Genomic DNA, 144,179 nt, shown 5'->3' on the forward strand with positions numbered 1-144,179 from the left:
GAGTCCGCCTGCCGATGCAGGGGACATGTGTTCGTGCCCCGGTCCGGGAAGATCCCACATGCCACGGAGCAGCTGGGCCCGTGAGCCATGGCCGCTGAGCCTGTGCATCCGGAGAACTACAGATGGATCATGTAGTTTCTGAGAGCACAGGCAGAATAGTTACATTGCAAAGGTGGACGAGGGCATTGTAAGCCCTATGTTGGGTGCCATAAATCTATTACCAACCAGGGTTCTTGGCCTTCCTTAATCAATAGAAATTGATAAGAGGCCAGACAAGAAGTTCAGGCAAGGCTTTACTGGGGCCCCTGCTGCAGCGGGGGTGGGCACGAAAATAAGCAGTAGGTTCCCTTGCTGGCTCCCTGGGGGGCGGGGGAGGGCGCAAGCTGGTTCCGTATATGGGGTGAGGCTAGGGGTGTGTCCAGGGGTTGGGCTGGAGGGGTGACTTAGGTGGTCTGCCCACCCCTTTGATGGTGTTGTGTGTAGAGGACATGTGCAGTACCCTGCTTTTGCTCCCAACACCCTGTTTTTGCTCTTGGCTCTTCAGAAGTGGCAGTGGGTTTTTTGGGTTTTTTTTGGTCTTTTTCTATCTTGTCCATAATTTGCCACAGCTGCACATGCACGTAGCTATTTTTAGTCCCTTATAGTTTCTTTGTATTTTGTTGCTTGATGAGACATTTGTCCAGGTGCAAGCACTGTAGCAAAGGGTCCCAGGTCCCAGCCTGTCTCACTATCATACTTAATATTTTAAAGGCCTGGTTAAACAATGCAACACGCTTACTTAATTAACTTAAATTCAGTCCTTACAATAAGCAGACCCTAACAATAGTAAAGGCTCTTTGGTTGCAGGAAACAGAACCCCCTCAAAAGAGTTCAGATTAAAAGGATGTTTATCATAAAGAGAATATTCTCATGGAAAGCCAACAGCAGGAAATATAGCCAGGCCTTACCGGAAGTAGAAATTTGGCTGGCAGCCAGTCTCTTAAACGCTATCCTTTTGGGGAATACTATCTTCTTCTCACAGAAACCCAGCTCTCTTTGCAAGGTCCTAATTTTTGCTTGTCAGTAATTTTAGCTTGCGCCAGAATCTAGCTGGTTATTTTCCTGACCTTATCTCTACTCTCCATGAATTTACAACTCCAATCTCCATATAATATGTTGATTCAGTCTCTGTTGCTCTATCCAAAGTTCTTTAGAAAGAGAACATGATTATTTCAGCTTGGATCACTGTTCATCCATTGTTGATGAAATTAACAAGGCTAGAAAACTAGCTGTATTATACAAAGGCTGCCCTTATTGGGGTTAAAGAGGGTGTACATGGAAAGAGAGGAACTTCATTTCCAGTTATACCTGAAGTGTATTTCTTGCAACACTTACTTGTGATATGACAGTATTAAATTACATACTCACTTCTTTAGGCTATTAAGTCATATGGGTACATTGCAATACTCTCTATCAGACTAGGTATTTTTACATATTTTTAGGTATTATATATGTCCAAACATATGAAGAAAGCATACCTGAATCAATAATCTAAACTTAGTGAAAGATAAAATAGCCAAAATTTGACATCTGGAAGCTACTGCATCATTTGTTACACAGGAGTAATGCTATTTGATCTAATTAAGATAAACAAATTGAAAACCCATGAATATATTTTTTTGTAATTTGAAATCAAAACATATAAGGTATATTTCATGTAACAACAGTTAAAATATTTTTTTCCAATTTCAGGTTTTTAGTTATCTTTGATATAATGGATATTAGACTAATTATTAAGCAAACACTATTAATTCCTTCAAAGTAGTTTCTTTAAATTATTGGCCAAGGTAAAATGATGTCATAAATACAAAGACTTAAAATGAAAAATTATCTTTCTCTGAACTCATCACATCTCATTCTCTGCCTTGTTCACTTTGTGATAGCCACACAGGCATCCTCGATTTGGAAATCTTTCAGAAATCTGAAACTCAAGACACTCATCCCATCTTTGGGCCTCTTCACGGACTATGCCCTAACTCTGAAATTCTCTACCTCCAGAATCCATCTCCATCAGTATTTGCTCTAATTTCACCTTCTAATGAGGCCTGTATTCACTATGCTATTTAAAATTGTCATTGTAATCCTCACCACACTGACATGTCTTTCTGCCTTACTTTTCTCCATAGTATGTATCATTATCTGAAATAACTACCTATTTACCTGTCAATGGAGGACAACTAAAATATGCCCTCCACTGACAGGTAATTTTGTCTGTTTTGTTCTCTGATATAAGTCCAGTGCCTAAATCAGCGTCTATCACATAGTAGGCATACACTAAATATTGGTTGCATGGACGAATGGCTCAGAGGAAAAAAACAAAAAAGCAAAAATGATCTGAATATAACAAAGCAAATGGCCTTTTCAGGTGAGAATATATTCACATTCACCCTCATCAAATAACTTGGGGCCCCCAGAGACTACGAAGTCTAGGCCTTGAGGTACACCATCATGTGGTAAATAGGATATGCAGACTGAAATTAACAAAATAAAAATTATTTTAAATAATATATATTTACATGATAAGTTAAATGTAAAACTCTTCAGTTTTATTGGGATTATAAATATACTTCTAAGAAAAATTGACAGAAACTCCTCTGTTGTGGTTTGTAGAACCATACTGATCTCTATTGGAGATTAGAGCTGTCACTTTTATGATTTGAACTTTTTTGGTCTATAAACTCTATTTGGAAAAAACTTGAAGTCTACTTTAGAATGTAGGTGGAGGAGTCTTACTTATTACTCCAGTCTTCTTTCTTCTCTTTAAATCATAAGTGATGTTCTTATAGCCAGTGGAATAGATTGAGAAAGAAATATATGCATAGAAAATACATTTAAAAAATTTGTCTTGCTACATTAAAAAAAAAAAAAAAAGGAGTCCAAAAGTAAAGTTGGTCGTAGTCTTTCTTTCTTGTCTTTTCTGTTTTTTTTTTTTTTTTGAGCTTTAGTCATATCTAGTCCACGTCTGCCTCTGAAGTGTTCTTTGGACATTTTGGCGAGCAAGGAGAAGTTTTCATCATTTGCTTTTTAAATGTGTTGGCAGTACAGGTTTTCCATATTTTGAAATAAATCAAACTTGTAGAGACAGTTAACAAAGGAACACAGATCTAGGCTGTTGTGCACATATTATTTCTCTCTCCCTGTCACATGTGGATTCGTAAAATATACAGTCTCCAACATTTGGCTGGATGAAAACAATACCTCTCTTGGCTTTTCTTTAATCTGCTGATACACACACAAAGGCACTTTGGCAGCCCTCTTTATGTTTTCATTTTTTTTCCTTGCACAGAGCAATAAACAGTGTGCCAGCATCGCAAACCACAGCCTCCAGGGCAATGAAGGCAGATTCAAACAGTTGAATGGGAGGATGAACAAACTGTTCTGCCCCAGAACTGGCTCTAACTAATGAGTGATTTTAAAAATAAATAGCTTCGGGGCTTCCCTGGTGGCGCAGTGGTTGAGGGCCCGCCTGACGATGCAGGGGACACGGGTTCGTGCCCTGGTCCAGGAAGATCCCACATGCCGCAGAGCGGCTGGGCCCGTGAGCCATGGCCGCTGAGCCTGCGTGTCCGGAGCCTGTGCTCCGCAATGGGAGAGGCCACAACAGTAAGAGGCCCAAGTACCGCAAAAACAAAACAAACAAAAAATAATAAATAGCTTCTTTCCCATTTTAAAAATTTTATTATTTTTGAAAGGAAATGGATGAGCCGTGTATTTTATATAATAAAATACAAACTTCCAGTACTATAGCTTAATAAATTTATAAATGCCTCTCTCAATCCTCCCACCACTATGACCTCTTGTGATGACACAGGCATATTACCTCTGGGTTATAAAAACAGAGCATACCTCTTCTCATAGCTGTATGTTCCCAACTTGACTGATTCAGTTAGCAAGAGCCTGAGCCTGCAATTTTCTGGTAGACTCAGATGCTAATAACATATGGATTAGAATGATTCTCCATGACTCTATAATGTTGCTACTTCTATCTCATGTCTTTTTCACTGAGAAGAAGTTGCAGTTCTGTTAAGAACTTCATGGGGAAAGAAAAAGACAGAAAATTTCACTATTTCAAAATGCTTATTAAGATGAAAATGTTTATTGGATACCATGTGGGGAAGTCACCCTTTGGAGTATCTGCCAGATAATAATGATCCCCCTTTTGGGAGGGCTTGTTCTTAAAAGCCCTCATAAATCCCTACAAATTCTCACAAGTCTGGGAGCCAGGCAACCATGTTAGTACTACCAGGAGTAGTAGGACATCATCCCCAAAGTGGGCCAGATTCCTTCTTTTAGGAATTTGCCATTGGGACTGACAGCCAAGGAATCACTCTCCATACGGTTGGGACGGCAAAATGTAGGGATTGCCTATGAAAGATCAAGAGAAACGCTTGGTACTTTCCAGTAACTTCATCTAATCTTTCTTGAAGTCTTGTGGCATTCTTATCCTGGAATTTCAGTGGCACCCCTGAATTATTATAGCAGCTCTCGTTCATTCCCACTTTTCTTGAAGCTTATGTAAATTCTAGTAGTTTTCATTTGCTTGGGAAAAAATAATTATAAATTATAATATTGGATTATGAGGAGAGCAGTCAACATATTGTTTGTGAAATTCTTGTTTGCTCCAACAGAGCCTGTCAAGGTGGACAATGCTAATTTAATGGGACAAGACAGTGTGGCTCTAAAAAACAAAGCACAACAAAAAAGTTGTTATTATGGGCATGTAGCTCTAGAGAGTAAAGCCTGAAATATATGATATTAAAGTAGACTTTATAAGTGCCCTTCTTTCCTGAGGGTGGATTACTCAGACCCTTTTCTGCATTCAAAGTAGAATAGAACAAAGATTCTGCTCAGTGGATCTCCTGAACTAAAGTACACTTGGTTCCATGGCTGTCCACTGTATTTCCATAATAATCCAGCCTTAAAGTGGCCAGAGATTACAAAGAGAGAAATTAGAGTGTAATTTTTTCATTCATTCAACAAATATGTATTGGATTCCTACCAGGTGACCAGCAAAATACTAGTACTCAGAATTCAGAGGCCGTCTGAGACAACCATGTTTTTGCTCTCTTGGAGGGAGATAGGTAACGTTCCTGCTCTCATGGAAAAGGAGAGAGAAAGGAGAGGGAGGGGACTTCCTGGTTTATAGACTACATAAATCCAAGAAGACAGTTATGGCTTCAGATTGACTGGTTGTAGGAACTGAAAGAACATTATCACTTCTCTCCATCTCTCTGGCTCTGTGTTTTCCTGATTCTCAATAGGCTTATTCCACGTGACAGTCAAAATAGTCACCATCACCTTTAGATCCTACTAACAGCTAGTGATCTAGTTAGGTCTTCCAAGAAAAAGACACCTAAATATAATTGAATATGCAAGGATTTTGTTAGGAAAAATGCCTGTGAGAGAAAATGAGGAGGGAACTGGGGAAGACAGGGTAAGCTGTCAGGCCACAGTGTAACTCTGAGCCAAAAGGAAAGAGAGAGGGACGGATGGTTAGGCAGAAGGGTTCTAGGTTGCTGTGTAATCTACAGAGGGTTCAGGGAAGGGCCACCGGGTTGTTTTCAAGTCAAAGTTGGTTGTAGGAGAAGTCAGTGTCTCCAGGGAATGAGCCTGCCTTCATATGCACATCACAAGCTACCTTTGGCTGAGAGCAGCAGTAGAGAGCACAGCCTTGATGCACGTGTGATGGATTTGGATTTCACAGTGAAGCAGTAAGGGCACATAGCTAATTAAGCTTCCTGTTCAGGAGGTCTGTAAGGTTTATTTCCATGGAGGTTGAATGATCCCAGAGATAAGAACACAACCTTCTCTCCTACAGGATCAAAATTAGTACTCCCAAATCTCCCCTGCTGTTTGCATAATCACATCATTATTTCAGAGCCCATGATTCATGGGATGGGGTCAGATGGGGCCCCAGTACTGGGTCCCATGATTTCACAACCCTCTGTGAATCCATGTAGAGGTGAGGTGGTTTCTAAAAAGGTGGAAAATGCTAATTTAATGGGACTGCTAGAAAAATTAGCATATATCCACTAGTATGTGTGAGTGCATATATGTATATAAATGTGTGTAATGCACCAAGATGTTAGCATTTTGACATGCATTTGTTTTAAGAAAAAAATACATTAAGAGTAAGCACTTTGTTTTCTAAAGATAAATCCATTAAAAAGAATCAGTGATTAGTTTCATATTAAAGTTGAAACCGTGGATTCTATTATTGAGTATATAATATATATTTGCATAAATTGTATCAATCTGTAATTATACATAGTATACATTAAATTAGAAGATAATAATTGACCTTATCTTTTGGGATGAGCTGGTAGCAGAAGACAGTTTTCCACAAGTCTCTTGCATTTCTGCGCATCTTGTGAACAAGTGGCACTCACAGCTTTTGCTCCAGACTAGCTTTTCAAGGATGTTTAAATAGCTAAAGCCTTAGAAAATAAAAACAGTGTCTCCCTCAACAGCAAAGGCCAGGTTTGTTTATCGTCCAGTGTAGTAAAGATAACGTCTCCCACTGCAGCAAAAGTTGGGCAGGTTTGCTTGCAACCCTTATAAATGACTAGTCACTAAGCATAGCATTTCTTAGCTGTGACACAAGCTTTCTTCACATACAGCATCCAAATAGGGCCCTCTGCACTGTCCCCAGGGGACTTGCTGGGCAAGGGGAACTGACACAAGAAGCTCATGCAGCTTTTTAAAAAAATTTTATTCTTGTTATTGAAGTATAGTTGATTTACAATGTTGTGTCAATTTCTGCTGTACAGCAAAGTGATTCAGTTACACATATATACATATTTCTTTTTTATATATCCTTTTCTATTATGGTGTATCATAGGATACTGAATATAGTTCTCTGTGCTGTACAGTAGGACCTTGTCGTTTATCCATTCCATAATATTATGCTTCTTGATGTGCCATGAGTAATAAAATCCCTGTGTCTCTGACGTCTTATGTCAGCATCCATGAGACTGTGGCAGACTAACTTGTTAGCTTGCAAATAGGTTAAAATCTCAGACTCTTTATAGTTCTTAATAGATGCAAGTAAGTAGATGAGATTTCAAGTACATAAACTATTTACAAAGACAGCATTATCAGTGTCATTCAGGACGTTATAACTGAAAGGAACCTATAGATCATCTAGCTCCCAATTCAGTGTTCCTACTTTACCAGTAAAGGACCACACCCTAGGGAAGTAAGTGAAATTGTTCAAAGTAACAAATAGATAAGAATTAGGAACTGATTCAGGTTCAAGTTTGCTTTACTCAACCCTCATGAGGTTAAAACACTGTCATTTAATATGCAAAGGTTATTTAAAAGCAATGAATAAAAAGTGGGTATAAATATCTTAGAACATGAGGTATTGAAATATTTTTATATAATCATTCATTTTGGAGGATTAGTATTCTTTCAGGCTTCCTTGCACATATGCATGAATACTCACACAAAATGTTTTTTGATATAAGAATCTTCCTTAATTGGTGATCTGGGCTACAGACAACCAAATCTGAAAGACATTAGACTGTAACAAAATATGGTGGGATGAAGGATTAGCAGGGACTTCTTTCATGTATTAGACACATGGTGTTTAAATTTCTTTCCCTTCCTGATCATAATCTCATAAATTTGTAGATCATTATATTTACTAATACATTCTAATTTTAAATTCTAAATTATGGTCCTTTTTAATGGATGTATTACCTTGTATCTCTGTTTACTAAGGCAAGCACTGGCATTTCATTTGTCCTGGTTTCTCCTTGAGTCAACAAGTACCAGAGCATTTTCTAATTATGTCCAATAAATGTGGAACTAATTGCTTAAAACTGCTGAGACTGCAGCTTATTTGCTATTGAAATCCTGGTTGCACATATATATGTATTTGCTGATTTTGCTTCTATTCTTAATTACCGCATTTTGTAATTTACTAAATTTTTGCCTTACAGAAACTTGCAAATAAGTTCAGGGCAAGTTACCAAATTAACGTAAGTAGGAACAAGTTTATCAGTCTAATGTCTGAGGAAAGGCAACTGGGCTTTAAGATGATCCAGTGTACTAAATATTTATTTGAAAGAAGTAGACAAAACAATACCAAGAAGTTATTTACTGTTGCCAAGGCAAAGGTCTGAGAGAGAAAACAGTTTAGACCAAATATCTGAGCTTTTTTTTTTTAGTGTTATTTTTATTTTATTTAAAAACATTTTAGAGATAAAGTTCACATAACTAAATTCATCACTTAAAAATAAGTTTTTTTGTATGTTCAGATTTTGTGTAACCATGACCTGGTCTAGAACATTTCTATCACCCCAAAAAAGAAATTTTGCACCCATTAGCTATCAGTCCTAATTCCTTCCTCTTCCCACTCCCTGGCAACCACTAAGTTGCTTTTCTGTCTCTATGGATTTGCCTATTGGGAACATTTTGTGTAAATGGAACCATACAACATGTAGTCTTTTGTGTCTGGCTTCTTTCTCTTAGCATGTTTTTAAGGTTCATCCATGTTGTAGCATGAATCAGTACATCATTCCTTTCCATGGCTGAGTAATATTTCATTGTATGCATACACAACTCATCAGTCCATAGACGTTTGGGTGGTCTCCACTTTTTGGCTATTGTGAACATTGCTATTAGCATTCACGTACATTTTTTGTATGGACATATGTTTTCACTTTTCTTGGGTATGCAATGTCTAAGAGTGGAATTGCTGGGACTTATGGTAACTATGTTTAACTTTTTGAGGAGCTCTGGCTACACCATTTTACATTCCCATCGGTAAAATTTCTCCACATTCTCACCAACACTTACTTTTGCTAAAAAAAAATTTTAACTGAAGTATAGTAGATTTACAATGTTGGGTTAGCTTCTGGTGTACAGCAAAGTGATTCAGATATATATATGTATTCAGATAGATATATTCTTTTACATATTCTTTCCCATTATAGTTTAAGATATTGAGTATAGTTCCCTGTGCTATACAGTAGGACCTTGTTTATTTAATATAGTAGTTTGTATCTGCTAATCCCAAACTCCTAATTTATCCCTCCCCTCCTTCCCCTTTGGTAACCATGTTTGTTTTCTATGTCTATAAGTCTGTTTCTGCTTTGTAAATAATTTCATTTGTATTGTATTTTAGATTCCACATATAAGTGATATCTTATGATGTTTTCCTCTGTCTGACTTACTTCACTTATGATAATCTCTAAGTCCTTCCATGTTGATGCAAATGGCATTATTGCATTCTTTTTATTGCTGAGTAGTATCCCATTATGTATATGTACCACATCTTCTTTATCCATTCATCTATCGATGGATACTTAGGTTGCTTCCATGCCTTGGCTATTGTAAATAGTGCTGCAGTGAACACTGGGGTGCATGTATCTTTTTGAATTATGGCTTTCTCCAGATATATGCCCAAGAATGGTATTGCTGGATCATATGGTAGTTCTATTTTTAGTTTTTTATGGAACCTCCATACTGTTCTCCATAGTGGCTGTATCAATTTACATTCCCACCAACAGTGTAGGAGGGTTCCCTTCTCTCCACACCCTCTCCAGCATTTATTATTTGTAAACTTTTTAACGATGGCCATTCTGACCTTTGTGAGGTGATACTTCACTGTGGTTTTCATTTGCATTTCTCTAATAGTGATGTTGAGCATCTTTTCATGGGCCTGTTGGTCATCTGTATGTCTTCTTTGGAGAAATGTCTTTTAGGTCTTCTGCCCCATTTTTTGATTGCGTTGTTTGTTTTAGTGATTAAATTTATTTATTTATTTACAGCTGCATTGGGTCTTTGTTGCTGCTCACGGGCTTTCTCTAGTTATGGCAGCTGCATTGGGTCTTTGTTGCTGCTCCCGGGCTTTCTCTAGTTACAGCCTGTGGGCTTCTCATTGCAGTGGTTTCTCTTGTTGCAGAGCACAGGCTCTAGGCACTAGAGCTTCGGTAGGCTTCAGGCTTCGGTAGTTGCAGCACATGGGCTCAGCAGTTATGGCACATGGACCCTAGAGCATGTGGGCTTCAGCAGTTGCGGCATGTGTGCTCAGTAGTTGTGGTGCGTGGGCTTCAGTAGTTGTGGCACACGGGCTTAGCTGCTCCGCGGCATGTAGGATCTTCCTGGACCAGGATCGAACCTGTGTCCCCTGCATTGGCAGGCAGATTCTTAACCACTGTGCCACCAGGGAAGTCCCTGTTTGGTTTTTTTTTACGTTGAGCTGTATGAGCTCTTTGTATAGATTGGAAATTAGTCCCTTGTCAGTCACATCATTTGCAATTATTTCCTCCCAGTCCGTCAGTTGTCTTTTTTATGTTTTCCTTTGCTGTGCAAAAAGCTTATGTTTGATTAGGTCCCATTTGTTTATTTTTGATTTCTATTGCCTTCGGATACTGACCTAAGAAAACATTGCTACAATTTATGTCAGAGAATGTTTTGCCAATGTTGTCATCTAGTGTCAAGTCTTATATTTGAGTCTTTAAACCATTTTGACTTTACTTTTGTGTAGGAGTGAGGGAGTATTTTAACTTCGATTGACATACAGCTGTCCAGCTTTCCCAAACACTGATTGCTGAAGAGACAATCTTTTCTCCATTATATATTCTTGCCCACTTTGTCTTAGATTAGGTGACCATAGGTGTGTGATTTTATTTCTGGGCTCTCTAATCTTTCCATTGATCCATATGTCTGTTTCTGTGCCAACATCATGCTCTTTTGATTACTGTAGCTTTGTAGTATGTCTGAAGTTTGGAGGGTTATGCATCCAGCTTTGTTCTTTTTCCTCAGGATTGCTTTGGCAATCCTGGGTCTTTTATGGGTCCATACAATGGAATTTTAGGGTTATTTTACAAATTTTAGGGTTATTCTAGTTTTGTGAAAAATGTCATGGGTAATTTGATAAGGATCACATTAAGTTTGTAGATTGCTTTGGGTAGCATGGCCGTTTTAACATTAATTCTTCCAATCCAAGAGCATGAGATATTCTTGCCATTTCTTTAAATGACCTAAAATTTCCTTTATCAGTGTTTTATAGTTCTCAGCATATATGTCTTTCACCTCCTTGGTCAGGTTTGTTCTAAAGTTTTTTATTTTCTTGATGCAATTTTGAGATTTAAAAAAAAATTTTCCCTGACATTTCATCATTAGTGTAAAAAAAAGGCAACAGATTTCTGTATGTTATTCTTGTATCCAGCTACTTTGCTGAATTTATCAGTTTTAGTAGTTTTTGTGTGGAGTGTAGAATTTTCTACATAGTGTATCATTTCATCTGCATATAATGACAATTTTACCTCTTCCCTTCCTATTTGGATACCTTTCATTTCTTTTCCTTGTCTGATTGCTATAGCTAGGACTTCCAATACTATGCTGAAAAGTGGTGAGACTGGGCATCCTTGTCTTGTTCCAGATTTTAGTGGGATGGCTTTCAGCTTTTCACTGTGTGTATTATGCTGGCTGTGGGTTTGTCATAAATACGTTTTATGATGTTGAGATATGTTCCCTCTCTACCCACTTTGATAAGTTTTTAACATGAATGGATGTTGAATTTTATCGAACGCTTTTCTTACATCTATTGATATCATCACATGGTTTTTATCTTTTCTTTTGTTGATGTTTTCTTTTGTATCACATTGATTGACTTGTGTATGTTGAACCATTCCTTACGACCCTGGGATGAATCCAACTTGACTGTGGTTTAAGATTTTTTTTTTTTTTTTTTTGCGGTACGTAAGCCACTCACTGTTGTGGCCTCTCCCGTTGCGGAGCACAGGCTCTGGATGCGCAGGCCCAGCGGCCACGACTCGTGCCCAGCTGCTCCGTGGCATGTGGGATCTTCCCTTATCAGGGCATGAACCCATATCCCCTGCATTGGCAGGTGGACACTCAACCACTGCACCACCAGGGAAGCCCTATAGTGTCCTTTCTTTATCTTTCTTTGTAGCCTTTGTTTTAAAGTCTATTTTGTCTGATATGATTCTTGCTACCACTGCTTTCATTTCCATTTGCATGAAGTATCTTTTTCCATCCCCTCTCTTTCAGTTTGTGTGTGTCCTTTGACGGCAGCATATTGTATGCTCTTCTTTTATCATCTAATCTGCCACACTGTCTTTTGCTTGGAGCATTTACTCTATTGACATTTAAGGTAGTTATTTATAGACATGAATTTATTGCCATTTTAAACCTAGTTTTCCAGTTGATTTTGTATTTCTTCTTTCTTCCTTTTTGTTTTTCCTTTTGTGGTTTGATGGCTTTTTTTTATATTATGCCTGAGTTCTCTCCTTTTTGGTTTTTGTGAATCTACTGTATGTTTTTGATCTGTGGTTACCCAGCTTTTCACGTATGCTAACCCATTACTATATCTACTTGCTTTAGACTTGTAATCATATAGGATCAAACACATTCTAAAAAATACCCCAAAAAACTACATTGTCTTACTCCCCTTCCCCATATTTTACGATTTTTCTGTCCTCTTTACATTTTTGTTTATCCTTTTGCTATTCATTGTATTTTCACTTTCACAAGTTTTGATTTTTAAAAAAATCTATGTACTGTCTTAAGTAATTTACAATTGTGATTTCTTTCCTGTAGATTTTTGCTTCTTTTCTATTTAGAGAAGACCTTTCAATATTTCTTTCAGGATAAGTTTAGTATTGCTTTATTTTTTAAAATTTGTCTGAGAAATTCTTTCTCTCTCCTATTCTAAATTATAATCTTGCTGAGTAGAGTATCCTAGATGGCAGGTTTTTCCTTTTCAGGACTTTGAATGTATCTTGAGACTCCCTTCTGACTTGCAATGTTTCTGTAGAGAAACTAGCTGATAGCCTTAAGGTGGTTCCCTTTTAACTAGCTCTTTTTCTCTTGCTGCCTTTAGAATCTTCTTTAACTTTTGCCATTTTAATTATATGTCTTGGTGTAGGTCTGTTTGGGTTCATCTTGTTTGAGACCCTCTGTGCTTCCTGTACCTGGATCTCTCTTTAACTGTGAGAGGTTTTCAGCTAATTTCTTCAAATACATTTTCCATTCCTGTTTCTCTTCCTTCTCCTTCTGGCATGCCAATTATGTGTAGATTGGCCGACTTTATATTATCCCATAGACCTCATATATTGCTTTCATTTTTTTTCATTTGCTGTTCTGATTGATTTCCATTATTATATCTTCTAGATCACGTATTAATTCTTCTGCATTATTTAGTTTGCTATTAATTGCCTTTAGCTCAGCTTTCATCTTGGCAAATGAGTTTTCTAATTTTAATGGGCTCCTCTTTATAGTTTCTAGTTCTAGTGCATTTCTATTGATAGCCTTTAATTTCTTCAGTATTTTTATTACCTCCTTTTTAAATTCAGGATCTGGTAGACTGGAGAGGTCTGTTTCATTATTATTTCTTTCAGGGGCTTTCTCTTGTTCTTTTATTGGGACTGGCTCCTCTGCTTCTTCATTTTACTTATATTTCTCTGTGAATTTAGGAGAAACTTACTTATGTACTGTGAAGGGTTGTTTTTATGTGGGAGCATCCCTGTGTAGCCTGTATGAGTCTAATATTTTTGGAGGGCTGTTTTCAGTATGGATGCCTGCCACATTTTTCCTCAGTATGTGCTGGCCGTTATCCCCTTGATAGAGGGTGTGATTGGTGGTGTGGTGACCAGAGCCCTGAAAGTTTCAAACTTCTGTTTATTCCTAGTGATTAATGATTAATAGGAACTGAAGAGAGGATAAGGGGTCTAGTCTAGGCTAGAGGATTTTAATGAGCAAATTCCAAGATAAAAAGGAAAAACCTAGATTAATGTAGCATGTGAGAAGTGTTTTGAAGTATATATGGAAGATACCATCATCAGAGGTTTCTGTATCAGATAAAAGCAACTGTCATTGTCACTTTATTCTAGGCAAGGCAAATGACCAGCTCTGCCTTTTCAAAGCTACTGACATTGTGAAAAACCATGAATAAATCTAGTTTCAAGTTCAGCATATGCTCTTCTTCAAAGATGCAAATTATTTTAAAATACAACATTGATTAACAGAAGCAGCAACTGAAGCAAAATACAATAAATATGTGGGAATTTATTTTGCTAAGCCACAAAGTATTTTTCCATGAATAGCATCAATTTAACAGCTTCCTTAGTATTTACCAGAAGGGATTTAGAATTGTTTCACTAAACATTAATTTTTCACATTAAGTCAGACATTATAATTATGTATTTAAATTTAAAAATTTAAAGGAAGTATTTATATGACATTTTCTGGGTATGGTACTACATTAAACTCTTGAGAATATGGTATAGCTTGTTTTAAATCTTTCTTTTCAAATCATCCTTCCTTTAAACCAGTGCTGTCCAAAACAAAGATAATGTGGGCCCCTCAGATGCAATTTTTAATCTTTAAAAAAAAAATGAAAAAAGCTGATTTAATTGTAACATTTTATTTACCCCACTGTACCAAAATATTATAATCTCACCAATATACAAAATTGAGATATTTTACATGTTTTGTACATCTTCAAATCTGATGTGTATTTTATACTGATACCTCATCTCTATTTGGACTAGCTACATTTTGAGGGCTAAATACCCACATGAACCTAATGATAAGGAAAGATACTGGCCTGCACATTTCCACTGTCTGGCACATGTGCTTGTAGACAAACATTGTGAATGACTGCCACTCTCCAAATTCTATATTCCATCATTGCAGATTGGATCTACTACTTTGGGAACCCATACATTAACAAACATTAAACAATGTAAGACCAGTACTATGTCTGATACTAGATAAATGGCAATGAAAATGGCTGCCATGGATCACAACTAACAGTGAGTAGACAATCTTCTTTTTCTCTGTAGCACTTACCACAATTAGTAATTTTCTGTATTTCTTACTTATATTGTGTATGTGCATCTGTTTTTCCTATGACATTCCATGAGGGAAGGAATTATTTCTACCTTGTTTGCCATTATACCCCTGGACCTCAGTAGAATGTGTTTTACACACAGATCATCAAATACCTGTTACCTGAACGAACACAACCTTGCACTGATTTTCAGGCTCAACCAGCTTGTCATTTCATTCTTCACTGTTTTCCAATAGTTAAGACATATTCCACATTTTCTCAGTGAAAGCAGTGAATAGCTGTTTTCTCTTCATAATAATTTCTAGTAGCTTAACTCAAATATTAAAAGTAGGGAAGTTCCCCACTAGTCAGAATCACATTTTTCCTGTCTTCAGCAGACTCTCCTCCTCTCCAACACACAACAAAAGCAGAATGGTTGAGGCACAGATGAACGAGTGTCAGAAAACAGCCTCTCCATCAACCTCTTAGACTGAGAGAGAAAGGAAAACAACATACATGCACCTAGAAGAAAAGAATAGTGAATATTGTTTCCTACCACACAGTCAGTAGTGGCAAGGTTCTTAAGAGCTCTGGAAACTTCAGAAACTCCTTTGGCAAACCATTCTAAGTTAAACAGTAGAAATACTGTAGTAGCCATGATAAAAGAAATCCTAAAACTGGTAATTTAAACAAAGCAAAATAGCATGTCATGTAATATCATGACTAAATGTGAAACCTGTAACAACAAAAAACCCCTAAAGCCCAAGCTCAAAACTCATTCTGTATGATATGAAATAACACTATATTTTAAAAGTCCTTTTGCAGACTGTAGAAATCATTTTATTTAGAATGTATACACTGGAAGAATGAAGGAGTTGAGATTGAGGGCAGCTTACCTTTCTATTCTGTCTATAGTAAAATAGCACTTTAATAACACTGGCATTTCCCAAATTTATCTGTTTTGTAATTTTAGCACCAAAAACTCAACTCCTCATCAAATGTTCCCTGTTTTGCAAAGTTCTGGAATACAAAACATTTCATAGTTCAAACTTTAGTCATCTCTTTTGTGTAAATCAATTTTTAAAAAACCAAATCATGTTTAAAATGCACTAAAGAAAATTACTTTTCCCTTTTCTTTTTTGGTGCATGTTCCAAAAGTGGTGCAAATTCAGCCTCCTCACTGTGCTTTCTTTTCTTTTTTTTCTTTTTATGGTCACTTTGGTAACCACTGGAGTCACTGCCTTGGAAAACAGGGTCCTGGTGCTTTTTCTTCTTCTTTGGCTCTTCCTTCCAGAGGCCATTCACATTGTTACTAATCTGCAGATCTGTCTCTTCCTTCATGGTAACATCTGCAAAATCTGCTAGCTCTGTGATACCACTTTCCACTTCATATGGCTCTGGGTCTTTCTTCTTTTTCTTTTTCTTCTTTTGAGGTTTTTCAGTAGCTTCTTCAGTGCCAGTTTCTGTTACTTCTTCAGAAACTGCAGAGCACTTGGTTTGTAAACTATAAATTAGTTTAAAAAATTTATAGAACATTAAGCAAAAATGAAAGAACAAAATAAGATCAAGAATATTCCCCACATGCTAAGATTTTTCTAAATGATGACAGTAGTACAAGATACCATACCTAGGACACAAATTTCAAATATTCTATCCTGTTATCTCCCAGCACAGTGACATGTCTTAGAAATGTTAAATTTTTTGTTTCCCAAGTACTTTTCCTAGACCGTTTCATATAAAAATGACATAAACTTTTGTCAAAAACATGGCTTCTAAACATCACCATACCCAGCCTTACCAGCCAAACCAGTGACATTTGATAGAAAAAAAAGAAAAAAGAAAAAAACTTCTCCTATCTATCAAAGTATTGGAGTTCCCCATCTACTACCTCAATCCTTGTTTCAAGTAATAGTTCATTGTTCTTCTTAACCTATGCTGAAGCAGTATGACTTCAAAGTTGTGAATATTTTATAAAAACAAGGATCAATGAAGTAGCCCTCTCTCTATAGAACTGCTGTCCCATAGAGTAGCACTAGCCACCTATCTATTTAAATTTAAGAAATTTCAATAAGATAACTTAAAAAATTCACTTCCTCAGTCACACTAGTCACATTGCAGATGCTCAAGAGTGAGGCTTGAGCAACAAGCTATATTGCACAAATATAGCACATTTCTGTCATCACAGAAAGTTCTTTTGGACAGCTGCTCTAAAACTTTAACCCCATACTCTTGTTACTTATCAAGGCCAAATCTAGAAAAAGTTGCTAACACAGGATGCGAAGAGTTCCCCCCCCCCACCCCATTAAACTTGGCTCCCATGAACCCAGGCTCAGGATCAAAGTAATTCTTACAAGAATTCCAAACAAGAAAAATACAGAAATTAAATGATCTACCTGGTATAATGACAATAATAAAATCATTATTTTTGTTTCAACTGTGTAAAAACAAAAGGGTAATAGTTATGCAATATGATTAAGCTTCTAGTAGTCTCAAGTTCAGGGATCAACTTTTAAAAAGATTACCAACAAACTAGACAATAAAAAATTGAATTAATAAAATACAGACCAGTTAGATGCAGAGCTTCAGAATATTCAATGCACTGTCAGAGCACTTATGATTCATATTTACATTGACTTTATGGTTTGAAAGTACAAATATTCCAGTAAAAAAAATTAACTTTTTAAAAGCAGGATTTATGTTCCCTAAATTCAGAATTAATAGAAACGATTAAGTATCAAAATGATAATAATGTGATTAGGAACTGACCTAGTGATATTCAGTTTTCCCCGAATGCAGAATACTCCAGCAGCATCTGAGTCTAAACGAAATACTTCAAATTCTAGTTCATCACCCATGTTTATCTCCAGAGTCTGCCACTGCTCGGCTGGCATCTGCTCAGGTTTAGGAATGGAGGCATTGAAGCACCCGTGTACTAAACAGCCAATGTGGCTGGAAGACACTTTATTAACTGTACCCTGGGAAGAAGGAAAAAATATTACATCAAGAAGAGAGCCAAAGAGTTAAAAGGTGAAACAAACTTTACAGTCTTCAAAGTGATCTTCAAATAGAAAATGTCAAAATAATGGTATAATTCAATATCGAAAAGTTGATCCTCATTTAAAACTTACCACATATTACACTAAAATACCACTTTAGGAACACTGTAGAGTTTTTAGAAAGCTCACCTTGAGCATGGCTATTTTAACTAAACCATAACATTACTAGAAGCTTTAAAACTAAATAATAATAAAATAACAATACTATATGATTTTAAGGTTAAAATGAAAATTTCCAAGAAACTTAGTTTTCTATTCCCCTAGGAATCAACATCTATTAAGTATATGAATGAAAACCCGAAGCATTTTTTAAAAAATCACATATTTTGAATTATAAAACTGTAAGAAATATTAACACATATGCAGTGTTGTTTAATGGCAGTACCTCCTTCCACATGTGACAGAATAAAACTTACTTGTCTCCTTATAAGGAGTCTGGAGTCCAGAATGGTACCTTCTGGATGGTCTGAAGGATCTGTGCTACATCTATACATTAGAATATTATTCAGTAATAAAGAGAAGCTACCAAGCCAAGAAAAAGACATGGAGGAACCTTAAACACATTTGTATGTGAAAGAAGCCAATCTGAAAAGGTTACATACTCTGTGATTCCGCTCTATGACATTCCGGAAAAGGCAAAACTATAGAGACAGTGTAAAAAAAAAAAAAAGTAGTTGCCATGGTTTCCGAGGGAGGGAGCAATGAATAGGTAGAGCAGAGAGGATTTTTAGAGTGACCAGTTATTCCATAGGATACTGTAATGTTGGATACGTGTCATTATACCTTTGTCAAAACTCAAAGAATGTACAATACAAAGAGTGAACTCTACTGTAAACTATAGACTTTAATAATGTATCAATATTGGCTCAATAATTGTAACAAATGTACCACATCTGTATGTATGTCAGTAATAACTGAAATAGTATGTTTATGTGAGGTTTTTTTTTGGGGGGAGGGGTGTGGAAGGAGGTGATGTATATGAGAATGCTATACTTTACATTCAATTTTTCTAAAACTGTTACAAAGTTTTCAATTAAAAAATACTCAATGAGCAAAGAAGTCTTTTCAATGTATGGGTTGAGAACACTGAATATGGGCAAGAGAATGGAGCTCAAGGACCTATGAAGTCCTACACACAAGAAAACAAGATTGATCACAGACCTACACAGAAAAGCTAAAACTACAAAAATTCTAGAATCTTATAGAAGAATATCCTTGCAACTGAGGGGTAGCCAAGTTTCTTAGATAGGCTCTAGAAAGTATAATATGATAAATTAGACTGCATCAAAATTAAAAGCTTCTGCTTGTCAAATGGTACCATTAAAAGTTAATAAATAAGACACAGACTGGGAAAGAATACTCACAATACAGTTACCTGAAAAGGATGTGTACCAAAACTATGAAAAGAATATAAAACCCCAGTTAAAAAGGGATAAAGTACTTGAACAGGCCCTTCTTACCGAAACATATGAAAAAGAGCTCATGAGGGAAATACAAATTAAAACCGTAAGGAAAAACTACCATATGCCCACCAGTAAAATCAAAAGACAACACCAATTGTCGGCAAGAATGCAGAGCAACTGGAAGTATTGAAGGGGATATGAGTTCTCCATAAAGTTAAACACACGTTTACCCTGACCTAGCAATACTGCTTCAAGTTTCTACTTAGGAGAAATGAAAATACATGTTTACAATAGCTCTGTTCATAACAGGTCCAGACTGGAAACAACTCAAATGTCCATCAATGAGGATGGATAATCAAATTGATAATCAAAGTACATATATACTCATATAACTGAATACCATGAACGATTAGAAGACAAAATCCACCAATATACCCGACAGCATGGACATTACTCAAAAACATGACCAAAAGAGGCCAGACTGTGAGTGTATAACGAAAAATTCTGCTAATAAGGAATTACAGAACAAGTGAAACTAATTTATGATAATGAAATCAGAATAGTGTTTGTATCTAGGATAAAGGGGATTGACCAGGACAGGGCAGGAGAGTCACTTCTAAGGAGAGAAAAGGTATATGCACTTGTCAGAATTCACTGAGCTGCACAGGATGATCTATTGCATTTTACTGTATGTAAATTAAACCTGATACATTATATTGTATGTAAACTATATCTCATATTATTAAATGGAAAAAAATGGTCAAATGTATTTGAGGACTGGATCTTATTGTAGGGGACACAGTAAAAGGGATAATTTAACTTCATTTCACTTTCTGTACAATTAGAATGTTATTTCCATGCACATATTTACATTTATGATAACTTACAAAAAGCAGATGACAGTTTAATTTGGGAATTTTAAAGTAGAAATCTACCACCAACTTTAATAGTATGGAGGTTATAGGATCCCAGTTTGGAGGGCAAGGGTACTATTTCTAGCAGTTCAAATGACATTGAAAAACATTTTTAAATTAGAAAGGCCTTGTAATTTTGTTATAGTGAAATCTGACCTACATTTTAATTAACAGTATCAAGGGCCAGTTAACAGTTCTCATGGACTAAACAATTCCTATAGACATTTAGTTAAAGGAAAAAATACATATATATACAAGTTCATATGAACACAGAGAACTGCTGGTGGGAAAGGAGCAAGTGATGTGGATAAATGTACACATTTTAGTAGATTTCACATCAACTTCTGCATTTTCACCTTCTCTTAAAAAACAAAAAACTGAAAGACCTTCCCCACAGGGCCTTCATTTCCACAGCACAGTATGGATGCCCTGACCCCTATCATTCATTTACATTACCTGCCTGGTCCCACAGCTATTTGGATTTGCAACTCCAGTTCTATATATTGCTATACCATCTGAATCCTATATAAACAAACTATACTTGTATATATTTGAGAAGTTATAAAATAATAATAAAAAAATTTTAACCCTTTAAAATCATTCTGATGGTATACAGAGAATAAATTGGATGGGGCATATACTCTGTACATGCACATCAGTTTTAGTATCATGGAGTTTAAAAACTTGCCTAGACTGCCACTGAACAGAAAAAAGAATGAAAATAAATGACATTGTTTAAGACACCTCTAGGACAATATCAAGTGCAGTAAGATTCACATGATAGGGGACACAGAAGGTTAAGAGAGAAAGGGCCTGAGAAAATATCTGAAGAGATAATAGCTGAAAACTGCCCTAACCTGGGAAAGGAAAGAGGCACTCAAGTCCAGGAAATGCAGAGTCCCATACAGGATGAACTCAAAGAACAGGCGAAGACACACTGAAAAGCAATAGATAACCTACAAGGTAACTCCCATAAGGTTACCTGCTAATATTTCAGCAGAAACTCCACAAGCCAGAAGAGAGTAGCAAGGTTATTTAAAGTGATGAAAGGGAAAAACCTACAACCAAGAATAAATACCCAGCAAGGGTCTCATAAGATTTGATGGAGAAATTAAAACCTTCACAGATAAGCAACAGCTAAAAGAATTAAGCACCACAACACGAGATTTACACAATAAATGTTAAAGGAACTTCTCTAGGCAAAAAAGAAAATGCCACAACTAGAAACAAGGAAATTATGAAATGCAAAAACTCACCAGTAAAAGCAAACATAGTAAAGGTAGGAAATCACCCACATGCAAAGCTAGTAGGAAGGGGAAAACATTAAAGTGGTAAAAATCACCTACATCCACAATAAGCAATTAAGGGAAACACAAAACAATTAGATGTAAAATACGGTATCAAAAATAGTAATCATGAGGGGAGAAGAGTACAAATGTAGGGCACTTAAAATGCATTTGAAATTAAGAGGTTAACACCTTAAAAGCAATCACATATATATACGTATGTGTTTTATATATATATGTATGTTATATACATATATGTGTTTTATATATATATATATAGAGAGAGAGAGAGAGAGAGAGAGAGAGAGAGAGAGAGAGGGAGAGAGACTGCTCTACAAAAACCTCATGGTAACCACAAACCAAAAATCTATAATAGATATACACAAACAGAAGACAAAAGGAATCCAAACATAACACTAAAGCTAATCACCCACTCACAAGAGAATAAAATTTAAAAAGGGGAAAAAAAGACAGACCTACAAAAACAAGTCTAAAACAATTTTTAAAAACGGCTATAACAACATACATATTGGTAATTACCTTAAATGTAAATGGACTAAATGCTCCAACCAAAGTTCACAGACTGGCTGGAGGAGATCAAGATGGCAGAGGAGTATGATATGCAGCTCACCTTCTCCCACAAAAATAATAAAAATACATCTACTAGTGGAACGATTCATATAGAACATCTACTAAATGCCAAAAGAAGACCTCAGACTTCCGATCACAAGAAAACCTCCCTACAGCCACGTAGGATAAAAGGAAAATGAAAAAGAAGGAATCGCAATGGGTCCTGCACCCCAAAGAAGGAGCTGTGAAGGAGGAAAGGTTCCCACACCCTGGGAAGTCTCTTCACCAACAAGGAGATCAGAATGTATGGAGGGATAGCTTCATAGCCCAAGAGGAGAGAGCAGCAACTGGTGTGTGGAAGGCAAAATGGAGAATAACATGAACATGGAGAAGACCGGCACTGCCACACTGCATTCCCCAGCCTGAGACACTCCTCTGTTGGTGTGGGAGGGGGCTGGGTGCTGAAGCTCAGGCTTCAGAGGTCAGACCCAGGGAAAGGACTAGGCCCACCACGAGTTTCTTTCCCTGTGAGTGCTCCCAGACAACAGGACACCGCTATAGGAGCTCCAGCGGTGTGCTGAGTCACTGCCACCACAGCAGGCTCCTGAGGCTGGCATGGACTGCTGCTAAAAGACCCACAAGCAGGCGCCAGGCCCTGCCCTGTCCCAGTCCAGGAGTGCATGGAGAGCAGCACCCATACGAGACCCTTCAAGCGGGCGTGAAGCTCTACCCCTGCTGTCCCGGGAGTGCACAGATAGCACCAGCCCATACGAGACTCATGAACAGGCATCAAGCACAGCCCACAGTGTCCCAGGAGGGTGTGGAGAGTAGTCGCCCATAGAACACCCATGAGCAGGTGCTAGGCCCTGCCCCTGCTGTCCCAGGAGGGCATGACAACAGCCATCCATACGAGACCCACGACCAGGCAACATGCCCTGCCCCTGGTGTCCCAGGAGTGGAGAGCGGGCACCCACAAAAGACCTTTCACCAGGCGCCATGTGCTGCCCCTACTGTCCGGGGAGCATGTAAGGAAGGCTGTACCTACACACCCCATATCAAGGGGATAATGGCAAGCACACACTGAGGAAAGAGACAGCAAGCATCCAAACTAAAAGCAGCCTCTCAATTCCAGAAAACACGGCAGAGTAGAAGGACTTGAGCTAACCTCCTCTTGCGGAAACACCAAAATCACAACTGCTGAACAATCATTGATAAAGAAGACTGGAACCCACCAAGAGAGATATTTTACATTCAAAGACAAAAAAGAAAACAGTGAGACGGCAGGAGGGGCATTTTCGCAACATAATCAAATCCCATACCCACCAGATGGGCAACCCACAAACTGGAAAATTAATTATATTGCAGAGGTTCTCCCACAAGAGTGAGCCCCATGTCAGGCTCCCCAGCCAGAGGGTCTGGCATCAGGAGAAGGAATCCCTAAAAGCACTTGGCTTTGAAAGCCAGCGGGGCTTGAGTGTAGGAGCTCCACAGGACTGGGGGAAACACAGACTCCACTCATGGAGGGCGCACACAAGGCTTCACGTACACTGGGACCCAGCATAATGCAGTAACTCCATAGGAGCCGGGGCCGGACTACCTATGGGTCTTGGAGGATTTCTGCGGGGGGAGGTGGGGGTCAGCTGTGTCTCATGGCAGGGGCAAGAACACTGGTGGCAGAGGTCCCAGAGAATACTGATCAGTGTGAGCTCCCCTAAAGGTTGCCATTTTGACATCAAGACCTGGCCCTACCCAACAGCCTGCAGGCTCCAGTGATGAAAAGCCTCAGGCCAAACAACCAGCAGGATAGGAAAACAGCCCCACCCATCAGCAGACAAGGTACTTAAAGCCACACTGAGCTCACAGCCACCTATAAACACACCCCTTGACATGGCCCTGCCCACCAGAGGGACAAGACCCAGCTCCACCCACCAGGGGGCAAGCACCGGTACCTTCCACCAAGAAGCCCACACAAGCCTCAGGACCAGCATCACCAACAAGAGGGCAGACACCTGAAGCAAGAGGAGCTACGATCCTCCAGCCAGCAGAAAGGAGACCACAAACGCAGAAAGTTAGACAAAATGAGATGGCAAAGAAATATGTTCCAGATGAAGGAACAAGATAAAAACCTACAAGAACTAAATGAAGTGGAGATAGGCAACTTACCTGAAAAATAATTTAAAGTAATGAGAATAAAGATAATCTAAGATCTTGGGGGAAAAATTGGCAGCACAGACCAAGAAGTTGCATGAGGTGTTTTTAAAGAACAAACAGATGAACAATACAATAACTGGAATGAAAAATACAGTAAAAGAATTAATAGCAGAATAACTGAGGCAGAAGAACAAATAAGTTAGCTCAAAGACAGAATGGTGGAAATCACTGCCATGGAACAGACTAAAGAAAAAAGAATGAAAAGAAATGAAGACAGTCTCAGAGACCTCTGAGGCAACATTAAATGCACCACCATTCGCATTATATGGAGAAGGAGAAGAGAGAGAAAGGGCCTGAGAAAATATCTGAAGAGATTATAGCTGAAAACTTCTCTAACGTGAGGAAGGAAACACTCAAGTCCAGGAAGCACAGAGTCCCATACAGGATAAACCCAAGGAGGAACACACCAAAACGCATATTAACCAGACTGACAAAAATTAAAGAAAAAATATTAAAACAAGGGAAAAGTAACAAATAACATATAAGGGAACCCCCATAAGTTTATCAGCTGATTTTTCAACAGAAACTCTGCAGACCAGAAGGGAGAGGCACAATACATTTTAACTAACGAAAAGGAAAAGTTTAAAACAAGGAATACTCTACCCAGCAAGGCTCTTGTTCACATTTGACAGAGAAATCAAGTACTATAGACAAGCAAAAACTAAGAGATTTCAGTACCACCAAACCAGCGTTACAACAAATCCTGAAGGAGCTTCTCTAGGTGGAAAAGAAAAGGCCACAACTAGAATCAAGAAAATTACGAATGGGGAAGCTCACCAGTAAAGGCAAACATAAAGTAAAGGCAGGAAATCGTCCACACACAAACCAGCAATCGTGAGAAGAGGAAAGTACAAATGCAGGATATTGGAACTGCTTTTGAAATTAAAAGATCAGCAACTTCAAACAATCTTGTACATATACAGACTTCTATATCAAAACCTCCTGGGAACCACAAACCAATAATCTATAATAGATACATAAAAAAAGCAATCCAAACACGTCATTAAAGATAGACATCAAATCACCAGAGTAGAGAACAAAAGAGGAAGGGAAGAAAAAAGACCTTAAAAAACAAATCCAAAACAATTAACAAAATGGCAATAAAAACATTCATATCGATAATTCCCTTAGATGTAAATAAACGCTCCCGACAAAAGACACAGACTTGCTCAATGGATACAAAAACAAGACCCGTATATATGCTGTCTACAAGAGATCCACTTCACATCTAGGGACACATACAGACTGAATGTGAGGGGATGGAGAAAGGTATTCCACGCAAATGGAAATCAAAAGAAAGCTGGAGGAGCAATACTTATATCAAAAAAAATAAACTTTAAAATAAAGAATGTTACAAGAGACAAAGAAAGAAACTACATAACGATCAAGGGAACAATCAAAGAAGATATAACAATTGTAAACATACATGCACTCAACATAGGAGCACCTCAATATATAAGGCAGGGCTTCCCTGGTGGCGCAGTGGTTGACAGTCCACCTGCCGATGCAAGGGACACGGGTTCGTGCCCTGGTCCAGGAAGATCCCACATGCCGCGGAGCGGCTAGGCCTGTGAGCCATGGCCACTGGGCCTGCGCGTCCACAGCCTGTGCTTCGCAATGAGAGGGGCCGCAACAGTGAGAGGCCCGGGTACCGGAAACAACAACAACAAAAAATATATACGGCAAAATGCTAACAGGCATAAAAGGAGAAACCAGCATTAACACAATAACAGTGGGGGACTTTATCATCCATTTTCATCAATGGGCAGATCATTCAGACAGAAAATCAATACGGAAACACAGGCCTTAAATGACACAAAGATGGACTTAATTGATATTTTTAGAACATTCCATCTGAAAGCACCAAAATACACTTTCTTCTCAAGTGCACATGGAACATTCTCCAGGATAGATCAAATCTGGGGCCACAATAAACGCCTTGGTCAATTTCAGAAAACTGAAATCATATCAAGCATCTTTTCTGACCAAAACGCTATGTGATTAAAAATCAACCACAGGAAATAAACTGTAAAAAACACAAACACATGGATGCTAAACAATATATTACTAAACCAATGGAACACTGAGGAAATCAAAGAGGAAATCAAAAAACACCTAAAGACAAATGACAACAAGAACACGATGGTCCAAAACCTTTGGGACGCAGCAAAAGCAGTTCTAAGAGGGAAGTTTACAGCATACAATCTTACCTCAGGAAACAAGAACAATCCCAAATAAACAACTTAACCTTACACCTAAAACAATGAAAGAAAGAATAACAAACAAAACCCAAAGTTACTAGAAGGAAAGAAATCAAAAGATCAGAGCAGAAATAAATGAAATAAACAAAAACAAACAATTGAAAAGATCAATGAAACTAAAAGTTATTTCTTTGAAAAGATAAAGAAAATTGATAAAAGTTTAGCCAGATTCATCAAGAAAAAAAAGCAGAGTACTCAAATCAGTAAAGTTAGAAATGAAAGAGAAGTTGCAACTGACACCACAGAAATACAAAGGATAATAAGAGACTACAACAAAACAACTATATACCAATAAAATGGACAACCTAGAAGAAATGGAGAAATTCTTAGAAAGATACAACTGAACCAGGAAGAAAAGAAAGTATGAACAGACTAATCAGAAGTACTGAAATTGAAACAGTGATTTAAAAACTTCCCCCAAACAAAAGTCCAGGACCAGATGGCTTCACAGGTGAATTCTATCAAACACTTAAAGAACAGTTAACACCCATCCTTCTGAAACTATTCTAAAAAATTGCAAAGGAAGTAACACTCCCAAGCTCATTCTATAAGGCCACCATCACCCTGATACCAAAGCCAGACAAAGATACCAAAAAAGAAAAATTACAGGCCAATATCACTGATGAACATAGATGCAAAAATACTCAACAAAATACTAGCAAACAAAATCCAAAAATACATTAAAATGATCATACACCATGATCAAGTGGGATTTATCCCAGGGACACAAGGATTCTTCAAAATACGAAATCAATCAATGTGATACAACACATTAACAAAGTGAAGAGTAAAAACCGTATGATCATCTCAATAGAAGGAGAAAAAGATTTTGATAAAATTTAACATCTATTTACAATAAAAACGCTCCAGAGAGTGGGCATAGAGGAAACATACGTCAACACAGTAAAGGCCATATATGACAAACCGACAGCTAATATCAAGCTCAGTGGTGAAAAGCTGAAAGTATTCCGTCTAAGTTCAGGAACAAGGCAAAGATGAGCACTTTCAGCACTTTCATTCAACACAGTTTTGGAAGTCTTAGCACAGCAATTATAGAAGAAAAAGAAATAAATGGAATCCAAATTGGAAAGGAAGAAGTAAAACTGTCACTGTTTGCGGATCATGATACTATACATAGAAAATCCTAAAGACGCCACCAAAAACCAAGTAGAGATCAATGAATTTGGTAAAGTTGCAGGATTCAAAATTAATAGTTAGTCCCCTACATATGAACGAGTTCCATTCTGAGAGCACATTATAAGTCCAATTTGTTTGTAAGTCCAACGAAGTTAGCCTAGGTACCCAACTAACATAATCGGCTGTACAGTACTGTACTGTAATAGGTATATAATACTTTTCACACAAATACTACATAAAAAACACAAAAAGATAAAACATTGTTAATCTTACAGTACAATACCTTAAAAAGTACAGTAGTACAGTACAACAGCTGGCATACCAGGGCTGGCATCAAGTGAAGAGGCAAGAAGAGTTACTGACTTGAGGATGGAGAGGAGGTGGGAGATGGCAGAGCTGAAGGATAGTCAGCAGTAGGAGACAGAAGGCAGGCTGTGATTTCACTCACACCTGATGTTGATGGAAGGCACTTTCCATCTTTGAAAGTTTGCAACTTGAAGGTTCATGTGTAGGGGACTTACTGTATATAGAAATCAGTTGTATTTCTACACGCTAAAAACAAACTATCAGAAAGAGAAATTAAGGAAACAATCCCATTAACCATCATGTCAAAAATAATTGTCAAAAATAATTAAACACCTGCAAATAAACCTACCAAAGGGGGCAAAAGACCTGCACTCCAAAAACTGAAAAGAAATTGAAGACAACATAAACAGATGGAAAGATATACCGTGTTCTTGGATTGGAAAAATCAGTATTGTTAAGATAACCATACTACCCAAGGCAATCTACAGATTCAATGCAATCACTATCAAATTACCAATGGCAGTTTCAGAGAACTAAAACAAATAATTTTAAAATTTGTATGGAAACACAAAAACCCCCAAATGGCCAAAACAATCTTCAGCAAGAATACGGGACCTGGAGCAATTAAGCTCCCTGACTTCAGACTATACTACAAAGCTACAGTCATCAAAACAGCATGGTACTGGCACAAAAATGGACACACAGATGAGTGGAACAGGATAGAAAGCCCAGAAATAAACCCATGCACTTAATAGTCAATTAATCTACGACAAAGGAGGCAAGAATGTTCAATGGAGAAAAGACAATCTCTTCAATAAGCAGTGCTGGGAAAACTGGACAGCTACATGTAAAAGAATGAAATTAGCACATTTTCTAATGCCACATACAAAAATAAACTAAAAATGGATTAAAAACCTAAATGTAAGACCAGATACTCAAACTCCTGGAGTAAAACATAGGCAGAACACTCTTTGACATAAATCACAGCAATATTTTTTTGAATCCATCTCCTAGAGTAATGGAAATAAAAGCAAAAATAAAAAAATGGGATCTAATTAAATTTAAAATATTTTGCACAGCAAAGGAAACCGTAAACAAAATGAAAAGACAACCTATGGACCGGGAGAAAATATTTGCAAACAATGTGACTGACAAGGGATTAATTTCCAATATATACAAAGAACTCATAGAGCTCAGCATCAAAAAAAACAAACAACCCAATCAAAAAATGGGCAGAAGACCTAAACAGACATTTTTCCAAAGAAGACATACAGATGAAAAGATGCTCAACATCACTAATTACCAGAGAAATGCACATCAGAACCACAATGAGGTATCACCTCACCTTTCAGAACAGCCATCATCAAAAAGTCTACAAACAATAAATACTGGAGAGGGTGTGGAGAAAATGGAACCCTCCTACACTGTTGGTGGGAATGTAAACTGATGCAGCCACTATGGAGAACAGTATGGAGGTTCCTTAAAAAATTAAAAATAGGGCTTCCCTGGTGGCTCAGTGGTTGAGAGTCCGCCTGCCGATGCAGGGGACACGGGTTCGTGCCCCAGTCTGGGAAGATCCCACATGCCACAGAGCGGCTAGGCCTGTGAGCCATGGCCGCTAAGGCTGCACGTCCACGTCCAGAGTCTGTGCTCCGCAATGGGAGAGGCCACAACGGTGAGAGGCCCGTGTACCGCAAAAAAAAAAAAAATTTTAAATAGAGTCACCATATGATCCAGCAATTGCACTCCTGGGCATATATCCAGAAAAGACAAAAACTAATTCTAAAAGATACACGCTTCCAATGTTCACAGCTGCACTATTTACAATAGCCAAGACATGGAAGGAACCTAAGTGTCCATGGACAGAAGAATGGATAAAGAAGATGTGGTACACATACACACATACACACACACACACACACACACACACACACACACACACACACACACACACACGATGGAATATTACTCAGCCATAAAAAGGATGAAATAATGCTATTTGCAGCAACATGGATGGACCTAGAGATTATCATACTAAGTGAAATAAGTGAGAGAAGAACAAGTATCATATGATACCAATTATACGTGGAATTTTAAAAAATGATACAAATAAACTTATTTACAGAACAGAAGTAGATTCACAAACATAAAGGACAAACTTATGGTTACCAAAGTGGAAGGGGAAGGAGGATAAATTAGGAGGTTGGGTTACCAAATACACACTATTATATATAAAATAGATAAACAACAAGAACCTACTGTATAGCACAGGGAACTATATTCAATGTCTTGTAATAATCTATAATGGAAAAGAGTCTGAAAAAGAATATATATATGTATATATGAATATATATCACTTGAATCACTTTGCTGTACACTTGAAACTAACAGAACATTGTAAATCAACTATACTTCAATAAAAATTAAAAAAACTTACCTAGATTAAACTGATGGAAAATAATTTTTATTGTTTCCTTAAAAATGATTTTGTTACCTACAAAAGCAATCCTTGTGAATTCCAAGGTGTACAGTCTCTTAAAATTTTCCTAATTACATAATTAAATAACTATATATAGAAAGATAGAAAAAAAAAGATACATACCATAAGTTTTTGCCCTGGTTCAGGGCAGAAAATAACAAAATCTGCTTCAATGTTAAGATGAATGTGTCCCTGATCATCATAAATATCTCCTAATTCACCCACTACTTTGATGTTATCATAAGCAACGGGTACACCTAAAAGGCTGTAAAAAAAAAAAAAAAGATAGAAAAGAAAAATGATATTTATCCCCTTTTAATTGATTAGATATTCTGAGTCCAGAGTATACATCTCCTAATATAATCAATCACCCATGACAAAAGCACAATAGTATATGATTAGTCTGCAACAACTTTAGAAGTTCAATTTCGTCAAAGGGTTCCAAAATAATGGCTAAGTTAAAAATAATTATTCAAGATAGGTAGCCAGAAACAAAATGTCCAAGTATGCAAGAGCAATAAGTTGACACTTCTTCCCTATTTCCTATTCATCTGAATTGTAGTCATGCTAGAATGAGAGAAAAAATGGTACTTAGCAAGAAAAATGTCTATTTCTGTGAATATTACTGAATCGAGGCAATTTTGGTATTATCCACCATTACCGAATTTCTGTACTAGATGGCATATAGCAAGAGAAGTATTAAGGTCAAAGCTGAAGCCCCTGAGTATTAAAGCCAATGACTTAATGGAGAAAAATCCCCAAACTGCAACTGTTGCTAGTATAACAAAATGATAACAAATACAACTATTTCATTTTTTGACAACTGATTCTCACACTTTAATCTGTATGTTCGGGGCTTCCCTGGTGGCGCAGTGATTGAGAATCTGCATGCCAATGCAGGGGACACGGTGAACCCTGGTCTGGGAAGATCCCACATGCCGCGGAGCAACTAGGCCCGTGAGCCACAACTGCTGAGCCTGCGCGTCTGGAGCCTGTGCTCTGCAACGAGACCGCGACAGTGAGAACCCGCACACCGCGATGAAGAGTGGCCCCCGCTCACTGCAACTAGAGAAAGCCCACGCACAGAAACGAAGACCCAACACAGCCTAAATAAATAAATTAATAAATAAACTGCATGTTGATTAAACATACAGGATTAGGGGACAACTACTATTTCCAAATGTCATTTCCAAGTTCTTAAAAAATTACAGCTACTGGGGATTCCCTGGTGGCGCAGTGGTTGAGAGTCCGCCTGCCGATGTAGGGGACACGGGTTCGTGCCCTGGTCCGGGAAGATCTCACATGCCACGAAGCGGCTGGGCCCATGAGCCATGGCCGCTGAGCCTGCGCGTCTGGAGCCTGTGCTCCACAACAGGAGAGACCACAGCAGTAAGAGGCACACGTACCGACAAAAAAAAAAAAAAAAAATTACAGCTACTAAGGAGTCTGAGCTGGTGACTTCACTGCCACAGCCACTACCTACATGTTTCTGAAAACCTTCCTGACTCCCCCAGGCAAGGCTTAAATCATGCTGCCTCTACTCCTATAGGACTCTGAGCACTGTTCTTATTTACCTAATCTCTTTGTTTACATGTTTGGATTCCAGACAGGAGTCTACGGCCTTTGAGAGCAGAGAACATTTTTGGTGAACTCAAACTTCTAGAATGGTTCACAGAGAATAAAAGAAAGAATTTATACCTAGTAGCAGTTGTTTAAAACAGCCAGGAGTCACTGGAACGGAACTTAATTAAATACCAAATTAGGAAATCCATAAACTCAGAGACTTACTCCAGAAAGCACCCTTTTGAATTACTAATTTCTGCATGTGGCTTTCCTAAGCAGGAACTATACCATCACAAAGAGAATATTAGGGGCCCAGAAAACAGAGAGAAAGGAGGGGTTTAAAAAAAAAGTAACTGCCACATGAGAAAGAAAAACAAAATTAACACTTTGTTTCCCCTAATCAACAATTAAAGAGTTTCAAGTGGGGGAAAACTGTTGTCCCCTAAGGGGCATTTGGGAGTTTGTAGTACTAATCATAGTTGTCACACTGCAAAGGCCAGGGATGGGAAACATTCTGCCACGTACAAAACAGTCCTACACAATGAAAATTGTCCCTAGCGCTACATGAGTTAAGTGAGTGGACAAACCTCATTTTATAAACATTTATAAACAGTCGGTCATAGTACCTAAAAATATATGCATATATGCGTGTGTGTGTGTATGAACATAAAATCTTTGCATGGTTTCAATATAAGTTAAAATTTCCAGGAATATAATATATAAATTCAAGAGTAGCTTGTTTTGCATGGAACTTTACTGAGAAAATACACATTATTTCAGGATAGCATTTTACCACTATAGACACTGTATGTTATGTGAGCTGTCAACCCAAGATCCCTGCACCAATCTACATTTGCAACTGATACATTCACAATGATTCAAGGTTAAGGAGGCTTTATTCTGTCCAGATAGTCATGCTTGAGCATTATCACACTGAAATAAATTTTACTGTATTGTATTAGAGCACTACATGAATGTTTTTTCAATTCTGTAGGTAGATTATACTATCTTTAAGTTTCATTTCAGTACACTAAAGTGTGTTTCCAATGACAGTAAAGGTAGTACTGCAAAATATTCCTTATAAGAGGGCATACTGAGCTCTGCAGGTTTCAGAACTGCTGACTAGGGAATGTGACCATAGAGCCTAAACCCAAAAGAATTTGTGTAAATCCAGCAAACCTTTTCAGAAGCAACTCACTGCATAATATTTACTAGAAATCATCAGACAGAGACAGACACCTCAACATTATACCTTTCCGTCTTTTACCTTTGCTTTTCTGAAACCATCCTAAGTAGGTTTCAGGGCCGAGTGATAGCCTCACTTGAGATACTTAGAAAACAATTAAGTCAAGTTTAAGGGATGATTAGACTGCATGCACACTTAAGACTTTTCTGGAACTACTGGGAGGTAACATATTTGCCACCTTCAAATAACTCAAGAGCTGTCATATACAAAAGGGATAAGAAAATGACCTCTCAAAGATATAACTTAGAAATTATAATGTGATTTTGGAAACCTACTCATTTTCTCTAAGCAGACTTTTCAAAACTGAAATGGTATTATCTTTAAAAAATTCTGTCACTGGGAAAAAAAAGGTGGACAGTGTGTCATGTAGAGGATGCTGTTGAGATAACTAACGTGAGAGCCATTCTCAATTCTCCCCTTTTCCTTACTTCTTAAACAAAGAGAAGCATGTCCTCCTGATTGTATAGGATGGCCCCAAAGTCTGGAAACATAAACTATATATGATAAATGATGGATCAATATTACAATTCTTGATATATTCAATGTTTTGTCCCTCATTATTAATGCACAGTTTAATGTATGGTGCCCCTTTTGCACAGAATAAACTAGAGTTTTTAGCACACCCCAAAAATAATGGGGGGTAGGGTGGGGAGTTCAGATCTGTTCAGAGTGCAACTTAGGCCACATGGTCACACTGTCCAATTCAGTTACAGAAATTATCATTATCCAGTCAGTTCCTCATCTCTCTGGTGTCATGGTTCCTATTCCTCTAGCCTGTCAAAGTGGAGGCATTAATTAGTTACAGATCAAACATCTGTCTATGTTTCCAGATTTTATGACCACCTTACATATCCTTAAATCTCCCAAATGCATCCTCTCTAATCAATTTTCTCTTGGACAAGTATAACAAGCTCTTAATTTTTCTTCATATTTATTGTCTCATCCTCCTTAAACCATCACATAATGCTATCAAGTGGTTTCTTAAACTGCAAATCTGCTTATGTCCCAGACATCACAGGTACCACTGTCTCAAGAGTGTGCCAAGTTTCAGAGTTGGAGGTTATTGAGAGGACAAAGTGGTAACCCTGCTTCCTGCTTAAGCAAACAGAACAAACAAACAAAAAACACCTGGCAAAGGCAGGTGGGGAAGAGCAAAATGGCCATCCTTTCTGAATTATCCTCCACCCCATCTTTGAGCCACTGCCCTCCTCTCCAGCTGTACCCAATGTCTTTCCCCTGATAGAAACTTTACTTCAGTTATAAAGTACTTACAATTATCTGGGCAAAGTATTCTACTTCACAACTGCTATCCATTTGTTTATGCCACTCTTTTTGCCCAGAATGCTGATATCTCAAAAGTACCCTCCTCCTACCAAGTTGTTCTCAAAGGTCCTAAGATCCAATTCACCACTTCTTCTTACTATAACTTAATTTAGATTTCTGTCAAATTTTAACATTTCATTGATTTATCTGGCTTACATCTGTATCTTTACTAGTGCTTAAAGCTTCTTGAAACAGGGATCTTGTTTTTTTTTATATCCCAAGTCTCAGTCTCTAGTATACAAAATAGACACACAAGTGTGTGCTGGTGCTTGGAGGAAGCTGCAAATTCTAGATGCTTAACCTGTGTAGTGTTCAGGATCCCTTGAGAAAGTAGTGAAAACCTTGGATGCTTTACCCAAGAAAACTGACATAGGAAAACTGCAATTTCCATGGGTTCATTAAATTCCTGAAGGGTAATAACGAATCCCCAGGGAATCCACTCACTCTAGTTTTATAACCCTTATTTTCCAGCCAAGTGGTCTAGAGGAATATTAAGGTATATCTGCCCCCTCCCCCTGACCCTCCACCCTTGTAATTCTAAGCGTTTTCAAGTTATTTTCGAATATCTTACTTTAAATGCAGCAAAAGGGTTTTTTTCACCTTTAAGAGCAACAGGCTTTCCTTTTCCCACTCTTAAAAAGGAAACAAAGTAATAGTATTTCTCTCATCCCTGATCAGGTCCAAGAGAAGAGAAACCAGGGAGAGTACCAGGGCCAAAACAATAAAAACCGCCCTTCGTGGTTTATAAATAAACGATTGAACGAAGTGTTAATGCTTCATGTATAATTTTCTATAAAGTGAGAGAGAATCTTTTGAAGTACTGCATTCCAAACTTTCATTATCAAATGAGAAAACATACAAAACTAACCGGTCTCCAAACCCCTGGTCTATTCTTACCTCTTCCTCTCGTGGAGCGAGCTTCTTCACCCCTTCCGCCGACACAATTCATGTCACCTTAACGTTTTCTTTCTTGCCTATGAAAGGGACTCTGTACAGATCTTGACCAGGGAGGCACTAGCCTCTCGAGGTGGACTGCCACTCCAGAATGCCTCGGGGTAAGCTCGCTGAGGCCGGTGAGACCTCCCATTCGCCCCTTTTCTGCTGCGCCATTAAGACGTCCACCCGCTGCCCCCTCCCGTGCCCCAAAGAAGGAGCAGTAAGCAACGTTATGATGTTGTCCGCTCTGGGAAAGAAAAGTGTAAGAGACTGGTACCTCTCGGAATAGCGCAGGAGCTCGGCATCGAGCTGTTCTCGGATACCGGTGCGTTTCCTGTTAAGGTAGCGCGGCGACAGTGCGATGTGTCTTCGGTGCGGCCCCGCCACCAGGCAGGAGTAGCGGCTATTCACGAGCGCACAGGCGGCCGCGTAGGTAGGCAATTCTAGGCAAGGCAAGACGCCGGCCGGTCCCACCACCGGCCCTTCTGAGGCCGCCTTCGGCCGCGGAGACGCTGAGCAACCCGCAGCCATGCGGCTAGTCAGGTTTCCCACGGCGCGCACTTGCTTACGCAGTCAATAACCGCCTCTCTCCGGACGCCGGGTTTCTACGTCATCCACCAGCTACCACGCCCCTAGGAAATTTCCTCTCCTGGCGCTGAAGTACTCAATTCTGACCAGCAGGGGGCAACCGCTTTTTCGCACTTGGACGCCTGTGGAGCTAGGAGCCTGTGGTTAAGCATTGAGCATGCTCAAAGGCCAACCATCACCCCGTCGCTCAAGAGACCGCAAACCCGTATTTTCGCTACGTCCTCATTGGATTTAGAATGTAGATTTATTCGGGGTTCACACTTTGATCATATCCAGTAGTACGGTGGTTTGGTAGGTTTACAAGCTTGGACGGTACAACAAATAAATTTTAAAATATTTATGGAATATATTTTGTGCAGAGAACCCAATCCTAAAAAACAGCCCAGATGCCTCAGACGCAACACTTCTGAAAACGAAACCATCATCCCTCTCCAGCCCGGCTTCTCTTCTCATTCTGTATCACTAATTCAGGAAGTCATACCACCACTTTCCAAATGGCTCGGTCTGTCATCCCAAGGGCCTCTCTTGTACCCCCAAACGTCACACCAGCCCCAAGGCCTGTGGGACACAAAGCCGAAACATCACTCTGTTCATACATTTCTTTCCGGCCTTGCATCCGAAACTTCAGGATTGCCTGGGGAAGCTTAGTTTTATGGTGAAGATACTCTGGAGCAGCCAGGTCTCCATGAGCTTGCCCTGTTTAAAGCCTCACACAGGCACCCCATTTCCCTCAGGACGACACAGACTCCTTAATCCGGCTCTTAAATTACCAAACCATTTTATAATTTGCGCCCAGAATTTTCATTTACCACTCCTCACTTTACACTAGCTGCTAGCCCCAGCATGTTCAGTGAGCCACTCAGCCCACCTTCTGCCCCTCCCCACTCCCTCTCCCCTCCCCTCCCCCCACCCCCCAAATCTTCCTCTCCCTTTCTCTTCAGTCTTATGCTATTCCTTCTATCTGGGAATAGGGCAGCTTCTCTCACATGGGAAAATTCTACTCCTGTGTCAAATTTTAGCTCAGATATATACCCTTTTCCTCTGAGTAGTTTACTACCACCCTACTTCTCTTCCCCACCTAATGATAAGGTAGTTCCCCCATCTTTGTAAATTACCACCATCAAACACTGGTTTTATATTAATTTTATGTTAATTGCCTGTTTGTCTCCCCTCCCCCCCTTCCTTACCTAAACTCCAAGGTCACTAAGGCTGGGACCATGATATCAGTCTAGTTCACCACTGCAACCCCCATATGACTCAAAAATAAAATAAAGATGAAATAAAATTCACATTTTATGACAAGACAAGAAAAATTTAAATGTAAGAATTTTCTCTGCTGATTTGGGCCTCCTCCCTCCCCGTTAGTGTGTATTGTGCATTTGCAGACCTCCTTAGGAGATAACCTTCCTTCTTCATCCTGTAAGGGGTCATGATGATCACTACTCACTTTGTTAAGTGCCTATCTGGACTGTATAATCTGCTGATGCCTCATGTGATGTATAACGCTTTGTCTCAAAAATGTGTATAAGTGTGCTTTGCCATCTAACGGGCAGAACAGTTCTCAAAGCTTTCTGAAAAGCCATCTCCTAGGTTATAAACCTCAGGCTGGCTCGAATAAAATTTTCCATTTCTTGCTTAGATCAACAATTGATTAAATTTTTTGTCAACACAATGCATCTTAAATGAATGAATACAATAACAGGTGATAAAGAGCTTTGAGTCTAAGTTAGGAAGTAGTATCTAGACATAAACATGTAACATGTATTAGACTGCATAAGTGCCAAGAGAAATGTATATCAATTAGTGGTATGAGTACTAACACCCTCCCACGTCCCCTAGGTACTGTGAAAAAACTCTCTCTATACCTGTTTTCCACTTGTAAAATAGGGATAATAATACTTGCCCTGCCTACTACAGAGATGATAAAAGGTTCAAATAAGTAAAAAGCATCTTCTTTAGTATTCTTTAATTGACTTCAAATTTAGCAAGAGAATTGGAAGAAACCGCTCCCAAAGCCCAATGGTGAACATGTTAAGTCCATAAATGGGAAACGTAACAGACTTTACCTTGATTTTGTTGCAAAGCCCTGCAGCGGTCCTGTGCTGGACCCCTTTGTTCAGTGTTCTCAAACTTGGCTGAACATCAAAATCCCCTGAGGAGCTTTAACTTCTCCTGATGCCTAGAGGGCACTCCAGACCAATTAAATCAAAACCTCTCCTTGGAGTCAAGATGCATCTAGGCTGTCTGCAGATGATAAAACATGAATGAAAACAATTAGTCCAAACACAATTTAGTAAAAAACAAGCTGGACATCAGGACAATTCAGTCAAAACAAAACTTACCTGAAATCAATTACTCCAGTAATGATTATACACAAATTTAAAATATGAAGTAGTTTTGTAAGGTAACTCTTTGGATGTTCAAAGGCAATTTGCTTGTTTGATTTTGAGAATTGTTTTCTACTTTTTAATCTTTTAAATCTGGTTTGATTGTTAGCCACTATTCACACTCTGCATGATTTCAAAGAGTGAAAGGGTGATTCAGCCTGCATGTAAATGTTCAACATTATGGAGTGACTTTCCCAAATTAACCTATTCCACCTACCACTCCAGGGAAGAAAACAGAAGTACAATGAGATCCCTCCTACCTATCTCCCATCCCACACACATACACAAAGTTTATTTCATTGTGACCTATATTCAGTCTGCACCATTTCCTTTTTCTCTAAAATTTGATCAAAGTGTAATAGGAAGTCAGGCAACGATGGTCCCTGTCTCATGAAAAGCCCTGTCAAGCCAAAGGCAAGTCTGTGCTAGGAAAATCCCCCTTTTTTCAAGAAGAGAAGAGGTTAGAGATGACTTTGACCTCATGTCCACTGACCCCAAAGAAAGAGAGAAAAGTGTTCCTTTAACTTGCTATACTTTTTTTTTAACCACTGATCCTTCCCTCCCCAACATGCACACACATACACTGTATTATGTTAGTCTGTTTCTATTTCTTTCAATCAAAGAATCCCTGGAGCAATATAAATACACAATAATTGGTGGTTTGGCCAAAATAAATTACAAAGTAATTTGAGCTGTATGCTTTGATTTTGCCAGGAAATATGCACACTTATGTGATTAGAAAAGAATATGGATATATAAATGCCATGTATTAATATTAGTTATCTCTTGAGGGTGGGTTGGTTTGTGGCTTTTTTCCCTTTGAGCGAATTTTCATATTATATTGAGTGTGCATTGTTTTATACTAAAAATAAAAAATCAGAAAATCAGCAAAAGGATTCCCGTTATTGAAGATTTTACAATTTCCTACTGACAAATTTGCAATTTCATTTGTCAGTAGGAAAAATTAAAATAGCTTCAATACAAACTAGCTGTTTGAAATAAATGTGTTCAGTTTGGGAAAGAGTTGTATCTTAGTTGTTCAATAAATTGTGAAATACAGTGCTTTTGGGGAAAATACATGTATAAAATTTACCTGATGGGTTTTGGAAATGATGAAACAAAACACAAAAATCTGAACACAATATATACCAACCATGCAGACTACTTGTAATTCACAAATGTGTCAGCAGATGGCAAACATGAGCTTTATATTTATAAAGTTTTGCTTTAGCACAAACTACTGTAGGAATGGCAAAAACCAAGGCAACTATTTATTGACAGCTGTTTTTTTTTTTTTGGTTTTTTTTTTTTTTTTACCTATAATCCTTCAATAAAGGACATAGGATCAAGTTTTGACTCTGAAAGCCCTTCCTACTGGCTTCTTAGATTGTTGAACTAACAGATGTACACCGTGCTTGCACTGAAGAAAAAGAAATAAGCACACTGCATTACATTTTATTGGATGTAATAGACTTTATATTTTGCAAGCTATAGCTATTGCTGAAAATACATAGAAATGAAATTATTCAAATGTATCTGTCTATAAGTTAAGACCTGACTGCTTTAATGAGGTTATATTTTATTGGTGGTCCTCAAAGTCAGGTCCCTGGACCAGCAACAGCTGCATCACCTGGGAAGTAGTTAGAAGTGCAGATTCTTAGGCCCCACCCAGGCTTACTAAATCACACCTCTGGGATGGAGCCCAACAATACATTTTACCAAGTGCTCTAGGTGATTATGACACCCGCTGAAGTCTGAGAACCAGGGGCTGTAAAGAGGCTTGAAATACAGAAGAGAGGCTCTGAATTTATTATTTCTGTTCAGGTATAACTGATGTAAATAGTGATAATCAACAATGTAGTTAATTACTTCTTTCATATGGTTTAGTGTTCAAACACAATAAAGTCTTTAAAATAAGGAACATAAAATAGTACCCAATTTACATTGACTCAGAAGGGTAGAAGCCATTACCTAATTTCCATGCATTTCTTATACTGAAAGAAGAACTTCAGTTTACGTTCCCCTTTGCATTATACTGAAAGGGATAACATTATGGTAAATTTTGCATTACAACCTATCTATTGAAACAAATTCAAACTAAGTCAAAATAGGATTATTTCCAAGGAGTAGAGAACAATCTTCATGAAAGAAAACAGTCCTTTACAAAATATGTGTTATTCTTATTGTATTAACACACGTATATGTTCTGTTTTCTCTAAGGCATAGTCAGATCCTCCTGCAATTCTTCTGTCACTGAAATAAGAGGCACAGCCATTTTAAATTAACAACAAATACACCCGGACACACTTCCATTTGTAAAAAAGAGAAAGTGTACAAAAATTGTTTATCTAATGTGATAATTTTATCTTAAACACTGCTATGTTTCAATTATCTTACTATTTTAATATTTTTATTAATTCAAAATTTCTCAAAGGATACATAAATTGACAGTTCCCATGAAGAGTCAGTGTTTACTCAACTTCTTCAGTATAGAGGCAACCTTTTTTCTCATCTTTAATATATAAATACAGTTTTCACACAGTTTTAATAAATAGACTATTGGTAAATCACATTAGGTGCTTATGAGGGTAATAACAAGGGCAAAAATCTTAAGTATTCATTGTATTTTCACTCCCTAGATAGGTAATTATTTGTGTCTGACTTCTGTGGTAACCAGATATAATAGTGTTGAAACATCCTGATCTTTATGCTTAGATTTTATCTCCTGGCCATAGTTCAGATGTTCTATTACCTAGGAATGTGTGCGTTAGAGTTCTCTCTCTTTCTCTCTCTACATGTATATATACGTGTGTGTGTGTGTATTTGTTTAAACCTGAACTTTAAAATATGGACTTAGATAAAATCATAAAATCATATCCATGGTTTAGCTTCACCCACCTGAGGTTGCACGTATCTACCTAGGTATCTATCAGTCATTACCAGGAAGGCAACTTCACAGTCCTTTTGGATGAAAGATTCTAGGTGAAAAGGATTGGCTTAAATAATAAATTTCATTTGGGGTGTGTGTTTGTGTATGTGGGTGTACACGTGTAGCTGTATGCACTGGTGATGGTTGGAAAGAGGTTAAGAAGGTATCAGAAGGGTTGGGTTACTTTCTGAGGATTTGGTGCCATCTTTATATAACTCCCTGTCCTTTGATGAAAACTAGGGCCAGTATTTTTCCTAAGGCCCTATATTCTTCTCAAGTAGATATCTCTGCAACAGAGTTTCAACACCCCTCTTTCAAGGTTTTCAAATCCGAGGAATCTGGCCAATAAAATTAAACATGGTGCTTGCAGGGGTGTCTATGGAAATTCTCATCTACTTCCATCTGTCTTTAGCTCACTGCAGAACAAAAAGAGAACACTGTTTCCTTTTCTGTTTTTTGAATATTACTTTAAAGCTGTAGTTTAATAAACCACTTGCTGGCTGCAGAGTTCGTGTAGGTGTGAACTCGCAGATCTTTGACATTAAATATATTCCAAAGAACGTGGTATGGAAAGTTTGAGAGTGGAAAGCAGATAAACATGGAGTTTAGACATGGTGCATTTTGACCTAGAATTTACTCTCAAGTAATTACACAGAATGCATACTAATAGATCATATTCTCCGCTTCCTCTTATGGCTACAAGATGCTCTTAATACTTTTATGCTTCGGAAATGATTGCAGTAATGAATTTATCTTTATCCAGTGGCAAAATGGACTTTCTCACTTGTGAAAGAATGCAACAGTGTGCAGAATTTACAAGGGAAGACACTACATAAAAGGCACATTGATCAGTCAAATAAAACTCTGGAACTCCGAAATTCACACTGAAATGGGTATTTCTGGGTGAGGAGGACCAATGACTAAATGAAAGCAACTCTATCCCCTTGTGTCTCACTTTCCCATGACATTTCTTAGTGTGATTCCTGCTGTCATGCACCGTACCAGCTTTAGAATGATACTTACTGACAGTGTTATCTCTGCTTGAATAAAACCTCTTCATCTGATGTTTTTTGGTGCAGGTGAGTAGGCTAAACTAGAGATTTAAAAGAAGAAAAAGACAGATACTACAAGAAATGAACAGTTCTAACATATAAAAGCAGAATTTTGTTCATTAAAAAATTAGTTTTCTTTATAGCTTACTGGTCCAATCCCCTTATGAAGCCCAAAGACACATGTACCCCAATGTTCACTGAAGCACTATTTACAATAGCCAGGACATGGAAGCAACCTAAATGTCCATCGACAGATGAATGGATAGAGAAGATGTAGTACATATGTACAGTGGAATATTACTCAGCCATAAAAAGAATGAAATTGGGTCATTTGTAGAGACGTGGATGGACCTAGAATCTGTCATACAGAGTGAGGTCAGAAAGAGAAAAATAAATATTCTATATTAACGCATATATGTGGAATCTAGAAAAATAGTACAGATGAACCTATTTGCAGGGCAGGAATAGAGACACAGATGCAGAGAACGGACATGTGGACACGGGGGTGGAGGTGGACGGGGGATAGGATGAATTGGGAGATTGGGACTGACATATGTGCACCGCCATGTGTAAAACAGATAGCTGGTGGGAACTTGCTGTATAGCGCAGGGAGCTCAGCTTGGTGCTCTGTGGTGACCTCGATGGATGGGATGGGGGTGGGGTGGGAGGGAGGTCCAAGAGGGAGGGGATATACATATAACTCTGCTGTACAGTAGAAACTAACACAACATTGTAAAGCAATTATACCCCAATTTAAAAGAAAAAAAAAAAGGAAAAATGATCTTGCCTTGGTTTCTGGCTTACAGCTCCCTGGCTGTCTCCAATGACCACCTAGATTTTTCAGCCTTTTTACATTCAAGAGCTCAAGCTTTCCCTTTAGTCACCTGAGATCCTTCCTTTGAATTCCTGTTTTCGATTTGAGCACATGCCTGTTTGCCAGGCAACTAATGCTGCTGAAGTCCTGTTTGCTTAGAGTGAAGCACATGGCTGTGGCAGTCAAAGACGGACAACCAGAGAGATAAAGTCTCAGGTTCAAGTTCGGGGCCAGAAACCAAAATCAAGGTAGCACCACAGAGCAGATTTTGGATCTGAAATCAGAAGAAGCAGAACAAATCAAGGGGAGTGCTTCATATGCAGTGGAGTTGTGGTTTGTGTTTTAGACCTAATTGTATATAGGTTGCATGATTTGGTTGAATGACTTTAAAAGTCACGGTTACAGCCAGAAATGACCTCACCTTTCGGGTGAAATACTGATGTCTTGCCACCTTTTCTTTATTTCAAATAAAATAAATGCTATTAATGTGACAGAGGAATAGTCACATTTATAGACAATGTACATTATAATAGCACTTAATAAATGGTTGTCTTTTACCTGCTACACCACCATAGGTTTTGCTGACAGATGGAAATAGGCTGATATTGCCTCTCTATCATGACTTGAAAACTTGATATTCTTTCCTGCAATTTGTTTTATTATAAAGGACACAGAGCCTTTATTGTATTTTGCTTAGATATTGATGTAAAAGTATTAATACACTTAGAAGACAGAAAAGACAGATATGTCCAAATCTTGAAAGACTCTGCGGATAGTAATGGGGCAGTGGACATCTAGCAGCATAGGGCCCTTCAAGTCCGTTTATGTGAATAAGGTTGAGTGTTACCTCTTTCCTTGCTGATTCAGAGTAAGGGACAGAGTGAAGGACAGTGTTGGCTTGTATAGCCACCCGCAAAGGGCTGTGGCTTTCTTGCCTGGGCAGTAAGCTTGGAGGGCCCAAGGGATTTCTTCTAGCCTCAGCCCCAGAGGTTGTGGAATGACGTTTGAGGTCCCCTGCCTTAGTGAGTAGGTAGGGACCAATATCCTGATTGATTAATAACAAGGAGCGATCACTGTAGTCAATAAAAGACAATGCAAATTTGACAAGATTTTAGGTTTTTCTGTGAAGCTCCTAGAGTCTCTCTAGCAATTTTCAGTAACACAGTACATTTTGGCTTTGGGGGTAAGGCTTGCGATGCCTTGTGTGGCTAAAGAAGCACAGCCTTTGGATGTTAAGGCAGGAAAAGCTTTGAAATCAGTAGTCTTTAGCTAATGTGAAGGAAAGTGAAGATGCTCCTAGATCTGCCTATAGTTAATTGATGTAGATAATACTGAACTGTTAAAATAGTGAAATAAATTTTTTTAGATCTAGAATTTGACTTTTCACCATATATTTCTTGGGAAATACATTCCTAGTAAAAGATTTTGTATTCAGTAGATAATTTTCCTGACACGACGAAGAGTTTTAAAAAATCCTTTTGTATAACTTTACTAGGCATCCACATTCCAGCAATTTCTGAATTGGTGTCCTCTGCTGTGAGTAACTGATGACGTGTGATTTATGGACTTGGAATAATTGCACTTCTTGGCTGTCATATACTTTGAGTAAGAAATATTACATATGTTTCCAGAAAAATGATTTAAGGGAGAAAAGAGTGAAGTGATGCCAAGTTCTGAAACTTTACTTGGAAACGGTGTTCTAACCAAATGGTACTTAAGATGCTCTAAGTTTCTGAAATGTATTTGCTAAATAATTTTTGAAAATGTAGTTCTAAACATGCCACTTTCAAGCTAAGTCAATGAAGAAAGTAGAGGGCAGCATACTGTTCTCACCTTCTCAAGCCCAAGAAATGCAGAATTTTCCATTGACACATGGTGATAAGCTGAATAAATTTCTTCGAAAATAGGAGTTATACATCTCACTTTATCTGTCAAACATAAAATATTTAATAATTTAGTGGAATCTTTGCATGAACAGATTTTGTTTTTAAACATGAAATCTCTAATGCAACTTAACTTTACTACGTGTCTGACCTACACTGTATTTTTGCTAGTTTCATTCAGTCCTTGGATTTAACTGGTTCATCAACTTCAAATTCCATGGAGTGTTTACCAACTCTTTTCACACATTCTGTTCTAATGATAATTGGCTGACTGTGGAAGAAGTTTTATAAGTACTGAGGGTGACGAACCATTCTCTTCGATGTGCTTTTGACTAGCATTGTCCAATAGGACTTTCTGAGATGATGAAAAATATTCTATACCTGTGGCCCACATGTGGCTGTTCAGCACTTGGACCGTGACTAGCTCAACTGAGAAACTGAATATTTGATTTTGTTTTAATTAATTTATGTTTAAATTTAAATAATCACATGTGGATAGGATTGTGACGACTGTATCAGATAATATAGTTAGACCTTAGAACAGTGAACTTATGACCCTGAGCAATTCACATTTACACTTGTGGGCAGCCCTAACATTGGTTGCTCTGGATCATGTTCAAGGGTTTTCCTCAGTGGTTCTAAATTCGGGGGCAAAACTTCCCTACCAAAGATATAAGTGCAAATTTGTTGGATAGTTTTTTATTGTCACAACTGAAATGTCCTCCTGGCATTTAGTGGGTGGGGGCCAGAGATGCTTAATGGCCTGAAATGCATAGTACAGTCTGCACAATGAATTACCGTCCACCCTAAATGCCAGTAGCAACCAATCTGACAAATCCAAATAGGTCAGCAGAGTTCTCTAAATATTTCAAGTAAAGATTTCATTTGTGAGATCTCCTATCTCTAGTTAATTCTGTCTCCTATGATCTCTAACCTATTTCCTCCTGCCTCTTTAGGGATCTCACCTTCTTTTATCATGCTCATTTTATCCTGTGTCTTCAACCACTTCCTGTCTACATTAGAGCGTACTTTAATCTTTCCCATTTGCTCAAACAGGAAAGAGTAAATGCCCTTTCTTAATCCCATGTCCTCTCCTCATTCACAGCATCCTGTCCCCTGCCAATCTCAGAACTGCACATCTATTCATCAAGTTATTGGGGAAATTATTTTTTGTATCGTGATGGAAAGAAAGCTCACACCATATGTAGTTTCAAAACACACCATTTATTATATAGACATATCAATAGAGTCATCATACTATGTCCCACTTCTAAGCAGTTCATATTATATATATGTATGTGTAGAGACACACACACATATGTTGAAAATTTTTCAGGCAGAGTCCACTTTTATTGTTTTATACTTATAATTACTGCACCTTCCTGTAGCTAGTCTCTACAGCACACCACCACATTAGTTTCACATATTTTTTTCTAATTTAGTATCACATTACTTTTTCCCAAGTGTGGACTCATGCTAAAACTGTAATGTGGTCACTTAAAATATTCTAGTTCATAGTTCAATGTTTTATGAAAATTAAATTTTTAAGTACTTGAACAATGTCTTCCTAACTTCCCCTACTTATCTCAAAAAGAATCACTACATATCCCAAATAAATCACTCTAAATAACTGAGTCCTGAAACTACTGAGTTAAAATAATTACATTAAAGATACATCTATACTTGGTTAAATACACTGTAGACTACTGGAATAACTGTGATGATGGCATCTCTTCTTAACTCTATGTCTAAGCAGTGATATGCCTACTTTTGTCCTTTAATGGGTGATTTTATATAACATTTCAAAAGAAATTAAAACATCTTACCGATGTATTATAACTGTATTGTACAAACATGTCTACAAAGAAATGCCACCTAAAATTAGAGTCAGTGGTTATTCTTTCAGTACAAAACTACATCCTTGCATAAAATCAGGAGAACCATATACACACAAAATACCTGCATTATATAGTATAGATTTTCAGTGACAAAGATCATGCCTATTTATGGCATCAAATAAACAGAAGTGAAGTTGATTTATTATTTGAGGCTGCATTTGTGGGCCACTTCTGTAAATCTGCTGGCTAGTGAAGTTATTCATACGAGTTGGGAGACTTAAAAAACACCACCAGACAACCACAGTCCCGTCATTTCTTTTGAACATATACAACCAGATTTTTTATAAGCTGATTTAAATAGGGTAGGTGATGATCAAGTTGTTATAAAACTAAAAGACCTTCAGATTTCCATTAACTGGCATTATTTTCATTTTGTTAGCACAACTAAAACCTATATTTTGCTTCTAAATTATAACATGTTCTCATACTGGATATTAAAGGTGCTAATTTACCTATCGTTCAGTAAGTAACTCATAAAAAATGACCTGAAAACTGATTAGCTTTGCGGAATAATAAAAGTGTACAATACAATGAGTTATATATTTGAAAATATATACTTTCTTTATCTGTTGCCACAAGTTATATTCTCACAAATATTTTCAAAGACCAAGCTATTTTCTCGCCTGTATGTAGTGTCACAGATTACTATTTTAACATTCCGTTATGGAAGAGAGGGTTGAATTTAGCTGTGTAAATATAAGCCTATCTTTTAATTTCCTTCTACAGAGAACTCTTTCAGGTTCTTTGGATTTAGGCATTCTTAAAAAATGGTCTGTATTTTTCCATGTGAATTGTAAAACAAAACCAAAAAACCTAAATTAAATTCTAACAAAGCTAATTGTACCTGCATCTTTTGGGAATACATCATCTGTCCTTTTATATAATTTAATTGAGCTGTAAAGTGTTTGAAATATAAATAACATGAATAATTGCAAGTCATTCTGTCTATATTTATAAAAGTGAAAGTATCTGAATTAAAATTGTTATGCTTATAAATCAATATTAATAATTGTTCTTACATAAATATCATAATAGTAAAATGGCCAAATAATTAAGCAATCTATCTTGATACTCCACTATTCAGATCACTTAACTCCATAATATCAGCCACAATGATATTTACATACAGCAGACATAATAAAGAAATAAAACTGAAAAAATTTAGTAGAAATTAAATGTGACTTTGTGGGCATAGAAAAGCCTTGAACAATTGCTCTCCCATTTCTGTGGGAATAGAATCTTGACAATATCCCCACACCACCACAATTTCCTTTCTACTACTTATTTACATTCATGAATGCTATAAATATGTCCTATATATATTTTCTATATTTACAGTATATATACACACACATACACACACACATACTTTATTTTATTCTTAGGCTCATTCATGAACATGCCCATCAATTTACACAGTATAATCAAAACATATTCATTTATAACTTTTCACTCTGTGGAAAAATGCAAAAATATCATACAGATTAATATTGTCTCTCTAAAAAAACCTCTTTTTTATGTTTTAGGGTGTTTTTTTTTTTGTAATTTACAAATAAATTATGAAATATAGTTCATTCACAAATTGAAAATAATTACAATGATTTTATAACAAGGCATTGCTGAGGTTTTAAATTGTGGCATTCTTTGAAGCCATCGTCTTTCAGAACAAAGACATCAATAAATTATTATTTCTTGATATTTGCACTTTTTAATTACTTATATGAAATATGTCATTACAAATCTAACACTCATGCTAGTCAAATAGTGTTTGTGTAGAATATGAATCTTTCTATTTTATCTATTCCTTTTTTTTTTCTTCCTGAAAAGTCTTTTTTAGAACAATCTGGAAAGTTGGTTGAAATTACTGTACTAGAACATTTCTGGAAAGTTTTTCACCAGTAAAAAAAAAGCTGAAGAAGTAAAGTGAGGCAAAACTGAGGAAGAATAATTTTAGTAAGTACTCAGGAGAGATAACAGCAAATGCAAGAACTGTTTTAACTTATCTCCTAGTCCTTTGGTATTTCTTTGCCTCGTGAAAATCTTAAAAAATGTTCAGTTCTTTAAAATATTGATTATACTCTTCCATTAAATATCAGCTGTGGTCCTCCATTGCTCATGTTGTCTGTCATTTCCTGTTAGGAAAATAACATGAATTAATTAAAATTCACTTTCAGAGTAAGGCATTAATTTGATTAATGGGTTTACAAAACAGAAATTTCAAGCCATTGAAAAACTTGCTGACTTTTGGGGAAGGACAAGGATTAGTGCTGTTGCTGAATTTGAGGAAATGAAATTTCATGGAATTTTGGAACCCATGAAACACTGAAGTGACAGTCTGTTAGACCAAAGTCTTCTACCCACAGCAACAGTTCAATCTCTCCCCAGCCCCCTTAGTCTCCCCTCTCGGCCCTCAACTCTGTTTTGGAAAGACCTCACCTAGAAAGAAGATGGTTAAATACTTAACTTTTTCAATGTATAGGTTCCTCTGTTGAGCATGTCAACAAAATGCCAACAGATTCTAGGGGTTACCTTTGCTCTATAGAAAAATGTGTGGGCTTTTCGTGAAGAACTGAAAAATGTCCACCAGGGGATTGCCTATCTGTAACTGAAGATCACTAATAATTCATAGTAGGACAGATTGCTTTTCACAACACTTCACTCATACAGTAAAAAACAAACTGTAAAAGCTGAAACTAACACACCATTGTAAAGCAATTATACTCCAATAAAGATGTTAAAAAAAAAAAACCACACACAAAATAAATTTAAAAAATAAAAATTAGAAAAAAAGCTCTTAACATGTTTTTTAAGAGATCAATTACTAAGTAGTTAATAAGGAAAACTACATGGGAAGGCAACAGAAATTTCGATATCAAGAATGAACTTACATAAAAAGTTTCACTTGCAATTTTAGAAAATATGTTAATTTAAGAAAAATTCAGATGCTTTGAATTCATACGTTTTGTTAAACGTTAAACTCTTCCCTACACAATAAAAGGTAATGAGGACATGTGAGGCCCATTCACATTTATAATGGTTAGTGCACCATATTATAAATAATATTTAGGCAAAACTATCTAAAAATAGATGAAAACATCTTTCCCCACTTGAACAAGCCTATTTGCAAAAGAGCTGTAAAGAGAACTCCAATTGAAATAAATTATTTTCTCAATGATCTTAAGCCTATCAGGTATATCTACTTTCTGTTTGGGTGAATTAAAAGTAAAAAGTAATGTGTTTGCTTCTGTAAAGTTTAGAAATTCTTCCAAATCTTTATTTCAGAAATGAAAAGATATCACATGCCTCATTTTTAGTATCTTCTCTTTGAAAACTCAATATAGGAGATGGAGTAAAATACAGATGCTTACTTCTTGGATTTGGTGGTTTTGAAAGTTGCTTAGGAGAATCAGTGAGGGACTGGAAGGTAGGAATTGGTCTGATTTTGGAACTTTGCTTTTGAAAACTTTGGTGTCTTTTAGAACACGGGGTAGAGCTACCGTCAAGAAAATGCTGAGGAAGAAGACAATATGCAAAGAAGACTCTTCCTCTTCTCACATCAAGACCCATCTCTCCATGCCAAGTGCCTTGCCCCTTCCAGGCCATAAGGGTAGTGTTGTATGTGGGTATCCACTATGCCTACCCTAATAAGGTGCTGAGGAATTACCTAAGGCCTAAAATCTCATACCAGTTTAGGGTAAAAGCTCTGAGAAAAAGTGGAGAAGTTCTTTGGGCGCCAATAGCCAGCCTCTGAGGTCTGGCAATGGTTCACTATAACTGAGAGGCTGTCTCTGCTAGATATATACTGTGAAATTAGGTCCGATAATACATTGGGGTTATTCGGCTGAGGGTAAGTTTATTGATAAGATACCTGATTTGAGGTTCATTTAAAAACTCACTACTGGTGGCAAGAAAAATAGAAATGATCTCTCCAAAATGATCTTTAATAAAATTTACTCATCCATCTATTTCTATTCCTTCTAGTAGGACAAAAACAATTTTCTAAGGAATTTATAGAAGATTCATAGATGCCTTTACTTCTCCTAAAATAACTCTGCATTCAAAAAGTAGCTTAAAAATAATCATAAAAAATTAAGGTATAAACTTTTATTGTGGGATTAAGAAAAAAATCCAGTTTTTAAAAACCTTACCAAAAGAAAGAATTTTCTTAACTAAAGTCACCCTAATATGGACACAGAAAAATCACTGGTAGGAAAAAACAGTGAAAATTAGTTTTTAAGTGGTCAAGTATCTTCAGTTTATTTGCAGATAGGCATGTCCAATTTAGCAAAAGATTATACTTTAAATTTGGGCAGGACCAACTGTGACTGTTTGCAAGTGGATATACTTTCTGCAATTGGGCCATAATATCTGTGTGACTCCCTGTATTTCTTATTATATTTTTTAACCAAAGCAAGAATGGTGACTATTTATTTTCAGAAGTATAAAATATGGGAAATAAATTTGAAATGTATCATATCAGATAGGTTTATAAGAAGAAAGCTTTTATACAGAATTTTTACTGTATTAGTGTCAAACTTAAGTTATCTACTCATGCAGCTTTAGCATGAGAGCAATACAAAGTTTGCCTTTATCAGACACATGTATTATTAAAAACAAAACTCTGGTCTGTGAATGATGATATCGAGTCAGAATCATGATGTAGCAGAGAATAAAGGAGTCACAAATCATCCAAGCAGAAATGTGTTTGGATGCTCACAGGCAGGCTGAATATTTTAAATACTCAACCAACTTTCAAGCTGCAAGACTTTGCCATGTTGGTTTATATCAGGTCCTCAAAGTAGTTCTCACAAAAGCAATACTTTGAGGAACAATATCACAGCATCAGTCCAGACTGATCTGCTGACATCATGGCTTCCTAGAAGAGGCAGTGCTTCCTGCAGTGACATTACAACATGGTAACTCCCTAGAAATCAGCGTACCTTGTAGGTAACTCTGGTGTCGGGGGCACCACCGGGCAGCTGGGCAAGTCGGTTATTTCAATAGCCCTCAATCTCTAATATAAATATAACAATCATACAATAAATATTGCACAAGCATAGACACAGAAACCTAAATCACACTAATATAAAAATAGAGCACAAAACAGCCATTATCCAAATATATAATGATAACCTATTTTTAACAATCCATTTCTTTAAATTACCAGTCCTGCTATTTGGACTATTAATTCTTTTTTGAAGGATACATGTAGATCTGTTTAAAATTGCTTTCTGGGAACAATTTAAGAGCATCTACTCTCCTTATTTGAGTGTATAAATTGTATATGAAAGGGAAACACATGAACTACAGAATATTTTTTCTCAAAATCACATTATAAAGAAGTATGCAATTGTAACTCGTGCTACTCTTTCTCTATTCTGTTGTTACGCAATTTTATTTCCATGATATCAAGTAAAATGTGATGTGGCCATTATCTTAGTGAGTTTATTTTACAAATGTTTTATCTTTTCCTTAACAGATCCAGTAGCAGGAGCTGAATCAAGAAATATGGGCAAAATGTAGAAGAAACACAGACAGCTCACTATATCATTTGTCCTTTGATGCAATAAATGTAACTTCTTGTTTGAATGGGTATCATGAAACAATTATGCAAGGAACATTATTTAAAATACAGGCAAAGCTACCCAAATATGCATGAAGCTTAGATGAGAATTAAATGAAGCTTTATGTGTATTGTAATATCTGCACTGATAGGCAGGCTTTTTGTTGCCTTATTAAAAGGCCCCTTTATGCGTGAAAATCTAATTTACATAATCAAATGCATCTACTTACAAGCACAAGGGGTGAGTTAGAAAGGAGAAGCCATCGGATTTCTAAAACTGATATTATTGAGTTGAGAGTGTTTTTAGTTTATGTTTTTCCTAAGTACAATACGTTAAAAATCTATATTTATAAGACATTCAATATTTTATTAGTTCTATTTTAGGAGCTGTGTTTTTATATAGATAGAGAAAATTATGTCAAAAATAAGTGTGCCCAGAATTACAGGGAAAAAATAATTTTAAATTCCTATTCTTAGTCCAATAGGGCCAAATATTTATAAAATCCAATTCCTCAAATTCTCATCTAAAGCTGCAAGTTGATTCACCTAGATTTGACTGCAGTCTTCATGTGACAGCAATGAGAGGTAGAGGTACAAAACTCACTTTCTCAGCCATTTCATGAGAGTGATGCAGAGAATGCTCCCTCTCTGAGAACATCCTCCTCTGTTCATAGCTGGCTAGTCGACAAGTGAGCCACGAAGAGAGGGTGCAGCCCCCGATCCCAATGCACGCAAGAGACATGGACGCGAGATGCAGGGGATAGAGGGAAGAGGTCTTCTTTGTCACTGCCCGAAGGAACTGAAAATTCAAGATGCCCCCAATGAGTCCACAGATGCAGCAGGCAGAAAAGAGGATCATCTGATACGAAAAAGAGAGGGGGAGTTAAAGCTGACTGGAACACACTGCACCGACCTGCTGCACGTCAAGGATGGCTGAGTTACAATAAAGAGAAGGTGCTTTTGGTGCTTCTTAGAGGACAGGGGCTCTCTTTTCACCAAGATTCCCTGCACTCTGACTCAATGGAGAGGGAGTAGACCACAGTGTTTCAGGAATTAATAGTTGACTATATAAAGGCCAGGGATACATCTTATGAAAACTCTGAAGTAAGCAAAATTTATCTTCTAGGTAGATTCAGATTTAAATAATATTTAATATCTATTGTGTGCTACTATGCATTTCAATTAACCTACCAAGCTATCCTCTGAGAGGTGATATACATTTGGAAAATGAATGATGAGCAGTTAACACTCAAATTTAAGAATGAATCCAGATTTTTTGACTCAAATTACGGTTTCTCTGTTAATTCCCACCCCCGCCCCCCAATATTTAAATGTCTTCTCCCTGAAATGTCATTAGTTCCAATGAGCTTCAAACCTCCCCGTATTTCTCTAGCTGTGTGAGCTTAGGGAATTTAGTTAACTCCTTTTTATTTTCATTTATAAGAATTTTATTGTTTTAGTATCTATTTTCCCAAGAGATAGTTTAGGGACCCTCTATGAACTGGTGCTTTATGTTACAAATCTTTTGTTACTCTGTGACACCACACAATAGATAGTCCAAAATCACTGTTTGGTTGACTGCTATGGAGAAACGCAGGATGTAGCTTTGCTTTTGATCCTACTCTTCCCTTGATCTGGGTCTCTGTTAATAGAGCTAGGGTTTTTTTTTGTTTTTTTTTTTTTGAGCTAGGGGTTTTTATTCAACCTAAATATCATAGGATCTCTGGCAGAACCAAGCACAACACAATGCCTTTTGTGCAGTAAGTGTTTAATAAATTTAATTTAATATTCCAATAGCTTTAATAATTTTAGTCTGTATTTGTATCTAGTCTAAATTCTCCCATGAGCTTTGATGATACTTTATAGTGTGATACTAATTTAATTATTCAACCCTATTTCCATTTTTCTCTGGAACACTGTCTCTACTCTAATCACCTCCCTTGTCCCTCAGTATAGCTTGTTCATTCCAATTTCAATAATATTTTCATTTCCTGGAAATTATTTTGCTTCTTTCTTGGTTCCCTAGATGGAAGACTGACACAAATCTAGTCCTAACTTCCTCAGAAAGCATTCCTGGACTTGACTGATCTCCTTTGGCGTAAGTCCACAGGGCAAAACAGCTATATAACTTACTTTAGCATTTAATTTTACTTTATTAGGTATTATTTTCTGTTGACAGTTAGTTGACTTTAGCAAACACTTAATGAGCACCTAGCATCTGTTAGGCCATGAGTGAGGCAGCAGTTGTCATTACAAAAAAAAGAACAGCTCATAGTTATTCCCCTTGAGAACACCGCAGCCTTGTGTGAGAGAAGATCCAACGTTCCAACATATTATGGCAAATATTAAGAAAGAAGGATGAAAGGTAGCCCTTGGAGTACGGAGCAGGGGAATGTAGCCCAACCAGGGGTTTCAGATAAGGCCTCCTTGACAACAGTTCATCTAGGCTAAGTGCATGTAGTTCCCAGCAAAGGGTAAGGCCATGGATGTATGAAATAGAACAATGGGCAGAATGAACTACAGGTAGTTTGTTTTCTTTCTCTAACTTAATTCAGCATTCCTGATTGTGTCTGTCTTTCTGTACTTATCACCAAAACTGAAAACCCAGTGATGGATGAGTATAATCTTCTAATGGTTGATGAAATATAGCATTGAATGTCAATTACCAAATCAACGAATCACCCCAAGTGGGAAATTGTAGCTCCCAATGTCAAATAGAATCAATCAGTTATATTTCCTTCTAAAGTATATTCAAATGACATGCTGTTTCTTGGAAATATATTTTGGTGTTTACTCATTCCCAGAAAATATGGAAAGATATTACACTCTAGCCTTCAAATAATGAATTACTGTTAATTAATAAAATAAATAACAAATTTAATAGACTATTACAGGAAAACACTATCTCTCCTGATGTTATTGCCATTAATTCCTTAAAGGCATGACACTTCATTAACATGTGCAGACAGAACATTCTCACTCAGGAATTAAAACGTTAAAATCTGTACCAAGTTTATAACCATATACTATTGTTAAATCTTACCAGACTAGAGATTCTAGACTTTAGAGTTATTTGGAGTGGAGAAATTTTCACACAATTTGATTAAAGGGTAGAGAATCTTAGACAGTTAATGTCATCTATGGGAACCTCAGATGGTACAGGAGGATAAAGTGGATGGTAGTTTCTAAAAAGCTTAGATCTTATAATTTTTTTTTTATAACTTACAAGAGAATTAGGAAAACAGAAAAGACGCTAGTGGCCTTTAAAAAAATCCCTTCCCTTCCCTTCTTCTATGAACTGAATGTTTGTGTCCCTCCAAAATTCATATTTGAAGCCTAATCCCCAATATTATAGTATCTGGAAGCAGAACCTTTGGGAGATAATTAATTAGGTCATGAGAGTGGAGCCCTCATGAACGGGGTCCCTGTTTTTATAAGGGATTCTAGAGAGCCCGCTTCCCTCTTTTGCCACGTGAGAACACAGCCAGAGATTTGCAACCCAGAAGAGAGTCTTATTAGAATCCAACTATGCTGGCACTCTGATCTGGGACTTCCAGCCTCCGGAACTGTGAGAAATAAATTTCTGTTGTTTGTAAGCCACCCAGTCTATGGTACCTTGTTACAGCAGCCCAGACTGACTTAGATGTCTCCCCTCCCCGGCCCACCCCTCGCCCTTCCTCCTTTCTCCCTCTCCTCTCCCTCCCTTTTCATTACTTCCCCTCCCTCCCTCCCCCTTTCTTTCCTTCTTTTGTTCCTTCTCTCCTTTATTCCTTTCCTTTTCTTTCATCCATGTTCCAAGAAATTGTTACTATATGGCCATGAAGAGTTTTGCTAGAGGAAAAGCGTAGAAAGAAAGCAAACCATAGTAAAGAGTGATGGGAGAATCACAAATGCAAATTACAAGCCTCCAAAAAAACTTTTATCCAAAGGTTTCCCTTAATGTAATTTTTAAAAATTACATCTCACATATCTAAAGCAATGGGGGCTTCACCCTTTTTGTCGCAATAGGTATTCTCACAAAGAAAACTGTGATTAGAAAACGGAGTTGAACAAATGACTGCGATACTTCCCCTTCCCTGGTATCCTGGTCCCCTTCTCCTTTTTTCAGTCCTTTTTTCAGTGTACATGGACTTTCTAGGGTCCATGTACAATATATTTTGCCAACTTATAAAGGTCTGTGATATTTCCTATTGTCCTCAAAAAAATAAACATGCTTTTTCCTACTTTCTAACTCTCAAAAAATGTCATGAAAGATAGTAGGGAATCCACACTGCAGCACACAGAAATCCTCCTCCAGCCAATATCAGAGTGAACTGGGAGTGTATTCCACAACCCCCAAAACCCACAGCAGTACCATAAAACTTCTGAGAACGCTTACATTTGCATTCACAGTCATAAAATAAAATAAAATAAAAAAACTTTGGGAATTAACTACAACTATAACAACACAGCTGTTTTGCTGCTTTGCAAAATTAACTTCACAGTCAAGGCTAGTAATCTTTAGGCCCAGTTCCATATCTAAACAGTTAAATTTCCCATGAACTGTCTTTTTCAGCTCAATGAAGGATTCTTCTGAGTGTCTGGGAATCTATAAACGAAAAGTGGAGACTGCCATCACAGCGGTCATTAAGGGTTGCAGATTCATGTATTTAAAGAGTATATCAAAGCTTCTCCTTTCTTTTGTCATAGTCTATAATAATCTTGATGGTTTTCTTTGAAAAGAAAAAAGCCAGGATTTATTTGTCAGTCTTCTTTTTATCCTAAATGAGTAACGTTCAGGATATGAAAGCTGGCTAGTCATCATTTCCCTTTTTGAATTCTTACATTTCAAACACTTCAATGCACAATACAAACAAGGCAAAAACTTACGACAAGTCCAGATTTTTTTTTGGCGCACAATATTCCACATATGCCACAAAGAAGAAACTGAAAAGGAAAAGAATAACAATTATTTCATATCCAAAGATAAGAGAACTCCTAGTTTTTAGTTTACAGTTCACTCATGACACTTTCTCCAGGGAAACTTGAAAATTTTACATTCCCATCAAAAGCTGAAAAGGAAAATACCTGATTTTAGAATAGTAAGGGATAAAAATGCAAACTCTAATGAAAGTTTTGTGCAAAGTTGATATAGGTGATTGTGGAATTTAAGCACAACTTGAACCTGTTTTACCGCCAGGCAAAAGGATGAAGTAGATGAATTTAGAGTTTTGTTCCTCCTGTCTACTTTCACTGTCTTCTTATCCCTTCCTATTTTCTCGGGAGAAAACTGGTATGATACATTCTTTAGTATGGCTGTATGGTACATTCCTTCATACTAAGTAATTAGAAATCAATGGGCTCTGCTAGAGGAAGGGAATATAACACACAAAAAAAGAGAAGGCATCAGACAGGGAGGTGTTTTTTGTGTAGAGATATTCTTTGTACCTCTCAAACTGTGTCAGGTAAAATAGCTGCCTCCTCATTCTACCAGAAATGTCAGAAGAACACAACAGGATGAAGCTATCAGTGGTATGTAATTGCTTGTAAATAAGTACATTGGTGACATAATTGCTTTGCAAAAGCAGCTGCATGAAATCGTCTACCAGTTCCGCACTATTACACATTTTGGTTATCAGAAAGGGGTAAATTGTTTAATTTGGAGAGAAATGTTTAGGGCCATTTGTGCATATTTTTGCTGGAAGTAAACCATATAAGTAAAATAATAAACTCATTAATAAGGGCTTTCAGATTAGCAAAGAAAACTGAATATGGTTAAGCTTGTTTTCATTTGATTTTTCTTTTAAACGTTGCTATCTCAAGTCAGAACTAATAATATAAGTGGTTTTAACTGAGTATTTTACACATGAATAGATTTTAAAATATACACATCAAAATACTCTAAGGATTATCTGAAATAAGTAATATGCTTGTGGGAAGCACCAACAAAATTTGATTAAAAATAATAGGTAATAAAAATTCACCTTTGCAGGGAACTTTCCATACAGGGGAACAGAATGATTATAAAGCAAGCAATGATGCAGCAAGACAGATAAGGGACCACAAAGATATATAAGAATTTGGTATATAATATAGATGACCTTTCAAATTCATGGGGAAAAGATCAGAACTATTTATTTAATAAACGTAATTGGGACAATTTGTTAATCTTCATCATCTAACATCATACACCAAATGCTACAAAGCAGTTTGAACATTTAAATGTATAAAAAAAAATGTGGTAGGAGATGATAAAGTAAAAGATTTATATGATTTTAGAGAAGTGGGAAGAATTTTCTAAACATAGCAGCAAAGTCACAGACCAAAACGGAAAATACTTACAAATACTAACACATACAATTATAATTATGTTAGTAAAAAATACCATAACTCTCAAAGGCAAAAAATAAAATTGGGATTATATTCAGAAAGTATATAACAGACAAAGTGTTGACATACTATATAAATAGATCTAACAGAATAATTTTCATATCATAAAACCATGAGCAGATAGAAACTCAGAACTTTATAAAATGTAAATACATGCAGAATTTTCAGAAGCCTTAAAAAGCAACTTCTGAGTGACTACTTCTCACCCCTCTCTGTGTTCTAAGTCTAGATGATCTTGTCCTCATATGGACTCTTTCTTACTGATCCCATCTCAGACCTTTCAAGGTTATGCTCAAGTCATTCCAATTTGGACCAGTTCCGTGCCTCTCAGTGCTTCCAACCTCCAAATCAAAGATTCAGCATGTCTTACTCCTGCTTCCCTGACTAACCTGTTATTCACCCTGAAAGTCCATTCACCCAGAACTCATTCTTGAAATAATTTGAAAGCAGTGCAGTTTTGTGTTCCTTGGATCTTTTTGAAATCTATGAACATTGCCATTATTTATTCACAACAAAGCCCAAGGGGACCTCAGGACCATAAGCAGAGCTCTCCAAGCTAACTGTCCATTCACTTGGTTGGAAAAACTAAGTGCAATAAAATTGCTTCTTCCTATTGTACCTCTAAGAAATTTGGGGAGGGGGAAGGTAGAGTAGGAAGGGAATCCAACAATGTTTTTCCACTCTCTAGCAGGCCTGCAGTGTAAATATTTCTGTTGGGTATCCAAAATCCACACTCCTTAGAGAAAACTAACATGAGAAAAAACAGACCCATGTAATGGGAAGTATACAAAATTATGCAATTCTGAGGAGGCTTTAAGGGATCCTGGCTTGAGTTTAGTCATCACAGTTTACAGAAAAGAGTAAAAGAAGCACAAAAAAGCAGTAAATAATCTTTTATTTTATTGGCTAACTTTACCCCAAGTCAGAGCACCACAAGGGATCTTAAAAGATGGGAAATGAACAGTCCAGACAGGTTTAGTGACTTACTCAAGGTCACACATCAAGGTCACAGATCACACATAAAATCTCAGGCTTAAGTGTCTAAGTTAGTTTATTTCTAATAATGTAATGGGAATGCTTTTCAAAAGGATTTTTCAGTGTTAGTGCAGACTGCATTATGCTAGCAGATCCGGCCATAAGCATTCAATGACACCTCATCATCTATGATTGCACTCTTTACCCTTGCCATTTGTTAATTTTTGTTGTAATAAAAGTAATTATAAGATTAGTTGATTGTATCACAGTCTAAAATTAAGTGTACCTTACTATATAAGGAGTCTGTTATAGTATTTCAAGATACTATTTTTGTTCAACATCACTTTATCCAGGATGCAGAACACTGACCCACATTACAGAAATTATGAAACAAGTGAAAAACAAATTAGTTAAAAAAAAAAAGTAAAACTGATAGCTGGATATCTATATCTCTGTCTCTATCCTGAATTAGGTATACAATTTTACATGAGAAAATATAATTTTATGTCTGAGAAGGTAGGGAGAATTATTTGCTTAATTTTAATTTTAATCCAGGGAGAATTATTTGCTTTGCTCTTACTAGGAAGTTATATAAATGAAGCAATCTAATGATAGGGCATCAAGGGCAACTATGCAATAAAACTAGTTAAGTCCTCCAAGTGGAATTTGTGTGATTTCAATTTAGATTAAATTCAATAGATAACTAAGGCTGTGCCTCATTGTACAATGAAATGGAGCTGTTACGGACATAGCATTCTAGGCTGTGACTCATTGTAGAATGAAATGGAGCTGTTATGGACATAGCATTCTAAATTTTGAGTGGATTTTCTTAATGAAAGGTCCATGGAGCCTTCTGCTGTTGCTTAGGATGTAGAAAGGCTAAAGCAATACCACCTTAACAGTAAGAAAAAGTGAATAAACTACAGACTGATAACTTTTCTAGAAGTGAGCAGGGACAATGGAAAGCTGAGGGTGAGGCACTGACACTGAAAAAGTTCAGGTAACCACAGCCCTCCATTAATGGAATTTGAAGACTTGATGCACCAAAGATAATCATTGTTAACAGTAAAATCAATTCCTCACCAGGATGACTCCACCTTTCACACTAACAGCCTAAAAGAAGATATTAAGATAAAATACAAGATTTTGAAAGAAAAACTTGAATTTGTGCTGTACATGCAGCCAATCTCTCATTTACACAAGAGATTACAAAGAGATGTGCTCATTTGGGCAAAAGAACTGTGGTAGGCTGAATAATGGCTCCCAATATACACACATCCTAATCCCCAGAATCCATGAATGTTACCTTATATGGCAAAAAAGCCTCCTCAAGATGAGGAGATCATTGTGCTAAATGTAGGATCAGGTAGGTGCTGAATGTAATCATAGGTCCCTTAAGAGGAACACAAGAAGGTCAAAAGAAAGTTATATGAAGACACAGAGACAAAGATATTTGAAGAGGCTACACTGCTGGCTTTGAAGATGGGGGGAGAGAGCCATGAGGCAAACGATGTAGGTGGCCTCTGTAAACTGGAAAGGTAAGGAAATGGGATTCTCCCCTGGAGCCTCCATAAAGAATGCAGCCCTGCAGACCCATTTTAGACTTCTGCCTCCCAGCACTGTGACAGAATAAATTTCTGTTATTTTAAGCCACTAAGTTTATGGTAATTTGTTCTAGCAGCAATAGGAAACTAATACAGGCTTCAAAACATTATTTCACATGACAGTGTCTAAAAGAATTAGAAGCTGTTAAAAGAACTAGAGTTGTTCTTCAGGAAAACAAACAGGGGAAGACATGAGTTAAGAAAGAAATATAGTAAGTAGCAAGAGCACAAAATAAAGCAAAACAGGAAATATTTTAAATAGAAATGTATTGATTAGAAAAAATAATATCAGTTTAGAATGAATATCCCAGGTGATGTTGGCATGAGAGATGGTGGGTTAGAGTTAAAGAGCATGTAAGTAAAATGTTCTAAGATTCTTGTATCATTTGGCAGAGTACTGGAGGCACTAATGTGCCAGATATCAATAGAAAAGTAGAAGTTTAAATTTGTGCATTAAAATATCAAAGACCAGAAAAATAAAAGGAGAAAAAAATACAACAACGACAATAAAGATTGAACCAACAGATGTCAGGAAAGTTTGAAAAATGAATGGAAATAAAGTGAAACTATAAAATAAGTTGGTGTAAATAATTTCAGTAATGTAAAGCAATCAGAACATAGGTGAATGTATTCAATTTCTCTAATAATAGGGAGAATAGAGAGAGGGAGAGACACTCTGCTAAGTAAAGAGGAAAAGATTTGTTAAAACTTTCCTAAAATGAATGAAAACCTCTTTCCTTACTGGTTTTCCCTTTCCCTCTCTCTCACTGGTTTTCCCTTTCTCTCAATGTCTCTCTCTCTCCTTCTCCTTCAGCCCTGACCTAGATGCTAGTTAATGACTTCCTTATTACTATTTCTTTCTGTCCAAGAAGCTTATTTTGAGAAAGGACTAAGAGAAAAAAGGCTATTGTAGAATTTCTATTTAAATTATGTAATGGAAAATTTGGGAATCATGGTTGTAATGGAAGCAGATAAAAGCAATGGTTCTATCAGCTGGCTAGGAGAACAAGAAAGTGCTGGGCAGATGGGATTATGAAAGACAGTGGGCCAATCTTATTTTGAGACAGCTTATTAAAATTTTTCTCACGTAACATTTAACCACCTCAGGGGAATTAATTTTCACTGAAATTCACTAGCCAATTACAGAAGATACACACATTCGAAAATAGAAATGGTATTTTTTTCCCCTTCAAGATAATGAGATGAACCACAAATTGAACTTAATGCTTTGGTAACATTTACTGATTTATACAGTTTCATCAAAATTAATCAGTTTCTTTAAAACATATAGAAAAACTATTAGGAAAACACACAAAAAATAATAAGTGTTGAGAAATTGATTCAAAAGAAATCTGATTAAAATGGTATATTTCTCCTTGTACCTGGATTAAAAGTTTGATGATTTGTTTTGTTACCATCAGTTCTTGAATATTTTTACTCTACTTCAATCACCTATTAAAGAATAATAACTGAAGTCTCTAACAGGATTATTTTGTAGTTTAGCTCACAAAATGCTAGTATGCCAAAGTAGTTCATAGTCTTCCTGATACTGTGCTGATATGATTTTGACTTTCTTACATGACACCTGGCTAGACTCCTATGGATGTCCTCTCTGTCATGGGCTTCTTTTCTTTTGGGATCCCATTTCTCTAGTGACTCCAGTATCAGTATCAATTATATGTGTAAAATGAGGAAAGTTTATCAAGTTGGAAAGCCTGTCCGAGGGCAGTGATTCTCAAACCTGGCTGCTTATTAGCTTTTAAAATTCCTGATTCCGTGGCCAATTAAGAATCAGGATCTCCAGGCTGGGACTCAGGCATCAATATTTTAATCTTCACAGGTGACTCCAATGTGCTCTCATGGTCTGGAATTGCACTCAATATGTTCACCTGTGCTTTGCCAGCAGGCCTACTCATTTTAGAGCTCTTCATTGAAGCAGTGATATTCCCCTTAATGACTCTCAGTGAGATACCAACAAATATGAAGCCAAATAAAGTGCTCTTCAAGGGAGAAACACAAAGTCCTTGTTCGTAACATAAGTTCAAAGTGTCAGGGCTGTTTGGTCTCTAATGGTTCACAGAAATAGAGAGCACTCTTTCATAATTTTTAAGCTTATTCTACCCAGTGTCTTTTGTCATTGCTGATAGATTTTTCTCTTAATAGAAATCCTAATCTTCCCTAAATTTTCTGTGTTTTGTTTTAGTTAACTAGATCTAGAATTGAGCACGATACACTATTATCCGGAAGAATCTGACTAATTTTGTGTTGGGAATTAAGAAAATAGGCATAATAAAGAAACTGATGCAAATAATCATCATTGGAAAAATACTGCAAGGGAATAGGTTGAAATAAAAACATGATCAACAATAAAAACCAAAAAACTGAATTAACACTTGGGGAAAAGATCTTAACAGACATCTGTCCAAAGAAGATCTAAGGATGGTACATATGGAAAGATATTCACCATCATTTATTGTTAAAAACTCATGAATTTAAACAACAATGAAATACCACTACACAGCTATTAGAATAACTAAAATTTAAAATAAACTGGAAATATCAGTTGCTGGTAGTGTGGAACAACGGAAATTTTCATTCATTCCTTATAGGAGTGGAAAATGGTACAGCTACTTTGGAAGACCGCATGGCAGTCCTTACAAAGCTAAACATAGTCTTTCCATATGATCTAACAATTGTGCCTTCAGGTATTTACCCATCTAATTTGCCACGTTATAGCAATTTTGTTCATCATTGACAAAAACTGGAAGCAACCGAGGTGTCCTTCAATAGGTGAACGGATAAACCAGGTATATCCATACAATGAAATACTATTCAGTGATAAAAAATAAATGAGGTATCAAGATACTCAAAGACATGTATGAAATTTAAATGTATACTGCTAAATGAAAAAAGCCAGTCTAAAAAGTCTGCATACCATATGATTCCAATTATATGACATCCTGAAAAAAGTAAACAAAAGAGACAGTGAAAAGCTCAGTAGTTTCCAGCATTTGGGGCAAGGTAGAGGAAATTGAATAGGTGACTAGGGGATATTTTTAAGGCAGTGAAACTCCTCTGTATTACATTGTAATTACGGTTACATGACACTACACATTTGTCAAAACTCACAGAACTTCACAGCACAAAGAATAAACCTTAATGCACGCAAATTTAAAAAATCATTTTGAGGGTCATGGAATCACAGGATGGAATGCAGAATGTGACAAAGCAATCTACGGTATAACAATGAATGTATGAAATGGTTTCCCTGAAGGAGGTGAGGGAAAAGATACTGACCTGAGTAAGTAAAGGCAAAAGAAACTGTACATAAGCACCATACTCTGTCGGACAAAGTTGTTTCCTACAGGGTTACGATTAACAATTCTGATCCTACTATATATGTATACTAAAATTGAACAATTATATTAAATGGATGATGGACGGTGGGAGACAGGTTTCTTAGTATTGGAGCGTGAGTTTATAGATAAGCATGGGGAACAGCCTAGAATGATCTATATGGTAACAGATTAACATTGTAGATAGCAGTGTGAAGTAATTTTTAACTTAATATTTATAAATATAGCTACATATAGAACTATTTATAGGTCTGTGAATATACACATTAGTATACACACATTTTCTTGCTGTCAGCTGAGAGGGCCTAGATGTAATGATACTAGTAGCAAAGAACACACCTATCACTTGGCTTTTGGTTTCTAAAACTGTCCTCCAGTAAAAGGAATCACAAATCCTTAAAGAAATGTGTGTTCCTTGGAATGCAGCAGAAAATATATGATATGGGCTAGGAGCATACTATAGTGTCAGAAAGTATGGAGATGCTCAAAAAACAAACAAAAAACCCACACTGACTGAGGTTTGTCAGAGGGATACAGAGGCCAATTGAAAGAGCTCCCAATGATGAAAGCTGGAACAATTTGAGCAACAAAATAAATAAAATAGTATTAGATTGTGACCAATGAGTACAATAAATATTCATGGGGCCATACTGATATAAATAAATGATTGGATAAATAAATACATAAATAACTATGGAGAAGAGACAAATCTATGCAGAAAAATTCCAAATATTTTATGTAGATACCTCACTCTCAGAGAGGTGTGGTCCACTCCCTAAGTGTGGTCCACACATAAAGACTTCCTTCCAAAGAGTATCATATGAAAAGGGGGGAAAAAAGAGTAACTTAGAGGAGAGATCTAACAAACACTACCTCAGCCAGGTGACCATGGTCAACACCAGCAGCAATAAGTCATGTACATAATCAGTATGCCCAGTATCACTACTTTTGTTGAATACTGGAATGGAGCTACTACACAACTAGACAATGCAATTGGATAGTAGAACGAAATTAAAGGTACTAAAATTGGAAAAGAGGAGTTAAAACTATCATTGTTTGCAGACAGTATGATTAACTCATGAAATTTCCAAGAGAATCAACTCTAACATTCACTACAAAAAATAAGATGATTTAGTAAGGTAGCAAGGCACAAATTAATATATGGAAACTAATAAATTAAGGTAGACAAACAACATCCTACTGGAGGCTGTAAGGGAAGAAATCCCATTTTCAATAAGAAATAATAAAATTCTTAAAAATACATTTATAATACAAGTTTTAATGAATAAAATAAACCCTAAAAAACATTAATAAATAAGGTAATAGAGTATTTTTACAAATGGAAAAATACATGATCTTGGATAAAAAGCTTTAACATAAAAAATATGCTAGTACTTTCTAATCTAATTTGTTAATTTAACATAATTCAATAAAAACAGCAAAAGGATCAATTTTTTAACTGGAAACATGATCCAAAAGTTAATATAAAAGAATACCTAAACTTTGTCAGTAAAACTTTGGCAAAGATGAGCAATGAGGGTGAATGTTAGCATCAGATATCAAAACATATTACAAACCCTCAATAATTAAAACAGAATGACATTGACACATGAACAGAAGAATAGAATTATAAAACCTAGAAATAGACAGAATGTACATGAAATTTAGTATATAATAAAATGTCATCTCTAAACATTTATGAAAAAACAGACTATTTTGTTAGTGGTGTTTGGACATCTGTGTATCCATCTGGAAAAATAAATGAAACTAGATATATACACTTTATACTATATGACAGGGTAATAGCCTAATGTACTAATGATTTAAATTTAAAACTAAATCATAAAAATACTAGAAGAAGAATTATTTTATTACTTTGAAGTTACAAAGTCCATGAAATAAAAGACTGATTTGTTCAAAAATTAAAACAAGAAAATAAGCAAAAAATTGCTACATGGCAGAAAATTATGAGCAAGTTTAAAGTGACAAACTGGGAAAAATAACCAGATTGTCATACATTGCTTGTGGAAAGATAAATTGAAACAGACTCTACTGAGAAGAACATGTCAACAATTATCAAAATTTTATATATATATATGCATATATATTATACACACACATATACATATACAAGCATATCTGTATATCTCATTTGCCTCAGTAATCCTGCATTTGAGAATTTATCAGATATAGCTGCAAGTGTGCAAAACAATCTATGTGTCAAATTATTAGCAACAATACAAGAGGAGCAATCTCAATTGTCAGTCAGTAGAGAGTTGATTAAATTCAATGGACTTCTCTGCATCTATTAAAAACATGTGAGAATGTTCTCTATACACTGATATGGAAAGTTCTCTACCATATATAGTTAAACTAAAAAAGCAAGATGCAATATGGTGTATGTAATAAACTTTTTGTATAAAAAGACAAGAAATATTAATAATCTATGTACATATTTGCCCTTACACACATAAGGTAATTCTGGAAAAACATGTAAGAAACATAGAGTAGCTGTGATTATGTGGGTTGGAGAACTGATGCCAGCTGGATAAAGGAGACCAGACTTTTCCTTGAATACTTTTGGTTATTTATTTTTAAGCCATGTACAGGTGTTACCTATTCAAAAAGTTAAATGAGTAGCCCCCTATTTGCTCAAGGCCAAATTATTAGTGAGGTATTAGGAAAGAATAGCCCATGAAGATTCATCCTTACTAGAGAATGACTTCTGTCTTGTGACTAAGCATCCAAGATAAATAGATATATAGATTGGTGAATGACTCAAAGTTCCATGCCTCTTGTGAGTATTAAAAAAAAAAAAAAAAACCTAGCAAAAACTCCCCAATCTATATGTTTTCAGAATGCATATTTGGAAAGGAGGATGGCAGCCCATATTCTGGAGCCAAGGAGCTGTGCTAGTCTCTCTTCAATCACAGCACTAAGGCCATCATTTGCTTGCTTTTATGCAAGGCTGGTTTTGCCTGGTGAACTGAGTTTGGAACCTGCTACGGTCAGAGCTTTCAGGCACAAATCCAAAAGTGCCACAGAATAATTTACAAGAATTGGGTTCAGTCCTTTAGAAATTAATGGAGCCAATCATGGATAATTGTGATTGAAGGCTGAATGTGGTTTTATTCTCAGTTAAGTATAACGAATCATAAACCACTACATATTAAAGTAGATGCAGCTTCACCTTCAATGACCATCATATTTCATCTTTATTTAGAAAAGGTTTTGCAGTTCTACACATTCATAATAGTAGCGGAAATAAACCTTTTATTTTGCAAAGCATTTTGATATTCTCTCAACCCTCCAGAAGAAAAATGGATTGAAAGAAGGGAATTTTGGGCTTCCCTGGTGGCGCAGTGGTTGAGAATTCGCCTGCCGATGCAGGGGACGCGGGTTCGTGCCCCGGTCCGGGAAGATCCCACATGCCGCGGAGCGGCTGGGCCTGTGAGCCATGGCCGCTGAGCCTGCGCGTTTGGAGCCTGTGCTCTGCAACGGGAGAGGTCACAACAGGGAGAGGCCCGCGTACCGCAAAAAAAAAAAAAATACAAAAGGGAATTTTGCTCCATGTTGGACAAGTAAATGAAGAAAAGAGATAATGGAGCAAAAGAACAGTTTTGAACCTCATATTACTACAAAAATGGAATTGAATGTGTTATTTCATTTGCCATTACTGGTACTCTTAGGGTGAGAGATCATCTATTTTTATATCCAACTTTGCCATATCTCCTCAGACAAAGCTGTGCTGTTGAAATAAAGTTTCTAGATGACATAATGGAATTTCGAACTGAATGAATGAATTAGTAGATGGATGCATTAATGTATTTACAGTATGCATGGGGAAGGGCAGAAATTAATGAAATTTAGCCAATTCCAAGACATAACTGGGTGCAATTGGATAAAATCGAATTAATTTTTGTTTTTATGAAACACTCATGATTGATCAGATTAGGTTAATTCTCTTATCAATGGTAGCATTTGAAAATAATTTGGATGTGTTCACCTTTAAAGTGTCACAACTGTAGCTTTGTGGGTTTCAAAAATTTCCTTCTCAAACCTCAGATGCTCTTGAGATGTCAGCATAAGTAGACATTTCAACAACAAAACAAAACAAACAAACAAAAACACTGAAAAAGATAGTACCTTGGCACTGAGTGATAACTGCCAGCAGTTTCTTTTTAAAGATGAGAAGTAAAAAAAAAAAAAAAAAAAAAAGAAAGATGAGAAGTAGCTTCCCAAACTAGAAAACATTGTGTTCTTTTTTAAAAAAATATTTAACTTTTTTTACTGTTGTATAATTGACATATAACATTACATGAGTTTGTGTTCTTAGTTCTGTGAGAGAGAAAATGATCTGGGAAAGTAACCAATGAGTATATACCCCAGGTGTTGATTCATTTTCTCTCAGAACCCCAAGCTTGGCTTCAGAATAGACCCAGAATAGTTTTTTCCCCTTTGGTGAAATTAGAAGTTGGGCAGTGTCTTAGTACTCTCATCTGAATGCTATTACCTACTATCCGCTGGTCTGATCTATAGTAAACTGTTCTGAGTGATAATAATGTAATTTCCCCTTTAATCACCCTTCAACCTTGATGCACACTATTCCAATCCCATTCAGAAATTTGCTCCTGGAAGAAATCCAGACGCTTTTCATTCAGTCAAGATCAAATAATGTAAACACAATCAAAGGACATCACAAAAAGCTTCAGGACATCAAATTATGAGAATACAATTTTTTTTAAAAAACAGAGGTCAATTGTTTTGTTAACTCTGTGGTTCTTTTAAGTCTTCTTGTACTACACCTGGCAAGCCGAGCACGTCTGAAAGCAGACATTCTAAAGCAAGGAGAGTACCTCATTTTCTGATTATAAGCAGTGAGATGTGCTGAAATGGCTATGACTAAATGGAGGTAATTACTATCTTCATGTGTTCCTTCTGGGGAAAAAGAGAATACTATGGCAGGCAGAGTAGCATCCATAAAAACAGCTCCATCAAACCTTAGGGCTTAGGCCACAATTAAAATAATCCTGACTTTATGTCCTCTACTTAAAATTCTTTGTTAAGATCTCTCTCAAAATAAAGGGAGCTCTCCCCACCTGAGGACATATGTTTCACATAATAGTCCCATCTGAATATGTATCCAGCCAGTTTCAAGTAACAAGATTTCCCCCAACACTCTTCCAATTTAGGCAGTGTGTAAAAGCTGCTCACGCTACCTCCCTTTTTCTTCTCCAAGAACAGTCTCTGAGAATACGCTTTTGGTGGTCTTAACAACTGGACCCCCTTTAGCCGAAATGACTGAGTTACAAAGCACTGACTAGAATTTTTCCAAGAATAACAACCACAAGCCGTTTTTATCATAATGACATGGAGATAATTGTTATAAGTGCAGTCATGAGCCCCTCTTGAATCAAATGTTGGTGGTGTAGGGTTCAAGAATCTGCATCTTGGATAAATTCCAAGGTAACTGTTAATGCTTCCTATAATTTGAGAACCTTAGCTGTAGAATCAAAGGAATGATTTAACTCTCTAGTTTGGCTTAGATGAGCTGGCCCTACCAGGAACTGGCCACCTATGGAGCCTAGCATAGGAGTAGTAGTCCCGAAGGGAGCAGGAATGGATGTCTAATATAAGACTCTGAAGACTCCCTAGGCTTATATGGTCAACCAATCTTCTCTTTCCTGAAGGGTTTAAACTCTCATAGAAAACATGTCTGTTTCCATTCCCAGGTGTTAAGTCAGCTGTCAGAAGAACTCTAGCAGAAGTAAGAGTGTTTTATTCATACGTATCAGCAGCCACAGAGGAAAAGAAGCTGATGTTCCTTTCTCTGGATCCTATTGGAGATACTTTATGCCTTTGCTTATCTTTGGCAGACTCACTTCTCACATCAAGAAATGGTGGTGGGCTTCCCTGGTGGCGCAGTGGTAGAGAGTCCGCCTGCCGATGCAGGGGACGTGGGTTCGTGCCCGGGTCTGGGAAGATCCCACATGCCGCGGAGCAGCTGGGCCTGTGAGCCATGGCCGCTAGGCCTGTGCTCCGCAACAGGAGAGGCCACAGCAGTGAGAAGCCCGCGTACCACAAAAAAAAAAAAAAAGAAAGAAATGGTGGTATATTGGGGCTTTTAAGGTCTTTTAAGCTTTTTTTCTTTTCTCTGTTTCCCATGATGATTCATTTCTGGTGATCAGAACACCTAGACTGAAGCAAAGGTGGGGCTATCAGTATTCCACATAGAGCCGCGAGAACTGCTTTTTTACAGGGCATTAACAAAAGGGAAGTTTTCTTGCCCAACTTTCTCTGTCTCCCTGTCTCTTTTAATAGAGTCTGGAGCAGTTGATTAGTCTTGTGAAATAAACACAGAAAATTTTATTTTCACTCTGTGGTTCAGTATTATAATTTATATTACTTAGCCAGGCTTTCTCTGTTTGCTCCAGTTCTTATAATGAATATTTTGGATCAGGAAGGAAATTACAGTTTTCTTCCTGAATATATTTATGCCAGAGCTTGTCAGTATACATAATAGGACTGTGAAAATCAAAAGATTGGAAAGGGTGAACTAGAATAAGGTGTTTCTATAAACCATGGGTAACCAATGAGTTGCAGAGCACTATTTATAACTCGCCTGACATTTATAAGGGTGAAGTGTCCCTTCTCTCCACATACCTATGTAATTAACTTTAAACTCGTTTTAAATGCCGGCAACCATCTTTCCTGTACCTGGTTCAATCTGATTCGCAGAGAGCCCTAAAACGTTGACAAGGTAAATAGGGAGATTTGTACATCAATTCTCAAAAGAGGTCATTAGAAAACATAAAATTGAAAATCAATTATAAATTTCTCATTGCTTAAAAAATCTTAAGTACGATCTTACAAGAACATGAATCAGGCTATTAAAACTAGTAGATTCTAGGAAATGAATCTGGAGAGTGAGGTTTTTGAAGACCAAATTTTGGAAGGAATCATTGTAATTGAAGTGCAATAGTGGTGAAGAAGATTTATAAACTTAAGCTAATAAAAATCCCAGGGAAGATGCTGCATTTCTGAATTGTTTCAGAAGAGCTCTGAATGATGGTTTCTGAGCTTCATTGATTTCTGCTATAAATGGGATGGCTTTCGGCTTTCTCTGGATAAGGAAGACCATCATAAAATAATTTTGAACCCTTATTCCAGCCTTCCATTGATTCATTTCTTTATTACTCAGAAACTTTATTATGCCAGTAGTGGCACAGACACTTACATGTCTTTGTAGTATTATAAGATGATACGACTGTGAATAAAAAATAACTTAAACTCTCAACACAGCCAGACAATAAGTGTTGGCTCTTAAAGAAGCAGAAAAATTAAGCCTGACAGATTTTCTATTTCCTGGAGTTAAGGTGTGCTTTTACTGAAAACCCCACAAAGATTACAGGAAGAAATAATAATGTGGCAAAAAGAAATAATTGTGGAACATAAAAAAAAACACTTGGGTTATAGGCTTTGGAGAAAATATTAAATGCTGCACTCTCCATCAATATTCTTCAGCTCAAAGACTATTTGCCTTACTGGAAGGAAGTTTATAAGATGTCTTAGCAGATGAACCTTTATCCTCATCATCCAGTCTCTTTATTTTGATTCCTGTTAAAGAACCCCGAATGGAAACAGTTTCTCAAGTATTCTGTTGGTATAAATTCTCAAATTTCCATAGTTTACTTTTTCAGAAGTTCGCAACACTTACTATTTGGGCTCTCTCTCCCAGTATTTCTGGGAAGGCTGAAAAAACTCCTTAATATTTCCATTTTGTGGATGGAGGAATTAAGATGTCAAAAAAAAATCACATAGCAAGTCAGTGGCAGAAGCTCAATGAAAACTGAAAACTGGGGTTCCCATATCATTGGTTTTTGTGCACTCCACCCTACTTCATATTAGCTCTAAGTATATTAGAAGCACCTTGTCAAAAAGATTCTAATAGACAAGGCATAAAATGTCCCCCAGTGGAAAGCTTTTTTAGGAAAATCTCCCTGGTAGGAAGGACAGCTATATAAGTATGACTATCACCCTAGCTTTAACCTTCCCCTGGAAGTTTTTTATCTTTTTCCTCAATGCCACTATCATACTTAGCTTGAGGTTCCCAGCTACATGTGCAACTCAGTTGTAAATAAAACCTAGCATAAAATAAATTCCTTTCTATTATCCCCTCAACACAACTAAAATAAGCTGATGTTTTCAAAAGAACTTGATAAAAAAACAAAGGGATACAAAAGCAAAATTAACAAAGCAATGTAAGATGCATGGAAATGGTCCCCTTCCTGGTGCATTAGTCATTTAATATGCAGGCTGTGTTCCATCCCACATCCTGTTTGAAGGACCCCATACTGATGATTCCAAAAGGATATCAAGTCTTAGGAGACAAGGGGCCAGAGGCCACTTCTGTGGTCATCTGCTCCCAATTGAAATCATTCTTTGGAGAATTATGTGAATTGATTTAATAAAAATGGTGACTCTTTTGCATTTCATTCCGATTTCTATTCAGATTTTTAAAAATCAAATAACTCAGAGGATCTTTATTTTTATTTCTTTTAAAGTGCTGAGACCACTAAAATATCTGTCCATGACATTGCATGATTGCTGAAAAATAAACTATTTTTTTTAGCTTATTTGAACTTAAATGAACAGGTACATTTTGTGCTGCAGTATACACATATTCATAGGGTGAAGCTAGTATTGTCCAAAATTCTGGTCTTTAGCCTATCTGGGAAATGGGCATAGCATAAAATGTTGCCTATTATTTTTAGATTTAAATTCTAGAACCAAGAATAATGGATAGGAGTTACATGAATGAAGATTTCCACTCATTACCAGAGAAATTTTTCCAATGAACAGACCTGTCCACAAAGTAGCTTAGGCTTCCTCATAAAATTAATGAGGTCCCTTTGGAAATGTTTGGGAGTGACTGAATGACCACCTCTTGGGATGCAGAGGACCGGTTGGCACAGTTTTGACAAGGGGTTGAAGTAGGATCCTATGAAATATACTGACATGTTAGTTGAGAGTAATATACCACATGGCTAGATGATCAATTTTCAAAGAATTGGAGTTCAGTGACAAACATGTGGCACCATGCTATCTCTCTCTGATGAAAGAGAAGACATTTTAGGGTCCTCAGGGTCCTGAGCTATTTATTGTCATGACCATTGATTACCTCAGCAGGAAAGAAGGACTGCCAGATCTAGATTTAGAATTTAGAGGGTTTCTTCATTCCTGTGTTCCCAGCCTAGTTCTCTTTGGAGCTAGACAAATCATAGAACGTCCCTATCATGCATGGTTGGCGAAGTTTGTTGTAGAGATTTTACCTTCTTAGCTTGAACCTCTTTAGGGTTGGGTTGAATGATATTAGTACTAATTGCTAGGACAATAAATATTTATTTAGGATTAGGAAAGGGAAATGTAGTATAATAGTCATAGTAATAAAAGAACATGCTAACATTTATGGAGCACTTGCTGGATACCAGCCTCTGGGCTAACATTTTACATATATCATCTAATTGAGTCTTCACGGTCACCTAAGAAAACTGATCCTATGACCAACATTTTTTTCTCCCACATCACACAGCTGGTATGTGGCAGAACTCAAACACCTATCTTTCTAACTCTAGAGACTGAACTACATTAGGATTTTCCAATCATGATTTTACCCCAACGCTGTCAGCATTCATTGCAGTTATATTTCTTTTTTCTTTCTGTATTGGAGAAAGCCCTTGGGACAGCCAACAAAATAAGCCTTAAGTTTTCTCTTTGGACAGGAAGATATTTTGGAAGTGTGGTAATAGAAATCAAAGACAGCTGGGCATTTAATGAAGATCAGATTTTGGGTGGTTATGATGCAATAGGAAGGGATGAAATAAATTCAGGTCCACGGGGAATTACTAAATTGTAATAACGGAGCTTTCCCCCCTAAAGCCTATTGGATTCTTGTCTCTGAAGAAATATTTTTCTACCACTTGATGGCAGTAGCTACCAATTAATTTACAGGGTTGTTTTTCAATTTACAACAGAAATACTAGTCTTTAGCTGGGAGTGATTTCTTAAAAATTTTTCCCTTCAAGTAATTAACCTTTTTATGTAATGCATTTACTTCTACCAGTTCTTCTCCCATGTAGCTTTATGATAGTGATGATGATGTCTTGGATGTTATTTGGATGCCATCCTGCCTCTCCTAAGTTAAAGCCCTTTGATTCCCTTTAGAATAAAGACTATACGTAAATACTATAGAGAAGTTTCGTCCATTCAGCCTTATGGTTTTCAAGGTATTTATCGTGTAGCTGGCCAAAACAGGGTGATGACAGAGCTGGGTAAGAATGCATAGGAGGGCTTATCAAAACATAAGTGGAAGGAGACTTATAATCATTGACTTATTGAGTATTAACTTATCCACATTTAAAATAATCAAGAAACTTCAAGCATGTTGTTTCGATCCACCAAACCAGTCCATTTTACAGAAGAAGAAACTGACGTTGAGAAAAATATAAGTGATCTTGTCCAAGATATGCTTGGATGGTATATAAAGTTAATGAATGGCAGCATCAGGATTCAGATTCAGAACTGGCTGCCTCTGCAGGATGCATACTCTCCACTGTCTCATGCTGACTCTGATAATGGTATTATCATGTCTAAGGAAAGAAGCAGTTATGAAAGACTTCTAATTTTCAAGCTCAAAAGGGAATATCAAAATTCTAAGGACGCTCAACTCTCTGATGTAGAGATAAGAAGAAATCAGTTTATAGGATAAAGAAGACAATTTGAAGTCAGGTAGAAAGTTGGAGCGGTCTACTAAAGGCAAATCTATTTTATGAGGTGTAGATAATATTAATCTTTAGTAACTGTATGGAACTATCTAAAAGCAGAGGACTGGACCAAAGAGCTAAAATTTAGTCTTTAAAATTGTGTTTACTTTGAATATGTTAGGTCATGATGAAATGCTTATAACACTGTTTTAACAAAACAGTGGAATGCAAAACTTTATGCACACTGTTTATATTGCAAAAATTATGATTTTCATGCAAAGTTAAGGCAATATACCACAATATAGACACTGACTATCTCTGAGTGGTGGAATCATTGGTGATTTCAACGGCATTTTTGTTCTTTTGTATTTTCCCAATTCTCTACAGTAAACTTATGCAAAATGATAGGATATTTCACTTAGTATTTCCAGAACTTTGTTCTGATCACACCACATAAGGCTTAGCCTATGGTTCAGCATTTAGAGGAGTTAATGAATATGAAAAAGATGGAAAGTAAGACAGCAGAGGCAACCCTTCTTTAAAACAGAGAAGGTTCTACTTATAAAGTACAATATGGAAAGAGCTAATCAAAATACTTCCCTCCTTGGCTTTAAGTTCCCACCATGTGAATGACATATTTGAATTGTTACAAAATCCCAAAGGGCATCCATTTAAATTCTAACTTACAACTTGAGTGGGTTTTACATGCAAAAATTAGTATCCATATGGGGAAAACACCATTTTCGTGTTTTATGTATATGTCAGAACCCTTGATAATAATCCAGAGCAGTGTCATTCACATGGTGGGAACTTGAAGCCAAGGAGAGAAATATTTTGATTAGCTCTTTCCATATTATACTTTACAAGTAGAAACTTCTGTGTTTTTAAGAGAAGGACTTAACCCCATTTTCTTGTTTTATGTGTATGTCAGACCCTTGGTAATAAAACAGAGAGTTCTGCTTTTGGTGAAAGGGAAGGTCACGGCTTTTTGTGAGTTAGCCTTGTGTTCCTTAACAACTCCTCCAAATTCTTCTTTCATTTATCCTCCTGCTTCCAAGTAAACAACACTTACAAACAATTCCTCCAACTTACTGGGGCTAAGCTCAGTTTGTTGCACTGAAAATTAGGATGTTAGTGAATCATATAGTCATAATGTGCCCAACCAATATCACTCTATTACTTGCTTTCCTTGCTTGACAAGAGTGTTTACAGTTTTGGATCAATCTCCTCCATCAAAAGAGTCAGCCTTCTTCATCTTTAAGTAACTCTGACTGTCGGAGAGTTCTTTCTTTCATTAAGCCTGAAGCCTTAATCCTGTGGTATCTGCCCATCATCCACAATTTAGGACAAGGACACTGTTAACCCTGTGTTTTCCCTAGGGCAAACACGCCCTGGTTTCTCAGCCATCTTCATGATCACTCTCTCCTGAACGCTGTGGTGTCCTCTGTCAGCAATAGAACTGCCTGAAAAGCAAATCAATAAATTGGCAGACCTTCTTTTATCCAGGAGAAGATTTCTTTCTAGCAGGTTTCCAGATCATTGATGTCTCTAATCATCATTATGTCTGGTCCACCCTCCCTACAGATATTTCTGTCTCAGAAGAATGAACACATATCAGTCTTAAACTGGTGGAAATTTGCTGTTGGGTGATAGATACTTTCAAACAGTGCCCCTCTGGTGTTCTTTGTCTATTCCAGGCCATTCTCTACTTTCAAACAGGACAAGAGAGATTAAAATATATGGGGTCTACAATGTTTAGAAGTCTATAAACAAACACGATCCATTATCCAGTTCTTTTCCTTTACGGATAGTTCTATACTTTACAGAACTCAATACAAGTAACATCATTCCCTCAGACATAAAGTGAGGCCTGCACAATTTATAACCAAAATACAGTTTCAGAATCTCTGAAGGAGAAGAAATTGTGCATTATGCTTTTAAAATATTTGTTATAGAGGTTATAATTTCCCAATGCTCATTTCCTTGAACAGTGTTTTGTTTCCAAAGGTGTCTGTGAGAAGTAACTGTAATACTTGGGACAAATTGAGGGGGATGGTGAAAAATGGAATGCAATTTTAAGTTTGACCCTGATTTCTGGAGGAAAAAATAACAAGAGCATCTAATTACAGGAAAAGGATATCGTGGTTATTTTGTTTAAGTACAGAACTAGGAAGCAGCAGGTTGGCGTCGTTTTTCTGTTAATCGACATGAAGAAGAAACACAAATATTGGAAGAGAAAATAACCTCTTTCCCCTGACAAGAGAGACCGCGTGATGGCTATGCATCAGCTAGAAGAATGGAATTACAAGTGGGAGAAAGGTATCTGCAATTTCTTGTCACACTGGGCTGCTGGGTACTCTGAAGAATCAGAGAAGCCGTATTTATACTCTAGAACATTTCTCACTCTGGGAAAAGATGAATCAATGGGCACTGGTGACTAAGGTCTGGGTTGTAGACCCAGTGCTACTCTTTACAGCCAGGGCTTGAAAAAATGGATGGAGTACAGCGTAATGGTTAAGAGTACAGACTTTGGAGTCAGGAAAACCTGGGCTTTAAATGTGGCTATGCCACATAGTAGCAGGACTTACAGCAGCTGCTTAAACTCTCTGAATCTCAATTTCCTTATCTGTGAAATGGATACACTACTACAGGTATCCTAACACTTATCTTACAGTGCTATTAAAATGATTAATGAGCTAATGCTTATGATGTGCTCGGTATAATTTCTAATACCCAATGAACCATAAGCAAATGGAGCTATTCATAATAATTTTTAAAACTATATAATATTTTTGAGTATCTGATGAGTATAGACCAGTGTCTGAATTCATGACAGGAATTATAAAAATATTTTGTGCATGCATTCTTTGTTGTTTTGTTCTCATTCACAAAATCTTGTCTTATACCAAAACTGTATACATATTTGCTCCTTCATGGATGTGGGTTGTCCCACATCAAAACAATATGTACTCAGGGATTTGGGCACTATTATTCTCTCAAACTTCTAGCCCTGATATGCTGAGCTGCAATGAACAACACTTCAAGGTTTATAAGTGGACTACCTTCTAGAAAGTAATTATCAAATGTATTAATTTCTATTTGATGCAAGGGAAGTCTTCTAAATGTTGCCAATAATATTTGCTTCTGAACGTGATGCTTCGAAGCAAAATGTTATGTCTAAAGTGGGCCCGTGTTCCAAGGGACCAGAGAATAACAAAGGATGTTGGTCATCACGAAAGCTTCATCTATTTTTAACTGAGCCTACAATCATTCTGCAATTCAGTGTGCTCACAGCCAGATGCATGGAAGTCAAAGAAAGAGGCCCACTAGGGACACTCACAAAATGAGGCTCGGATCTACTCTCACTCATAACTTTACTATTTCTATCACTTTTTACTACTGTTCTTTCAAAACTCAGAGGCAGTTTAGATTTTTCCCCCTTCCCATATCATTTTCATCAAATCAATGACTACGTGCTATTAATTCTACATCCACAGTGAACCTCTTATTTCGTTCAGGCTCTCACCAGTCCTCCCCTGGATTATCTAAGAGCTTTCTAGAGCCTCTCTCTGCCTTCCGTTTCTCCAGTGTCATCCTAAGTTCTTTCTAAGCATGATTTTTAGGGCCTCATACAATTTTTTTCCCAATGGCTCAGCAAACTTCTTGGCTTCTCATCAGCGCCCAGATGGGTAGTTCCAACCTAATTTGTGAACTGGTCTCTTGCTGATTTCCTACAGCCAAAGTGGACTTAATAATCCCTGTACACACTCAGTTTATCATCTTTGCCTATATTCACTTCTCTGCTTACAAAATGTTATTCTTTTTCTTACCTATTCTCCAGGCTCCATCTCAAATCACACCAGGTGTGATCCCATCTTTTTTACTGAATTCTCATAGTATCTTAGGTGCCTGTTTTTATGGTCCTTATTATATTTCCCTTGTATTACAGTTATTCATGTGTTTATCATCTATATCATTAGACAGTAAGCTCTTTAGAAAGAGACGCTTTTTTACTCTGGTTTTTATCCCCACCCAGAAAACTCAGCATGATGCCTGGTTTATGGGGCACACTTACTAAATTTTTGGAATGGAAGAGTAAGGTTCTTGGTCACAGGACTTCACAGTCAGTAAGTTCTCAGTCATTATTTGTTGAGTAAATACAGTGATACATACAGTTTTTACTCCCACACTTCACTAAAACTGCCCGTTCAAAGATTATCAGTGACACTGTACTGGCCATTCCTTTATTTCTGAAATAGTCTCCTCACTGGATTCCATGGCACTGAACTCCCCCAGCTGCCCTCCTACTTTTCTGCCCAGGCCTCCTCGGTCTCCGTTGCTGGATTCTTTTTCCGTCTTATGCTATAGTTTCAGTTCTCCTCTCACTCTGTGTTCTTGGTAGAAAAACTATTATTCTCTGCCAACAACTTCTCACATCTTGTACAGCAAGTACTGACCGTTATCTAAACTCTGAAACGGAATGCCAACTGTCTTTTTCACAACGATGTCCTCCCCAAATTTCAAACTATACATTTTTCTCTTTCTTTTATTCACGTCTATGGCATCACTGTTTACGTGTGGTGGTAGAAAGCTGTTTTTTGCTCTTCCGAATGTATTTATCTGGCAATTTGCACCTCATTTTTCTGCTAGAAAACCACCTATCCCTCACTCTCAGGCATGTGCTTCTCATCCCCTACAGACCTGTGAGCCAGGTATAATAAATTAGGATGTTCTGTCCCCTTGTCACAGTGATGGCTTCAGATGTGACCACAAGATACAGTTAAGCTCAAGCTAGGGAAAGAGAATATATTTTAGAAATTTTGTTTCATCAGCCAGGAAGCAGACTATCTTTTCTACTGGCCTTGGTCCAGTGACGATATGATCTGAGAACTGCTGGGGACCACAGTGTGAAAACTAAGAATGAAGCCAGCTAGAGGAACCAGGCACTGAGGTGCCTCACAAAAATACTTCACACTCAGAATGTCCTCATCTTCTACCCCTGAAAATATTGTGAGCATATTCGCCTGAAAAAACTGTCATCCTCCCCCTGAAAATATTTTGCTCCTCCAGTATTTCTCACTTCCAGAAATAGCACAGTCATGGACCCAGTTCTCATTCTTGACATCCGGAACGGCTTACTGACACCTCCTTCCTACCCTCATCTACCACAGTCAGTGAACCACACAGCGTTCTTCTTTTTGTCTCCAGAACATAGCTGAAATTTACCTGCTTCTGTTCACTTCCATTGTTTCCACTCTCTTCCAAACCGCTAACATCTCTCATCAGCATTACAGCAAAAGCTTTCAAATTGTTCTTACCACCCTTGCCTTCATCAAATCCACTCTTGTCTGAACTTGTTACTTCCACATTTTACAACTTTTAATATTATCCCATTGTCTTTAAGAAAAAAATCCAAAATCGTTGCATGGTTTATAAACTGTTTCATGATCTGCCTTCTTCTACAACCTCAACATTCACTCATCTCTCTCTTAACTTCTTGGAATTCATCCCACTCAAGGAAAGGACTTGGAATATGCTGTTTCCTTAGCCTGAAATAGTCCTATTCTTCTTTGGCTAAGTACTATCCCTGATCTAAATAGGACCTAAAAATGACTGCCTAAATATTACTTCTTCACGGAAGAATTCCTTAACTTTCTGGATTGAGCTCCCATTTTAAGCTCTGATGGCATCCTGACTTTTTCCTTTGTAGCACTGTAATTAAATACTTATCTCTACACTTATCTGTTTAATGTTTGCCTCCCTACCATAGACTGTAGCTGTCTTGAGGTCGGGACCTCATCATCTTGTTCTTTATTGTATTCCCAGTATGTAACACAAAGTCTGTTATAAATTGACACGTGAATATTTTGTGAATAAATGACTTAACAAAGCACAACTTGTCTAAACTTAATTTGTTTTCTTGCCGTCCACACATGCCTCCATTTTTGTTTTCTTGATCTCAGTGAAACTCTCTCATTCTCTTTAACCCAGGCAGAAAGGCAGCCTTAATTTCCAATCTCTTCCACCCTCATTTTTCATAACCTGCTTCCCACCAAGTCTTGTTGAATCTATCTCCATAAAGTTGCTCACATATGCCTTTTTTTTTTTTTTTTGCGGTACGCGGGCCTCTCACTGTTGTGGCCTCTCCCGTTGCAGAGCACAGGCTCCGGACGCACAGGCTCAGCGGCCATGGCTCATGGGCCCAGCCGCTCTGAGACACATATGCCCTTTTAATGTCCATTCCTATGGGAGTTACCTTCATTCTGATTCTAAATTTTAATATGAAAGATATTCATAGTGCCCCTAGCTCTAATTCTTCACACTGCTTCCTAGGTGATTATTCCTAAAATACACTGACTCTTGTTACTTATATCCTCAAAACCTTTAAAACGTTTTTAGTACCTGTCCATTTCTTAAAAAGTGTAAGTTCAAATCCCATAGTATAGTACTCAAGTTTCTAACAGTTAGCTCAACCCTACCTCTTCAGATTCTCTTCTTTCTTCATATTCTGTGCTCTGAAACCAATATCCTCTACCATTCTCAAGCTCTCCACGGAGCATGTCTCCACCAACCTGAAAGGTCTTTCTTTCCTCACCTCCCATCAAGCCCTCCCTACTTCAATTTTTCCAGACTTGCCACTAAAACACATCCTCCATGAAGTCATCTGTCTCCCTCTTCACTTTCCTTTGCGCCATCTGTCTCCCTCTTCACTTTCCTTTCGCAGGATTTTCATACACTGCATTCTGTATTTAACTCTACTTATTTGGATTAGTAGGAGTCAATATATCAATAGTTTAGTGATTAAGAATGACTGCTCTAGAATCGAATTGGCTGAGTTTGAATCATGGCTCCATCATTTTCCAGCTGTGTGACTTTGAGAAAGTTACTTAAATAATTTGCTACAGTTTTCCCTTTAATTAAATACATAAGAGAACATACTTCATAGAATTGCTATAAATATTAGACAAAATAATAGGTGTAAAGCACTTAGAGGAATTCATGTTCAATATCTGTTATTGTTTACATGTATTTCCCCCACCAACTATAAAACCCTTAAATCCAGAGTCCAGATAATTATCTATCTTCAAATTCTCAGCAAAGCAACTTCATTTAAAGACCAGTAATTATCTGTCAAATTGATTTATTGGGAAGCTCTAGGGTCCTGTGTATATCCTGAAGCTTTAGATCACCATAGCTATCTCAACAAGATGGGTCTTGTTAAAGGAACACATATTTAGGAAAGCAAGGAAAGAGGAGGGAAAATCATCAGAATTTCAAAACAGGAGAAATTATGTGAAAAATTAGCAATAATATTGTAATTCCAACTCTAAATAGTAGAATACAGAAAGGAATCTTGTACAAATAAGCTGAAAGCTTGCAGTAAATGATGAGCAGTAAATAATGTGTTGTTATCAAAGTGCAGCTTGTGATAGAATTACTTTCTGTAGTCATGGGCTTAACAAGTTTTGGCCATGCACTACTGAGAAAAAAGCAAAAAGGCTCTCATTCAGTCTTCCTTTGTCATTTAATTATATTAGGTGAGTCAATTGAATTCTCTGGGCTTCATCTTTAAAAGGAGGGATTTGAACTGGATGGGATTTGTGACGTTCTCCCTGCTCTGACATTCTCTGATCTGTAAACCAAGCAACCCTATTTTTTCTCCACTCAATTTCAGCAGACACTTCTCCAGTACTGACCATATGTACCCAATATTTCTCCAGTATCTACCATGACATATATCATAGCTCTCTGACACATTCTATCATTTATAATAAAATGATATTCTCCATTCCTTTTATAAGAATGAGGAGACTAATACTAATATCACCTGATTATGGAATTAAAAGAAACAACCCATGTGATAGTGCTTAGCCTTGACTGTGGGACATCGCAGGTGCCAATAAATGTTTATTTTCTCCCTCTATTTGGAAAATTATTTTTTAAATATCAAGATCCATTATTTGTGAAGCCTTTTCAACCTCTCTATGTACTCCTAGTCAGAACCTAACAAAATATATTCATGTCTATTATAACACTGATGCACTGACCATTTTTTATGGTAATTATTCACTATATAGCTGTCATTCTAAAAGTTCTTGAACTCCTTCTTGTCAGGTGTTATGTATTTTAATCTTTAAAACTTTAGCACTAACAGAGGACCTCACACATACAAAAAGTTCAATGAATATATGTTGATGAATGGATAAATGAATGAATTAATTTCAGGTTAGTAAAAGAAGTGGGAAAAAGCTTCTTCTCTCCCAAAACACTCTTTTTTTTTTTTTTTTTTTTTTTTTGCAGTATGCGGGTCTCTCACTGTTGTGGCATCTCCCGTTGCGGAGCACAGGTTCCGGACGCGCAGGCTCAGCGGCCATGGCTCACGGGCCCAGCCGCTCCGCGGCATGTGGGATGCTCCCGGACCGGGGCACGAACCTGTGGTCCCCTGCATCGGCAGTCGGACTCTCAACCACTGCGCCACCAGGGAAGCCCCCAAAACACTTTTGATACTTGCCAAATAATATTTGAAATCCCTTTAACAAAAAGTCACACAGAGTCTTTGATTTCACCATTTAAAAAACAGAGGTTGAAAGACTTGTGTCATGGGAGCAGACTCCTGAGGTATCCATTCTGGAAAATGCTGTACTGTAACACTTAGCTGCTTCTAGTGTCTCTACCAGCTGACTAAGCCAACACAGCCTTCCCAGTTCACAAAAAACTCAAATTGTCTAAGAGGCATTCCTCATCTATAGTTCACGTCTTAGGTAAACAAAGCTTGACAATTTTCTTGACCAGCTGACTACTTGTTTTTGATGAGAAAAAAGTATCTAGATGAGAGCTGTCTAACAGAAATTTAACCTAAGCCACAGATGTGAGCCACATGTATAACTTTGCATTTTCTGGTAGTCACATTAAAAAGAAAAAGGTGAAGATTTTAACAATATATTTTATTTAACTCAATATATTCACACTATCATCATTTTTCCATGAAATCAACATTAAAAAACTTGAGGTACTATATGTCGTTTTTTTCCTACTCAGTCCTTGAAATCCAGTGTGCATTTTATCCTTATATCTTAACTCAGACTAGCCACGTTTAAAGTGCTCGGGAGCCACATGTGGCTAGTGGCTACTCTATTTGTGTAAATCTAGAGAATACCTAATCCTAGTTACGGTCACAAGTCAAAGAAAAACAAGTGCCCCCCTCAACCACCAAATATCACCCAAGAGATACAATGATTTCCTAAATTAGTTAGTTTCAGTTGTGTGCGAGCTCTAGAGACAACTTGTTCTCTATACGCCTAAGTTTCCTGATAACCCATTGCATGTCTGCCAAACTTGCATCTTTTAACGCAGTAAATACTTCCAATTCGATATTTTATTAACTCCCCAAGTATCCCTCTAAGAGACTATTCTGAAGGTCTGAGAGCCAAAGATGTTTGACGATACCCCTTGGCTAGAGCTGAAAAGACATTAGCAAAAATTACAAGTTAAAGTTACACCTCTTTCGCCAAATGAACAGTTCCTTTGAGAAAATCCTTTCCTTCAACTACAAGTAATTGGGGTACAAAGGTGGTGAAAATTGCTAACCTTTCATAATGGTATTTTAATTTCATAATGTCACACTACAAAACTCAGCTCATCCCATCACTAGTAAGTACACTCTGCTATATTCATGGCCAAAGATACATTTATGGAAAAGAGCACCTTTTTTTTAGTGTGGCCCTTTAAAGAAATTTATCATTATAAAATATTTTGACAATTTTTACAACAGTGTTGGATAAAGGCATTTTACATACATACATATATATAATATATATGTAAACATACGCATATTTGTTTCTAGCCACTTTAGGCAAACTGTACTAAATCTGACTTAATTTTGATTTCTAGGTGTTTGACTTAAAAAGAATAGCCTCAGAGAGAAAATATTCATAACTACAGGACTTTGACATTCCCTGTTCAAGCTCTACAAATGCATAAAGCTTGATAAATGAGCTTTGGAATTTGTTTTTAAAGGCTTCTTGAAGGCAGTCTGCTTACTTACCTAAATTGATCACTAGCTTTTGTGGGTTTGGAAACATTAGTAACTTTTAAAAATTAGCTTGGGGACTTCCCTGGTGGCGCAGTGGTTAAGAATCTGCTGGCCAATGCAGGGGACGCAGGTTCAATCCCTGGTCCAGGAATATCTCACATGCCGTGGAGCAACTAAGCCCGTGAGCCACAACTACTGAGCCTGCCCTCTAGAGCCTGCCAGCCACAACTACTGAGCCCGTGCACTGCAACTACTGAAGCCCACGTGCCTAGAGCCAGTGCTCCTCAACAAGAGAAGCCACCACAGTGAGAAGCCCACGCACCGCAACAAAGAGTAGCCCCCGCTCGCCGCAACTAAAGAAAGCCCACATGCAGCAACGAAGACCCAATGTGGGGAAAAAAAAAAAAAATTAGCTTATCTCAGTCAGTTTGGAAAAGCACCATGGAGAACACGTCACAATTTCTTTGGAAAGCTGTTTCCTTGAAACTCCCAACTGGGAGGAAACCCCTGAAATTTGTTAAAATAATTACTACATCTCCATGATAGTTAGCAGTGCCAATAATTTGAGATCATTCCTGTTCAGTTTGGGGCATAGCCACATAATTTCATTATCCTTTTGGTTGAACACTTATTTTAAGGATATTTAATGTTTTGAGGCATCTGTGCAAATAGTGTTAGACCAAGAATTAGATGACTTGGACTCTTGTCCTGGTTCTGTAGTTAGCCACCAGTGCTAATTCTCTGGGTTTCAGTTTAGTTATCTGTAAAATGATGAATTTGGAATAAATTATTTTTATGTCTCTATCCTGTTCATATTGTGTGACTTAATTATAATTCTCCATCAAGAGGGAGAGAAGACATTTTAATCATGTTCTCAGAGTCAAACCAGACATGTTTCTTCTCTACCCTTAGCTATTGACAGATATCAAATTAGACAGAAAACACAAAAGCCATCAGAGAATCCTCTCTCTATTCGCCATTAGGTGTGACAAGCTCTGCATCTTAACTCATATTATCTTGCTTTATTACATGAAACAAAGATAAAACTTATCAACACAAAACCTCCATTTTAGCTCTAAATTCAATCACCCTTCACTTACTCAAAGACTTTCTTTCTCCCCCTTTATAACTCTCCTATTCTACTCCATTATTCACATCAGCATGCCGAAGTGTTCCAAAATCTCCCTTAAAAGTGAAAGCCTTCCTTGACTCCAAATCTTTTTCTACTGATGGTTCTTTCTCTCTACTCCATCTTCCCTTTACTGCCAAGCTTCTACACTTACTATTTCTGCATTTTTACTTCCCGTTCTCTCTCAGACTTCAGACTGCCTTCTATACCCTGTTTTATTTCATCTTCTCTTGCTAAAGTAAGTAATGACTTCCACATTTCACTCCACATCTTACAAGGAACCTCTCTCCTTTGGGCTTCTGGGATACCACACTCTCCTGGTCTTTAGCATATTTTTCTGGTCACAACTTCTCAGTCTCTTTTTTCTACTTCTGAGTATTATAGTAAATTCTGAATGTCCAGCTTCTGAATATAACAGTAACTGAAGGCATTGTTTTGGGTGGTTTCTACAAGTCATGTGGCTTTAAATACCTTTAAATGTATTTAATGTATTTACAGTCTACTCCCATTTTTAGATTTCCAGCCCTGAAATCTAGACCCATCTAATAGCCCACAGCATCTCTCCATTTGGATGTCTCACAGGCACCTCCAACTTAACAGATCACAAATAAATCCTTGATCTCTTCCACCATACACAATTATCCCCTACACACACACACATACACACACACACACACACACACACAGTTTTTCCTTCTCTAATCCCCTAATCTCAAGAGTAAATAGGACCCTATCAGTCGCTCAGTCCTGAAATCTGAGGCTCATTCTTAATACTTTACAATGGCATCTAATGAAACACAAAGTCTTGTCAACTGTGTATCTCAAATATCTGTTCTTCTTCTATTTTTATTTTATTCTTTAACTCTCATCCATGTAACTATTGCTTCATACACCCTAGCAGCCTCCTAACTAGACTTGTGACTTAATTTGTGGCAAGTTAAGAACTTGTCTGACTCCAAAAAAATTTTTTTTAAATGCAGCCCCAAATGAGCGTCTTTAAATGCAGGTATAATCCTGTTACTTTCCTGCTTAAAATCTTTTGGTGGCTCCTAATATAATTAGGAGAAAATAAAAACATTGTACCGTATGTATAAAGCCTGAAGTGATTTTCATCCCCACGTGTGTCTCTTCACCTCACCCAGTGCCTTATATCTCCTCCTACTCACTAGTCATGCTCCAGTTACCCTGGCCTTCTTTCAGTTTCTCAAACACATGGATCTTTTTCTATCTCAGAGTCTTTACACACGGTATTCCCTCTGGTTGGAACAATGCTTTTTCCCTCTTTATCTGGGTAATGCCTCATCATCCTTCAGAAAATATTGCTTCCTTAGAGATGCATTTTCTTATTCTCCCATTATTGACAACTGTTATAGTCTTCATAAGCCTGTACTTCTCCTATTTAACAGGTACAACCTTTAATTGTTAATTTGTGCATTATTTGTTCATCGTCTATATTCCTTTTTATTTTATTTATTTTTATTTATTTATTTACTTATTTATTTTGCGGTACGCGGGCCTCTCACTGCTGTGGCCTCTCCCATTGCGGAGCCCAGGCTCTGGACGCGCAGGCTCAGCGGCCATGGCTCACGGGCCCAGCCGCTCCGCAGCACATGTGATCTTCCTGGACCGGGGCACGAACCCGTGTCCCCTGCATCGGCAGGCGGACTCTCAACCACTGCACCACCAGGGAATTCCTTTTAAATTAAGCTTCAGAAGACCAGGGATCATGACAATTTTATTCACTGCTAAATCCTCAGAACCTAACTCGGAGCACAGAATGTCATAGCTGTGGAATCAATACTTGTTAACGAAATCTTACAAGAAAGTGAATTGAGGAGAATAGCATATGGCTGATGAGAATGGGAACAGGAACTTGACTCTCTTCATTTTCCATAGCTCTTCCTCCATACCATGCTGTCATTCCTCTTCTTGACTCATCCCAACCCAGTGTAGACCATGTAGCTCAGGCTGATCAAGTGTCTTTGTCACTGACTTCAACGTTGATTTGGCCCCATTTTCATAAGCCTAATCCCTGGGGGGTTCCCAGGCCCTGACCATGCTATCTAACAACTCAGTTTCCTGGGCTTTTTCTGCCTTTATTACATTTATAGATATCCTCAATGGCCTCTGCTTTCCCCTCTCCCAATTATTCTGCATTTTTAGCAAAGCATTCATTTTTAAAATAAGTCACTTTTCTACTTTCCTATTTATAGTCCTTTCTTTTCTTAGTCTATGGAAGATCCTGCTAATACGCAGTGTTCTTTTTTCCCTTAAGCTAGATCTAATTTCTTGTTTTCCATCCCAAAACAGAACACTGAAATAAAGTAAGGCATTTATATACATTGATCCATATACTGTTTCTTCCACTCCAGGAAATTTTGAAACTTAAAAAAATTTAAAAGTTCAACTGCGAAAGGGTAAATGTACACTTTTTATCAATAGAGCCATTACCTCTCACAAATATAATCACCTTCACAGGAAAATAAAATACCAAGAGGATAAAGTGTACAAGAGCTATGCTGATGCGATAAGCAAGCAGTCCTCCATTAGCACCAGGCCATCTTGGTAGCCTAGCAGACAGCATGGGGTAAGAGGCAACCAGAGCAAATAAAGAAATTAAACCAAGCACTCAAGGGAGAAATGGAAAGAAAAACCCCGCAGAAGTAAATGGGGATGCAAAGCAAGTAGTGAAAGAAAGCTTTGCAGAGACTGTAAAGTAACTGAATGAAACTATCAACACGCAAGAATGAATTTCAGAAGCACCAAACATAGATGGTATGAGGCTGATTGGCAGGCCAAGCTCTTCTAAATGAACCCAAGTCCAAAAATCTCAGAAACTTCTTACTGGGACCCAAATCCTCAGTGTGGAATTCTTTCTTTCTTCAAAAGAATCAGCCTTGATGCTCAGAATGCCATTCATTCCTTCACACCCCCACTCAGGGTTCAGGTAATGCAATCTTTCTTGTATTTAATGAATTATGCATTGTATTTTGTTACAACTACTCTTTGTGATAGTTTTTCTTTTTAAAAAATAATCTGTTCAATATTTTGAGTATGCTAAGTGAATAAGGCTTTTTGATGTTCGAGCTATTTCTGCTCCAGAAGTAGCAAGGAAAATTTTAACTAAACTTGTAAATTTTCAGCAAGAGGGACTTTGAATTTGCAGTATATTTAAGTGGCAATTGTCCAAGTAAATCTTAGGTATAGTCATTATTCATGTTAGTTATTAAAACAAAACAAAATAAAACTATTTCATAGATAGCAGGAAAAAATCAGAAGAGTTTATCTCCTGAGTCCAAAGTTTTGCTATTTTAGCTAAATATAACATATAAATGAATTTTAAAATTCAAACTTACTTAAAATTTTAAAAAATGATTAGTTCCGGAGGGAAGTAAAGGAAGATGCAATCAATATTCAACATCCAGATATAGATAATGCTGTCCATGACATTCTATTTATTAAAGTAGCATAAACTTCTTATATACATTTTACAGGAGCTCTATATATATCATAATAACAACTTAATAAGTATTTTTATGTAAATTAAGGTAGTTTTACATTAATGTGGGCTATCCCAATTTGCAATGATTTCACTTGTATTTTTATGTTTAGGATTCCTTCGTGTCATATAAATAATATTAACTTAAATACTGTATTTGGGCAACATTCAAATATCAAGCTCACAACTTGATACATGTGGAAGACCTAATAAAGTTAAAAATGTAGAAGATGGCTTTGGTGAAGAGGAAAGGTAAAAAGATACTTCCTTGGGTACATGCCAGCTTTGAGTCTATGATTTGTGGCCTGTCCTCTCAGAGTTGAAAATATCCAGGGGCTACAGGGGACTGGAGGGTAGAAGTTATACTCTTCCTAAGAATTGTCAACACCACGAATGAACGTCCATCCAACATGCCTGGCAGTTTCTGAAAGCCTGCCAGTTATGGAGATAAGAGGCAGCTGACGTTGTGAACTTGCCCCCAAATCAGGGCACTAGCAGCCTAAATGCAGCTTATACTGCGTATCAGTGATAATTATCGACTTCCTCCTAGGAATTACTTGTCTCTCGATCTCCACTGTACCTGTATGAGCACCTGCATGGGCACATGCATACACACACTGACACACACATACATATACATTCTTTCTTCAGGTGATTTAGGTTTCTACCCTACACCTGTTGCTTTCCGATCTTAAATCACTGAATCCTAAATCCTTTAGGTTCTCATCCCTTAAGTGAAGAAACTCACCTGCTAAGTGGTATAACAAAAGTAGGTGGAATTCTTAGGCAATGTAGTATATTATAAACATAAGCTGCCATTGTTGTTATTATTTATGTCATTATTATTATCATTAATTATTATTTAAATTCTTCAGAGTAATCCATGTAGGAGATTAATTGGCAGAAAACAAGTAGAGAAAGAACTAAAAATTCCAACAGCCCAGCAAAATTAATGAGAAAATCAAGAACACATCTGTATTTGATAGAACAAACAAAAATTATACTTCTTTACCTCAATACTGACCTAGAAAATATTCCTGGGACCCTGGGACAAGCACACTAAATCACTACTACTACTAATGCCCAAAATCAGTTATGACTAGTACATATTTTCTAAGAGAGGATATATGACCTAAATGTTACTAAGTCTTGAGTCCAAGGTCAATTTCATCAACAGTCTTACAATAAGCTCCCCTTCAGAAATGTATAGAAATAAAATGTCTATAATGCACAATAGAAACCACACACAGAAAATGGATTTTTCCAGAGATATGGCAAAAGCGTGCAGTCATTGTTGTGGGCCAGTCACAGTTACTGAATACCTAAAATTTATCAAGCCCTTTATGGAAGTCCTACTTTTAATTTTTAGAAAACTCCATGAGATAAGGAGTAGGATTGCTATTTTACCAATGAGTTAGCTGACTGCTCAGTTAGATAATTCAAATCATTCAAACTTAAACAACTAGAAAATACTAGAGCTAGAATGTGAACCCAAGTCTTAATACCTCCAAAACCTGTTTTCATCTCTGTGTGTCATGCCAATACTTCCAGTTACACAAATGAACTCTTACTTTTATATGACAGGCAGCCGTAAGAATAATTGAACAAAAGGAACTTATGATCTTACAAATCCACCGTCAATAATAGGAAAGCCATTTGAAGCTGGAGTTAGGTTTGTGATGAAAGATTTTCACTTCCCTCAAGTCTCAAGATTTCCTTCAAGTCTTTCTCTTGATCCTGCATACACATCTTGGAACCAAGGGCTGGTGTTTTGCCTTGAAATTGAGCAGCAATGCCTGGCTCCACTGCCTTGGCCTCATGACCGCCAAGTTCTAGCGAGTAGAACTCACCAAGCTTAGTTGGGAATCAAGAGCAGACTAGTCTTACCATTCTTTCAGGACCCTTTTGAAGCTGGACCCATCCTATTCAGATGAGGTAGATCGTCACTTACCAGCTTTTCTGTGAACATGTCTTTGCTCTAACAAGTTCAGTCTCCTCAATCCTCCATAAACTCTCCAATTTATTATCCCTTCCATGATTTTACACATACTAATAACTGCTTAGCACAGCATCTTCTTTCCTCTGCCCACTGGAAATCTGACCGATCTCCAAGGCCTGGGTACAGTTCTCCCACCATGAGGAAGAATACCCTTGATCCTTCATTGATATCTCTCATTCTGAACATATTTAAACAAATATGTTATTTTGTGTCTTCCTGATTTGGCCTCATAATATTTAATGATTATTTGAGATGCATAATTTAGCTTTATTTTTCAAGGCTAAAGCTTAAGCTTTATGGATAGGAACAATTTAATCTATTATCTCACACTCTTTTGAGAACATTGGGGTTGTGTTGTTCATCAGTTGACTATATCAGTCTCTTCTGGAAAATAAATACAAACAGTGATCGGGACCTGGCTTTTATGCCATCCTGCCTGACTCGTAGATTCAGGGATGGGAGCAAATAATGAGGTCAGGCCTCAGTGAATGACTTTCTCATGAAAATATCCCATGTTCCACACAATGCAGTCAAAGAAGTACAGATTTTGAAATAAGACTGCTCTGGCTTTAAATACTAACTCAGCTGATTAAATAATGGTGGACCCTAGGTAAGTTCTTTTTCCTACATAAATTTTATAAAACACTACATTGTTCACAAAGATGTTAAAATTAGAAATAAAATGTATAAGAAAGCATATGGACCATAGTTAACCATGAATAAATCATGTCTAGTATTATTTCTATAGGATAAATAGCTCAAGGCACCCTGTCCGCCAAGGTGATATACTTAACCACTAATATTTTATTTTTGCCTTAACTTTTTCCAATATTTAATAACAGATCATGAACTAATGGAACTTTCAATTGCTTCTTGAGTTGCAATATTGGCACTAAAAATCATGATCACTAATTAACATTATAAGAGTCATTGTTGAAATCTAGATATTTCATTGATGAACTGTTAATAGTACAACATGAAATCAACATTGCTTCAAAAGCTATTTGGGTTGTTAGGGCAAAACCATACGAATTTCCAAGATATTGAGTATCTTTGTCAGAAGTATTAATTTGTACTTTTATTTTGACTTTATGACAGTAACATATGGTTTTATATGTGTTTCGAGGACTTTGTTTTATGGTATAAAAAGTAGTTACCATACCTCCCCTGTTTGACTTGCCTAACTTAGATAATTGTCTAACTTATCTGATTTTCAAATATTTTTATCACAGGGTTTCTACCCTCTCCACCTCCAACAGAAAAACAAAGAGAGAGGTGTCTTACAGCAGCAGCTGTTTCCCCATTCGGTTTTAAGCTGAATATTTACATGACTTCTCTAATGTAGATATTTCCGTACATTTTTTTAGTTGTTCACTGGAGACTGAGAAAAATGACTATCCCACAGCGGCTTGGAAACATAGCCCTTTCTATTGAACTCCCTGTCAATATACCTTACACGTCAATTATATTGCACCATGCCTATGTCTTTTCCAAAGCAGTTTACTCAATGGTTCATTTATTGTTATCTAGTAATAATGTATTCTTTCATGCTCTCAAGGAGGTGTCTATATAAACTGTAACAAAGAATCAGGAGGCGGCCAAAATCCTGTAAGGCATTTATAGCTTTCTTTCACTATGAAATTATAGTTAAGTAATTGTTCCTTCTAATTGCCCACATCTTTTAGACTGGTCCCAGGACGTACCCTTTGCCTGATTGTGAAATAGTGACTGGAGATAGTCCGTATAAGCATCCACCTTGTGGATTTTAAGCCCTTTTTCTTTTTTTAAGCCACTTAAAAAGCGTTGGCAAGAATGTGGATGAATTGGAACGTTAGCACACTGTTGGTGAGAATGATAAATGGTGTAGCCACTATGACAACGGCATGGAGGTTCCTCAAAAAACTTAAAATGGAACTACCATTTGATCCAACAATCCTTTTTCTGGGTATTTAGCCAAAAGAATGAAATCAGGATCTCAAAGATATATTAGCATTTCATGTTCATTGCAGCACTATTCACAATAGCCAAGATGTGGAAACAACCTAAATGTCCATCAACAGATGAATATGTAAAGAAAATATGGTATATACATTCAATGGAATACGATTCAGCCTTAATTCTGAAGGAAAGTCAGAAGGAAATTATGTCATGTGTGAAAACATGGATGAACCTGAGCACACTATACTAAATGAAATAAGCCAATCACATACAAACAAATACTGCATGATTCATCTTATATAAGGAATGTAAAATAGTGAAGTTTACATAATCAAAGAGTGGAATGGTGACTTCCAGGGGGTAGTGGGGAGAAGGAAATGGGAGTTATGGATCAAGGAGCATAAAATTTCATTTAATCAGATGAATAAGCTCTAGAGATCTGATGCACAGCATTGTACCTATAGTCCACAATAACATATTGTACATTTAAAAGTTTGCTAAGATCTCTTGTTAAGTGTTCTTATCACAATAAAATACAATAAAAAAATTTTGGTCCAATAATTTTTCCAATAATCCAAAAATATCCAATAATAATTTAAGTCCAAATAATCAAATAGTTGCCTGAACTCTTAGTGCATTTGACCTAGAAAAAAGCTTATGATGTTGAGGTCCATTATAATAAGTAATCCCTTCGTAGTGCAGTTTTTATTTCCATTGGCTTCTAAAATTTAATTCAAAATCTGGCAATAATGATATTTGTGTTGAAAAAACTTCATGGCACCAATCAAAACACACTCTGATTATACACTATGACCTGAAAGGTTAATTAACATAAAATCCCATCCAGTGTTTATAAATAACACAGATTTTAAATTCACCAAATACCAAAGAGATTAGTAGTTTTCAATCTAGTTTTCTGCTGCATATTCCTGCAGTCTCTTTGGGAACTAAAAATTGGTGTTATTATTATTATTATATTAAAACTGTGAGGAAATAAATCTATTGCCTTAGACTGGCACGCAGCCTCCCATGGTCTGGTCCCTTCCACTCTTTCCATCCTTATCTCTCCCTCACGCACGTAAGCCCCAGAAAAATAGAAGAGCCTATTCTACCTGAAACACAACCCATCCTGTCCCAGTTTTTTGTCTTCATCCTTGCTGCCTAAAAGTTTCTCTTTCTCATGCCCTTTACTGTTAGTCTATGCACCCAGTACTAGCTGTTTGCATTTATTCAGTGCTTACTACATACCATGCATTTTACTAAGAGCATTATTTCATTTGCGACTTCTAGCAACCCTATTTTACAGAGTATGAGGAAACTTTGGCTAGTCATCCAGACAGTAAATGGCTAATGGCTGAGCTGCGATTTGTACCCAGGCAAACTCCAGATTTCATACTGTGATACATTACTTAACACTGTGATACATTAATTCCAAGTTTCAATAAACTTTAAAGATCAAGAGAAAAATAATAGTTCCCCCATGGGTATTTCCTCTCTCCCCTTTATCTACTCCTGTAACTCCCTGAAGTCAAACTAATTTCTCACTACTGATAAAAGTTTGTGACATACCCATCTTGTTTCCTCTGCTAGGCATTCTGATTCACCTTAATAGGCTTTGTGTTAAATAGTAAAACACCTTGCATATGGTAAGCCCTCTATAAATACTGGTTATATGAATTCATCATCGCCAGAATTAAGAGAGAATTCAGTCTGTATTATAAATGACCTCTGAAAAATTATTTTAAAAATCAATTTAGCATGCCTATAATGTGATAAACAAAGATCAAATTTGGATATTTATAGCTTCACAAATTTGATTTTTTATGTTGAGTTAATAAAAGTGACCAAATCTATGGGCACTCAAGTTTTAAATCCATTCATTCAATCATATGGATTTTTTTTTTTTAACTGAATCAGACAATAGAATTTGAAACTATTATTTGAGAATCCTAGGTGAATTTTGGTTACTCTAAGGAAACAAAGTGTTAAAACTGGAAATAATTCCTTATGATAATGACTGTATTATTATTTTATTTGCTTTTCACTGAGCTGCTTCAGAATTTTCATTTTCTGTACATACACATATGTCGACTCACCTAGATAATGGTAAATAGTTGGGAAAGAAAGGAAAAAATCATTTAATTATTTTTCTTACTTGACACTAAGCAAATGTAACCACTTTTTTTTATTCTTGAAGGTAAACTGGATACTTTAATGCTATTTAGATACAACCTACATTTATTTACTCAGTTTCTTGAATTTCAGAGGGGAATTGATTTGAAGAGTATTTGAGGCTTCTTCCTCATAAGCCACCAGAAGATCACATTTTCTTCCCGTGATTTAAATGTTGACATTACAGTTAATTTTGACAGTTGTCTGATAGAAGTTTTAAAGTCTAATAATTTCTATTTAAATAATAATAATAATAAAGTAATAATACTACAAATCTCAAAATAATCACTACTGCATATAAGATGGAAAATTACTAGGTTGAAGATTTGCCTTTTAGTCTTTCATACTTAAATTTAAAATACACATTGATAAAATTACATAATAAAGAAAAAGGTAATTATTTGAGGTTGGTGGTAACTTATTGAATTCAGAACAAGGATTCCTAGAAAAATTCCATGTTAGAGATGAACACCATTTTTCTTTCTTCTTATAACTTCTGTAATTTAAAAACACTTCACTCTGAAAAGTTAAAATATAAAAACTAATTTTCTAAAGCACAAGTATGCCAGTTTTAAGAATGCTAGAACTTCTCTCAAAAGTAAATTGCTTCAGAATTATTCTTTAACTCATAAATAATTTTTTCCTCGGTGACCTAGAGCATGACTAAGCCATGACTGTTAATTATACTCACTGATTATCTGTGACAGAATAACATCCTATTAAACTATCTGAGAAAACAGAATCAAGCCAGAGACCCAGAAGGATGTGGATATAGCAGCTATATAACTTAAAGGAGAAGAAAAGCTGATTTTCACAATTAGGCTCACACTAGGAATAGTGCTGAGTTATTTTATTGATCCTTGGTGGAAGGAATGGGTCTCCAAAGCTTTCCTGGAGATTCACCCAAAGTAAATAAACAAGAAGCTCACTGGGTCTGCCCTCTGACCTAGAGAAAGTTATGACATTTTCTCTGAGCATTAGGTACTCTTTAAGCTGAGTTATTCTTCAATTAGAATGTTACATATCATAATCTGTTGTTTACCTTATTGCCTAGAACTTACAAAAGAGTTCTATAGACGCTAACAAGGGAAAATTAAGAGCAGTGTTTTCTGGGATAAAATGCTCCTTTCACACTCACACCCCATTTCTCCTTTTGTGATACTGGTGTTGCCTTTAGTGTACTTTGGGCACTGTTATCCAGAAATAAACGCACAATTCTACCCTGGCTTGTTCCTGGTATAAGAAAATGATATGACACTTTCATTTTGATTTTCCTTGTAAAAGAAATTAAGTGAGTCTGCCCTTGACAGGTGTGATGCCCCAATCAGCACCACTCCGCAGGCTTTTGCAGACTCAGCCGGTGGAAACTGCCCTCCCCCCAACTTTAAACAAAGCCATTTAATTTGGTATCAAGTCAAGGTAAGAAAAAAGGAAACACACTAATAAATAAAGGACAACATAAAGTATAGCCTGCCAACATGAACCTACATGCAAGCCGGAGGAGATTTATAATTTTCTTCCCCAGGGAGGGAGTGACTAACGCACACACACTGACCATCACCGTAAAGAGGTAAAGAGAGAGTGAAATGGCTCAACGTACACACACCCCGCTCCATACCGGGGACGAGTCTCCAAGCTGCGGCTTGTGCTCTCGGAGGGCCAGGCTGAAGCTGACCGCTCCTACGGCCACGCTGGACACCCCCAGCCCTATCTCCAGCACAGAGAGAACCAAGAGGCTCCCAATAATCTGGCCGCTGGTGCACATCCTTCCTCGGTCATCATTCCTTCCAGATCAGAGAGAGAAGCCAACCATCCACCTTCTTTCTTCCACTATCCTCCTTACCCCTTCTGCCCCCTACCAGACCCCAAAACTTTTCTTTCTTCACCGGCGAAGCATTATCCACAAGGACTGGATTTCCAGAACTGGAGACCCTCTTCCCTGACCGGGTCAGAGGCAGAGTCGCTCCATCCCCTGGCACGTTCGGACAGGGATCGTAGAAGGATTTTCCCGGTTCGGTTCGGTGGTCGGAGTCCAGGAGAGGAGAGCACACCGGTAGAAAGGGCTTTCAACAAGGAGCTGGAACCCTGGAGGAGCCACGGAGCTCCGGAGCCCCGAGCCTGGAATCCGGCTCGGGAGGCGCTGTCCAGAGTTCTGCCGCGTCCCAACTCTCCGCAGGGAAATCCCGCTCCCTCCTCAGCCTCCCAAACCCTTTCAGGCTCCCCTTTCTTTCCTTGCCAAGTAGATGAGCTTTGCTTCCCCAGATCCAAGGCGGAACTGCTCAGAGCTTCTCTCTCCCTCTCGTCTCCTTTCCTTTGTTTTCGTGGTAACACAAAGTGCTTCTACGAGTCCCTTGGTCCCCAGGCTGAGCGGGCAGATGAGATTCAGCACCACACTCCGCACAGTTTCTGTGTCGCCAGAAAAAGCGACCTTGTCTGATGGCCTTTTTCCGTCTGGGTTTCTTCTCCCTCGTCGTCGTCCTCTTCCTCCTCTTGTCTCTTGATCTGATTCTCTCTCATTGCAATGACCTCATTGGGATTTAAGAGGGTGATGGAGGAGGGAAAAGCTTGATCTATTTGTGGGTCCAGAACCAATACTCTAGTCTGGACCTTGATCGGCCCCGCCTCGGGACGCTTACCACAGGGATCCAAGCGATCCCTACCTTCGCATTCCCCCAACCCCCCTCTCGCTGCCTTCTGGGCTTCTGTCCAGATGGGAGGGGAGGGGATGCCTACGTCAACACGGGGCTCATTCTGTATAAAACTTTCTTCTGCGTGTACACAGGGTGACGTGGGAGCACAGTGTGTAAAGAAAGGCAGAGAGAACACAGGGGAGGGAGGAAATACAGACTCCTAAATTCACTAGGACTCCAAAGAACACTCACCAAGGAACTCCTCTCTCAAGAAGAGTTACACTCAAGCCTGCTTTAAGGAGTTGGCCACTCCCTGCTGTCACAACCTGTCACCTTCCATGTCTGAAGGTTGGGAAGATGCAGTTGGCTGGGGCCTCACCCCTGCGGGGGAGGTGCCCGCGGTTCCTCCCCAGCTCTCCCCTAGCAGCGCAGCTATGCGTGTTCTAGGTAGCATCACCAGACCACATGCCTGGGACTGCGTGTTCTCACTCATATTCAAGAGATGTGTATATTTCAGTACTACATTGGAAAGGGCATTATTAAAAACAAAAATCTGGCTCACTGCACAACTGTTTATGACAGTTTGACCTCATCAGAATCCTTAGAACAAGGGCCAACTATGGCTCAGGTATTTTTGTGTTGTAGTCTGATGCACGTGGGACTCTAGAAGTCTGGGTATCACTGAGTCTGGGGCCAGTTTCATGTCCCTGATTTTACTTCATGAAAAATCCCAAGGTATTCCATCAGGAAGATCTCGGGAGTGGGGAGGATGAGAAGATGTTTATGGGTCATCTTTCTCAAAAACTGGTTTCTGGGGAACTTGGAGATGGATTGAAGGAAAACAGAAGAAAGGAGGATTGAGTTAGAACACATTGCACAAGACCAGGGCATCTTGACCTCTGAATGCATGCTGACTAGAGCAGGGCAGTTTCCTCTGATTAGAAGCTTCTTTTTTTTTTCTTAAGGCCCCAGTGCTGAGAACACTAAAGTGGAATGATATACAATCTATATCATGTGCCCGTTTTCGTTTTCTTAAGTTTCAGAGCTTCTTTCAGAGTTTAAATTCAAATGTACAGTATAATTTATTTTCCTTTTGATGTATTTATATTCCACATTTTAGAAAAATTGAGTCTTCTTCCCTTAAAAAAAAGCAAGGAAGGAAGAATTATGAATTATTAGAGTCTTAATAAGTCTTAAAGAGTCTTCAGCTACTGTGATGTTTGAAGAAAACTTCAAACGTTTATTTTCAATAATTAGAGAATTCACCTTCCACTTCTTGAAAACTCAGTCTACCAAAGAGCCAATCACTAGAATCCTTCATATAGTTTTTGGCTTTACTGAAGGATAGTTTATTTTATTTAAATCTTGTAAAAGTCATTTAAATGATCCAATTTATATGTAGAAATAATGGAGTAACTATGTGGCCTTTTTGTTTGCCTTTAGTCACTGCTTTCCTTTTTTTTTTTTTTAATATTCTTCCCCATTGGAAGAGAAAGTTATAGTAAGTGTTATAATAGATTGGTTAATGCAGCCATATAAAAAGGACTGTAACTTACAGGATGGAAAATTAATTTTTAGAGGTAGTGTTAACAATGGATGAATTTCCCAGAGAGAAAGAAATGAGTAAATTATTATGATTGAGCTTTCATCTCTGAATGCAATGGCTAGAAATGTGTTTTCTTATAAACCCAAAGCCTAATCATATGCTTGACTATAACCAATCTTCATTTTTTGAAAAACAAATATACATGTATGATATCACATATGTGGAATCTAAAAAAAGGGTACAAATGAACTTATCTCCAAAACAGAATAGATTTACAGATGTAGAAAACAAACTTATGGTTACCAGGGGTGGGGAGAGGGAGGGATAAATTGGAAGATTGGGATTGACATATACACACTACTATATATAAAACAGATAACTAATAAGGACCTAATGTATAGCACAGGGAACTCTACTCAATACTAAAAGAATCTAAAAAAGAGTGAATATAAGTATATGTATAACTGATTCACTTTGCTGTACACCTGAAACTGACAAAATTTTGTAAATCACCTATATTCCACTAAAAATTTAAAATAATAAGAAATTAAATCCATCATCACTTATAAATGACTACCAATGAGTCACACCAAAACAGAAATATTTATAGGAATAAAATAAAAACAATCGTTACCATGAACAAGTTACTGTTTGTATTTAACAACATGAAGATCAATGTTGTTAGGACTTTCAAAAATATCTTACATTACTTGTTCTGGGAGAAAAAGTATATTTTCCATGCAGTTTTAAATGATGGAAAGATCCCCACTCCCAATTAAATACAGCAACACTAAATTTCACTCTTAATCGTGGAAATCATGGCAAAAAAAAAGGGGGGGGGCTCAATTGGCATCCTCTACCTCTCAAAATTATTTGTTAGAGAAAGAATTACAGGATAAAACAATAAATCAAGAGAAACACAAATAAAGTATTGATACATTGGTATCTAAACCCCAGTGGCTCTGCAATTAGAGGGTTTAATTTTTCTTATGTTATAGTACAATAAAAAAGCTATTCATGAGATCCATTGATAGATATATGGTTCAATACTTGTACTTCCTCAATAGGAGCAATAGTATAAAAAATCTCAAGTTTGCCACCTGCTGGCTTATGTAGGATACAGTGAATATGAATGTATAGGTAATCTCAAAATAATTTTTATTAAACTTACCAGCTCATCAGAAGAAAATCCTCTGTAATTGCTTTCTTTACGGACCTAAGTTCTGCCAATAAGTATCTAAGAGTTCTGAGATCTTCATACATCCATTTACCCAAATAAGATTTATAGAATTTTTTTATTAAAGTATAGTCAACATACAATATTATATTTGTTTCAGGTATACAACATAGTGATTTGACATTTATCTACATTATGAATTGATCACCACAATAAGTCTAGTAATCATCTTTCACCATACAAAGTTATTAAAATATTATTGACTATATTCCCTATGCCATATATAGAAATTCTAATACATGGAAAAAGGAAAATCCAGGAGCTGGTAAACAAATACCACCTGTCTTAATATAGTCAAGTAAGTTAGTGAAATAATCAATTCAGTCACTAATATAAGGTTAGTAAATGAAAAGGTCAAAATTTTAAACTGATTAATTTTGAGAATTGATTTAAACTGTTCAAGCTATTATAAACTAAATTTGTATGGTGATCTTAGGAACTGCACTGAATGACCAGTGTAGTACAGAAGATGAAGAAAAATAAAAATCACAAAATTATTACAAATCATATAGCTGTTTTTAAGTGCTACAAGTCTATTTAGTATTTCAATACTCTTGTCAGTGTGGCTAGAAATGATGATACCTAAGACTTAGCTAGGACTTTATAAAGTAATTCTGCTAAAAAAAAGAAAAAAGGAAATAACATTGTGAGGACCTTTTTTTCCTTATTTAAAGCTTAAGAAGAAGAGATAATTAATCCTGAATTTATCTTTTGCCTTTTTTGTCTTCTAGTGATAATACAGCTTAGAAGTCATTATCTAATAGTAACATCAGTGCTTATGAAAATTAATTAGAATAAGTATAGTACTCAGTATTGTATTTATCACAATTTTCCATTTATGTCTGAAATATCTTTTGATTATTAATGACTAAAGCATGTAAAAAACCCAAATTATGTATTTTATTCTGATATCTACTTTTTAATAAAGAGTGTGATTATTTACACTCCTAGTCTTTATGGAGTAATTGGGACTGGATTTACTCTCCTACAATATACAATATATTCAAATAAACAGTGTTAGGATACCATACGACAGGCAGAGCAGAATTTTGATCCCTGCAAGGAAACTTGGATCTACACAAAGAAATTCTGAGCATCATAATGGTCCATAGATGGGTAACTGTGAACAATAGATTTTTTTGGTTTTCATCTCAAACGGACTAAAAATATGCACGGAAACCAGAGCTGCTGTGCAAGAAACAGAGTTTACAGTTCCAGCACAGCCAAAAAAATTAACAGCTGAAACAAAGTATATTTTCCATGCCCTTTTAAACGATGGAAAGATCCCCACTCCCAATTAAATACAGCAACACTAAATTTTACTCTTAATCGTGGAAATCATGGCAAAAAAAAAAGGGGGGCTCAATTGGCATCCTCTACCTCTCAAAATTATTTGTTAGAGAAAGAATTACAGGATAAAACAATAAATCAAGAGAAACACAAATAAAGTATTGATACATTGGTATCTAAACCCCAGTGGCTCTACAATTATCGGGTTATGAATTGATCACCACAATAAGTCTAGTAATCATCTTTCACCATACAAAGTTATTAAAATATTATTGACTATATTCCCTATGCCATATATAGAAATTTTAATACATGGAAAAAGGAAAATCCAGGAGCTGGTAAACAAATACCACCTGTCTTAATATAGTCAAGTAAGTTGGTGAAATAATCAATTCAGCCACTAATATAAGGTTAGTAAATTAAAAGGTCAAAAGGTCAAGCAACGTTTTCTCTCCTGGTCTTTTGACTATAGGCATCTAACAAGCTGTGTTACAAGAAGAGGGGTACCAAGCAGAGCACAGTAGTCTTACAGAATTCAGGGACAAACTGAAGAATTCTTGGAGGCTGAGGTACCCAGTATTTTCAGGACAGAGTACTAGAGAGGAGGGTGTTCAATAGAGAAAGAGATCCATAAATCTCCATAGGGCTCCCTTGAGTCTTTTGTGAAATCTAAGCCGCAACATCAGGGGGTGCAACTACACAAAGCTAGAAATGGAATGACCAGAGAACTAAAATCTGAAGCTTACAAGATGTCTGGGAAATTTTTCAGGTTCACAATAGCCAGTGAGAGTTCTTGTTGAATACTCAGCCTTTGGTGGAGAAAACAGGTAGAGCACATATAAGCAGTGGGGCTAAACTATGCATAAAGGCAACCCTGTATCTGACATAAAAATGTTTTAAAACAGGCTTCTAAAGTATTAATCTGTTTGGTAAGTAACTTAACAAAGTCTAGCACATCTTAACTAAAATGACAAAAACTATCATTCAACAATGTAACACTCACAATCTATACTAATCAGTACCTGAAATATGAAGAACCAGGAAAATGTGATCCATAACCAGGATTTCAGAGATGATGGAATTTGTTAACACTTGAAGACTTATTAGAAATACATTCAAAGATGAAGAGAAAAAACATTAACGTAATAAATACATAAACTGAATTTGTAGCAAAAAACAAAATATAATTCCTATAGATGAAAAATTATATATCTGAAATGAAAAATAGTACACTGATTTATTAGATTAGACACCGAAGAAAAAATTAGTGAACATTGACACAATAGAAATTAAGTTACACAGAGAAAAATCTCAATACAAATTAAATCACAGAGAAAAAAAAAGACTGAAAAAAAAAATGAACAGAGACTCAATTACCTGTAGAACAATTAAGAAATGATATATGGACATAATATAAATTCTAGAAGAATAGGTATGTGAAAATACTTTAAGTAAAAATGACCAATTATTTCCCAGGTTTGGTGAAAATTACAAACCCACACATCCAAGAGGTTCAGTAAAATACAAATAGAATAAACACAACAAGGCATACCGCAATCAAATTGCTGGAAAACAGTGATAAGGATTAAAAATTAAAAGCAGCCAGAGGAAAAAGGATGCATTATGTATAGAGGAAAGGAGGAAAGAATTACAGATTCTCGTCTAAAGTTATTCAATCCAGAGGACAAGTGAATGACAATTTAAATTACTGAAACTTAAAAGGAATCAGAAAAACCTATTAATCTAGAATTATATTCCCAGCAAAAATATCTTGAAAAATGTAAAGGAAACAGATCTGTCAGACCAACAAAAGCTGAGACAATTTACTTAGTAAATTTACTCAGTGAAGACATGAGATCTTCACTTTAAGAAATATTAAAAGAAATATTCTTCAAACAGAATTAAAATATATCAGAAGGAAACGATCTAGACAAAGAAATTCTGAGCATCATAATGGTACATAGATGGGTAACTGTGAACAAGAGTATTTTTTGGTTTTCACCTCAAACAGACTAAAAATATGCACAGAAACCAGAGCTGCTGTGCAAGAAACGGAGTTTACAGTTCCAGCACAGCCAAAAAAATTAACAGCTGAAACAAAGGATACAATGCTTACTAAAGAAAAATAACAGAACCCAGAATCTTTACAACTTAATATTTCTAATATCCTAGATGTAATAAAAAATTATCCAACATATGAAGAACCAAAAAATAAAATACATTTTCTCTCACGAGAGAGAAAAAATCAAGCAAGTGTGACCAGAAAATAAATCAGATGTTGGAACTAACAGATTAGGATTTTAAGACAGTACTTACAATTATCCCCAATGATCTAAAAGAGAACATTTTTTTCAACCAATGAATATTTTAGTAGAGAAATGGGAAATTATAACAAAGATAAAATCAGTTTAAAATCGAAATTCTAGAAGTAAAAAATACAATTTTAAAATAAATAAAATTGGAAGGACTTAGCTCAATGAACACAACAGCATAGGTTAATTTAAATATAGATAAATAATAATAATAGTAAACAATATAAATGTTTTTAAAATGAGTTGCAGGAACATCTTAAATGCTATGAAATGGTCAAAGATAGGTACAACTGGAATAGAAGAAGAAGGGGAAAGAGGACTGGACAGAAAAATATTTCAGAATATAATGGCTAAAATTTCACAAATCTATGAAAGGGAGAAATTCACATACTTGAGTTTCTAAATCAACACCAAGCAGAGAAAATATAAAGAAGCTAACAACAAAGCACAAGGCCAGGTCAAATTGTTGAAATCTAAAGATAAAGAGCATCTCTTAAAAGCAAAAAGAGAAAAGTGGCATATGTGTCATATCAATAACTTCTCATCAGAAGCCATGGAAACCAGAAGACAGTGGAATAACTTATATGATTAAATAAGAAAAAAAACACAGAATTCTATATACAGCTAAAATGTCCTTTAAAAATAAAGGCAAAATAAAAATATTTTCAGATAAAAGAAGACTAAAAATCCATGTCCTTCAGCCCTGAAATGTAAGAAATCACAAGTTCTTCAAAGTGAGGAAAATGATACTCAGATCCTAAGAAAGGAATAAAGAACATCAGAAATAGTTAATATCTGGTTTAATAAAAAGGTTACTTTTTTCTTTTTGACTTTTTCCTCTTTACAAACCATTTAACTGCTTAAAGCAAAATCATAACATTGTCTTGTGGGGTTTAAAATGTATGTAGATTGTTATATATAATAAATTATAATGAAAAGGGTGGGAACTATGATTCTTTATGTTTACAAGATTTTCATATTTAAATGAAGTAGTACATAATTGACTCTGAGTGTATTATGACAAGTTAAGGATGTATTGTAATTCCTGATGTAACCAAGAGGAAATGCAAAATATATAACTAAGCACAGAAATATAGCCAAGAAGTAAAATAGGAAACTTAAATTCAATTCTAAAAAATATTTTAGAATCCAAATAAAAGGCAGGAAAGGAGAAACACAGGAACAAACACAGAGGAGACAAGTAGCAATCAAAAAATAAAATGGCACAACAGTATTCAATGATATTAAAAAACTGTATTAAACATTAATGAAATAAAAATTAAAACTAAAAGGCAGAGATTAACAGAAACAATAGAAGGAAAACAAAACAATCATATGTTGTACACAAGATATACACTTTAAAGAAAAAAAAGATAGAAAGTGAATGGAAGGAAAAAGATATTCCACGCAAACAGTGGCTATATTAATAAAAGATAAAATATACTTCAAAACAAAATTATTACCAGAGATTGGAATGGACATAATAAAAGGATAAAAATTTAAGTTAAAGAATAGATTGTGGTAGTTATCTTCTGACAACATCTCACAATGATTTCTGCCTATTGGTACTCAAATATCCCTCCCCCTGAATGTGGACTAGACCTAGTGACTTACTTCTAACTAACAGAATTTGATAAAAGTGATGGATGTCGCCTCTGTAGCTAGGTTACAAAAGACCCTGACTACCACTACCATCTTATGGTCATCTCTATTGCCTTCTCTGATGGTGATATGCTAATATGTTAGGAGGCCCACAGACAAGGAATTGAGGGCAGCCTCAGAGCAATGGTCAATAAGGAATTAACACTCTTGGTCCAACAACAGGAGGAGGGACTGAATCCTGCCAACAACATGAGTGAGTTTGGAAGCAGATCCTTGACCATGGAAGCCTTGAGATGACTGCATACCTAGCCAACACCATGACTGCAAGACAGGACCCACCTAAGATGCACTCAGATTTCCAATTTCCAGAACTGTGAGATAATAAATGTTGTTTCAAGCCACTGAATTCTGACATAATTTTTTTAAAGAGCAATAAACTAACTAAAACAAAGGCATAACAATCATAAATGTAAAAAATCCCAAAAAGAAAATGTCAAAACATATGAGGCAAATTGATAGAATTTAAAAGAGAAATGGAAAATTCCACTGTATTTGGAGATTTTAAATACCCATCTGCTAGAACAACTAGAGAAAAAAATCAGCAAGTATGTAGAAGAAATAAACAAAACTATCCATCAACTGTCCTAATCAATAAACCAGGGATAATAATTTATGCTGAGACTTGCTTTTTACCATAAAAAGAACCAGCTGCTTGACTATTGAGGTTCAGTGAAATGCAGTGTTCTGCTCAAATTTTTGCTGCCAGAAAGAGACAGTTTTCACACCTATTTCTGATACTCTCTTAAACACTTTAAAAAATGAGTGCTAAGATATTTAATAATCATTTTGTTATGCATTTATTAACTGAGCAACTATTTATATAATTATTTCAGAAACAGATTAACTGATGAGAAAAAGCTATTAGGTTACATTAACAAATATGAAAAGTAGGTTAGCATAGAATGGTAGAGTTGATAGGGTCATGAAAATCCCTCTTGTTAGATTTCATCCTATATTTAAATCCTTTCTACCATATTCCTGACCTCTTCTTCAACTCTTGCAGTGACTAGGAACACAATGCCTTAAAAAAAGTCTGAATATTAGACCAACATCTAGATTTTTTGTGAATTCCATCCACTGCACTCAGTTCTATCTTCTGGAGCAACAGAGAACAAGTAAAACCTATTTTTGTTATCACAGTTGTTCAAATAGTTTACAATTTTCATGCTTTGTGTCACGTTCAACATTTACAGGAGAAATTTCTGAGTCTCTTAAAGATCATTCAAAATGGTCCAGGTCATTGATAGTAGTGAGTCTTAACTTGCTCCTGTTTCTCTAAAGTAAAAACATTTATAGCTGTGTAAAGTGTAACAGGTGTGTTCTGATACGGGCCAAGCACTGCAGCATAATTATCTCTGTAATTCTGTGTTTTTTGTAAATGTGCTCTATAATGATTGTGGCCATTTTTGGCTGCACGCTGAAAGACAAATTCATATTGAGTTTTCAATCAATGAAAAACCCAGAGTATTTTTCCTGTAGACCGTCCTGTTTCCCCAATCTTGCACTTGTTCAGTTGATTTTTTTTTTTAACATAAGGACAGGTTGATTTATTTATCACTTATCTAATTTCATCTTGTTAGCTTTGGCCCTTCATGCTTTCCTGTAGAGATCTTTTTGAATCTTCTTTTTGTCATCCCATGCTTTAGCTGTTCCTTCCAGAATTATGATGTCATATTCCCCCCAAGCAGTGGGCCTATTCTGGCCTCATTCTTCTTGTTCTGAACATTTCTAAAAATGTCATTTTTACTGTCTTTGGCATTTTTAACAAGCCTCTGCTCATTTATGCCTCTTGCTTTTCTGCCTCTATATTTCCAGATTCCTGTCACTCAAAGGTTTATCATCATGTATGTGCTCCCCCTGTTAGCTTTCCGTATTTCTCTCAAAATACATGGCTGAGTAGTTCCTGGGCAGGCACAAGACTTAATAGTTTTTATCTTTTTATTTTCCCCCAAATGAGGAATTTGTAGTTATAATCACAATTTTGGTTTTAAGAGAATCCTGTCAAGTTCAGCTAAATTACAACTAGCGTGTCTGGTCAGTGCCTCATCTTATGTATTCTAGAGATTTGGGTGTATATTTTACTATGTCAGCGCTTGTTTCCTCCTTTTTGAGTTGACACTAACTTGTAAACTTACTGAACAAATACTTAATAAATACCTGTTTAACAAATATGTGAAAAATTAAAGAATTGATGAAAAACTGAGAGATAATGATGTTATTTTTCCAAGACTATCCACTTCAACTTCTTCAGCTAGTTATATTTAATTACAAAAAATCAGATCAGCATGGTGACTGCCTCTCCTTGCTTCCTTCACTGATTCATTTTGATAAAATTAAAACAAATACTTGGAAAAAATGTGAAACATTTATGATAAAGTTTTAGTCTTCACATATAAATAACTATTTCAAACAAAAAGAAAACAACCTGATTTAAAAGGTCACAGTGTTTGAATAGGCAATTTTCACATCCAAACAAAATTTTACAAATAGCTAGTTAACACGTTAAAAAATGTTCAGACTCAGGAGCAAACAAAATGTGCAGCTGGTCGTTAATTCTCCTATTGGACTGGCAAAAAAATATTTTAAAATAATAATTATTGTTACTGGGGTAAAGTTAAATGGTCATTCTCATAAATACTGTGGAAATATTAATGGGTACGATATTTTAAAAAGATATTTAGCAATACATATTGAGTATTGAAAATGCTTATATACTTTCACTCAGTAATAACCTTTGCATTTTACTCTAATAAAATACTCATTGATGATCAAAAGGATTTACATATAAGAATGTTAACAACAGTATTATTGTAGGAAAAAAGTTAAAATCAGCCCAATTTTCCACATAAAGTCTAACAGTGAAATAAAGAATTGTAAAGTTATAAGATAGAATAATTCATAGTATTAAAATTATATTAAAATCATATGTTTTCTAGCTATAAATACGATTTGAAACTATACTTTAAAAATCATATAAGTAAACAAAACAATCCTAGTTTTCTTTAAAAGTATGAATATAAAGAACACTGTAAGGAATTACACAATCATTTTATTAGTACTCTAATGTTTATTAGATGTTTATTATTTTCTCCTTTATGCTTTTTGTACTTTTCAATTTGGGAACAAAAACTTGTATTAATTTTTAATCAGAAAAAGTCATACAATAAGAAACAGGAACTAAAAAGCACAGCAGTCTGGGTGCTTTTCCATGGGTGGAAAAATGCATATAAATCTCAAAACCTCCAGAGAACATCATTTTATGATACTTTAATTTAGAAATTAAAGTTAATAATGATAATGTTTGGAAACTGAAGTTAAGTTAAATATTGCCAGCTTAAGAAGCCAGGGGAATAAATTACAAGTTTTATACAGGTCTTTTTTTAAAAATCAGAAATCTTTAAGCTGTAAAAAAGCATATTCCGGGCTTCCCTGGTGGCGCAGTGGTTGAGAGTCCGCCTGCCGATGCAGGGGACACGGGTTCGTGCCTCGGTCCGGGAAGATCCCACGTGCCGCGGAGCGGCTGGGCCCGTGAGCCATGACCGCTGAGCCTGAGCGTCCGGAGGCTGTGCTCCGCAACGGGAGAGGCCACAACAGTGAGAGGCCCGCGTACCGAAAAAAAAAAAAAAAAGCATATTCCTCTGCCCTTAAGGAATGATAAGGGAATATGAAAAATCCAATAATATGATAGGGTTGATAGGCCATAACTGTAGTAGATCATTATGCCACAGGTGCTGAATAAGCATAACGTTTCTGCGATTTCAAAGGAAACCCTTTCTTCTCAGTCAACACTATATTCTCTTAGCAAATATGCCAATTATTGGGAATAAACAAGAAAGATTGAAAGTTCTGTTCAATTTTCAGGCCACTTAGACACCAATAAAATTACTATTTAATTTCACTTCCTGTTATCTTCAATAAGAAAAATCTTGAGTAATAAAAGTAGCTTTTACATTTCCTTGATAACTTATGAATGGTTCTTAGTTCAGAACTCTGTACATACCCAACAGTAACTAAAAATTATAGGTTTACTGATTAGCTGGACAGTCACAATGGCATTGTCTATAACAGAAGAAGATTTAAAGTAGATCAAACTTCATTATGAGGGCCTTGAGTTAGGAAGAGAGATATTACATAATATTTTTTAAAGTTTGATTAAATTAATTTTCATTCTGAATTATTCTAATTAGTTTAATCTCACCCTCACACCAGATCTTGACTTGGGGCTCTAGGTATGGACTCAGACTCTGGAAACATTTTCTGGGCAAAAGGACAAAGTAATATTGATTCATGAGATAATATTGACGATGAATAATGGCTAATATTTATGGAGTGCTTACTATATACCAGACACTAGTTTAGCTACTGAAGATATCCCATAAATAAGACAGAATATCTGCCCTAAAACAGCTTACATTCTGTGGAGGATTCAAACAACAAACAAGTCAACAAATAATTATATGACATAATTTCAAATAGTGAAGTCAATTAAGTCAAGTTATGGGAATGATGTGATAAAAGGGTAGTTTAGATAGTGTCCAGTACGTGACACACGATCAGAGATACCTGAATAAAGCGAGCATGTAAACTCAAAGAGGAACTGGAGAAAAAGCATAGCAGACAAAGGGAAGAAGTGAGTATTAAGTGTTTTTAGAATGGCTAACACCTAGTGAGTTAGGGGGAAAGTGGTTGGAAATGAAGTTGAAGAGGTAGCCAGGGACTAGATTATTTAAGCCTGCTTGACCGTGGTAATATTTTGTATTTAATTCTAAGTGGATAAACTGAGGGTTTTTGAGAAAAGAAGTGACATGATTTACATTTTCATAAAATCAATTTCCTAATCTGCTGACTCCAGATACAATCCACTGAGGGATGGGTAGGGATGGAAGCAGTTGGAGTCTGTCTATTGCAATTGTAAATAAAAGCTTGAACTAGAAAGGTAGTGTTAGAGGTGGTGAGATGTACATTTTGACAATATCATACAAGGGAGAAATCTGAATTTCTTTAAAAAGTAGAACATTCAACCGCAATCTTATTTTATAGTGCTGGACTGAGAAATTGAAATCAGGCCAAGGAATCAAAGAGGAGACAATCAGGAAGAGTGAATCCTGTAAAATTGCTGGTCAGAGGTTGGTACTGGTATTTCACCACTTGGCAGCATGGTAAAATGTATTACATATGGCCAAGAAATATCTGTCTTCTCAGGCTTCAGAGTGCTTGCTAGGGTGGGGAGTGGGGTGGATGGAACCGTTCCTTCTTACCCTCATCACTCCCCATACCCACTGCTGGATACTTCTCAGTGCTGGGTGAATCTGCAATCGTTGCAGGCAGTAGACTATTCCGTACCATCTAGTACTTGCTGGTATGGTATGTGATAGTGAACATTGCCAAGGAGGTGCTCTATCTTTGGGACATCTACTTAATTAGCCAGGTGCAAACATACTCCCTGGATAAAGTGGCTCATGGAGGAACCCTACTCCAGGTACCTAAGGATCAGTGGAGTAGTACAAGGTGATAGAGTCAGTGAAAAGGAATGGTGGCCAAGTGGAAGCTTCTGAAGGGTGCAGCTTTAGGTAGTAGTGTCTTCATGTTTATTGGAAAATTCCTTTTGTGGCTCTTGGGTCCTTTTAGTTCTATGTAAGCCAGGTGCAAACAGTTTTACAATTACAGATGTTTATTAGGAAACACTTGATATAAAAATATCTACTCGAATTTGAAGAGCATTCACGTTACCATAAAAAAATTCAAAAGTACATTTGTAAATTACAGAAAAAAATTGCTGCTAGAATTTTTACATTTCAAATGTTATCATTTATGATGATTTATAGTAATGATTTAAAATTATTATCTGCTTTATTTTATATCTAGTAGCTTGTACCTCTTAATTCCCTTCCCCTACTTTTTCTCTCCTGCCACCCTCTCCCCTCCGGTAACTGCTAGTATGTTCTCTGTATCTGTGAGTGTTTCTGTTTTGTTATATTCATTTGTTTTATTTTTTGGATTTCACACATAAGTGAAAACAAACAGTATTTGTCTTTGACTATCTGACGTATTTCAATAAGCATAATACCCTCTAGTTCCATCCATGCCTTTGCAAATGGCAAAATTTCATTCTTTTTTTTATGGCTAATATTGCATTGTATATATATACCACATCTTCTTTAACCATTCACCTACTGATGAACACTTAGGTTGCTTCCATATCTTGGCTACTGTAAATAATGCTGCTATAAACATTGGGGTGCATATATCTTTTCAATATATAAGATACAGGGATGTAATGTATAGCACAGGGAATATAGCCAATATTTTATGATAACTTTATACGGAGTATAATCTGTAAAACTAGCAAATCACCAGGTTGTACACCTGAAACTAATATAATATTGTAAGTCAACTATACTTCAATAAAAAATGTATTAGAAGTACATAAAAAATAAAAACAAAATAAAAAAATTATTACCAACTACTGATCCAAATAAAGTTTCTTGTCAAGAATTTGAATTTTAGCAAAATTTTGATCAGGGATTATGTATCCATTTCATGGAAAAAAACCTTGATATAATATTATTTTCCATAAAATTTTTGTTAGAGTATATCTAGAAATTTCACACAAATTCAAAATGTAATATTTTCCCTAATACTTTAAATGGTTTTTAATCAAAATTATGCTGTATAAAGGAAATGAAATGATTTTTAAAAAATAAAATCCCATAGAGATGTCCCCAAATTCTCTCCACCTTTCTCCAATGGGCCATACATCTCCCATGATTTCCTCTACGTGCATGACCTGAAGAAGGTCGTGAAGCTTAAGAAATACTGCACCTCAGGAAGGAACAGTTAAGAGCATGAAGCCAGTTCAGATATTCATGTCTAAACAGACTAACTGAGAAATTATCTTGCTCTATTGCTCCTTAGGCTCTTCAAGAAAGAATAAGAGGTAATTTCTATTTCCTCTTTCAAAAGAGCAAGTTGATCTTAGGACTTCCTTTGATCCAATAGAGAGCCAGGAGGCTTTGTTTTGATAGGGGGAAGAATTGGAGAACTCTTGGAAGGGTTGAAGAGAGGCTGGGAAAGACTGGATTTATGAGGATTAAGAATAGTGAAGAAGGTAATTTCTCTCTGGGTTATGAAATCTGGTCCTCAGGCTCATTAAGGGGCCTGGGAGGTGGAAAGAGATCTGATGGAACTGGTACACATGATCGCTGGTACAGGGGCCTTGGAAATGTTAAAAAGTCCCAGTGGCTGAGAGGAGATGAATGCATGTTGTAAGTAGTCAATGAATAGGCTTAAAACGGATCACATGGATTCAGACCACCCTTTCCCAACCAAGGTTCTAAAAGAAAGTTAACCGAAAATGCATTATTTCCTTAACAGGAAATGAACATTTTGTCAGTTCTCCCAGGGATGAATTATAGGTAGTCCCATTCTTGGAGTAAAGGAAAAAAGTTAATCGTTACATACAATGAAATATTTAGGGCTTTGGACTTAACTTTTATGGAACTGTTCGTTGGGGAGGGGTTGATTTGGATAATGACCTTCTCAGGGGGGACCACGATAAATCAAGGACAAAATCATTTTTCAACTTTCTGAATTGTTTATTATCTCTTGAACTCTTATACAACAATTCTTGGGCAAAACAAAAATGTCTCCCTGGGCCTCCATCATAATGACTTTTATTAGAAACTCTGGAAATGGTGATTTAAGTCAAAGTATGTAAATTAAAACACAGTGTGATATTTCTCATATATAAGTTTTGAGGAGAATGATTATATGTATCTTATGAATAGACAATTTGTAAACCAGAAGACAGAAAAAGGGTGAACTAATGCTTCTTTTATGACAATATAATTGTCCCATAAGGTATTAATTGGTATTAGAGTCTTACCATGATACTTTGCATGCTATGTATGACATCTGTTTACAGAAGGAGATTTAGAAAAAACCTGGCAAAACATGTTTCCTCCGTGAGGTATCCCAGAAAAATAGTAACTTGTCCATTTCACCTAGTATGGTTTTGTTTATTTTTCTATATAAACAATGATATTTAAAAAAAGGTTTGGTAAGTAGAGCTTAGTAGAATAAGAAATTCTTATTATACTTTTACTTCTACATAGGAAATCTAATATTGTACTACCTTTTGAAATTCAAAGAGATTTAAGGAATAAGAAAAGATTAAATAATTGATTTCCAAATATATAAGAATTGAACTTATTCCATGGCACTTAAATACCCAAACAGAATCTAGGATTCAATATGGTGCTGAAAATTGGATTTGGCAAGTCCTAATAATTTGTCCATTTTCTATTTAAATACTGAGCCTAATTTAGGTATGTGTATTTTCCACTATGTTCAATCTTACATCATTTAGCCAAAAAATACTTAATACCTGCCTATAAGACACTGTTTTATGAGCTTAGAACAGAAAGACCTGCATTTTTTGTTTTGTTCAAAATATCATTAGTTTTAATGACACAACAGAGGTACATTAACACATTCCACAATACCGATCTTTTATCTTTCTTATCTACTCAGAGACAAACAATAGGTAACAAGACAAATTAAAGGCAAAAATAAATATATGCAAACTTAGGCATCTCTTAGTGTGCGTATATATATATATATATGTGTGTGTGTATATATTTTAACATCTTTATTGGAGCATAATTGCCTTACAATGTTGTGTTAGTTTCTGCTGTATAACAAAGTAAATCAGCAATACCTATACATATATCCCCATATTCCCTCCCTCTTGTGTATCCCTCCCATCCTCCCTATCCCACCCCTCTAGGTGGTCACAAAGGACGGAGCTGATCTCCCTGTATTATGCGGCTGCTTTCCACTAGCTATCTGTTTTACATTTCGAAGTGTATATGTGTCAATGCCACTCTCTCACTTCATCCCAGCTTGCTCTTCCCCACTCTCCATGTCCTTAAGTCCATTCTCTACTTCTGCATCTTTATTTCTGTCCTGCCCCTAGGTTCTTCAGAACCATTTTTTTTTAGATTCCATATATATGTGTTAGCATATGGTATTTGTTTTTCTCTTGCTGACTTACTCTGTGTGATAGACTCTAGGTCCATCCACCTCATTACAAATAACTCAATATTGTATATATGTGCCACATCTTCTTTATCCATTCATCTGTCGATGGACATTTAGGTTGCTTCCATGTCCTGGCTATTGTAAATCGTGCTGCAATGAACACTGTGGTACATGACTCTTTTTGAATTATGGTTTTCTCAGGGTATATGTCCAATAGTGGGATTGCTGAGTCATATGGTAATTCTATTTTCAGGTTTTTTTTGGGTTTTTTTTGTTTTGTTTTTGCGGTACACGGGCCTCTCACTGTTGTGGCCTCTCCCGTTGTGGAGCACAGGCTCTGGACGGGCAGGCTCAGCGGCCATAGCTCACGGGCCTAGACGCTCTGCGGCACGTGGGATCTTCCCGGACCGGGGCACGAACCCGTGCCCCCTGCATCGGCAGGCAGACTCTCAACCACTGCGCCACCATGGAAGCCCTACTTTTAGTTTATTAAGGACCCTCCATACTGTTCTCCATAGTGTCTGTATCAATTCACATTCCCACCAACAGTGCAAGAGGGTTCCCTTCTCTCCACACCCTCTCCAGCATTTATTGTTTGTAGATTTTTTGATGATGGCCATTCTGACTGGTGTGAAGTGATACCTCATTGTAGCTTTGATTTGCGTTTCTCTAATGATTAGTGATGTTGAGCATCTTTTCATGTGTTTGTTGGCAATCTGTATATCTTCTTTGGAGGAATGTCTATTTAGGACTTCTGCCCATTTTTGGAATGGGCTGTTTGTGTTTTTGATATTGGGCTGCATGAGCTGCTTGTATATTTTGGAGATTAAGCCTTTGTCCATTGCTGCATTTGCAAATATTTTCTCCCATTCTGAGTGTTGTCCTTTCGTCTTGTTTATGGTTTCCTTTGCTGTGCAAAAGCCTGTAAGTTTCATTAGGTCCCATTTGTTTATTTCTGTTTTTATTTCCATTTCTCTAGGAGGTGGGTCAAAAAGGATCTTGCTGTGATTTATGTCATAGAGTGATCTGCCTATGTTTTCCTCTAAGAGTTTTAGAGTGTTTGGGTTTACATTTAGGTCTTTAATCCATTTTGAATTTATTTGTGTGTATGGTGTTAGGAAGTGTTCTAATTTCACTCATTTACATGTAGCTGTACAGTTTTCCCAGCACTACTTATTGAAGAGGGTGTCCTTTCTCCACTGTATATTCTTGCCTCCTTTATCAAAGACAAGGTGACCATATGAGCGTGGGATTATCTCTGGGCTTTCTATCCTGTTCCACTGATCTATATTTCTGTTTTTGTGCCAGTACCATACTGTCTTGATTACTGTAGCTTTGTAGTATAGTCTGAAGTCAAGGAGCCTGATTCCTCCAGCTCTGTTTTTCTTTCTCAAGACTGCTTTGGCTATTCGGGGTCTTTTGTGTTTCCATACAAATTCTGAAATTTTTTGTCTAGTTCTCTGAAAAATGCCACTGGTAATTTACTAAGGATTGCATTGAATCTGTAGACTGTTTTGAGTTTTAGAGTCATTTTCACAATGTTGATTCTTCCAATCCAAAAACATGGTATATCTCTCCATCTGTGTGTATCACCTTTAATTATTTTCATCAGCGTCTATAGTTTCCTGCATACAGGTCTTTTGTCTCCTTTGATAGGTTTATTCCTAGGTATTTTATTCTTTTTGTTGCAGTGGTAAATGGGAGTGTTTTCTTGATTTCTCTTTCAAATTTTTCATCATTACTATATAGGAATGCAAGAGATCTCTGTGCATTAATTTTGTATCCTGCTACTTTACCAAATTCATTGATTAGCTCTAGTAGTTTTCTGGCAGCATCTTTAGGATTCTCTATGTATAGTATCATGGCATCTGCAAACAGTGACAGCTTTCCTTCTTCTTTTCTGACTTGGATTCACTTTATTTCTTTTTCTTCTCAGATTGCTGTGGCTAAAACTTCAAAAACTATGTTGAATAAAGTGGTGAGAGTGGGCACCCTTGTCTTGTTCCTGATCTTAGTGGAAATCATTTCAGTTTTTCACCACTGAGAACGATGATGGCTGTGGGTTTGTCATATATGGCCTTTATTATGTTGAGGTAAGTTCCCTCCATGACTACTTTTAGGAGGGTTTTTATCATAAATGGGTGTTAAATTTTGTCATAAGCTTTTTCTGCATCTATTGAGATGATCATATGGTTTTTATCCTTCAGTTCGTTAATATGGTGTATCACATTGATTATTTGTGTATATTGAAGAATCCTTGTATTCCTGGGATAAACTCCACTTGATCATGGTGTATGGTCCTTTTAATGTGCTGTTGGATTCTGTTTGCTAGTATTTTGCTGAGGAGTTTTGCATCTATGTTCATCAGTGATATGGGCCTGTAGTTTTCTTTTTTCATGACATCTTTGGTTTTGGTATCAGGGTGATGGTGTCCTTGTAGAATGAGTTTGGGAGTGTTCCTCCTTTTGCTATATTTTGGAAGAGTTTGAGAGGGATGAGTGTTAGCTTTCTCTGTTTGATAAAATTCGCCAGTGAAGCCATCTGGTTCTGGGCTTTTGTTGGAAGATTTCTAATCACAGTTTCAATTTCAGTGCTTGTGATTGGTCTGTTTATATTTTCCATTTCTTCCTGGTTTAGTCTCAGAAGGTTGTGCTTTTCTAAGAATTTGTCCATTTCTTCCAGGTTGTCCATTTTACTGGCATATAGTTGTAATAATCTCTTATGATCTTTTGCATTACTGCAGTGTCAGTTGTTACTTCTCCTTTTACATTTCTATTTCTGTTGATTTGAGTCTTTTCCCTTTTTCTCTTCATGAGCCCTGCTAATGGTTTATCAATTTTGTTTATCTTCTCAAAGAAATAGCTTTTAGTTTTATTGATCTTTGCTATTGTTTTCTTCATTTCTTTTTCATTTATTTCTGATCTGATTTTCACGATTTCTTTCCTTCTGCTAACTTGGGGTTTATTTTTTGTGTTCTTCTTCTTTCTCTAATTGCTTTAGGTGCAAGGTTAGGTTGTTTATTTGAGATGTTTCATGTTTCTTGAGGTAGGATTGTATTGCTATACACTTCCCTCTTATAACTGCTTCTGCTGCATCCCATAGGTTCTGGTCGTCATGTTTCCACTGTCATCTGTTTCTAGGTATTTTTTGGTTTCCTCTTTGATTTCTTCAGTGATCTCTTGGTTATTTAGTAGCATATTGTTCAGCCTCCATGTGTTTGTATTTTTTACAGTTTTTTCCCTATAATTGATATCTAGTCTCATAGCATTGTGTTCAGAAAAGATACTTGATACGATTTCAATTTTTTTTTAATTTACCAAGGCCTGATTTGTGACCCAAGATATGATCTATCCTGGAGAATGTTCCAAAGCACTTGAAAAGAAACTGTATTCTGTTGTTTTCGGACGGAATGTCCTATAAATATCAATTAAGTCCATCTTGTTAATGTGTCATTCAAAGATTGTGTTTCCTTATTTATTTTCATTTTGGATCATCTGTCCATTGGTGAAAGTGGGGTGCTAAAGTCCCCTACTATGATTGTATTACCGTTGATTTCCCCTTTTATCGCTGTTAGCATTTGCCTTATGTATTGAGGTACTCCTATGTTGGGTGCATAAATATTTACAATTGCTATATCTTCTTCTTGGATTGATCCCTTGATCATTATGTAGCGTCCTTCTTTGTCTCTTGTAATAGTCTTTATCTTACAGTCTATTTTATTTGATACGAGTATTGCTACTCCAGCTTTCTTTTGATTTCCATTTTCATGGAATAACTTTTTCCATCCCCTCACTTTCAGTCTGTATGTGTCCCTAGGTCTGAAGAGGGTCTCTTGTAGACAGCACATATACTGGTCTTGTTTTTGTATCCATTCAGCTAGCCTACGTCTTTTGGTGGGAGCTTTAAATCTATTTACATTTAATTACCATTTTCTTAGTTCCTTTGGGTTTGTTATTGTAGGTCTTTTCGTTCTCTTGTGTTTCCTGCCTAGAGAAGTTCCTTTAGCATTTGTTGTAAAACTGGTTTAGTGGTGGTGAATTCTCTTAGCCTTTGCTTGTATGTAAATGTTTTAATTTCTCTGTCGAAGCTGAATGAGATCTTTGCTGGCTAGAATAATCTTGGTTGTAGGTTTTTCCCTTTCATCACCTAAATATGTCCTGACACTCCCTTTTGGCTTTCAGAGTTTCTGCTGAAAGGTAAGCTGTTAACCTTATGGGGATTCCCTTGTATGTTATTTGTTGCTTTTCCCTTGCTGCTTTTAATATTTTTTATTTGTTTTTAATTTTTGATAGTTTCATTATTATATGTCTTGGTGTTTCTCCTTGGATTTATCCTGTATGGGACTCTCTGTGCTTCCTGGACTTGATTGACTATTTCCTTTCCTATGTTAGGGAAGTTTTCAACTGTAATCTCTTCAAATATTTTCTCAGTCCCTTTCTTTTTCTCTTCTTCTTTTGGGACCCCAATAATTCGAATGTTTGAGCATTTAATGTTGTCCCAGAAGTCTCTTAGATTGTCCTCCATTCTTGTCACTCTTTTTTCTTTATTCTGCTCTGCAGTAGTTATTTCCACTATTTTATCTTCCAGGTCACTTATCCATTCTTCTACCTCAGTTATTCTGTTATTGATTCCTTCTAGAGAATTTTTAATTTCATTTATTGTGTTGTTCATCATTGTTTGTTTGGTCTTTAATTCTTCTAGGTCTTGTTAAATGTTTCTTGAATTTTCTCCATTCTATTTCCAAGATTTTGGATCATCTTTACTATCATTACTCTGAATTCTTTTTCAGGTAGACTGCCTATTTCCTCTTCATTTGTTTGGTCTGGTGGGTTTTTACTTTGCTCCTTCATCTGCTGCGTATTTCTCTGTCTTCTCATTTTGCTGAACTTACTGTGTTTGGGGTCTCCTTTTCGCAGGCTCCCGGTTTGTAGTTCCCGTTGTTTTTGGTGTCTGCCCCCCAGTGGGTATGGTTGGTTCAGTGGGTTGCGTAGGCCTCCTGGTGGAGGGGACTGGTGCCTGTGTTCTGGTGGATGAGGCTGCATCTTGTCTTTCTGGTGGGTAGGACTGTATCTGGTGGTGTGTTTCAGGATGTCTGTGAACTTATTATGATTTTAGGCAGCCTCTCTGCTAATGGGTGGGGTTGTGTTCCTGTCTTGCTAGTTGTTTGGCATGGGGTTTCCAGCACTGGAGCTTGCTGGTCATTGAGTAGAGCTGGGTCTTAGCATTGAGACAGAGATCTCTGGGAGAGCTTTCACCATTTGATATTATGTGGGGGCGGGAGGTCTCTGGTGGTCCAATGTCCTGAACTCAGCTCTTCCACCTCAGAGGCTCAGGCCTTACAGCTGGCTGGAGCAACAAGACCCTGTCAGCCACACAGCCAGGCACGTGGGGAGTTTCTTCCCTTTTGGGAAGTCTGAGGTCTTCTACATGAGACCAATTTCAGTATTTAACATGCTAGACCCAAAATTATGATTACCAGAGGGTAAGGGGGGCTGGGAGGGATAAATTGGGAGATTAGGATTGATATATACACACTACTGTATATAAAACAGATAACTAACAAAGACCTACTGTAGAGTACAGGGAACTGTTCTCAATACTCTGTAATGACCTATATAGGAAAAGGAATCTAAAAAAGAGTGGATAGGGGCTTCCCTGGTGGCACAGTGGTTAAGAATCTGCCTGCCAAGGCAGGGGACACGGGTTCGAGCCCTGGTCTGGGAACATCCCACATGCTGCGGAGTAACTAGGCCCATGAGCCACAACTACTGAGCCTGCGCGTCTTGAGCCTGTGCTCCACAATGGGAGAGGCCGCGACAGTGCGAGGCCCGCACACCGTGATGAAGAGTGGCCCCTGCTCGCTGCAACTGGAGAAAGCCCTTGCACAGAAACGAAGACCCAACACAGGCAAAAATAAATAAATAAATTTATATTAAAAAAAAGAGTGGATATATGTGTATGTATAACTGATTCACTTTGCTGTACACCTGAAACTAACACAACACTGTAAATCAACTATACTCCAATAAAATTTGTTAAAAAATTAAAAAGATCTAAGTTCCATAAATATTTTTTTCATTGGAGTATAGTTGCTTTACTCTGCTGTGTCAGTTTCTGCTGTACAGCAAAGTGAATCAGTTATACCTATATATATATCCCCTCTTTTTTGGATTTCCTTCCCATTTAGGTCACCACAGAGTACTGAGTAGAGTTCCTTGTGCTATACAGTAGGTTCTCATTAGTTATCTATTTTATACATAGTAGTGTATATATGTCAATCCCAATCTCCCAATTCATCCATAAATATTTTAATAATCTTTTGATAAGGGGGGAAAAACGATGCTAGACCAAACTAACCTCTCATCAGCAAAACATTACTCCCTGTAACTTATCGTCTGCCCGCTTAGCCTGCTTCTGTTTGCACTGTCTTGAGAAACAGGGCTGACATTGCCTCTCTTAAATTAATGTTCCATAGTTGAACTGTTGTTACTCTGAGGAGACTTTTCTTTCTGATGTTTAACCTAAATTGTTCTTTAAAAAGAATTATATCCTACCATTCATAGGTATACCTTCTTATACTTGACTATAATCATTTACCCTTATCTTATTTTAGAATTACACCTTTCCCATATTTATGAGCTATTATGTTCATTCTCACTGACAAAGCAAAACTATATGCATTTTAACCCATCGTCTTTCTTTCTTTTTTTTCTCTTTCTTACAGGCATGGAAAGTTCCTAAGCTTCCCACCACTTGCTCTACTGCTGGAGGCTCCTGAGGTACCAAAAGAAAAAAATAGTTTTCAGGTACAATCTTAATACAGTCATGTTGAAAGTGATAAAAATCCGCTTACCATGACACACTTCCCAAAATAGCACTGGCATCCTTTGACACCGTGAGAAAGCAAATATTATTTTATCTTATTTCATTTTATGTCCACTTGGCAGTCATGCCATGTGACACAAGCTCATAAAAACAGAACTCCCTTGATGACTGAGTTTGAGATAATCATTCTCTGGATAAAGAATATGGAAAGTAATTGAAAATGAATAATATACCACTCATTTCACCACATCACTGACACTGACAATTCAGCAGTCTGAAACCTATTACGTAGGTAGGCATGGTCAATACTGACTGAGTTTTTTGTGATGCTTTCACATACTTTAATTTTATTTAATCTTCACAATGACCCTGTAGTATATTGTAAATGGATAAATTCTGTTTCAAAAGTAGCTCAGGCTCTTACAGCTAGTTACTGACAGCTTCCATAAATGCAATGACCTTTACATGACATCACAGTGTCCTCTATGTTTTTAACATTTTTGTAGTGTAATATACAAAGAGAAAAGTGCACTTAAGTGTATAGCCTGATGGGGTTTTGCAAATTGAACACACATGTAACCAGTACCCAGATGAAGAGCCTCAGAAGCTCCCCTATGCCCATTTGTAGTAACTATTCACCCTACCAAACTCCAAGAGTAACCAGAACCCTGACTTCTAACAACACACATTTTTGCCTACTATTGTAGTGTACATCAGGGGAATCATATATTATACTCTTTTATATTTGACTTCTCTAACTTAACATTATATTCATGATTCATCCATATTGTGGCATGCAGTTCTGTATCATTATTCTAATTGCCATATGCCACTCCATAAAATTTAAATATATCACAATTTATTTACCTACTCCACTGCTGATGGGTATTTGGGAATTTCTAGTTTTGTACTATTACAAATAGCACTATTATGAACATTCTGGTATATACCATTTGGTAAAATATGTACTGATTTCAGAGATACACCCATACACACACCTCCTAGGAATGGGATTGCTGAGGCATAGGTTGTACAAATATTCAGCTTTGATAGATACTGCCCAACAGGTTTCCAAAATGGTTCTACAGGGCGTATCTTCCATTGTTATTATTAAATAATTACTGTCACTGATTATTTGTTCAATTATGACTCCTACCATCACCACTATCATTCTCTGAGTAATGATTATGAGCCAGGCACTGTGCTAAGCATTATATATATTAAAAATTATAAATATATTACATATAAGTATATGATATTTATAACATATAGTTAATATATATGGTACATATAAATATATTATACAAAAGCACTATATCATACACATATGTACATACTATGTTAAAAAAGAAATAATATATAAGCACTATATTATATATGTATATACATATATATACACACATATATATTTGTATTATACATAGCAACTATAATACAGTTATACTCCTTGAGGTTGAAACAGATACTCATCCTTGAGGGTGGAGTATCTACATAAATTCTTTGAAATTATTCTGCAGAAGAGATTTGTCTCTTCTCCCTATTTATTTATTCATTCAATCATTCATTTACATCAATATAAACTTATGGATATTTATACTTTGCATTATAATACATAACTATTTTGATGCTCAAATTGTTCTTGCTTTGGCTATTAGGATCTCCTTCAGTGGTTCCAGCCCTAGACCTAGAATCAGCTATTTACCCAAGGACTCTTGGTTCTTTCTTTGTAACTATGGTGTTAGAAACCAAGTTCTGGATGCTTGGTGCACTAGTTGCTAGTGGGGTATCATTGCTTGTAAGTCCTCTCAGCTGACAGAACAAATAACTATGTGGTGTGCACACCAACTAACCTGTGCATATGTACATCTATAAATATGTCTATAACTGACTTTCAATACCTATACTAATTTAAACATGAGTTAATAATGATATTTAACTCTAATCCATTTCCACACGGACCATTACAGCCTCCTCCCCATCTTGATCCATAAATTCCTACAACTGTGGAAAAACATGACTCCCACCAAGCTCCATCCATTTATTTAATTATTCACTTCTAGTATATACGTGTGTATAGCAGTATCAAAAATGTTAATCCAGTACTTTTGTGGGAGTGAACTTTATCAACTAAAGTACAGTACTTATGTACGGTTCCTTTTGCCTTTAGTCTTACAGAAAGAATCCACTCATTTTCAAAGTTATTTAGGTCAGCACCTTTCCCTCCACTTCATTTAGTGAGGTTGTTTCATACATTTGTAATAGTTACATTTTCTTGTGGCAATTTGCATTCTTTCCTGGGATCCCCAGCCACCTAAATGATTTTTTTAAAGCTTACAAATGTTGTTAGCTCTTTTTGCTGTATAATTCTATGGGTTGACACATTCATGTATCTACCACTGGAATATCATACAGAATAGCTTTACTGCTCCCAACAAACTCCCCATGTTTCACCTGTTTTACCCTTCCCCCAAACCTGTAGCTACCACTGATCTATTTACTATCTCTATAGTTTTGCCTCTTTCAGAATGTCATATAATTATACAATTATACAGTCTTTCAGACTGGCTTCTTTCATTTAGCAACATGCATTCAAAATTCATCCATGTCTTGATAGCTCATTTCTCTTATCAATGATTATTCCATTTTATGGACGTACTGATTTTTTTATCCATTCACCTGTTAGTGTTGCATCTATCTTCAAGCAATCATAAAAAACACTGTTATAAACATTTACGTGCAGGCTTTTGTGTGTAAGGATTTTGAATCAGTTGAATCTTCAAATCAGTTGAATCTTTCAGCCCATGATCATGGAATACATTTTCACTTATTAGTATCTGTGATTTTTTCATCAGACTTGTACAGTTTTCTGCAGCTCTGGTCACAGGTAGATCTTGGAACTCAGCAATGACCTTGGGAAAAAGTCTCTTTTTCCATTTTTGAATTCTATGTTCTTTTGCACTGGCTCTTTTCTCAGATTGGCTCTCTCCAAGAATGACCTTGGAATATCCACTTATTTTCAAGAAGTTTAGCAACATCGGGAGAAAGAGATGCTTTTTCCAATCAGTGGAAGTTTAGGGTGGGACTCTTGAGCCCAAACTGTATCCTGTGCCCATTATGGACAAATCATAGTTACTCTGATCAGCCAATGAAGCTAGAGGATGAGGTCAGTCTCATTATGACCACATAGAATGAGAATGGAGAAGACTGGTTCTCCAAAGGAAAATTGAAGTTACCAGAAATGGGGTAGGGGATTATTGATGCTGGCCAGACAAGAGTCTACCAGAGTGGGGAAGTTCGACATCTAGTCAAAACCTAAACATGTATATTTGTTTTGTTTTGTTTCATTTTTTATAGTAAAGAGATTTGGATTATACCCATACAAAGAATAAATAAGTGGTTGAAAAGAGGGAAGATGTTACTGTGGTGGTTAATCTATAGGACAATAAACAAGTGGTTTGTCAGATTTCAATTCTGAATTGATCCAATTATCATTAAAAATATGATCTGAGATTTCTACCTGCATATGATTAATGTCTTATTCACAGCCCTGCCTTTTCTGACAATTTGCCTCTAGAAATTTTCCAAGAGAAATAAAAGCTTAACAAATGAGTATTAGCTAATGTGAAAAATCTGGAGCTCAGATGAAGGAAACAGAGCTAATTTATATAATGAGGCTCTAATTTATTCAACTTTAAAAGACTATACAAAATTTGGGCTCTTGAATTTTTAAAGTTATGGCTTAGACTTGGATTTGGTAGTAAATATCCATATTTACATTCATTATGTATAATTATTATTCCAGTAGAGTAGATGAGGTATGAGGGTTTTTTTAATTGATATATAACTGACATATAACATTATATTAGTTTTAGATGCGTGACATACTGATTTTATATATATATATATATATATATATATATATATATATACTGCAAAATGATTACCACAATAAACTTAGTTAACATTCTTCACTACACATTGTTACACATTATTTTTTCTTGTGATTAGAACTTTTAAGATCTACTCTCTTAGCAACTTTCAAATATACAATACAGTATTGTTAACTTCAGTCACCATGCTATACGTTACAACCCCAGGACTTATTTATCTTAAAAACTGTAGTTTTGTTACCTTTTGACCACTGTCACCCATTTTTCCTACCCCCTTTCCACAGCCTCTGTCTCTAGCAACCACCAATCTGTTTTCTCTATCTATGAGTTTGTGAGTTTGTTTAAGATTCCACATGTGAGATCATACAGTATTTGTCTTTCTATGTGTGACACATTTTGCTGTGCATGTTTTTTAAAACAAGTCTTACTTAAGCTATTCCTCTTTGGAGGAAGCACGATGAGCATATTCCCTCCTTAATAAGCAATCATAAGTAAAGTTTCTAACCGTAGTAGAGGAAAGAGTAGGCAACTAATATCTCATCACAGTAGTGTTACTACACAGGAGCAGATACAAATGGATTAGAAATACTCTATCAAATGAATAAGTTCATTTTCGAAATATGAGTACAAGTGTTTTCGGTGTGTGGCAGACTCCCTTGAACATAGACAAAGTCAATAGAGAAGGAGGCACATGTTTAAAAATAGCTCTCATAAAATGTGAATTAGTCAAGAGATGAAATATCACATTATTTGAGCTGAAATTTGCACGGTAAACATTTCATTACTCATTCTATCCCCTTCCCTCTCACTGAGCTACTCCAGTATCTTTAGGAGGGAGAACACACTGAACGTGTTATTTTTATGACAAACCAGAAAGCAATAAGGCTACAGAACAGTTTACACATCAGCAGTGATCTGAAATGGAACACACATATTATTTTTTCCCTTGGCGTTATTTCAACTCTTTGTCCATACTGATACCTCATGTTTAAAAAGACAATAATAATATATCCTGTCAGGTGCAAAGAATGGAGAAGTAATTCTTTTATCTCATTAGCTATTCTTCCCTGGAGCCAGATGTGAGCCTTATGCTTGGGCAAATAACAGTCCTACCCTGTTGTGACCACAAAGTAGTTTCTTTCCGTTGTCTGGGAAGCCACGTTTCTAGGAAGCTATTATTGTGGGATATATAGAGGTCATGGCCTTGCTCTCAGCTACTTGATGACTATGATGCCTTTTAGGAATAAATCCAGGATACATCATAGGGGAGAGGGACCATTAAAAATAACCCAGTTAGGGAAGTGTAGGAATACAGAGAGGCAGTATTTCACTCTTTCCCAAACTAGGTGGGATTCAAGGCATATTTTAGCTCACTGTCCATGACTCTTCCTCAGTGAAACACTGTGTCATTCATTAAACCCTTGCTTTACTCCATTCATGAATACTTAAAAATACAGCAAGATGGATTATTAATAGCTTACAATTTACTTTTAGACACCTGAAGTGAAAAATCTGTGTATGTGTATCTCAAGGAAGATTATTTAGCATATCTGGTTATTTTTTCTTTAGCATTTGTTCCGTCTCACTTTTAATTCAATGAACATTTCTTAATCATGGACTAGGTCATGGACACTCTGACACATGGTTCCTTCATTTACAATCCGGAGGGAAAAACCTAGACATACACAAAACAAACTACAACAAAAGGTAGAATAGAGTGCTGCACAATTTTTACATATTTGTCTAGTCTGAGCCTCACAAAAATCATTAAGCGAGAAAGAATAGCTAAAAACTGATCCTTTGGGAACGATCCTTTAAGGACTGGATATTACAAGAAAAGGTCTTTCAAGAGAATTCCACTGCAAGTTTAGTTTTATAAGACAAAGGTTCCTGAGCCACTGCCTGAAGACATTTTGGCCCATTTTTTCCTCAAGGTTTTGGATATATAAGCATGATGAAAATCAGCCACAATTACAAAGTTTAGACAAGAGCAAAACCCAGAATTTAAAATAAGGTGAATAAAAAAGAATTACAGAGAAAATATATTGTTCATCTGTTTATTTTGAAGCAGAGATGCTTTTTTCCCCTTTGGACCATGTCTTTAGATCAGTCCATTTAAGAGGTAGAGGCTGGAAAAACAATAAGAGGAGAACCAGTGCAGGGACTACAAGGAATAAAGAACAGCATCCGGGGCTTCCCTGGTGGCGCAGTGGTTGACAGTCCGCCTGCCGATGCAGGGGACACGGGTTTGTGCCCCGGTCCGGGAAGATCCCACATGCCACGGAGCGGCTGGGCCCGTGAGCCATGGCCACTGAGCCTGCGCGTTCGGAGCCTGTGCTCTGCAACGGGAGGGGCCGCGGTGGTGAGAGGCCCGCGTACCGCAAAAAAAAAAAAAAAAAAAAAAAAGAACAGCATCCAGGATTGTGCCTCTCTGTGTCAGCAGCTATGAGTCCCTAGACATACATTAATTTCATCCTTATAAACAACTGAAGAGTAGGTGTTGTGATCCGTGATTCCACTGGTGAAAACGGACTATGACAGCTGAAGGATTACCCTTAAGACTTGTAACTCTAAGCAGGGAGCATGAAGTGTAGCTCTCTCCAAAGTCCCTCCACTACTCCCTGAATAAATCTTTCAAGAGTCAAAATTTGTTAAGACAATTCAATATAATTGCATACAATCAACTGGGAATTTGTTTGAATGGCAATGCTGTTTATCAATTCCAGTGGATATTGACAAGACATATACTTCAGCTGGTCTGTATCAGCGCTGCCATTCAATTAGTTTATGCCTGAGCCTACTTGGTTGGTGGTCTGCTCTGACTGGTTGCTGCCATGCCGTATCAGTAAGTACTTTGAACATTTCCTCTGGGAATCATGAATATCATGTAAGGTACTGAGTCTTAAGCAATCGATCTTGATAAAAGATCCATGTTATATGTAGAGAAGAAAGATAAAGAGAAATTTTGTCTAAGATCTCTATTATGGAAACTCAAATGATGGAATTGATTGGAAGGTGCAATCCAGACTAATAAAATGTACTGGCTTTTTATGAAAGAAAAACCAGAGGTTGAATTTACTGCATTTTCAATCACTGTCATAGTGGATAGACTATGCTTATTTTGCAGTCAAAGTGTACTGTGTTCAAATCTTATCTTTCTTAACATGTTAGTTTTAAGACAGTGAAAGAGTGATTTTGTCTCTCAGATCCTCAGTTTCATTATGTGTAAAATTAGTACAATACTACCATACTTCTAGTAGACTTGTTACAAGAAATAAATGAAATGATATATTGTAATAGGCTAGTCATAGCATCTGAGATATTAGAATGAATCACACTTTTTATAATATTATTAATAGTTGAAATTATTTTTTTGAAAGGCAGAAATTTTGGCATGGGCATATAAACAAATTCCTCTTACAAGAGAAGAAATGTCAAATAATTGAAGGTGATACATTCTTCTTTTAGTAAACTAAGATAAATAGGAAATGAGGATAAAGGGTCGTGCAAATATTCCATGCCCTTACTAAAGCTGGCTTGAGAAGCATTAATCTTTGGTGCTCCTCTGAAGAGAACTGCTACATATTTAAAAGAGAACTGGCCCTTATACTGATCTGAAGTATTATATTCTCATCTACTCTTAAGGGTATCTCTCAATGAAATACATTATATGATTCATATTTTAGCCACTGTTCCTGAATTACACAACTACACTTACAATGCTATTCAAGGTCCTCTAAAGACTGGACCCAGTATGTATTTCCAAACATTATCTACTATTGCATTTCAATCATTCTATGCTCTAAATCAACTGAAGCGTGTGCTCTTTTTTATCTACATCCCACACTTTCCCACTTTTATTCCTTTTCCTTTGCTAAAGTTGTTTCCATTCCTGCTTATGAGCCGTGATCCACAAAGACTTCCGGCAAGCAGAAGGAATCCTCCTGCTCTAAATTAACCTAATATTTTGCCTTTATCCCTCTGATGACATTTGCCACTTTATTAGATTATATTTAAGTATTTTTAGCTTCTCTGTGAGACATTAGCACCTTGAGGGGCAGAACTGTAGCTGATTCACTTTTGCACTCCTACAATGTTTAACATGGGGCCTGGATGCAATACGGTAAATAAATAAATAAAAAAGTGGAAGAAATAATTTATATAGGTTTCATTGTATATGCTGTCTTGGACTTTGAGCTCACCTGTTTCCCTCAGGACATGTAATAACTGTGGACACGTTTTGGAGAGTTATTCAATTTCTAACTCATAGAATCTTAAAGAGGCATATTGACTTTTCAACTATCACCTGAATTAAACTGATACTGAGGGATTTTCAAGTCCTTGATTACTTTGGCTGAAACTTGGTTTCTCTTTTGTAATATTGGGAGTAAGACCTTTCTCAGTATTATAAGAAATAACCTACAGTTTTGAAACTGCTAAGTTTTCTTTAAAAACTTTTCTTTCGGTCTTTCCTGGTGGCGCAGTGGTTGAGAGTCCGCCTGCTAATGCAGGGGACACGGGTTCGTGCCCCGGTCCGGGAAGACCCCACATGCCGCGGAGCGGCTGGGCCCGTGAGCCATGGCCGCTGAGCCTACGCGTCCAGAGCCTGTGCTCCGCCACGGGAGAGGCCACAATAGTGAGAGGCCCGCGTACCGCAAAAAAAAAAAAAAAAAAAAAACCTTTCTTTCAAAACGTGTTAATATTTCCTATATTGCTTTTTCTTCTTCACACATTTCAGTATTTTTTGATACAAAATCCTATGTTATAGATGTATTTAAAAAACAATCCTTATGCGTTTCAAGTGGACTGGTGGCTCACTATCCCTCTAATGCAATCAAATCACACTTTTACATTTGACGTTTCAATCTGAAAATTTATGAGGAATATAAAAATATTCATACTAATATATGAATGTTATCTTTATGTTGAAGAGCATGACATATTTTGACTTACTTAGTAATCTCAAGTCTTATTTCAGACAGAATTACATTTGTTGCTATTTCTACATTTAATGTATAACCCATGTATTATTATCAGATGAGAAGAGGCAGGTTTTATAAACTATAAACTGATTCTTAAAATGAACTATTCCACTACACACCTATTAGAATGGCCAAAACCAGAACACTGACATACCAAACGTTGGCTAGAATGTGGAGCAATAGGAAGTCTCATTTACTGCTGGTGGGAATGCAAAATGGTACAGCCACTTTGGAAGGCACTTTGGCCGCTGCTTATAAAATTATTTATATTCTTGCCATACAAATGACCCAGCAATTGTGCTCCTTGATATTTACCCAAAGGAGATGAAAACTTAGGTCCACAGAAAAGCCTGTATATGAATGTTTATAGCAGCTTTATTCATAATTGCCAAAATTTGGAAGCCAGCCAAGATGTCCTCCAGTGAGTGAATGGATTCATAAACTGTAGTACATGCACACAATGGCATGTTATTCATCACTAAAAATAAATGATCAATCAAGCCACGGATGGACCTTGAAGGCATTTTTCTAAGAGAAATCAGTCAGACAGAGAAAGATAAATACTGTCTATTCTCATTCATGTATATGTGGAATCTTTAAAAAAAAAAAAAAAGCCAAACTCACAGAAACAGACAGTAGGGTAGTTACCAGGGACTAGGGATGGAGGAAATGGGGAGATGTTGATCAAATCGCACAAACTTCCAGTCACAGATGAATAGGTTCTGGGGATCTAGTGTACAGCATGGTGACTACAGTTAACAATAGTGTATTTATACACTTGGAAGTTTCTAAAAGAGTAGATCTTAAAATATTCTCACCACACACACAAAATATGATTATGTGAGGTGATAGATGTGTTAACTAACCATATTGTGTAATAATTTTGCAATATATATATATATATATATATCAAATCATGTTGTACACAACCTTACACAATGTTATATGTCAGTTATATCTCAATAAATCTGGAAAATTTTTTAAATAAATAAAGAATGAACTAGGAAGTGATGATGCTCAAGGCCAGAGAATTAAGCAGAGGTGAGGTCATGGAGGTCCTCAGACCTCAGGACCTATGCAAAGGTGGTTAAAGTGGCTCAAGAATGAGTGACTGGATGAGATTTCTATTTAGAGAGTTTTCTGGCAATGCAGTGTAATTCTGAGAGATTATATTAGATGCAGGGAGCTTATTTAGCAGGATACTATGGAAACCCTGTGGAGAAATACTGGCTTCCTAAGACTAGGAGAGTATCTTTGAGAATGGAAAGGGGGAATGGATTCCTATGTTTAGGTGTTAGAATCAAGGTATTTTGGAAATGGCTGATGTGTGAGGTGAAGGGAAGGAACAAATTAAATATAATGCCTATGTCAGTGCCTTGATCCCTGCAAACTAGAGTACAGGGTTGGCTGGTTTGGGACGTGTAGAGTTGGAGCTGCTATAGAACACTCAAGTAAGTTGACGGATGGACAGATGGGTAGTCAGACCTACATTTGGAGTAGGAATTTTGATTTGGGAGTCATATAGATAGGAGTTGAAGACTTAGAAATGGATAAAACGCCCAATGAGTGAAGAGGGCCCTGGACAGAAAGAACTCAGAGAATCACAGATATCTAATGAATTGGCAGAAGAAGCACTGACTACAATGAAGACTGAGTAGTAGTAACCGGAAATCCAAGGAAAGGAAAACCAGGACAACATGGGATTCTATAATACAACTTAAAATACACTTCAGGAAGGATGGAGTGGGCATCAATTAATTATTGAGATGTTAAATAAAATATGATCTGTAAGATATGCTACATTTGGTATCTTATTTATTAAAATTTACCACCAGTAAAAACATAGGTGATTATAATAATGGTAATTATCATTATTTTATTATAAGTACCATTATGTTACTATTAAGTTCTGACTAGAGGTATCATTTTATTTTTAATTTTTATAATTTCAATTTTATAAACATTTTTATTCATTTAAACATTTTTGTCTCTTGAAGTAGAATGAACACTTTATAAATGAACTAAAATAATCGTATATACTTCAAAATCCAAATAATAATATTCAGTAATTACCTGATAATAATCTGAAGATTTCTCTGGTGACACTTAAATTTTAAAATATCAAATAGCTGTTATTCTAGAATTTATATTTAATTAGCTGACGTTCTTAGAATGTGTTATAGTTTGTATAGTGATTTATTTTAAAATGCTGCAGAATAAACAGTATGCTGTGTCTAATTTACTTTAATCTAAACCTAGGGAGTGGTGTTTAGAGTCTTAAATTCCTAATTAAGAGTCAATGCTCTAAAGGTGGCTCTATAACACTATAAAGATGATTATCAAAACTTATCAGGAGTATGTTAATTAGCATCAAAGACGCTAGAAATAATTCAATGTGTTGTTAGCTGTAAAACTCTATGAAATATAAAAGCTTTATTTTTAAATTAATGAAAAGAAGCTGATATTAACTTTTTTAATATACCAAAGTTGATATTCTAAAACACATCTAGAAATAAACTCATTCTCTGTGTAAACAAGATGCACAAATATTTTTAGAGGTAATTGACAATATTCTTTAGAGCGATGAATTAAAAATCAATTTCAGATGACTTTGTTGAATTCAGTGATGCTATAATTTAAATAAATTAAATGATAAATTATGTGTCCCCAAAATGTACATTAAGAAGCATAAACTTTTTCCAATTTGAAGGTAGCACTGTATATATTTTAGAGCGTGCACTACACCGTTTTTAATCTTGAATATCAATGGGATGTCTGAAAAATTTTGGAGTTAAGAAACCACATTCCTCATTTCTTCCTTCTCCCGGATCCTTAACTCTCACTCTAAGGAAACCAGAGTTATTTAGCCTTTATTGATAAGCAGGAGAAGTCCAGGTTAATGGAATCATTCTCAGTTGGTAAAAAGAAATAATAAGAAGAAAACATAACTCCCATAACTCTAACTTATACCTGTGACTTCCAGTAGAATTTCATGTTAACCACCCTAGAGACTCCTGGAGAAAGCTATTACACATTCAGGGTTTTGTGATCCTTAGTGCCAAAAGTTTTTCTACATCTAAAGCAAGTGCTTAACTGACAAAAATCATTAGAGCTACTTCCTCTTTTTCTATCTCCAGGCAACATGCTATACTCAGGAAGATGTTGTGTACTTAGTGATTATATCTAGTTGCTCCCCTGCTTGTTATTCAGTGGACGGTGGTCATTGCTCATAGTAGTCTGACTCTAATGCTAGCTTGGAAACTCCAAATAAGGGGTGGGGGGAGCTGGGGTGGAGGTAATCCATCATTCCTATGGAGCTGTGGAAGAAGGCCAGGCAGAGGGCAGGTAGCAAAAATCACAGAAGACAGTAGTTCATGTAGGGATGACAAGCTAGGTCCACAAGTTTTCTGGCAGAGAGAAAAGAGGCAACCAGCAGGCTAGCCAGAAATAGCATACCACAGACTATAAGTGACTACACTGTGGATTTCTTAGAAAAATAAACTTGTAACAATTCATAGATGCAGGCAAATTTCGCCTTTGAAGGTTGTTAACAAGGGAGACCATGCACTTGTTGGAATGGTGTCATTGCCCAAAACCACTTGGGAATTTTTTTGGAAAAGTCTTCAGAACCTTTGGCATGATCATCTAGCTTTCCTTAATGGAAGCAGATTTCCATCCATTAATGTAATATTTACCCCAGTTCCCCATAAACTACCTCAGAATTATCTAAAATACCTAGATGAATAGGAATTTCTGAGGTCAGGGCACAGGGATTTGCATTTTGTAGGCTTTTCAAGTTCTTAGTAAACTACTACATTAAATACAAGATGATTTGGTAAACAGAATGCGGCAGGGACAAATCAATGGCTCTGCAAAGTTATACAAAAATGGGTAATAGGTATATATGGCTACAAAGGAATGAGATGGACTTTCCTGTCTTGTGTATAAGTTACATTAGACTTTTCCAGATGAAAATTTCCAACTGTTTTGAGCAACATTGTAATGGTAACATTTAGGTCATAGTCCTTTGGAAACTTTGAAGGTCCTTGAAAATATGTAAAATGAGATATGTCTATTTCAAAAAGAGTGTTATTTAAAGAGTCATACCTTGCAGTAAATTATTTTAAAACTTTTTAAGCCCTTGGCTGCATATTATTATTATAATATAAAAATATCATGTGTTTTCCCCCAGGAGATTTTGATGTACTCCCTTGTGTAGGGCCTAGGGCATGTTTTGTGGAGTATTACTATGTGTTCACGTTTAAAAGAGCAAGAGTTATTTTTTTCCAAATTTATAATAGTTTAATTTGAATATAGCTTATTGTACAAGCTATACTTGCTTCCCTTCAAAATTCTGATACTTCCCCTGGAGGGAGTAATTTTTCTTGACTGGAAACACTGTCATACAGACAATGTGGGAGGGAAACTGAAAAGTAAACACTAATTTATGTACATGACTTTTTTCTTACCCCTCCAGGCAAATGTTGTCAGTAAACTTAAATACCCATCAAGGACAATGTTCCTGCCCAACTCACTGGAGGTACTTGTTTAGCTAGAATTTTTCATGCCTACTGTGATCAAATTCATAAGATGATTATTTAATTTTCACTTTATTAAAGACTTCGTTTATTAAAGACAATAGGAGAACGTACCTCCTCTTTCTGAATTAAAAGTGTTGTCACTTAAGCAGTGGCAACAGGCAGTGTTCTTTTTTTCCTTATGTGAAAAGATAGTGGTATACACTTAGAGAGCAAAATATCCAAAATTTACTTTTTTAGCAGTGTTGTCCCAGATGCTTGCTCAATCTTGAGTGTCCAAGTTCAGCTCAGGTTCCATCTTGGCATAAACAACAATATGAAATTTAATGACATCCAGGTGTGGCGACGTTGCTACTCTCCTGGGAGTTGGAGACCTGACTGGCAAGTCTGAAAACACCTTCTGAATTCCATGTATTTGCATTCTCTTCTTTCTGTTCAGCACAAGGAAACTGTGCTAAGGAAACTTTGTTAACATCTAATTTAAGAAGAGCTGGTAAATGGCATTCACAGAATGGGCAAGATAAATTGAAATCTTAAAGATCCCAGACAAAAAGATTCCAAGATTCTCCTTGGAATCTTTTTGCCAAAGATTCCAAGTTTGCTCCTTTGGACTTGGATGCTTGGGCTTGGACACTTGGGGAAAACTCACACCATGAGCATGCTGACTGTGGAATCATGTGTGCCTCATCAAGGTCTGGCTAGCTCAGCTGCATTTTGGGGCACATTAATGAGGGTTTTAGGAGGTCAGTTTAGTCTCTGGCATTCAAGTTGTTTATATTGCCTGATTTTCAATTTTCTTTAGACACACTTCATAATACTGTGTTCCTTGCAGCAGTTTCTAGTTAAGGTAATAATTCCTCATACATTAATTTTTGTTTGTCTTGGTGAGCTTAAGAATTAGATTATATATTATGATAGAAAGCATCTAAATAATGAACGAAGTTATTTTTTTTTTTTAGTTGTTTTAACAAAATAGAGAGCCTCCCCTCTACCCACCCTGCAAGAAAGAAACGTAAGCCACAAATGAAGGTGTCATAGCTGTCCATGAGGCTTCAGCTGTAAGTCAGAAAACCTGTTTCTAAATAATGGCAGTGGCTAGTGTCATGGATTTGGTTTGTATTTCATAGGGAAAAAGCAGGGAATAGGAAATGAATATGAGCTACCTATTTTCTAGCTGTACTGCAGATTCCTTAACATCTCTAACATCTTAGCAGCAAAGTTCTTATTTTCTCAGATGGGGCAGTGAGGGTATGGAAATTATCACCTCTTGAGTTCTAGAGGATAAGTCTGAACAGATACTGAGCAAAGACACTTTGCATTCCATCTTGTTTCTGACAATTTAAATGTAAAATTTTAAGAGGACTGAGGAGGAAGAATGACTGCCTTTGTTTAGGATGGTAAGAGGTCTAGGCTCCATCCCTCCAGAGGTAATGCTTAACCCCTACACCCTGAGACTATTATATATCTAATGATTTGCATCTATGAGTGTGTGTGAGGGTGAGTCATGGCTCTTATTCCCTACACAGGCAAGGAATGGAGATAGTAAAGAAGGATCTCTGTCTTATTGGAGATGTATTTCTTCATACTAGTTTTGAGGCTCCCTAAATTATTCTTATCTCAGTTGTTTTTCTTTCTTTTCTTTAAACATAATTCCTCTGTCATTTTATTTATTTATTTTTGGCTGTGTTGGGTCTTCGCTTCTGTGCGAGGGCTTTCTCTAGTTGCGGCAAGTGGGGGCCACTCTTCATCGCGGTGTGCGGGCCTCTCACTATTGCGGCCTCTCTTGTTGCGGAGCACAGGCTCCAGACGCGCAGGCTCAGTAGTTGTGGCTCACGGGCCTAGTTGCTCCGCGCCATGTGGGATCTTCCCAGACCAGGGATCGAACCCGTGTCCCCTGCATTGGCAGGCAGATTCTCAACCACTGCGCCACCAGGGAAGCCCAGTTGTTTCTTGAGAATAGGAAAAGATTGAAATTTATTTGAGGCTTAAAGTGAGACTCTGAGGCTGTATGTTTTTCCCACTAAAGTATTTAAGATGATGCATTTCTGACTCATTATCATGATTTTCACTATTATAACATCGAAATGACTTCTCTTTGTATCATCTAGTCATCTATCACCTGAAAAGACCACAATTCTGAATCAGCAGAAAAGGGCCTTTTCTCCTCCTCCAGGACCGATGGATCATAACATCCTTCCCTACTGTGATACCTGACTTAGCTTGACCTGGAATTACTGTCCCCCATGCACTTGGTGGGATAATAACATTGTAGAAATGTTAAACAAACCACCAGGGGGCTGAGCAGCTGTATCACTTGGGCCTTGGACCAGAGCTCTCATCCTTGGAAAAAATTACCTCCATAAAGTTATTGTCAACAAGTCCATTGAGATCTCAGTGCTGTTGCTTCTTGGCTGCTTCAAACTATTACAGTCCTGGAAACTAGGAGGTTAACCATTAAAAAAATATATGTTATGAAAAAATAAACCAAAGACAGAGAACTGAATGTGTAATATGATATCAAAATATTTGCATATCATATATCTGATAAAGGACTTGTATCCAAAATATACAAGGAACTCTTACAATTCAATAAGGAAATAACTAAAGACATAAACAAAGATCTCCCCAAAGAAGACAGACAGATGGTAAATAACTATGTGAAAAAATGCTCAAAATAATTTGTTTTTAAGGAAATATAAATTAAAACAACAATGAGATGCCACCACACACCTACTGGAATGGTTAAATGCAAGAAATCGATACCAAGTGAAGGGAGGATTGCAGAGAGCTCATCCATTGCCAGTGGGCATGCAAAACTGTATAGCCACTTCAGAAGATAGTCTCTTAGGAAGCTGAACGAAGTCTCAGCATGCAATCCAGCAATTGTGCTCCTAGGTATTTACTCAAGCAAGCTGAAAACTTATGTCCACACAAAAACCTACACATGAATGTTTACAGCAGCTTTATTCATAACTGCTAAAAGCTCGGAGCAACCAAGATGTTCTTCAATAGGTGAATGGATAAACAAATGAGTACATCCATACAATATAATATAAATACAAAAATAAGCTATTGTATTAGTAGTTAGGGTTTTCCAGATAAAAATAGGATATCAATAGGATGTATACATATGTGTGTGTGTGTGTGTGTATATATATATATATATATATACATATTCAGAAGAATATATAACAGAAGGTAGAATTGGTTCAAACAATTATGAAGGCTCAGAAGTCCTTAGATTTGCAGTTGACAAGCTCAAGAAAATCAAAGTTTAGGTCAAGTCTGAGTCCAAAGGCCTGAAACTAGGAGAACCAATGGTATGGGTTCCAGTCTGAAAGCCGGCAGACTTAAGATACAAGAAGAGCCCATGCAGTCAAAGGAGGTGGTTCCTGCTGACTGCATTCTGGATTCCAGCAGGAAGCCTGCCCATAAGCTGTGGGGAGACTGTATTTTGTATGATACTGAAGTGATGGCTACATGACACTGTGCATTTGTCAAAACTCATAGAACTTTATAGCAGAAAAAGTGTACCTTGGTGTAAAAACTTTGTTTTAAACCAAAATCACTTAGGAAATCAGATCCCAGGACGGAATGCAGACTGTGATTTAAAACATCTGATTATATACAATATATGGCATAACCTCACTGAAGGGGTAGGAGAAAAGATGCTAACCTAAATAACTTTGGAAATGAGTGGAGGCTGTAAGACTTCATTTTATTATATCTATATAAACTGTATACAAGCACTGTTCTCTGGTTGAAAAAGTTGTTACTCAGAGAGGGTACGTGTTAACAAATAAAACAATTCAACAAAAAGAATAAAATATCTAGGAATAAACCTACCTAAGAGGACAAAAGACCTGTATGCAGAAACTTATAAGACACTGATGAAAGAAATTAAAGATGATACAAATAGATGGAAAGATATGTACCATGTTCTTGCATTGGAAGAATCAACATTGTGAAAATGACTCTACTACCCAAAGCAATCTATAGATTCAATGCAATCCCTATCAAACTACCACTGGCATTTTTCACAGAACTAGAACAAAAAATTTCGCAATTTGTATGGAAACACAAAAGACCCCGAATAGCCAAAGCAATCTTGAGAACGAAAAAAGGAGCTGGAGGAATCAGGCTCCCTGACTTCAGACTATACTACAAAGCTACAGTAATCAAGACAGTATGGTACTGGCACAAAAACAGAAAGATAGATCAATGGAACAGGATAGAAAGCCCAGAGATAAACCCATGCACATATGGTCACCTTATCTTTGATAAAGGTGGCAGGAATGTACAGTGGAGAAAGGACAGCCTCTTCAATAAGTGGTGCTGGGAAAACTGGACAGCTACATGTAAAAGTATGAGATTAGATCACTCCCTAACACCATACACAAAAATAAGCTCAAAATGGATTAAAGACCTAAATGTAAGGCCAGAAACTATCAAACTCTTAGAGGAAAACGTAGGCAGAACACTCTATGACATAAATCACAGCAAGATCCTTTCTGACCCACCTCCTAGAGTAATGAAAATAAAAACAAAAATAAACAAATGGGACCTAATGAAACTTCAAAGCTTTTGCACAGTAAAGGAAACCATAAACAAGACCAAAAGACAACCCTCAGAATGGGAGAAAATATTTGCAAATGAAGCAACCGACAAAGGATTAATCTCCAAAATTGACAAGCAGCTCATGCAGCTCAGTAACAAAAAAACAAACAACCCAATCCAAAAATGGGCAGAAGACCTAAGTAGACATTTCTCCAAAGAAGATATACAGACTGCCAACAAACACATGAAAGAATGCTCAACATCATTAATCATTAGAGAAATGCAAATCAAAACTACAATGAGATATCATCTCACACCAGTCAGAATGGCCATCATCAAAAAATCTAGAAACAATAAATGCTGGAGAGGGTGTGGAGAAAAGGGAACACTCTTGCACTGCTGGTGGGAATGTGAATTGGTTCAGCCACTATGGAGAACAGTATGGAGGTTCCTTAAAAAACTACAAATAGAACTACCATATGACCCAGCAATCCCACTACTGGGCATATACCCTGAGAAAACCAAAATTCAAAAAGAGTCATGTACCAAAATGTTCATTGCAGCTCTATTTACAATAGCCCGGAGATGGAAACAACCTAAGTGCCCATCATCGGATGAATGGATAAAGAAGATGTGGCACATATATACAATGGAATATTACTCAGCCATAAAAAGAAACGAAATTGAGCTATTTGTAATGAGGTGGATAGACCTAGAGTCTGTCATACAGAGCGAAGTAAGTCAGAAAGAAAAAGACAAATACCGTATGCTAACACATATATATGGAATTTAAGAAAAAAAATGTCATGAAGAACCTAGGGGTAAGGCAGGAATAAAGACGCAGACCTACTAGAGAACGGACTTGAGGTTATGGGGAGGGGGAAAGGTGAGCTGTGACAGGGTGAGAGAGAGTCATGGACATATACACACTAACAAACGTAGTAAGGTAGATAGCTAGTGGGAAGCAGTCGCATGGCACAGGGATATTGGCTCAGTGCTTTGTGACAGCCTGGAGGAGTGGGATAGGGAGGGTGGGAGGGAGGGAAATGCAAGAGGGAAGACATATGGGAACATATGTATATGTATAACTGATTCACTTTGTTATAAAGCAGAAACTAACACACCATCGTAAAGCAATTATACCCCAATAAAGATGTTAAAAAAAAAAGAAAAACAATTCAGAAATAATCCATTCCCAAATATTTCAGGCTCCCTTACACCTGCTCTTCTTTATGTGTTTGCTTTCGTCTTTTTTTTTTCCCCACAGTGTGCTTACAATCTCCTAAAAGAGTAGATTACCCATTTACTTATTTATTAGGTTAATTGTCCATCGTTTCTCCTTATTCAGATTTGAGCTCTACAGAGTTAGGCATCTTGGGCCTGGATCATAGTAGGTTCTCAATAAATTCTGTTGAATCATTTTGAATTGAATAGAACATGCTTTGTTAAATATCAATATAATGTCCATTGGAGACACTACAGAAAAAAATGGTTAATGTGGAAGCTCCAGAACCAGCTCATCTAGAAGTGAATCCTACCTCCAATAGTTACTTGCTCTACGACCCTAGGAAGGTAACTTAAAATTCAGCTAGGGAAACTGCCATGGCATACAGTTAAAAAGCAGGTTCAAACATCACGAAATATCAAATAATCCTCATACCTATTTACTCAAATTTCATTTTCTTTGGGGAGTAAGACTAGAATTTTTTTTTTTCTCTACCAGTAATTTTAGTGCTATTAAAGCCAATATTGAAGCACAGAGGAAAAAAATTCTACCACAAATGTGAAACATGCATCTCTATAGACTTTAAAAAATCTATTTTATTTACAATGAAAAGTACATAGACAGCCTGGAGTCTTTGAGGGTGCAAGAAATAATGTTTTATTTGACTTTACCTACATCAGAGTTCACACAGCAGTATTTCTGCAAGAGCAGTGCAATGAGTAGATCAGTCAGCAAGGTTACTTGTTGAGTAAGGTTCCAAATAAAATTTTTTGTTGTTCTGATTGACTATACAGAGAGGACGCCAACAGTACTGTGGAAATAATGGGTTGTACTCCAAATTGGGCCCCTCTGATAGTGATTATCATAGATTAGAATGGGGGAAATCAAATGCCCAATTCTAATAAGTAAAGCATTAGCAGAAAATGATTGCTTTTCTACTAACCACTAAATTCTGAACGCTGAATGCCAAAGATTTTACCTAATGTACTTAAACTAACTTATTCCTCTTAAAATAATTTTAAAAATGTGTCTGGTAAAGGGACTGTATTTCAGAACAGCAAAGCTTGTTTTAAGTATTTTCTAAACATCTAAGACATTTAAACATATTAAGTACTAAGAGTAGCTAAATTTGCTGAATTTCAAAAAATAGAAATGATTGTTATCTATTAGCTGGGCCTGAATGATAAGATAACCACAACCAAATGATATGGAGAAGAACTAAACCTATGAAAACGGACTGAGTGATGAATTCTCTTTAATGAAGCTTGATAGAGAAGAATTTTAGTAAAACATTAATTCACAATTAACCTGTTCTATTTACTTGCAAAGGTGAGCTAATGTTGCTATCATTTACAGGAGCAAAATAGTCTTTACATCATTATGCCACCATCTGTTTTTCTTCTAACTTTCCAAGACCCTTGCTCTTTGACTAGCCCAAACGTAACAGTAGCTTAGTGCAAGACAGTCCCAGTGGTCATTTAATGTAGATAATAATCCTGAATGATTTTGGCTTCCATTAGGATGACCCATGATGCCATCATCTCTTGGGAGTTTGTTAACTAATAGTATCTCAGAAAGGAGCTATACTACAATCCAGATTCCTCAAATACTTCCTGAGTGGCCTGTACAACTATTCCCCAGACACTGAGACAGAAACTGGGGGTACAAGGTATGAAAATGAGAAATACATTCTATCTGTCCTTAGATTGCCCATAGTCTTGTAAATGAAACAGGCATGTAAAAAAATAATGATACAGTGTGATATAAAACAACAGAATTGTGTACAATGAATTTTACAGAGTGAAGATTGTGTTTAACAAATCAGGAGTCATGAAATCTTCAAAGAGAAACTTAAACATGTTTTAAATTGATAAGAGTTTTATAACCAACAGCCTGAGAAAAGGCATTCCAGAGAATAAACAGCACTGACAAGGAACTGGAGGGGTATTCAGG

At 36.7% G+C, this 144,179-nt stretch overlaps 2 protein-coding genes across 3 annotated transcripts; both read right to left on the minus strand.

The window, feature by feature from the left end:
• Positions 1–14,062: 14,062 nt before the first annotated feature.
• POLR1F (RNA polymerase I subunit F) lies at positions 14,063–36,120 on the minus strand. The gene is made up of 4 exons (XM_027102641.1): positions 35,817–36,120; positions 30,595–30,736; positions 17,615–17,823; positions 14,063–16,352 (listed from the first exon to the last, which is right to left on the minus strand). The coding sequence occupies exons 1-4, from the start codon at positions 36,068–36,070 to the stop codon at positions 15,968–15,970; spliced, it is 990 nt and encodes a 329-aa protein (XP_026958442.1). The 5' UTR covers positions 36,071–36,120; the 3' UTR covers positions 14,063–15,967.
• A 10,335-nt stretch (positions 36,121–46,455) lies between these two features.
• Positions 46,456–98,255, minus strand: TMEM196 (transmembrane protein 196). Of its 2 annotated transcripts, none has more exons than XM_027102643.1 (4): positions 98,109–98,255; positions 57,523–57,579; positions 53,258–53,512; positions 46,456–49,222 (listed from the first exon to the last, which is right to left on the minus strand). In XM_027102643.1, the coding sequence occupies exons 1-4, from the start codon at positions 98,253–98,255 to the stop codon at positions 49,163–49,165; spliced, it is 519 nt and encodes a 172-aa protein (XP_026958444.1). In that variant the 3' UTR covers positions 46,456–49,162. The 2 variants fall into 2 exon arrangements, with proteins under 2 accessions (XP_026958444.1, XP_026958443.1); XM_027102642.1 differs by having other exon boundaries at positions 98,091–98,255.
• Between the last annotated feature and the right edge of the window lie 45,924 nt (positions 98,256–144,179).

Source organism: Aethalodelphis obliquidens, unplaced genomic scaffold (assembly GCF_003676395.1).
Source record: "Aethalodelphis obliquidens isolate GAN/ISIS:26980383/991018 unplaced genomic scaffold, ASM367639v1 scaffold5, whole genome shotgun sequence".
NCBI lineage: Eukaryota > Metazoa > Chordata > Mammalia > Artiodactyla > Delphinidae > Aethalodelphis > Aethalodelphis obliquidens.

Coding starts and splice junctions, on each gene's coding strand:
- POLR1F (XM_027102641.1), bottom strand. CDS start 36,070: ATGGCTGCGGGTTGCTCAGCGTCTCCGCGGCCGAAGGCGGCCTCAGAA. Junction 30,737..35,816: donor CTCCTGCGCTATTCCGAGAG/GTACCAGTCTCT, acceptor TTTTTTTTACAG/CCTTTTAGGTGTACCCGTTG. Junction 17,824..30,594: donor AACCAGGGCAAAAACTTATG/GTATGTATCTTT, acceptor CCTTCTTCCCAG/GGTACAGTTAATAAAGTGTC.
- TMEM196 (XM_027102642.1), bottom strand. CDS start 98,255: ATGTGCACCAGCGGCCAGATTATTGGGAGCCTCTTGGTTCTCTCTGTG. Junction 57,580..98,090: donor CGGTATGGAGCGGGGTGTGT/GTACGTTGAGCC, acceptor TTTCCTTTTCAG/TTTCTTCTTTGTGGCATATG. Junction 53,513..57,522: donor AAAAAAAATCTGGACTTGTC/GTAAGTTTTTGC, acceptor TTTTCGTATCAG/ATGATCCTCTTTTCTGCCTG.